The 127,422-nt window shown below is 45.7% G+C and overlaps 4 protein-coding genes and 2 pseudogenes across 6 annotated transcripts; 2 read left to right on the top strand and 4 right to left on the bottom strand.

Moving 5' to 3' along the window:
• The first annotated feature begins 31,240 nt into the window (after positions 1 to 31,240).
• LOC146207738 (iron-sulfur clusters transporter ABCB7, mitochondrial-like) lies at positions 31,241 to 65,147 on the top strand. Of its 2 annotated transcripts, XM_084590154.1 has the most exons (14): positions 31,244 to 31,466; positions 31,765 to 31,818; positions 31,993 to 32,202; positions 34,727 to 34,859; positions 41,993 to 42,179; positions 42,387 to 42,468; positions 44,944 to 45,032; positions 46,558 to 46,645; positions 49,429 to 49,603; positions 51,474 to 51,631; positions 55,499 to 55,662; positions 59,080 to 59,209; positions 60,518 to 60,793; positions 61,934 to 65,147. In XM_084590154.1, exons 1-14 carry the CDS (start codon positions 31,284 to 31,286, stop codon positions 62,153 to 62,155), a joined length of 2,151 nt encoding a protein of 716 aa, XP_084446280.1. In that variant the 5' UTR covers positions 31,244 to 31,283; the 3' UTR covers positions 62,156 to 65,147. The 2 variants fall into 2 exon arrangements, with proteins under 2 accessions (XP_084446271.1, XP_084446280.1); XM_084590145.1 differs by lacking the exon at positions 31,765 to 31,818 and having other exon boundaries at positions 31,241 to 31,466.
• An 11,617-nt stretch (positions 65,148 to 76,764) lies between these two features.
• On the bottom strand, positions 76,765 to 80,417 carry LOC146207737 (NPC intracellular cholesterol transporter 2 pseudogene; annotated as a pseudogene). Its single transcript, XR_014704178.1, has 2 exons — positions 80,256 to 80,417; positions 76,765 to 80,189 (listed from the first exon to the last, which is right to left on the bottom strand). The product of XR_014704178.1 is annotated as an NPC intracellular cholesterol transporter 2 pseudogene (transcript).
• An 11,274-nt stretch (positions 80,418 to 91,691) lies between these two features.
• LOC146207736 (uncharacterized) lies at positions 91,692 to 94,180 on the bottom strand (annotated as a pseudogene).
• A 1,138-nt stretch (positions 94,181 to 95,318) lies between these two features.
• On the bottom strand, positions 95,319 to 97,518 carry LOC146207735 (presenilin-1-like). The gene is made up of 2 exons (XM_084577467.1): positions 97,302 to 97,518; positions 95,319 to 96,659 (listed from the first exon to the last, which is right to left on the bottom strand). Exons 1-2 carry the CDS (start codon positions 97,407 to 97,409, stop codon positions 95,319 to 95,321), a joined length of 1,449 nt encoding a protein of 482 aa, XP_084433593.1. The 5' UTR covers positions 97,410 to 97,518.
• Positions 97,519 to 101,056: 3,538 nt separating this feature from the next.
• Positions 101,057 to 107,706, top strand: LOC146207734 (neprilysin-like). Its single transcript, XM_084577456.1, has 2 exons — positions 101,057 to 101,941; positions 105,649 to 107,706. Exons 1-2 carry the CDS (start codon positions 101,057 to 101,059, stop codon positions 107,704 to 107,706), a joined length of 2,943 nt encoding a protein of 980 aa, XP_084433582.1.
• A 6,863-nt stretch (positions 107,707 to 114,569) lies between these two features.
• Positions 114,570 to 116,561, bottom strand: LOC146207733 (neprilysin-like). Its single transcript, XM_084577444.1, has one exon. The coding sequence runs from the start codon at positions 116,559 to 116,561 to the stop codon at positions 114,570 to 114,572; it is 1,992 nt and encodes a 663-aa protein (XP_084433570.1).
• Positions 116,562 to 127,422: the final 10,861 nt, after the last annotated feature.

Genomic DNA, 127,422 nt, shown 5'->3' with positions numbered 1-127,422 from the left:
AATATATCTAGTGTTCGCTACCGTTGAACAGTTTTTGTATTATTTCGTCATTCATTCGAACCCTCAAAAGTTAAAAGTTGCAGTAAGCAATGTTCAGTTCTAAAATTTTAGGTCGAGGTAGGAGCTGGTTGCATTCAAGATTAGCCTTCCATGTTTGCTTCGCTCTAATGACACACTACTCCCCCCAGAATAGGTCCATGCCGTAAGAGCATCTGCAAATAGAAGTATTTTCTACCTGCCAACGTGACTACTTTTCGCTCAGTTCGGTGTCGCGGAGAAATCGGAGAAGCCGAGGAGCCGCCTCCCTCTCCGATCTCTGGTTCCCTCGCGAGATCTCTTCTACTGAGCCACGTGGCATACCCCTGCGTGTCACCAGATAGAAGAAAGCAAAGGATCACTCGCAGTGTCATCGCTAAGCTGTGCCTACTATACCCGTACCCAGTGTACGTACACATGCTCCCTGACAATGTGTTCCAGTAGGGCACCACACAGTGCAATGGCGAGATCGGTCCACTTCCCTTGTGCCCACTCGAAGGTACACATGGACCCCTTTCTATGTATTCAAGGTTCAGGGGTCAAAGTTACTGCACCTTTTCTTTTCCTTATAACCACTCACAAACTTCATATCAACATGCCGGGCCCTTATACTGTTCTCATCCTACGCCTCACAAGGCAGTACACGGAAAGTTTTGGTTCCACAACTGCAACGCCCCTACCGTTAGACAACCTCTTCCGTGCACCTGCTGCCAAGAGAAAGGAATTAAATGGGAACATGCTTTTATTCAAGCCAGTCAGCTGCTTCATCAGCTGCAAAAGTCCCAAATGTATAGGTTAATCCAAAAAATCTTCGACAGAACAACTTATCCCGTGATTGTTGCCTCGGATGACGAAAGCGCGTCATTTGCAGGTGACACGGTCCGCCTCAACACTGCCGTCACGGCCCGGGGCCCCCGGTTGCGAAAGGATAGCTTTGGCGTGTGGATAAAGGCGTTTCGTTCTCTAATGCCACCAGCCACTAAACTACGAATCGAAATTCGGGCACAACTTGGGGCACTTCTCTGGAAGTCAGCGTGTTGAGCGCCGCTGATGAACGGATATTGAACTGCCGGCGGCATCATGCTATTTTTGTTCATCGAGGTAAAAGTAAACTCAGGAAGGAGCGTCACGGTGAAGCTTTGAAGCTTATCTACAAAACTAAAAGGGAGAAAATTGGCATCAAAGTGACGGGCTTTGGGACATTTTACTGACCAACGCCGAGTGCCGGCAATCGCATGGGGCCGACTTTGGCCTACCAAAAAAAGAAATAGAGCAAATGAATGGCTTCAATAGAGCTTGCATTTCGATGAATGGCAGCATGGTGCAAAGCTCCTTACTGAGCTGTTATTTTCTTTCTTTGATGTGCAGGTGTCCAGCTTCGCAGGTCATGATGATGAAATGTGCACCAATTTGAGTCACAGACAGAGCCTGCAGTTCCGCAATAATATTACGCCCAAGAGGCATTGTTGAGCTCTTTAGCCCAAGATTCCAATAAATACTGCCGCAGGGCATAGAAAGCTCGATTTTGGGCGGAAATTTAAAATCCTCAAGATCACATCCCAGGTTTGCGTAAAACGTGTTTTCCCACTGAATGAGGTTCTCACAACGTTAAACAAAGACGCCGGTCAGGATGTATACCTTATTTCTTTCCCCGCCACAGCCGTGTTTTCAACAGTATTAAACAATTCGCCAGTATGCTACAGACGGCTAAGATTATGCTTTTGCCTCAGACGTAAGCACGATTGTGCGTCGAATTTGGCTGCACAGGCCTTTGTGGTACGTGAGGAGAGGGTTGTGTAGACATCAGATTCATATCAGATTGCTCGCAACTTGATACACAGCGAAATCCAACTTTAGTCCGTTTGAAGCCTCCTTGACGAAGTGAATAAACATACCGCTAGCTTTTAGAAGAGAGCTGGCGCCATGCCTTTTTCTCGTAGTTTAACTGCACCCAGAGTCTGCGTGCGAAGTAATTATTCTAGCAGTAATTAGTCTAGCGTGCGAAGTAATTAGTCTAGCAGACACCACAGACCAGTGTCAGTAACTGCTTTTCCTTTACCTTTGTGCGATGTGCGACCCCCTCCCTCCCCCCCCCCCCCCACACACACACACATTTTCATAATACGCCTGCGTCAAAGTTATAACATCCATGAGTCCCTTTGCTAAGTCCAGCTCGCATTCATCTTCAGAAGTGGTGCAAGCTGAATACATCAAAAAGGCGTTAACCTGCAATCGTTCATCTCTCGGGGTCTCCACCCCTTTCCCATGCTCTCTCTCTCTCTCTCTCTCTCTTTCTACCGAACGTCTGCCCTGGGGACGCACTAACCGGTCCATCAATAAACTCATCCAAGATGTCTTGTGATCAAGTTCTTATGAAAGGCAAGAAGGTTCTTGCCGTTTGAGATAAAATTGTTGCTTGCAGAGTGGACAACGCCCTGTAATCATTTAAAATGCATTTCAGCCGATCGGTGAGAGCATTTTAGCTGGTTAGACCCAACCCGTGTTCGTGACCACAAAGTGCTCAATCAAGGTTAGGGGTTCACAAATGCACCGCGCCACATGGGGCTCCGGTGGAGTGTTTCAGCACCTCTGATCGAGGTCACTGCTAACCGAGGCCGATGGAAACACCATTGCAGCCTCGGGCTGTGCACCCCTCCCCCCCCCCCCCCCCCTCCATTTCCACCTCATCTCGGGACGAAACGCAGGCGCGTTTTGGGCTTTAAACTTTTACTACCCTACGGGGAGAGTCTGGTCGTTAAGCAAAACCAGGCAGTCCCCTGCTCGGCTTACTCGTAGCCTGCGATTTTTCTTGACCGAAGCAGAAAAAAATAACGAAATGACAAGCTTGAGAAACAAACGTATATGGCTGTACACGTTGCAAGCATTTTATTTCTTATAGCTATAGGCTTGTCAAGAACTATCACATTTTTGTTTTGTTTTTACAAAATAGAAAAGCTGCAAAAGCAGGTGCATGCAGTGGTGTCCTGGTTTCCAAGTCACGACAAAAAAAAAAAAAAAAAAGCTGAATTAAGAAACTTCGCTCACATAATTTTGCAAAATCTATCGTCAGCTCTGCCTCACGCCAGTCTCCGTCCGGTATTGATACCAGTAGACTGGATTACATGTCACCAGACATTTGAGGGGACTACGTTGCCAGATAGCGCAAAAATATATATTTTTTTTTTTGTTCTTTCCATTCACACCCCGCAAAATTTAGCTGTTGATAGGGCTGTCTCACCCTGGCGGATCAATGCGGTGGTGTCATCCCAGCGCGCGCTACGTATAAAACGGTGTAAGCGCAATTTTCGCCACCAATGATAAGGCTTTCCACGAAGAATTTCCTGCCGCAAACAGCGTTAACTTGTGCTGGGCCAGTTCGCAAGCAGTCGTCGCCCATGATCATCCTGATACATTACAACACTCGTTCTGACCAGTAACACACTTGAAGAAACAGGTTAGAGTGACCAGAGCCTTGATTGCTTTCTAGTTGGGAGCATATCGATTGCGAGGATAACATACGCATTGGAAACAATTGTGAGCGCGTCTCTGTTTCGCAACAATCAAGCCTTTCTCCGCATTTTTTATCGCACACGCGCTCGTTTAACATACCCCAGTTAATATCTTTTTTGCTCTTCCTGGCGGCGAGCGGTAGTAGGCGAATCTAGTTTAGTCCTCGCGTCAACACACAGCCTGCTTAATCATTTCCTCGTCCCTCATTCGACTCGGTCGACCGAATGGTGGCGCGCGATTCCTAATCTCGACTCGCTTCGGTGCCCTTTTCGCTTCCAACAGCTCTGGTAGGACGAATCGACCGCCAAGCTCGGGCCAATATACGAGCCACGGTTCATTGTCTACGTACTACGCCCCGTTGGGCCATGTATTCAGACACTCGAAGCGAGGCAACCCAGAGGTACTTTCGACCCCCTCGGAGCGCTGTTTGATGCAACGCTATCACTGCGGTAGAGGGTCGGTGCCTGATATATAATGCCACTGAGGAAGCTGGACTCAGGCCTCTCCTGACCAGAGAGGAAATATTATCGTGGTCCTCTGCAATACAATAGTGATGCGGAGGAGGTCGCCCCCTTTGACCTAAATCTACGCTCGCTCCGTACGTGGCGTGTGGCTATAGTATGCGGCGACGGTATCGTCTCTCATCCCTATTATCCGACTTTCGGGATCCGTGTCATTCAGAACAAGAGAGAATGTCTTCTTGAAACCTGAGCTAAAGATATATTTGTCGACGTTGATGAAAGCATAAGAAGGGGGGGGGGGGGGGGCACTTCAGTTCGTCTTAAGGGTGTTACGCCTTATTATCCCACGTTCGGGATCCATGTTATCGAGGATAAGAGAGTATATCGTTTTGAAACTTGAGCTAAATATCTTTTTGTCGACACTGATTAAAGCATAAAGGGGGGAAGGGGGACACGTAAGTTCATTTTAAGGGTGTTATGTGATAGCTTTAGAGAATAATATTAATAACTCACACTAATTAGCACACTAATTACCTACGCGTTTATTAACTTTAATCTGCATACTGTGTTATGCGGTGTGCTCGTACAAGACCTCCGTTTATCCTCACTGAACGCAATTTTCTTGGTGGAGCAAAGGGAGCGTGTATACGGCTCGGGACCCGGGGGTTCTGCCTGTAACTACAATTCCTCTCGATCAAACGCGATTGTACAGTCACGGCGACGCTGGGTATCCCGCCGGCCTCCAACAATATCGCGTTAAAGTAAATATTTCAGGTCCAGGCGTCCCCATGAATGCCCATCAAAACGCTTATCTGCCACTATCCACCATTATCTGCCTTCTATTCCGTCGAAAAAAAAAAAAACACGCAAATCCGTATTCAGACGCATATTCAGTTAAAATCGCAGCAAATAAAATACAGATTTCAATTACGATTGCAAAAAAAAAAAATCAAAAACAAACTATACGTTAAAGCGGAAGCTTATACAAAGCAACCAACGTGAAAAGCTGCTCCGAGCGCCCTTTTCGCTGCACAGTTAACGAACAAAAAAAAAAAAAAAAAAGACTCCGTCGGAACGCAGTGGACAGACTCTGATTTCCAATGGTAGTTAGCCTGTGAACTATGCATTGCGTTTGAATAAACGCAACAATAAATATATAGATGCATGCAGTGCATGGAAAGTTCGAAGGCCACATGTTTAATATTGTATCCTCGTACTATGGCAGTTACTACACTCCTGAAACTCAAACCCTTTTTAGGGGACACCTATTATTCGCACTTCTTGGAACCTTAAGAGCTTCCTGTGAACCTAAAAAGCAACCTCGTGGCTTGAGAAATTTCGCTCCACCCCGTACACTATGATGCAAGTCGGGTGTGACGACAATGTGCGGCGCGTATACTGTGTATAGCGTCAGGAAGGCTGCACGGTTCTAGTCGACACTTCTCTAGCTTCGTCATATAGCGCGCGTCGGGGCGAGCGTTGCCGCGGCATCCGTCTCTCGCCACGTGGCTCGTCCCCCGAGTGCATAATCGTTTCGTAACTGACTCCCTACCGCTCTTCTCCTGTCTGCATGTTTTATGCCCCGCCGTGACAAAGCAGCCGCTATTACACCCTAAGGTAGCCGCAGAGTCGAGCAAAGTTAATGCGCCATATCACGCCGAGCTTTGTAAGCTCACACGCTCACGTTTTTGTACAAGCTGGTGCTTATGTAAGCTTTATGTAACTTCTGTATAAGTATTTTAAATGCGCATCTGTGCTGTAGCGGAGCGAGAGAAGAGCCGCACGTCCTGAAAGAGCAAAGCAGGGAAAATGCGTATCAACCGGCTAGCAGAGAGGCTGCTCGGACACCCGTACTTGTTCACTGAGCTATGTTCACAGCTTCGCGCATTGCCACATCGTCAATTTAGTTAATCCTGCAGAAGGATTGGAGCGTCCTCCCTTCACAAAGCAAAGAAAGATAACATTCATTCCGGTGGGCGCTTTTTTATACCTGTCTGACTCAATCCACCGTGTCTAGACAGCACGAACTAGTTCATTGATAAAAATATGCAATGAAATCGGTTTGGCTGAAGCCCGAATCGACAGGAGTAAAAATTAATGAACACGTTCTCGGAGGAATTTTCGCGTAAAATGTGGCGAGGTAGGATCTGTTGCGTAGGCATGAACAGGCCCAGTCGTCAATGACTTCTTGTTCCGGGGGCATTCTTTCGACAGAAAATTCATTTACAATGTGCAGACAAAAAGAATCTCCGTCTTGCGGACTCTCTCTAGGAAAGTCAGGGTGAAATAAAGTAGCGCAGGGTATGAAAGCTACGAAAGCGAGGTGAAAATTGAACACGCTGGTCGTAACTCCCCATTTTGCGACTCGCGAATCATCACGCTGGGTAACAGGAGAGACTCTAGCGCAACATCATAACACGACTCATCTCCAATTGATGAAGTAGGAGGCTGTACTCACATAAATAAAGAGAGAACAGAAAAGCCGAGTAGATGCGCGTTGTTTTACTTTCTCTTTATGTCGAAACGTGCCGTGGGATAAAGCCTCCATGATGACGCAGCCAGCGAGGCCACATTAAAGCGAGTCGTGCGCCTACCAGGAAAGCCTCTTTCGGATTTTATTCTTACGAGCGACTGCACTTGAGCGGAGTTTTTCCGCCCCTTTGCTCTCGCCCGAGACTATACGAACTTTTGCGACATTGTTTTCAACGAAAAACTTTTCCGTGCAAGAAAGCGCTGCTGTTCCATTTCGGGCGAATTCTCAGGATATTTAGAGTGGAAACTTTCTCCGTAGTTTGCAACAATCGGCGACGATGGGTAGGTTCTTTTGCGTCGCCTTCTTTCTGTGAAGCGTCAAAACGCCGAGTAGAGGACGCACCGGGTCCTAGTGAAAACAAAACATGGCCGTACATTCAAGCTTATTCGTTAACATGTCACAAAACTGCGCCTCAGCTCAGAGGCTAACACAGCACGCCGTGAGTATAAAGTCAATAAACTCAAAATAACGCAGCAATACAACGCACATTTCAGAAATTAAACACGTATCTCTAGATTTTACCTTCAGCTAGATGTCTAAAACAAATTAAAAAGAACATACGCTCCACCGCTTCGAGTGAGTGAAGTATTTGTAGCCATTATTATTTTTATTTCTGCGCAGAGTCCAGCGCAGTGGGCAGCTTATTCCAGATACCCATCGCACGCTTGGCCTCGCGCCTTATGTCTGAATCAGGTGGTCGAAATTACTCCGTAGCCCTCCACTATGGCTTCCATTTCTCTATTTCCACTTTTACTACGCTTGGCCTCGCGCCTTATGTCTGGACATGAATACTGAAAGGCGCCTCAGCGGAACACCAATGAAGCGAATAAACTCAACGTTTACAAAATTATTTAAAGCATGCCTATAGCGCCACTGCCTTGCGGTGAAAACCTTTTCTGACTCCATCGAAGCACGGGACCCCCGGCTGAGTAGTCGAGTGTCCTAACTACTCAGCGAAGTTTTTTTAGGACGTTAAACCCCTTAAACCAAACCAAACAAAACAGTGGGCAGTTGAAAAACGCGGGCGACTAACTAAAACTCTGTTGGGGCAAGTCAATCCTTCAAAAACTTCCCGGTGCTTAAGCTTGCTGGGGTAAGCTCTGCTGCTGTGTTTTGCTGCTGCAGATCCCGTTGGTATGAAACATGAAATGCCTTTAAATATTATCATCGATCAATTAAAGCGAAGATCGTTCTAAACTTACACGAACTTGGAGTCGAACGTGGGGAAAAATCTGAGGGCGTGATGAGGGCGAACTTAATCGATTTATTGTGAAACTTTCCCGATAAATGATACCCAGCAGAAAAAAGAAAATCAGAGCGAGAATTCAACCGGTTCGGCGCTACAAGATTAGCTTCTTTTTCCAATGCCTTGGACCACTCGTACATCGCCGCTGGCTGGCAGACGTGTTCACAAATTTTTTTTTTCTTTAAATATGTTCGTGTTCATTATGTTGACCCGTTTGTTCTGCGCAGGCTGCGAAAGAAATCAGCAGTAGTTAAACGTGGTTAAACCATGTTTGTCGAGCGATAGCTCTGCTTGACCTGGTTTTGCTATGCCATGCGTTCAGCTGAGCTCACCGCGTGCCTATCATCATCATCATCATCAACGACGTTATGGAGGATCACCTTTCACAATAAACGGCCATTAGTCATGATTAAGTGGTCATGCAACAGCAAACCACAGCATAACACACTTGGCGCAATGTCGCTAGACAGGCTAAGTCACAGTTTGACCTTGGCTGAGCTTCAAGGTCACGCGGGAGGAACCAAATGCTTCTCAGGTTTGTACCTAGAGGAGTGGATCTATCGCACTAAAGCTTGTTTTTAGGAAATTAAGCTCGCAAGAGCTGGCTCATTTCTCTGTGGACAGCTCAACTGCACTTTGAGGGAAGAGATAGAGACGGGAGTGAAAAAAGAAATGAAGGAAGTGTCATAAAAAGTTTAGAGCTCAAGAATAATTTCTACAATAAAGGGTTCATAAGCGTCCACTCTACCAGTGTGCACTGAAGGATAACGAAGAGAGTTCTTTTTAATTTGAGGACAACTCAGAGGGCTATGGAACGAAAAATGGTAGGGGTAACATTAAGAGCTAGGAAGCATGCAGAGTGGGTGAGAGTTACTGACATTCTAGTGGAAATCAAGAAGAAGAAATGGGCATGGGCAGGACATGTAGGGCGAAGAGAGGATAACCAATGGTCGCTTAAGGTAACAAACTGGATTGCAAGGGAAGGAAAGCGTAGCAGGGGGCGGCAGAAAGTTAGGTGGACGGTCGAGGTTAAGAAGTTCGCAAGGGTCAAATGGATGCAGCTAGCTCTTGGACCAAGTTAATTGGAAGAATAGGGGAGAGGCCTTCGCCCTGCAGTGGGTATAGTCGGGCTGATGATGATAATGATGAAGTGTCCACTGGCATGGGCAGCACACAAGTGCTTGTGTTTCATCTGCTCCAAGCGACACGCGGCCGCGGCGGCCGGGATCGAATCTCTGAGAATGAAAAGAAAGACACAAGCTCCATAGTGGATGTCTCAGGAGTAATCACCTAATGCGGTAGCTCAGCGGTGAGAGTGCTCGGTAACTGAGTCGGAGTACTCTGAACCCGATCACGGTGACCACATTGCGAGGGAGTTTCATGTGGGAGGCAGTTTCATGTGTTCGATGCCAGTGCCTGTTAAAAGACCTCTGGAGCTCAGAATTATTCCGAAGCCCTTAACTGCACCATACATATTTCTCTACGTCTTCTATCCCCTTCCACTATCCTCCCTTTTCTCACGACATGGTTGAGGTGTCCTCCGGCAAGTGAGGCAGATACTATGCCTTTCAATTTCCTCATAAACAATTTTTATGAGTTATGACAATATTTTACGAGTGAAGCATGAGAGACAATGAATTTTGACTCGAGAAGCACCTGCATGATAATAGCGTCACGTGACTACGCACTCTTGCGATGAAGAAATATTCTCCCGCCAGATGTGATACTACGTGAAGTGCCATGTGGCTGAATCGGATGGTACTCCGCTAGCCCGATGTTACACGCATATCTCGGTGTAGTTTATTGAAGAAGAACGTGCATATGGCTGACAGCCAGAAAACGCGAGAAAAACAAAAAGGATACCTGAGACTGAGCTTAAAACGCGTTAATTTCTTTTAAAAGAAAGGAAAGGCGCAGTAGCTGCCTCGCATCTCAGTAGACGCCTAGACAGCACCGTGAGGAGATGGAGTAAAGAAAGAGAAAAAAGGAAGCCGCAGTGGAGGGTTTCGGAATAATTTCGAGCAGCAGGGGATCTGTAAAGTTCACTGACATAGCAGTGTACACGGGCGCCTGCCATAATTTACGACCTTTCAAAGGGCACCGATAGAAAAAGGGGGGATAAGGGAATGAGCCCTCTGGGTGATGTCGACACCTGCTCTAGCCCGGGTCACCAACCGTGAATCAAGCCGCCGAAATGGACACAATCTACATTACCGACGGCTGCGTATAGTGACAAGAGAGCGTCGCACGTTGTCGCCGATTCAGTATCGATATGGAATTCGACAGGCTCTCAATTTGAACTAGGCGAAAAGCCGGGTCTTGAAACAGCTCCTACCCTGGACAAAAAATAAAAAAATGAAGGAGAGACAAAATGGCCCCTTGCCGAGGGGCTATAGCTACCAAATGGTACTCTACAAAAATCCTAATAGGTTTCTATTGAACGCATGTTGTGTGTCAGTAGATGCACTACTTTTGAGAAGAATGCGTAAATGATAAAAACAAGTAGCGACTGCAGTACCTTTGTCTGACACCTTTTAAAAATAAATATTGAAGCCTATGTAAGGCTCGATAGCACAAAGAAAATATTTCCATGCCTCTCGGGGCCATTTTCCCCGGGTTTGATTCCATTGCGGCTTAGCCGAAGATGGGCACGTCCATTCGATGGCATCGTACAGACTATACACCCAGCGAGTCCGGCCAGTGTCAAGAAGCCTGCAGATTGCGCGTGAAACTCTGACAGACTCTGCATGGCAAAGAAACGCAATTCTTGCAGTTTGCAGCATCAGGACGGGACCCTGAGAGTAGTTATTCACGCTATATAACGTTGACGTCAAGGCACAAAGTGAGCGCAAAACTAAACAGAGATAGGAAGTTTAAAGTAGCCTTACAATCTAAAGATTTGGAGCCCACGCGGAAACGGTATCCGCCTGTCTGTCGTCTCTCTGCCTGTCTTGCTTTCTGCTTCGGGACCCCATCTTTTGGTTCTGTTTTCATATGTCGTTTCAATTTGTCGAGCAAAGAGGATTTTACGTGGGTTGCGACTGGTTGCGACACACTCCCTATACGGATGTTTCCTCTCTGATTTTGTCCGCCTGTGTTACTTTTCGCATGCATCTCAATACGAGGGATTTTTGTATTTGGCTTCCACCGAAATAGAGCTGTTAAACCGAGATGAAACGCATAAACTACCACTGGGTGACTCTTTTTTATAATCTCTGCGGCAGACATGTAGAGACAATGAATGACATTGATTGTGGTGGTGATGATAATGAAGATGATGATGATGATGATAACAATGATGATGATGGTGATGATGACGATGATGACGACGACTTCGATGATGATGGTAGTAGTGGTGGCGGCGATGACAGCATCATATCGTAGTGGCAGCGAATATTACGGAAATTTTCCGCTTCAGATGACTTCTACGTTGGGCAACTATCAAAGGTGTATAGCTAAATAATTTAGCAGCAATGTTTTTCATTTTATCTTAATCTAAATGCAGCTATCGATGCCGGGAGCCCGGTACATGAACAGAGGAACGACTGAAGATGATTACGTAGCTGCTGCCGGAGCAGTTTTCTTCCAAACAAAGCCCACTTAAAAGGCAGAGTTTCAATCCTAGCCTTCCAGCCAAAGAGCCCTCATTGCACGATGCGAACTCTGGCAGCCTGAAAACCCCGCAAAAGCCTTCAACGTAGATTATGCGAGAGCATTTAATATGCTACACATCGCCTGACGTTGCGCAATAACGCAGCATGGCCTGTTTTCCGCGGCGAGGAGCCGCCCATCTCTTGATTGTGTCGGTTCAAAACTGCTTTTCTTTTTCCTTCGTTAAGCACAGCGTACGCCGCGCGCGTGTAATTAGCGCTTGCTTTGTCTGTTTTCGGCAATTAGCCGCCTCGACTTTCGGGCCTTCAGGGAAGTCAGCATTTAAGGGGCAACTTTCTGGCTCGCACGCACTCGGCAGCAGGGCGGCACAAAACGCTGACGGGCTTTTTCGTGACGTTGCGTGCCCACTGACGAAACCGCGACGCGGTTGCGTACGTACAGGCGCGGCAACATCCCCGCAAACTCCTGTCGGCGGCCAATCTTATTAACAGCCGCCGACTCAGTAAATTACTCCGCAGCTAATCGAACCGAAACAAAGGTAAACGTGGCGCGGTACCGAAACGACCGGTGTGAAATGACAGCCGACGGAAGGTAAAGCAAAAAATTGTTTCCCCTCCCGCCACGCGCAGAGTTGGAGCTAACAGACCACGCTGCAGAGCTGGCTAACCTAATCTTGGCTCGTTATCGCCCCTGCCCAGACCACGTCGATGATCCGAAGGAAGCCTCCACTTTCTGGAAGCTTGCTCTTGTCACTTTCTGTGGAAGTTCCGCTTCAGTGCGTGTCTTTACTTCGCATCTCTTGCCTTTTATGCGACAGAATTACCTTTGTTTGCATTCTCACACCATATTAAGCTAATTGATTACCGCAGTGGAAGTTTTACTTCTTTTTTTTATGCTATTTACACACATTGTATTTTTTTTTCTTTTTTGCTGCTACTGCACTTGTGATGCACGCTTCATCAGACCTCTGAAGAGCTGAAGACCGCGAAGCATTTACTTTCCATACCCCCTCCCCCCCCCCCCCCCCCTTAGCTTTTTATTTTATTCAGTAAAAGTTCTGAAGCCCGTGCTGCATTATTATTCCGCCAGTGCAGCAACGTGCAAAGAGTGCGGAAAGAGGTGCTTCTGTAAGGCAGAGATGGGCGGTGCTGCGAAGAGAAAATGTGTATAAAAATAAGGCTGTCCAAACACAAACAAAAAATCTAAAAGTACTGCCAGAGGTAGGCTTCGGCTAGACAAGGTCCTAAAGTGAGCACCCCTCCCTTCCCCCCCCCCCTCCCTTTTTCTTTTTCTTTTAATGGTTAAACAACAAGGAAAAATGAAAAAGTGGAAATTGAAAAAGTTCTGCAGCTTTTCCGTTTGATAATAATCAGTGTTTTGTTTGTTTGTTTGTTTGTTTGTTTGTTTGTTTGTTTGTTTGTTTGTTTGTTTGTTTGTTTTAATATGGCATATGAAGACAAGGTTGCGCCAAGTCTTATTGAAATTCCCTTGAATTACTAGAAATACGCAAATCTTAATCTTACTTCAAACAAGGAACTACTGGAAGCTTGCTAAGATATAATATAGATAATATGCAAGACCTGTGACAATATTGCTAACGGCAAGGTAAACGGAGATTAATTAATGTGAAATAGATATACACATTTGACGCAATAGGCATATGAGCTAAATGTGCAGGCACAGCGGACCCCATTTGGAACGCCATATTCGTTTTCATGATAACGATGATGACCATTTCATTTTATTGACTCAAGAACAGCGACTAAGGTGCTTCATGTGCATGATATGAGATGAGAATACATTTTTTTTAGCATATTACCCCTGTGAATCCAGCACAGAAGACTTTTATACCTCCAAATTTATTTTCAGAATATGCTACGTCTGCAGCAAATGGTTCCACATACGTTGCGGTCATAAGTGGAACTTTTAATAACTGGAACCTATATGTGAAACCAGATTAAGAGTGTAGAGCACTAACTTCCTTGTTCCAGAAGAGAGCGAACATGCTTTTGTTCCAGTGTTAAGGCAGATGCCGGCATCTTCGGCGCGAAACCGATCACACGTGTTTCTGTTCAGAACATTTCGTATCCACTACCGGCAGCCTGCGACTCTCTATTGAGGCTAGCTTATCCGTCGCTTGAGTACCCATGTTGCAACAAGACATGAGCTTGAAATCCACGGACCCTGCACTTAATTCCCCGAGAGAGTTGAGCAGTGCAACTTGAACGCAGATCTCGCGAGATGTGCGCTGAACCGGTTTTCTTCGGTAACCGGGTGAATGCCAGGCGGCACCATACACACACTAAAGCTGCAGTCCGGTCCGCAGAGGGCTTCGTGCCTCGCGCTGATGAGAATACATTTTTTTGAGCATATTACCCCTGTGAATCCAGCACAGAAGACTTTTATACCTCCAAATTTATTTTCAGAATATGCTACGTCTGCAGCAAATGGTTCCACATACGTTGCGGTCATAAGTGGAACTTTTAATAACTGGAACCTATATGTGAAACCAGATTAAGAGTGTAGAGCACTAACTTCCTTGTTCCAGAAGAGAGCGAACATGCTTTTGTTCCAGTGTTAAGGCAGATGCCGGCATCTTCGGCGCGAAACCGATCACACGTGTTTCTGTTCAGAACATTTCGTATCCACTACCGGCAGCCTGCGACTCTCTATTGAGGCTAGCTTATCCGTCGCTTGAGTACCCATGTTGCAACAAGACATGAGCTTGAAATCCACGGACCCTGCACTTAATTCCCCGAGAGAGTTGAGCAGTGCAACTTGAACGCAGATCTCGCGAGATGTGCGCTGAACCGGTTTTCTTCGGTAACCGGGTGAATGCCAGGCGGCACCATACACACACTAAAGCTGCAGTCCGGTCCGCAGAGGGCTTCGTGCCTCGCGCTGTTTGCGACACACAAGATGCGGGCCACTAGTGACGCCCTCCAAGTGCTTCGTACGCCTCTAATCCGAGCGGCGTCGGCCGGCGAAGCCCAACGAGTCGATCGAGACGGCCGACGAGTATAGCTTCAGTGGCTTCTCCTCTAAGCCAGCTGACAGGAGCGCCTTGTATCACCGATAAACCGTGTTCCTAGTACCGGACGTCTACGTCCCAAAGCTTTCTTGAAGAAGAAGAGGTTCTTCGTCGTTGTCCAGTAAATACTTCCCACACAGAAGGATGAGGAGTATCGTGTCAGAGAAGGGTATCCCCGATTGGTCTCGAAGCAATGTCTGGAATCGCAGAGAAACCGTACTGGGAGACTCCGGATAAGTACTGAATTCCCAGTTGTTCTTATTCACTCGCAGAAATACCAGCACATGGATGCGTTTATCGTCAACCTAATTAATTTTACCTCCTGTAGCCAGAACTTCTATCGCGCAGCATAAAAACAAAAAGGCCTGTATGAACCCTGACTACAGCTCTTCAGCAAAAAATGAAAATTTTCAGCATGAAAATTGACACCAGTAAATACTTAGTAACGTCAGTTGCACACAGTACAAGAACAAAGCACAGTAAACACTTAATTGTATACAGATTTCACAACGACATATTCAGCTACTCGTTTTTCCCACAAGCAATCCGTGACTGGAACAGTTTGCCTGGTGACACTGTCAACTGTACATCGCTCGAAAGTTTAATCGCCACTTTGTCAAACAAAGCCATGTAGTGTTCTGTATCATTTTGTTGCAATGATATCCTGAACCATGTCAGATTCACTTATCTGTCTCTTGTTATTTTTTATTCTTTTTTTTATTTTTGTCCCCTCGATTGTTTATTACCCTTGATAGTTGCCAGTGGTTGCCGTCACTGTATATCTTTTCTTTTTTCTTTTTGCTACATGTTCAACCATACTACCCATTCCTCCTTGTTTAGCGCTTGAATAATGGCAACATAGTGCATATGTATCGCTTTGGTTGATTTTGTGTACCTATGTCCGCGCCTATTTGAACTTTGTTTGTTTCAATGTATATTGTGCCCCTTTCCTGCAACGGCCTCAAATACGAGGCTAGCAGTATGTTTAAATAAATAAATAAAATATGGCTGCGCCTCTCTGCCAAACTGACCTCGAGTCTTTCTCTGCTTTTTTTTATCCGAAAAGTGAACTCCTAGTCACAGGTTCACAAAGAGGGCGGACACTTAGGGCAAAAAAGGAAAAAAGTTCCCACAAGCGTAGAAGTCAAGAGAGTGCTTTCAGTTCACCGCTGGCACGCAACCACGCATGCGCACGCAGCCTACGTTTGTGCCATTTGCTTCGTTGCCGTATTCTATTCGTGTAGCTCATACTCAGCATCTTTTCAGTGATCATAGTGTCAATATATGTTTTTGCTGCCGCCTTCCATTACTGCTTGGACGTAGTGTGCGGCGACTGGCTCCAGCTTATACTTGGAAACATTCTCGTCAGATGGCAGTACAAACATTTCAAGCGAAGCATGCGACGCAGTGCCAATGAGCAAATCGCCCCCCCCCCTCCCCCCCTGTTACTAAAAACGCATGTTCTCCTCTGAGACGTCGCGCTGTAGCCGCGTTTACCGTTACATTGCAGTAAACATAAAATAATTTATTTCTTCACTTCAATGAAACGAAGGCCAGCACTCGTTTGACGTCTGATTTAACCCTTTGTCTCGTCTTGGCTCTCATGTTCACAAAGCTATATCACCTCACCGCTGTCTGCTCCCTTTTTTACGCGATTAAAATGCTTCTCTCTTATCTCTCTCTACGCGATAGCTGTGCAGCTAACTCCGCGAACCTTTTCGTGAAGTGTTAATAGCGATCAGTTCACGCAGTGCAGTCTCTTGATGGGATGGACAACTTCGGCGAGTCGTTCTACTTGCGCGTCTCGTTTTCTCGCGGAAGGCTACACGCTATGGGCTTCTACGCTAAACATCGCGCAACTCATCTGCCGCACACGCTGGTCATTCAAAGCGAGGGAACAGGCGACTGAGAAGGTCTCACTGTTGTGTCGCAAGTTGTGATGGCTATGCGAGGTCTTTTTTCCCGGGCACGCGCATATGCTCGCTGTAGCCCTGCGGACCTAGTCGCTCACCTCAGCATAGGCGCGGCCGGGTCTCCTGTAGCGCACAGAGCGCGGTTTGGTTCGACACGTCGAAACGAGTAAGCATCAAATCTTTTCATGTGAGGCATTTTGATTTTGCACCCGTCGCTGTCTCGACACTAATAATAGATATGCGATTCGCACGAAACATTTTTGCTTAGTTTCGTCACGTGGGGGGTGGGGGAAGGGGGGTGTAAATTAAGTGACGAGCACCAACGAAGCTGTAAGGAAACCCGACGTTTCGATATATATACTTCGTTTTCTCGTTGAGGTATGGGTGCAGCGGAGTTGAAGCCTGGCTTTTAAACACGTCTCCGCGCGGTCACTGAATTTATACCGTAGGTGTAGAAGCAGCGAAGGGTTCATTAGGTCCGATGAATATGCAATGACTCAAGCGGCATTCTGCGCAAGTTTTACTTGTTCTCCAGCAGAATTGTTCCGTATATGTGTCGCATATATCGCAGCTCTCGGCCACCGCGCTTCACTCGCTGTTCATTTCTCTCATATCAGCTTTGCGCTGCTTCATTCTTCCATAATATTCTTCGTTTCTCAAACGCATAACGCCGGGCGGTACAGGAACCGTACGATGGTGGTCGCGGCGTGTTAATAGTTCGCCTAGATGGACGCCCATTCACTGAAATTAAGATCCTAGGTCTCTAGCCACGGCAATCGTTTGCGGTGAAGGCCTCCCAGGCACTGCTCCGCTTTATGAAAAGCAGGCCTAATCGAAAAACTATGAGTTTGCTGTTATGTTACGTGATATGACTGCACTAACTTCACCCATCCCTCTCTCACAACTTTTTATCCACTCACCCCTTTCCCCCAGTGCAAGGTAGCAAACTGGTTTCTTTTACAGTTAACCTCCCTGCCTTTCCTCCTACTCTTCCTTCTCAAGAATATGCGTGCAAAGGTTTCCCTAAGAGCCGTCCAATTTCTGCGTATAAACGGTATACACTTCTTTGCAAATTCCTCACTATGTACCAGAGCAAGTTTCCAAGGAGGTATACGTTGAAGGCTGACCTCCACTCTCTGCAACGAAGATTTCCGAGTGGTTTGTGGGCGCATCTGGTACGAATACCAGCGATGAAATCCCCGATGATCACTTGAGTGGAAATAGGTCGCCATAATTGTATTTACAACGCAGCAGAGAGATGCAATCTGCATGCAACGTAGCCCGGAAGCCATATCGATAGCCTCTCCTGTCCTTGCAATTTCGTCACACGAGACCTTCGCAATCACAGGCGGCGGTGAGACGCGCAGTGTATGTCCCGAGGCGTATTTCCGCTCCAAATATTGGCGTATTTTTCTGCCGAATTTAAATTCGGCATTCGAGTTACCAGCATGAAAACGGTACGTTTGCGCCAAAAACCCAATTTAAAAAAAATTCCTTCAGTATTCCTTACAGGTGCTATCGCGTCTACTCTTAGGGTGTTGAAGTTTAAGCGTTCTCTTGATGTTTGGTGATTACTGGTGTCAAGAGCAGGTCAAGGTTACTTACATGCAATAAGGTAAAGCTCCTGCTACAACTTCACGTTTTCTATTTCCTTTTCGCTCTTGGCATGCTATGCGATCCGCCTCTTCGCTACCTCTCCGCTATCCCTGGTTCACACTCGAGCACCCGTGTTACTCACGAGCGCCATTAATTAACGATGAAGGAAGGTATAGAGCTGTCGACACCCACTAGCGTGCACAGGGCCACTCACTGTTGTTTTGTCTCATCCTCACTTTCCCGCCCTTCTAGAAAAGGAAGAGCTCCCGAGGGAGACTATAAGTCCACTAGCTTGCCTCTTCGCAAGAGGGTAGCAGCAAGGAACAATCGAAGTTCATCTCGCATTCCAGACAAGGTCATGTTATGTTGCGCTTGAGAAAAGCCTTCTCTTGCAGAGATCTTAAGTCGAGTCCCTTTTCATTCTTCTTAATTTTCCGTACAGCTCAGCTACACGCACACACTCTAAAGCTTGTGATAAACATTTATTTATAAAAAGATCACCCTTAAGTGATACGCAAACGCATCCTGACCGGCGTTCGCCTAATGTGCGCTACCATTTAGCGAAGAAACAAGGAGAAAAAATGATGGTTTCAGTAGCTAATGGCTGATACAGGTGTGAAAAACAAAGGCACGTCCACAAATAAAAGCAGGCATCTTCAAAAATCTGCCCAGGCTGACGTAAATTCAGGTGCGCGCCCATTCCGTGAAACGTTCAATAAAAGTGGCTCTCGCAAAGCAATTTAGTTTGTTTAAATTCACACTGCACTGCTTGGAATTTAACGGTACACTGTGTAACTTCTAAATTTTTTCTAAGGCAAGTGCGGCGATGACATCATTTTGTTTTGTTTGTTTGTTTTTTGCCATCATTGTGCCCTTTGACCGTGGCGTCTTCAGATTTCAAATCGTGGCTGTATGTAGCAGCGGGCATTGAGTTCTTAAAATGTCCAAATAGCAACTGGCTATGGGTGACATAACGCTGCCTTATAACGCCAAACTTGGCCCGCTGTTCACCGCCGCTCTTGGGGGGTTTCTGTGCACTTTTCTGTTTAAGACACGTTGTCCCGCAAAATTATCATGTATTCCCCCAGGCGTAAATCTCTACTACTCTACTTAAAAAGAAGCGAAGAAAAACGTCGCTTGCATTGAAAACGACGAGGTTAGGTAACCATGGAAGAAAAAATTTATTTTCGTGAACGCAAAAGTGTTTACTTTGCGTTATAGCACGGGTCCTGCTTTTTTCACGAAGAGCTGCCCCCGGGCATCGAAGACGTGACGTTCTTTCATTTCTTTCTTACTCCGATTTCGCAAAGCCTTTCCACTCTCTCAAAAAGGAACAACCTTCAAGAGAAAGAACACGGGGCTGCTGTGTTTGACCGCGCTTAAAACGCAGAATTCGCATTGTTCGCATAAAAAGACTGTGTGCGGTCTCTACGCCGAGGTCAAATTGACAAGTAGTTAGGACTTTTTCCTTTTTTCGATTTTTATCGTTTTTACTCTTTAAAAGTCAACCGACATGTATTGTTTTTAATTCTTTGTAAAAATTGACTTTGTGGCTGTTTGTGTCTATCTTGATATTTATCCGACAGCAAAAGACACACTTAGTGCTCGTAATGCTCGTCATGCCCAGACCAAAAAGAGCTCCGTAATCACCATACGAAATCGAAAGGCGTGTTGCGCAGCCTCTAAGATCAGCGCCATCATTCCTTTATGTCCTGAAGTAATGAACAACGCTATTTAAAAAACTGTCTCGCAGAACACTTTTGTTAAGAAAAAGGCCGGTGGCGGTGACACTTGCATTTATTTTTTTCTTTTTCTCTTCTCTAACTTATAAAAGATTCACGTTTAGTGTAACGTATATGTCATCAGAGCGGGGAAATCCACAGATACCGGCCAACTTCGGTCCTTACATTCATTAAATAATTACTTTTACTTTTTTTTTTTTGCGGGATAATAAAACGGGTCTATTTTTCAGCATCTGTCCAACATTTTCGCTTTTTTTAGTTTTGCTCGACTTCCGGAAATAGCTTGGGTGAACAACGACACTCTTCATCTCTCCGCAGATAATCTCGAAGCACAAATCCGTGAAGATATAAGCGACAGCTGGAGCAAAAAAAAAAATAGAAAATGCCGACACAGTATATCTGTTCTTCATCTGAATGAAGTTTTTCTGTCTTTCTGTATCTGTCCTTCCCATCCAACGCTGGTTGTAATGTTGCCGCGCGCGAAGGAAGACGACGAACTGGTAAACACGCGCAGAGAGGCAGCGACGAACAGATGGGATTGAAGCGCGCACCTGGAGAAAACGCAGCAAAACCGCAAAAGTGAACTCCTGCGCGCTGAGGTATGAAGCGAAACTCAGCGAGTCCCACGCAGCCGGAGGCGTCGGCGGCTGTTACGAGCCCGGCGTAACACTTGCGCCTCGATGGGCTCGCGCAAGAACGGTAGGGCTGTGTGTGTCGGGAGTATTTGAGAAAGGCAGGGAGGGAGGGAGGGCGGGAGGGAGGGAAGGAGGATTTTAGCGGGCGCCGGCTGGTTTTGTGAGGGTCGAGCTCATTCAGCCGGGATGGGTAGCGGGCGCACAAGCGCGTGCCAAACCAATCTACTCCGACCTGGGCCCAGCGGCGGCCGGTTTGTCTGGAGAGGCAGGACGATGGAAGGGGCTCACGCCTTACGCAAACACTCGCGCGCACCTCTGGCAGAGATGGACCCGCAGATTCGTGGGTTGCGGGCGCTTACATTGCTGTCTTTTTATCCTTCGGTGCCTATCTGGGCGTTTCCTCTGTAGCCTATTCCGTCTCTCGGCCTTCTTGCTTCCTTCTTATTTCCGTTTAGACATCTCACTTTTTATCTCACTTTTTGTTTCCTTTCTTGTAGGTTCGCTGTCAGATATATATATATATATATATCATCGACAACAAAGAAATGTGTCTCTAAGAATCTCTTAATATGGAAGCCAACGAAAACTACTACCTACTAACGGGACCACGCCTACAGTACTTATCCGTATTTCCAAATTGACAGGGCTGGAATTGAATAGTATTTAGTTGCGAACTACGGAGTTTGCGCAGTAGAGAGAGCAGGCAGCTGACGCCGCGGCCATGCACTGATCTTGCCGCGGCCGCCGTCCCGTTCCTCCAACGCCACCGGCCGCCGCGCCGGTCATGGCGCCGGTCGTGACGCCATTTAAGTCACTCTTCCATGGTTTTACCTCGTTCCATCTTCTGTACCCGTTTTGGACGTGCGCAGCCTCTAATTATGCCTTCCTATCTTGGAGATGCTTCTTTACCTTTTTTCTTTTTTTTTTTTTTTTTTTCTGCCGCGTGATGTTTGCCAAGCCGCCCAGACGCGGCGTTCGAATTATCAGTAGCGGAACCGACTCGCGTTCGAAATAACGGGCTTTTTTATACACAGGTCTCTATGGAGCTTAGCCGGACCAAGTAGCGTAGTTCGAATTATCACCGGTTCATTTCAATTCGTTTTATGTCTGGCTGAGCTATTACAGAATTCCCCCCCCCCCCCCTTTTTTTTTTTTTCACGGGCATTTTACATAGACGTGAAAAAAATTTGATAAAAAATAACAGCAATTCCTGGGATGGCACGACATTTTTCTTCAGCCACTGACTGTCTGCTTTACCCTTTTCTTGCTTTATTTCTTGAGCTCCATGCACCATTGCTGCCTGCAATTTTGCCTTTACCCCTGTGCGTATCTGTATATTTTATTCCCTCTTCTCACGCATTATTGTCTCATGCCGAAGGAAGCTCCGCAAAACGATATGATCATTACACGCATTGTTCGCAGGCTTCCCCGCAAACCGGAGCTCTGATCGCTGCTGCTAGCTAGCTGCCTATGCTCGCAGGCTTTGGAAATGATGTGGCCATGGGCCATTTTTGGGCCGCTTTCGACACCGCTATCCGCAAGCATGGCTCTTTTACTGCTAGTTTATACGACCGGCGCTCTAACACAATTCTTCCATTATAGTCTGGAGACCGTAATCGGCCACGCTGTAAAGACCTGGATCTAACCTGTTTCACGCACGAACCACGACCACTTTTCTTTTTTTTTTCTTTTTTTTTTGACGTAACCGACTAAAACACGCCGCGACGGCGCCAACGTGTCACGCTGCGACGCTGAGAGAATTTACGCGGACAATGATTCAGTATACCGCAGAGCTCAACTGACCCTGTCTCCCGTGTCCAAAATTCCGTGTTTTTGACCTTTATTCCTTGCTTTGCGTTCCAAATGAGGAAGTAACGACCGTATGGCGTGGCACTTCATGGCTGTAGTAACACTGTCCGCCCTCTTATGAGGCGAGCACGGGCGAATCACATTTTCTGGGCTTGCGAAAGAAAAGCAGCAAATTTGATTAACGGCCACCCTCACCATATCATTTGCGTTTTTTCTTGCTCGCGCTGCTTCTTCAGTATTGTTTTAGAAGACTTAATTGTGATTGGAAAGCACTTCGGTTCCGACACATTTCGTGAGCCCGACCTTAAGGCCGCTTATCGCTAACTGCGATGTTTATATAACTCAGGCTTTGAGCAATAAATTATTAGATGATAATAAAATCAGTAATAATATTCATAATAAAAGAATAAACAATGTTGTTCATCTTTAAGCTCACCGTAATGGTAGACCAGCTCGCTCAGCTAATAACATAGTTGGAAATTGAACTTGCCCGAAATAAAACTGATAAAGTTGGCTGATTTGTTCCGCTCGAAACCCCGCCAGAGTAGTAGTGAGAAATAAAACTAATTAAATTGAAATGTGCGATTAAGTACATGTTATCAGTTTAAGCCTGTTGGAGCCCTTTTGACTCTTTCAGCCTTTTTGCCGACTTTTCTGTCTTGTGTGTCATGTGAACGTCTGCTCTAAATGTATTTGTACATGCGTTTTGTGTAATATACGATGTATCTCCTAGGGGATTTTTTCGTGCTGTTTTACATTTCACCAGTCCATTTGAAACGATTTGAACAGGACTGACATTTTGTCAGGCAACATTGACATTTTGGTCGCTTCCTCGGCAACCAATGCTGCTAAAGTAAACTCCTTGAATCTTTGATAATGCAGCCGTTCGTCCACTGTCACTGACAATAAGGAGTGTATTAGGTATCATTCATTCATTCATTCATTCATTCATTCATTCATTCATTCATTCATTCATTCATTCATTCATTCATTCATTAATTCATTCATTCATTCATTCATTCATTCATTCATTCGTATACCAGGGTGCACAGGGCAAGGAAAAGGGGGTTCTACGGGAGCCCTTAGTCCCAACAATGCAGTGGCAACGGAAAACGCAGACATAGTAAACGAATTACAGTATACTGATACAGCCCTGCTTTTCCCAACAGCGTCGTGTGAATCGGAATTTTGTTTTTGTTTACCTTCCCTATAGACACTGGTCTCCCCAATTCCAAAGCAGTAGTCTTTTTTATTCTTTTTTCTTCTTTACTTTTTTTTTCTACACACTTCTCATTCCGCCTTCCTCGACCTGTATACCTGGTTAAGAAGCTCGACTACTTATTCCAAGGAGGTTGATTCGAAACTCCCGCGGCGGCCGCGTTTCGATGCTGGCACAATCCAAGCCGTCCGTGTACGTCACTGCCCGTTCATTGTCCCCAGTCGTTCGAATCATCCTGGACCTTCCACTACGGCTTCCCTCATAGCCGCTGCCGCTTTTGGACGTTCAGCCCTATAAACTAAATCAGTCCCATCTCCTGCGCTGTGTAGCATGTCGACGGCTTACTCAGTTTAAAATACCTCTTTTTCATGAAGGAGCTCTCTTTCTCCCGAAGTGCAGAACTATTTTTAAAAGGATTTTCTAAAATTTAACGACCATTACATTTCACTAACGATATTTGCATGAAAATGCGTAGACTGTAGATAGGCTCCTACCAACTCGTCCTTTTGTGCTTGCATTCAATTGGCCTTTTCGGCGCACGCATTTCTCTCAATCTACAAGTTAAGCACACGCTCTTTAATGTGGCGACGTATGTACTACCTGTAGTGGACGCCATGAACCGTCTTCAACTAAGACATCTACTATACTCCGCGACTACAAGCTTCTGTGGTGATGGAATTCTTGTCTTGAATGCATAGTCACAGATGAGATATTCATATGGCAGTTACAAAATACAATTCCGTTATAAGCGCTAAGCTTTTCAGCGTAGTTTGCAGTGACATAGTGACATGAGTGACATAGATTCCGTGCTTTACTCCTCCTTTCGAAAGTTCCGGCACTCAAGGGCCCAGCCGAAGCTTATGGCTGTAGTTGGCAGGGGAACACGTGGTTTTGTCCTGCACAAAAGGTCTGAGGTGGCAAAAGTTTTCGAATGTGGTTCATGTGGCCGGAGGGTATTCCACGTGGTCTGAGATAGACCATATCTCTAGAGCACCCCACCCTCCGGAATGGGGTTTCATTGTCACTGACGTTCCACCCGTTACTAGGGTTTCATATCCAACTGGGGTTCTATCTGTGGTTCCACCGTTACCATTTCCCAATGCCCACTCAGCGTGGCCTCTAGAAAAGTCCATTGTACAAATATTGCTGAAGAAAATGGAAAGACGTCGAACTCGCCGCTGACTGACGGTGCTATATACAAGCGTATAGAACCCCACGACAGGGCTCAATAGCAAACCAATATCGACGCTGAATTGAAACGTCGCTTAGCCATTTCGTCTGTCGCAGATCGGATATATGTCATGACTCATAGCGAGACTCCTTCCTTGGGAACCAGACAATCGACGTAGAACCAGCCTTGAGTGCACAACTGAGCGGTCGCGACCGGCAGCTGTCGCTGCTAGCTTCCAAGAAACGCCGGGTGTGCGCTGGCATAGCTGTCAGCGTCGTCAGCGAACGTCGCACATTTGTTGCATAATTGATGCCGGCAGCAGGCCGCGGAGGACTGACAGGGGATTGGTGGCGGGGCGGGGAGCTGGGCGCAGACGTGCGCATGATACTATGGGCGACGCAGACTGTCTCCGCGTGGATCCCCTTCCAAAGAGTGGGCTTCGCAAGCGTGCCACTCAGAGCTGTCAGAACCGTTGTCGCACAACTGCTGCTGCGAGGCTACGTGATCTTCGTCATGGCCAAGAGGAGGCAAAAGAAACGCCCTATTCCGTGCATAATTGAGCGTAACGTGAAGAAAAACTCCGCTTTGAAAAAGCCGCCACACTGTTCTGACGCGGACGCGAGTATCTAAGTATGCAATATTTAGCTTTGTAGATGTAAACAAAATGAGAGAGAGAACATGAGGATGAAATATGGCATTATTTCACTAGTCATACAAAGCAGCCTGTACCACGCCTTGTTAGCGTGAGGGCATGCGTGAATTTCGATAATGAACAGAAGAAAAAAAGATCCCTGCAGAAACTGCATTTGGGAGGACGCGAAAGCATTACCACTGCCGCGAAGATTTTTACTGTACCACCTATCACTAATTATCTATTACTAATTAGGTTATCACTATATATATTCCTTAATTATATTACACCGTTTATTTTATCACTAATTATCTGTGTCATTAATTGTTATTACTAGTAAATATTATATTTTAATATTATATTTTATTATCATTAATCACTACTACCAATGAATCGATATGAAGTCACAAAGTGATGGCGTTGCATCCGGCGACACAATTTGATAGATTTTGCGAGCTTGTTTTGTGGACACAACATAGCCTAACTAAGGCTTTCACGCCACATATATTTATACAACGGTAGAAGAACGCCTTTTCTACGATTGTAGTAGATGTAGTGCTTGCATGGGTGCCAATCTGCTATCAAAATTAGCCTAATCCTTTATTCGAAAGCTGGGCTCTCACAAAGCCCGCGTACTACAGTGTAGAGTGCTAGTTATCTTTCATGACGTATGGAGTCCACACAAGTGCATAATGTAGAGTATTAATTTACAGACGTGCACCTGTGCCCCTAAGTTCCCGGAAGAACGGACCGTCAAAACTGAGTTTACCTTTCGACCAGGAAGTTGAAATGCAACCACTAAGTGAATTTCATTCCTTCAAAGAAACAATGCTAGACTTATGCGTGCCCTCGAGTAGTCACTACTCATTTGCATGGCTGAAATGCAAAGAGCGTGGAAGAGCTGCACCACCTCGCGTTTTTGAAGGCATTGACACCAGCTGTGACTACAAAAAGTGGTCTGGTTAGCATGTCGCCGAGAACAGCAGGAATGAAGACTTCTGAGGTCAAACAGCGAGAAGTCGCTGCTCTGTTTTGTTGATTATCTTTTGACGATAGTTGCGTACTTCACATAGCTGACTGCCATCTAGGAGATTTCTGGGCCTAATAAGGTTGTTCTTACAAGCTTCTAGCCCTTTGATGTTTTATTTGCCTTTTTGTTTTCTGAAAATCATACGAATCGTTTTCTCAAGTCTGAAGTTGCACTATAATGTCCTATTTTGTCGTTACTGAATCATGGGACTTCACTTCTACGCTGTAAATTATTGTTTAAATACTTAAACGCATAATTGAAAATCTGACACTGTTTTATTACATACTGCTGTGCTGCTCAATTGCTTTTTCCAGCCTTTCCAGGCCAACTCCTTATATTACTGCTATATTGCTCAATCGTTTTTCTCGATCAATCTGGGTCAACTCAACTCCCAGCTACTATGTCATCTGTCACAAGACCTGCGCCCAGGCACGCAGCTTTTCCAGGTCATGTTCACGATCCTCCTCCACCCCTTCCTCGCCCCCATTCCACCTGTCGCAGACACCGTTGCAGTGGACGCTGTTCCATTCCACCACCCATCCCACACCTGTTCTTCCTCCCCCTCGCCAGGGCTTCTTCCTCAGAGGGAAAGCACGATTCAAACGCTCACCAATGATGAACGCTATGCCCACACGAAAACAATTGTTCTTGTCGAAAATGTTGGATGGCGCACTGAGGTTCCCTTTCAACTCTTGTTCTTTTTGCATTCTGTTCTTACATATGTAATGTTATTTGACAGCATGCCCAAGCAATCAAGTTATCGTGGGAGCCTTATTAGGAAAGCGCCCCTCGGTGGGGCACGACGCGTAGTATAATATATGAAATGTTCCGTTAACGAGAGCTCGATGAACGCGAATAATACCACTGTACTTTTACGTAAGAATTTCAAAGGAATATTGAGAGAGTTGAATATAAGCAACAATTTGTTATATCCGGGTTAGATATATCTGCAATATTTCGCGCAAATTTTGCGCGCTGAAGTCTACCGGCAACATTCGTTAAATCTTTCTTCACTGCATAGCTTAAAAGCAATAGGAGAAGCAAAACACATGTGGGACGATCACCATTGTTTTTCTTTTTTTTTTTAACTTTTTGTGTGATATAATATAATTGGTTCACTGGAAAGAAAAGGCGCAGTATCTGTCACACTTGTTTCTGTGGACACCTGAACCGCGCCGTAAGGAAAGGGAGGAAGGTGGGAGTGCAAGTGTCTTTACACTTGCACTCCCACCTTCCTCCCTTGAGCCGTAGTGGAGGGCTACTGAGGAATATCGACCCCGTGGGGATCTTTAACATGCGCTGACATCACACAGCACATGGACGCCTCTTCGTTTCGCCTCCATCGAAACGCAGCCGCCGTGGTCGGGATCGAACCCAGGTACTCCGGCACAGTAGTCGGGCGTCTTACCACTGCACCATCGCGGCGGTGCTGTATGATATGCACCGTAATGGGGAAAAAAATGAGAACAGCAAAATGGAAACCAGGACAGGCGCATCAGGTTGATTATTACTAGAAGATCGTCGGGGTGAAATGACGGTGGCGGCAGATGAGAGGGAAGTCCATTGCTAGGATGTGGCTTGCGAGTGGGGCTTCTCAAGGACTGCTGGTTCTCATACTGCGTATTTAAACTAGATTTCGCCGTCACTTTTTTTATTCCACTTGTTTCGTGGGCTTGCAATGTGTGAAGGCTTTGGGGATGGTATACGTATGAAGAGCTGTTGATGGTTCTTGATAGGGTGACTGTATGGTGTGCGACGCATCTAAAGGGTGGGATGAAATAGTGGATCGAGGGCGGCGGTGGGTATTAACTGGTGCAGTATAAAGTGGAGGCTTGTCGCATCATCTAGAACAGTTGCTTCAACAGAAATCAAATTTCGTGGAAGCAGAAAAGGTCAAGTGCACCATTTTCGCAAATAATTATATTTATTTCTCCTCTCTTGTTTGTTCTGCCGCTTGCATTTGTGCCTTAGTGGTAACCTCGCACTAAGAAATGCTGCCCTGTTCACACTTCTTTAGCTTTGTAGGACCAACACTTCATAAACTCTCGCGCACTCTGTGCCCGTTCGAGGCGAATCGAAGAGAAAATGCGTGTGTTCACTGCATGTGCTAATATTTCTTTAGAGCATTCAGCGCTTCCTTCTTATATATGCATAGGATGACTAAACGGACGTCGCCTGCGAGGTTTGTTTCGAAATAACTCACCATTCATAATAGAAAGTAGTTGTTCATTAGCATCCAGCCGCACGGCTGCAAAGAAAAGCTGTACGACTATCACGGGAACTTCATAGACGGAGAAAAATTCGCCCTGTCCATGGTTCGAACCTGGGACCATCGCCTCTCCGCGATAGTCTCTCTATCAACTAAGCTGAGCAAGACGTACATACATCAGAATCGAGTGTAGTGCGAGTTCTTCAGCTCGAACTGGGAACGTTGTTGGCCCGATAGGAATGTCTCAAGGTAGGGTAGGGATGTAATAAGAGTGATTTACCCTAAACATCGGTTGAGGAGGCTGCACTGCTCAACTTCAGTGATGCTGTTGTTGTGGCTGTAGGAAAAAAGAAAAGAAAATGCACGGGCCTGCTACTGGCTCTGTAGCTGAGCCACCTTCGCTTCCTCGTGCGGACAGAAGAGAAAACAGACAAGAAAGGAAAAAGAAGAGGGAGAGAAAGAAGCGCGCCGCAACTAACAGCCGTCGTCCACCCCCACCGAAGCGGTGGCGGGTGCAATGACGGCCTACGACAAAAAAAATTTTGATGGCAGGCTAGCCCCCGCCGCAAGCGGCGGTTACCTACCTGTCCCAGCCACATCAGGGCAAGAATCTTTTTCAGTGATTCTCCCTCCGGCCGTTGCAAACCATAAATGACAGCGTATGCTCCCTCCTGCCGTTCATACGCTGTTATTTCTGGCTTGCATTTGGTTTTATTATGTTTTTATTTTTCACAACGTACGTATAATATTTACGTTATAAGCAAAATTTTTCCGAATGCTATTTAAAAGCCTTCACCCAATGCCACGGCTCTTTCTCTTTATCTAGCTTTCCTTATTTTTTTTTTTCAGCTCTATTATATTTCGCGAGCTTCACTGAAAGACCTTGCAGCTAAATATACGAATTCCTTCCTTCCCTTACGGCGCAGGTCAGGTGTCCACAGAAACAATTGTGACAGATACTGCGCCTTTCCCTTCCTGTTAACCGATTATTATATTTAACATTGGATAAACGGGCCAGTGGGCAAGAAAACCCTGACGACGCACCATTTTTCCTTAATAATCGCCGCTTGAAAGGTCTGACGTCAAACTTTCGTTTGTGTCTCAGACTTCTGAGAACCCAGAGATTAAGCGAGAGAGAGAAAAGGTAAGGAATTATTAGAAAAATATTTTTTTTTTCCGTTTTAGTGATTGAAAAGCTTGCGAACCACGCAAGAAGTGGTTCATGCAAACCTTTCTGTCTTTCTTATTGAATCTATGCCCTTAAAGCCCGCCGGACAAAACAAAAATTAAAAATGACCCATCCACGCCGCACAGTTCTGCGAATCGAGTAGCACACAGCACATACACATGAGCCTGCGATGTAGGGGTGTCATTCCGAACACGTGTAGAAACGACGGACCACGCTGCCGTTCGAGCGAAGTAAATGCGCGCGCGGGGATGCACGCACGTGATGCGCAGCTGTGCCACGCACCCCTCCCCAGACGGGTCGCGGCGCTCACCTCGGAACGGTGACCGCGGAGGTTGTAGTTGGTTCGCTGCGGGTGCTCGGCCGTCTTGCGGCAGTGGCATGTGGTGAAGGTGACGCCTACGATGCCGCGTGCGTTGCCGGACGCCAGCCAGCCGTCCTGGTAGTAGTTGACGCGGTTCAGCCGCCAGCCGTCCTCCTCGGGCAGCTCGTCGGGCACCTTGCCCATCCACGTGAGAGACAGCACCGAGCAGTCGGTGCGCGACGACCAGCTCCGCTCGAAGTGAAGGTGCATGGTCGGCGAGCGTGTACTACCCTTGTCTTCTCCCTCAACAACCGCGGCCGGCCGCCGTCTTTCTTCTGCGAGCCGTATTGATCGCCGCCGCTCGCCGGCTCGCCGGCAACACTACGCTAGCCGCCCGCGACGACGAATGCGGTGAGGCTGGCCCGCGCCGCCACCACCGTCGCCGCCGAGTCGCGAGACACGTCGTTTCCCGAAACATCGGCGCGCCGGCCGACGCGTCACAGACCCGGAAGCGTCACGCACACACGCTGCCCGGCCGACCGATGCACGGAACCACCACCCCACGTCCACTTCGTCAACCACGATCAGCGGTGAAGTCAACTTGGCCTAGAGGCACGGCGACGAGCACGGCGCGCGCGCAGTCGAGGGGAAAGGCTCTGCGTCGGAAGGCGCTGGACGGCGACGGTAGCTTGGCCGAGCGGGCCGGACGTCATGCTGTCGGGGAGCGCAGGGCGGGGCTGGATCGAGACGCAGCGGTCTGCCCGTGGTCGTTGCTGTGGTCATTCAGAGCGTGCGGAGTGCCGCGGCGAGCGATCCGCCACCGAGCTGCGTCTCGAACCACCGCGACATCATCTCGCGACTGGAGAACTGCGCTCTTTACGGATCAGGAGAGGAGTGCAAGCAACGGGGGAGGGTCTTTGCCAGCGCAAGCAGCGCAAGGCGCAAGTGCGCGAGCGCACTTCCGAATCCGAAAATCGAAAGTGCATGGGTGTCGCCCTCCGATGAGCGCGGAAGGAAGCTGCCACCGCGTTCCAGACAAAGTAAAGAAACTACTGCAAAATATAAAAAAGCGACACTGACTGTTATTGGTGTGTCTTAATGCGATAAGCAACAGATAAAAAAATGCTGATGGGCAAGCCTATGCTGAGAACTGCCAACAACAAAAATGTTCCCACAGGCACATCTTAACATTGTAACTTGTAACCTCATTTGAATATAATGCGCACTGTCAGGCTTCATATGACTCACGACCAAGACAACAGTTATATCATAACGGCAAAAAGCATGACATCGCATATTAACGTAACGTTGACAAGCGATCAACTGTGCTAAATCTGAAGACCGAAACCAGACCCAAAGGCGACTTTTCATTCAGCAGGTGGCAGCGCGGTCGACGAGCGGCTGCCAGCATGGCGGCGTATGTCGTTGCTGGTCGATGTAGGTTGTTTGGGTCTTTTGGCAGTTTAAAGATTAATTCGGTTGTAGCTTATAATGGAAATAGTAACTTTAACGTATGGCGTAGGTTCTTTAGTGCTTCATCGAGAAAACTTTCGTATCCGCCCGCGGTTCGGCTAATTTGCCCAAAAAAGCAGGTAAGTATCAGCCGGGTCTTTTTCAATGACTCAAATAGGTCATTCAAAACGTCGCCAAGAGCTGCTTGAATGTTGCAGTTCTTTTATCGTTGTTGTTGTCTCATAATGTGTGTTGATAACCTTTGCTATGTTGTATGTATCTGCGAGCTTCTCGCATTGCGTGTGACTTGTCGGTGTCCTTGTTCTTGATCTAATCTATCGTAAAAATGTGATAGCTTGATCGCTTCTGCTTATCTAACTCCATCTCTCTGTGTGTTCTTTCTCTTTTCCTTCTTTCGTGCACCAATTGTCATGGCAGTTTCTAGGTGGTCATCATGATAACCCTCTGCTGAAACAATTGCCGCACATTAAGGTAAAAAATCCAAGTACGTGTAGTTGAGTTTGCTCTTTCTTTTATCAAGTACGTAGTAGCGTTGCGTTAGTGGCAGCTGTGACAAATTCTTATGGGAACGGAGCATAATACTTGAACCGGCGTTATCATCTGAGCAGCTGAGTTGAGCTGTTTCGTTTACTTTCATGTACCCAGCTTCTCCAAAGGAACGTGCAGCTAGGCAAACCGAGAAAATGCTTCCACCCTGGAGCCTCAACGCTATTGCCTGCTCAGGTCGGCGTCCCTTTAAAATCTGTCAGCAGCTGGTCCATCATCAGACAGATGTTTGTTTACCTCTGGCCCAAGGAAAAACCAGAGATCCGAAAACGAGTGGTCATAGCTCTGGGAATATTGATCCTGGCTAAGGTATGTATCCTGTGTGCTTCCACTTATAAAGAGTAGGTCGTTTGTGTAAGCTAGACAAGCACTAACACGACAGCACTTGAATGCCGACGGTACTGCCTAATCCAACAAATGTTTTGACTGCATATAATTGTCATAAAGGTTGTTTTCACATTAGATGGTAGCTTTGTACACAGTTTGCTTTTTAGTTCCAAGTGCTGATTTAAATTTGAGGCCCGCCTTTTGAAATACCATGTATGTCATGGTATGTCATGGTCTGCTTAGGACAGGTAGTAACCGCAGATCCGGACCATGAAAAGGAAATAACAAGAAGAATAAGATTGGGATGGAGCGCATTTGGCAAGCACTAGCAAATTATGACTAGCAGCTTACCGGTTTGCTCAAGACGAAAGTATACAACAGTTGCATCTTACCTGTACTCACCTATGGGGCTGAGACGTGGAGGCTAACCAAGAGGGTTCTACTTAAGTTGAGGACAACGCAGAGGACTATGGAACGAAAAATGGTAGGGGTAACATTAAGAGATAGGAAGCGTGCAGAGTGGATCAGAAAAATAACTCAAGTTACTGACATTCTAGTGGACATCAAGAAGAAGAAATGGGCATGGGCAGGACATGTAACGCAAAGAAAAGATAACCGATGGTTGCTTAGGGCAACCAACTGGATTCCAAGGGAAGGAAAGCGTAGCAGGGGGCGGCAGAAAGTTAGGTGGGCAGAGGAGGTTAAGAAGTTCTCAGGGTGTCAAGTGGATGCAACTAGCACAGGACCGGATTAATTGGAGAAATTTGGGAGAAGCCTTCGTCCTGCAGTGGGCATAGTCAGGCTGATGATGATGATGATGTATGTCATCAGTACTTGCCGGTGTTTGTGTGGCATAAATAAAAAACTACTACATGTGCAAGCTTGCCCCAGCTTGTCAACAACATTGTCATTTTCTAGGCAAAGAAATGAACCACTGGCCATTGTGCAACTTTGTCATGCCGTTGTGCCCTTTTCAGGTGTCTGTAACACCTTTAGCTTGTATGTGATTTGTATTTCATAAACCAGAAGAGACATTATTAGTATTGTTATTATTATTATTAGATCGCAATATGCTGACTCGCCAAAGTGTTGCAGTGGTTAGGGTGCGCAACTGCTGTGCCCAAGGATGTGGGTCGAATTCTGGCTGCGTCAGCTGCTTTTTGATGAAGGCGAAAAGCAAGCCGCCCGTGTGCTGTGCGATGTCTGTACATGTTAAAGAGAACACCAGGAGGTCGAAATTTCTGGAGCCCTCCACTACGCCGTCTCTCATAGCCTGAGTTGCTGTGGAGTATGAAACCTCATTGACCAAGCCAAACCAGATGGCAATACTAATTTTCCGAGCTGACTGAATTCATTTTCTGTTTCTCATAAAAGTTGCCAAATGAATATCCAAGCTGTGTTACTTTTCAGTGATGAACAGTCCATGCAAAATGTAAGCATGAGCAATCATTAGTAGAATGGAAGGCTGGGAAAATTATTGTTTCTAGAATTTAGTGCAAATAATGAAGACAGCACAGAGGCAATACACAACAGGTATCAGTCTTTGGTTTTACCTTCCTTTCTGCCGTCTTTGTTTTCATTCTGTGTTCTACCATCCCTAGTATAAGCTAATCTCTAGTAGGTATCTAAATAAATTCACAGGTCACTGTATGTACAGTCTTTGTCAAAAGTGTAGAGCCCAGGGGGTCTGCTTCTGAGCCACTTCGTGTGGATTGTAATGCATTTCCATTGTTCCGAATTTCTTGGCTGTAAGATCTTTGGTTTTACCCTCTCCAAAGGGAAGGACCTTTACTAACCCTAAATCAGTGGCACAACACGGCTCGGAAGCTGACTCCATGGGCTCTACACTTTTGACAAAGGCTGTAAATGTGTTTCATTTATGAAGAACTGGTATTATTAGTGTATAATCTGTAGATTTTATTGGTGGTACTACAAACATAATAAAACGGCGTGCAAACTGGGGAATGAACAGATACATGTGACAGTGTCTCTTACCTCTTTGTTGTTATGTTCACTTTGCATGTCATTTCATGCATCTTACAGCCACGAACAAGTTACACCAAGGATGTTATCACGAAAAAAATTACGGGATGGTTAAGAGTTTGCAACACAAAATGCCCAGCATTAGCTAGTTTGTGATCCCAAAGAAATGAAGATGTACTAGACCCGATATATTAAAATGAATGCTCTAATCATTGGTCCTTTGTAGCAGTAGCCTAGTGATTTGTGCACCCGTCTCGTATGCGCAAGCTACTGGACTCGTACATAGGAAAGGCATTTTTACTGGTAGGTGCCAGCCTGCCGCTTGCCGCTTGCCGTAATTTTTTGGGGAACAAGCTAAGAGCTGCCAACTTTGTAAAAAACGAAAAGGGACATGCAAGGTTACGCGTGTGCATTGCAGTTGCCATTGAAAAAATAAATGGAAAAATGGATTAAAGGCAGCAGTGCAAATGTTGTTGGATTTCATTTTGCGTCACTATTGCGCTTTCTATCGTTTTCTATTCAGGTGATCAATATTGAAGTACCATTCATCTTCAAGGCTGCTGTTGATTACCTGAATGAACACACAGGGAGCCACCTATCTCTCGCCGACGCATCGAGCACACTTACTTCGGCTGCATTTGCAATCCTTGTTGGCTGTAAGTTTTATATCATGTTCATATAGCCCTATGTGCTGACCTTCTTGTCTTGTCGGTGTAGCCTAGCTTCTGGTATCCTTGCCAATGATTAGTATTAACACCAGTAATTTACTTTCGAGATCTGCAGGTTATGGTTTATTTATTTATTTATTTAGACATACTGTCAATCCACTGGGGATTTTAACAGGAAGGGCATTTAGTACAAAGCATATCAGGGTGAAAAGGACTACATGGCTAAAAATGTCAGATGCAGAGTGCGTAGTCTTAAAAGGAACTTAAAAGGTGAAACGATGGGAATACAGTGTCACACTTCATTATACAGTTATACAGGGAAGATCAGTTATACAACAAGATCACTAACGCCTGACAAACATGATCACACTAATAGGTTAGGCATGGCCCACATAGCATCACACAGAAACAATATGAACGGAAAATGTTGCACTAAACATGAAGTCAACTATTTAGGATGACATTTGGAATATGTGATAATGACAGGAGGTGATTCTCAACAAGTTTTGCAAAAGTATCTAGTGATGCACTATTAGTGATGTGATGATGGTTATTCCACTCTCTTACTGCAAGGGGAAAAAAGGAATATTTCAGGCAGTTGGTGCTGAAAGAATATTCTTTTAGATTTTGGCTATGTTTATGTCTAGTTGGTCTCGCCTCTGAGGTCGTGATGTACTTTGTTTTATCAAGATTAAGTTGGTTATGTAGCAATTGATAAAGCAGCTTAAGACGTGCAAGTTTGGCTCTATTTTCCAGAGTGAGAATGCCGGCGTCAATTAGTAGTTGAGTCGGTGAGTCAGTATACGTGTACCTGTTAAACACAAACCTAACTGCCTTTCTTTGGATGGATTCTTATTTACTTATGAGACATTTCGTGTGAGGAAACCAAGCGACAGTCGCATATTCCAGAACCGACCGAACAAAAGCGTTATATGCAAGTTGTTTTGTTGAAGGCGGGGCTTGACGGAGGTGTCTTCTGAGAAACAGGAGCCGTTTTAATGCGGCTGTTGTCACATAGTTGACATGAGACTCCCATCTGAGATCATGGGATATTATAACTCCGAGGTATTTATAATTGTTAACTCGCGTCAGGGGGGTATTATTCACCATATAGGAATATGAAGACTGACTTTTTATTCTCGTTATTGTTAGAACAACAGACTTACTAATATTAAGGTTCATTTTCCAGTCAACACACCACTTGGATACGGCTTCTGCAGCGCGGTTTAGGGCAATATGGTCATCGGGAGTATTAATTTCCTGGTAAATTATACAATCATCTGCAAAAAGTTTAATATTGACATTGACATAAGAGGGTAGATCATTAATAAAAATTAGAAATAAAATTGGAGCCAGGACGCTGCCCTGAGGCACTCCTGATGTTACTCGTTCAATTTCAGAGCACTGATTGTTAATCTCAACATATTGTGACCGATCTGTCAAATAGTCTTTAATCCATTTAACAATGTGGCTGCTGCCTAGTGTGCATTCTAATTTATTAATAAGTTTTCTGTGTGAAACGCGGTCAAATGCCTTTGAGAAATCAAAAAAAATCATATCTACTTGTTTCTGATTGTCGATGCTCAATGATAGGTCATGAATTAGTTCCAAGAGCTGAGTAACAGTGGAAAGGCCTTTCCGAAACCCATGCTGAGATGATGTCAGGATGTGCTGTTGTTCGAGAAATGTGGTTATATGCTTGGTCAAGATGTGTTCAAGAAGTTTACATATTGTGCAAGTTAAGGAGATGGGTCTGAAGTTAGAGGGTTCACTCTTGCTTCCACTTTTATGTACAGGAATAATTTTGGAGATTTTCCATTCTTGGGGTAAGGCGCTTGTTGATAAAGATTTATTAAATAGTATGAATAAATATTTGGCGATCCGTTCGGCATATCGTTTGAGAAATATGTTTGGTATGTTGTCCGGGCCAGGAGCTTTTTTTGTGTCTAGTTTAAGTAAAAGATTCAGTATACCTGATTCACTTATATTTAAAGAGGCTAGAGGTAACCTATATAAAGGGGCTATAGGAGCGAGCTCATCATCATCAATTGTAAAAACAGATTTAAAGTACTTATTCATGCTATTAGCACAGTTAAGATCTTGTTCTTGGGAGTTCTGGTTCTTGTTTTGTTTTTTGGGTTTGAGAAAGTTCCAAAATTTTTGGGGGGAGCTTTTGAGAAAATTAGGTAAAGTATTTGTGAAATAGTTGGTTTTAGCTGAGTTTATCTTTGATTTCAAGTCTCTAATGGCTTCAGCGATTTCCGAGTCCAGGTGTGCGTTTCATCTTCGCTGATTTTCTTAGTCGTTTAACTTTGCGTTACGCATGAATCACGTCTCGTGTTATCCAAGGATTGTGTTTTCTGGTTAGTTTTGTTTTCGTCGGTACGTAATTCTGAATACAGAAGAAAACAGTACGTTTGAATCTGCACCATAGGGATTCAATATTTGCCGAAGGCTGATTGGACATTTTTTCAAATGCCGTGAATTCATAAATAAGGTGATCGAGGATATTCGAATCCTTAGCATGACTGTAATCGTGATAGATAATTTTAGACTTAGTGGGAGGCTCTGTGTTATATATAGGAATAGTGCATAGGACTAATTTGTGGTCAGATATGCCATCAATATATTCTAGTTCTGCCTGGTCTGCTGAAAAGTGGCTACTGAAAAATATTAGGTCAAGAATATTGGACGTTCTTCCTTGTACACGTGTAGGCTTATTTACTACCTGACAAAGATTAAATTGAAGCATAGCATCTAGAATTATTTCGGAACTAGGGGAGTGAAACTGCAAGGATTGCCAGTTTATATCTGGCAGATTGAAATCTCCTAATAAGATTAGTCTAGAGCCTAGAACGTGGCGTTGCATGTAATCATACAAGGATGACATTGAGAGATGGCCGGATGAGGGACTACAATAGACACACCCCACTATGATAACGCGAGAGCCTAGTTTCAATTTGCAAAAGATTGCCTCAGCACCCTGAACATCCGGCAGTACAGAGAAGGGTATTTTTTTGTTTATTAGAATAGCTACACCGCCGCCACGTGTAGGCCTATCCTTGCGTATGATTACGTAATCTGGAGGTGTAATCTCGCCATCCAAGATATCGGCTGATAACCAAGTTTCTGTTATTGCCATAAAGTCTGGCTCAATTCCAACAAGCAGTGATTCGATCCAATCTGTTTTGTTCAGAATGCTGCGGACATTAACATTTGCGAAAGTTATATGCGGCGCTGTGGTTTCCGTCTGGGGCGTGGTTTCAGTGCCTCGCCTGGAGGACTTTCTGTGTTTTTTTGGCTGTCTGAAATGCCACGATGAGACACCTCGCCTTCCAAATCATCCGTGCTTTTTTGGTTGTCTAGACTGCTAGGAGCAGTTACAAGGATTTCACAATCATTTGTGTCATCCCAGCGGTATAACTGGCCATTTAGGCGCAGTTTATCATAAACTAGCGACATTTTGTCTCCTTGTTCTTTAATCGATTTTGCCCATTTCCACAACTTTTTTCTTACTTCTCTCACCCGAGCTGAGAAGTCCTCGCCTATTGCGTAATTAGAGCCCTTCAATTTGTGACAGTTTTTTAACACTTTTACTTTGTCTCGGTAGTCTAGCAGTTTAAATATTATGGGCCTAGTTTTATCCGTCGCTGGCCGTCCTAACCTATGAATTCTTTCTATGTTAACAGGTTCGATTTTAAGAATGTCCTTCAAAATTTTTTCATTCATTAGTTCATCAAGGGAAGCGGTATTTTCCTCTGGATCTTCTGGGATACCGTACACTATTAGATTTGATCTTCGAGAACGATTTTCCAAGTCCTCCACTCTAGATTCAAGAGAAGATACAACTCTTTGTAGGTTAGCAACCTCATCCATACAGTTTGATATTTTGCTGTCAAGAATAGCTAGAGTTTCCAACTTCGCATCGATGGATGCTAAGCGTCCATCCTTAATTTCTTTAATATCCTCAGCAATCTTTTGTATTTGGTGCGCGAGTTGGGCGAAGTCGGGTCCCGGGTTGGTTTCAACATCACCGGACAGTAGTAATATATTCATAATGGTACTGGCTAAGTCGCAAGTTAACACACACAGCAGCCCAGGGCACGGCAGCACAACCAAATACGGGTCGCTCGAACGATAGCATTTTCCATAACATTTTCTCACCTGCGTGAAAAAGACGAGGGGGTTAGCGATCCGCATTCTTGTCGCGCCACCGTGCCCATTGGCCCATGGAAGATTCATCTCCGGTTTTATCCTCCGAGTTGGCAGTTCCTCCACCAGGGTAGCACCGTTGACGCCGAGTGAAGCAGAGACGGAGCGGCCTTGTCTGCAGTTCCAACAGTCCGGAATCGGGGGCGTATTCCGCACGTGGAAACTTTGATTGCAGATCAGCCGCCCCGCCCAGGCCTCTGTAGATGGCTGTGGACGGTCATCTCCCGCTGTTGTCGGCAGCAAGATTGCAAAGAACTGCGTGAAAAAGACGAGGGGGTTAGCGATCCGCATTCTGGTCGCGCCACCGTGCCCATTGGCCCATGGAAGATTCATCTCCGGTTTTATCCTCCGAGTTGGCAGTTCCTCCACCAGGGTAGCACCGTTGACGCCGAGTGAAGCAGAGACGGAGCGGCCTTGTCTGCAGTTCCAACAGTCCGGAATCGGGGGCGTATTCCGCACGTGGAAACTTTGATTGCAGATCAGTCGCCCCGCCCAGGCCTCTGTAGATGGCTGTGGACGGTCATCTCCCGCTGTTGTCGGCAGCAAGATTGCAAAGAACTGCGTGAAAAAGACGAGGGGGTTAGCGATCCGCATTCTGGTCGCGCCACCGTGCCCATTTCTTTTCTTTTCTTTTCATTTCATTTCTTTCCAATTTGTTGTAATTTTTTCAAATTTATAAATGCTTCGTTTTTGGTGAGAGTGGTCTCTTTGTCATTATAATTCACTATTCTAGTAATATTGACAAAATGATATAAAGTTTATCAATAGTCTTTACTACCGCTACTATTTGAGCAACCATGATCGTTTCCTGCTTCATACGTAAAAAATAAATCTGGTCCTGTAACTATGAAAAAAAATTTAAAAAAACTCAAAGCACTCACATTGGCTACAAGAGATGCAGATCTAACCCATTTCCAAGCGCATTATATAATCACATAAGACCAAATGTGGCATGCGTAATTCTTAAAGTACATAGAATGCGAGTATTCCGGTTTTGATGCTGTTAGGATAGTTTTTAGAGTCAAAATTATTGCCATGTTTAGGCATCAGTCATTAAACACGCTACACCAGATATAAAGCTTCTCATGATGGTGCATGCTAAAGGAATTACATTAATTTGCTCAGTTATGCATAGCGTAATGTTAGATGCTAAAAAGTACAGCTAAACTAGGCAACAACCTAGGGAAACAATCTGTGACTGGAGGTGACAGCCGCATTTGCGCTGGCACTCTAGACACTCTTGCACAAACTTCATTTACGTTGGTAGCTCTGAAAATTGAAGTTCAGCTCGCAAGGAAACTCTGACTGAGCTCCCTCTTGGTGAGCACTATCGCTCCCGAGCTGAAGCCTTTCACCTATGATATGAAGGGACATAAAGCTAGGAGTGAGGAACAAGCTCAGTAGACACCTGGTCGAATATGCAGCAGTGACACCTGAGAATCCCACAGTGGCATTTGTGAAGGGCTAGGGCAATTGTGAGAAAGCCTCTCCTGCACCTGTTTATTTTTTCTTCTATTATTCTGTCCTTGACAGCATGCTTCTAGTTTCTTCTCCTGCATAATTCCTTTCTTCTCTTATTGCCACCCATCTTCGTTATAAATTATCATTCTTTGGTAGCCAATGATCAGTGGCGTTGGACGGACTTCATCTGCATGGCAGCTCGGGGTGTGCCACTTCTAATAGCTGCTTAAGCATGGACAGTTTTTCATTTATGCATGGCGTTTAGAATATGAAAGCAATAAGCTTTTCTTAGAATGGAAAATACACTCGGAACAAGAAAATCACGTTCCGCTAGTGACTCCATCTTCATTCACCTAGCTATAATTAAACAAAAAAGCAGTTTTTCGGGAGTGTGTTTTCTTAAAATGACACACAGGGCCAGCAGAATTGAGCCCTTGTGCCTATGAAGGTGCGTTCATGAAAAACGAATTTTTTATTGTCTTGGAAGAGGTCAAGGCATTATGAAACCAGTCACACGTTCAAGCTGCTGATTTCGAAGGTGAAAGCCGTGGAGAAATGTGTGAGGGTATGTGCAAGATATGCGAGAAAAAGGATGTGCCTAAATTTTAATGTGTGCAACAATGCATGCCTGTATGCATATACAAACTTATGCACATGCACAAACTTATGTGCAAATTTGCATAGAAATATGCACATGCACATTTTACTTCTTTCTACATTCATATTTTGTATCCTTGTCAGTTCTGAGAGAAAGATGGCAAGAATTGTTTTTCCCAATCTTAATGCACTCTGTGCTTTGCACTGTTATTCTTGCATTGCCGTAAAGAAACGAACACTCTAACTCATAAAATATATGTCTTGTTTTATTATGCCCCGAATCATTTGATTTTGTATAAGTAGTTACAGGGTGGTACCAATCTTTCTACTTATTGCAAAATTGTCATCACTTGTGGCCAGGGTTGATGTATAGCAAGTCTGTGCAGGTCATTTGATGCTTGTACAGTTTTATATGCAGAAATTCTTTGTTTTTTTATTGAAATGGCATAGTTGAATTTCTTAAAAGGTAATTCATCAGTTTAAACCCTCGTAATTAATTGTGTTTCGAGTTTTATTTTTTTCTTTAATGCATGTCTGCTTGAGACTCATATTTTTTTGAGACTGTCCCTCTATACTTCTTGTTTTGTTCATTCCCACCCTGTAACAGCCCGAAAGAACTTACACAATTGTAAATTAAAAAAAAAAGAAAAAATTGGGTGATGTTTTCTACGGTTGTAGAATATAGTTGTTTCACTTGGTGCGTCACGTGAACATCACTGCAGTCCTGGATATGTGGCACAGCTGAGAATGTTTAATGCCCTGTGAAGCACATTTAATTAAATTACTTCTAAAACATTTGGTATTTCCTTGCACTTATTTTCATCTCTGTACGTATACGCCACCTCTTTCAGATGGTCTTGCCAGGGCTGGTGCATCGGGCTTCAATGAGCTCAGGAATGCAGTGTTCGCCAAGGTGGCCCACCACTCCATACGGGAGGTGGCGCGACGACTCTTCCTGCATCTCCATCAGTTGGACCTCAACTTCCACCTGTCACGGCAGACCGGTGCCCTGTCCAAGGCTATTGACCGTGGAACAAGGTATTGTGGAGAGAAGATACCAAAGCTAACAAGCCCACAATACAAAGCCACAACAATACAAACCCACTTTCTGCCACACAAGAAACACATGGCTCTTGTATGGCTGTATCAAACTAGCACTGTGCTGGATAAGTTGAACTTGCTCTTGTCTGCGATAAAAATTGCATCTTTCATGCTAGTTTCTTTTTCTCTTTCTCCTCCTTCCAGGGGCATCAATTTTGTCCTTAGCGCATTGGTTTTCAACATTGTGCCAACCATCTTTGAAGTGGCGCTCGTCAGCTCTGTATTAGTAAGCCATTTTGGTATTTTTTTACTGGTCATCATCATAACCATTTTTTCCTTTTCTGACTTTCATCAACCCTATTTTAAGAAAGAATGATGGTTTACAGCTAGGTTTATTTTATGAGAGCTTTCTTATGTAAGAGTGAATGCTTGGGCATGTTGGTAGCCCATGAAATGGCTTCCATCTGTTGCATTTTCCGTGCTACCCTCTTATGCCATATAAAATAAGAGCTCTGCATACCTCGTGGTAAAGTAATAGTATTTACTCTGCTCCGAGGTTACTGTGCAGTTTTTGCCCGTAAGTGATGACGGCAGCCCCTGTTAAGACTTTGTAGTAGGTGATGCCACTTTCATAGATTAAATGAAAGCGGCAAAACTGTTGTATCGCTGTTCCTGTTGCACAGTGTAATAAGGATGTTTTGTTTTTAAAATGAAACTGTGCTGCTTATTCTTTGCCTCCCGTACATGTACTGTTGAATTTTCTTGCTTAGTATGAAACTGTCACCTAATGGCTTATTTCAGTGCAGTTCATGAAACGTTATATACATATACAGAAGTTAAATTGATTTGATTTTGCTTGACATTGCATATAAAAAAAACAACAAATTTAGCTACTTTGAGAATCCCCTTTCTTTATGCTTATTTTTCTTATATAATTTTCTCAAATGCTCAAATGAACAGCTAAAATGTGAATATTTTACAGATATGAAAGCAGCATTACAAAAATTAGGCTTGCCACATAATGTGTAATGGGAACTTTTTTCCTCAAGTCTCCTTGTTCTGAATGTGGCTTACATTAGGTCCAGAAGCAGAGTATAAATATAGCCTGAACATCTTTATTTTCTGAAGTGAGTATTCTTTTTAGCCTGCAGTTATGGTTGCCCTAAACAGTTTGAGTGAGGTTTACACTTTTACCTATATATTGTAAACGAGTGCAGCATGCAAAACAACAACAGAGGTTTTTTAAATATACACAGCGCAACAAACATAGGACAAGCGAGTAGACAGGAACAGCGCTGTTCCCGTCTACTCGCTTGTCCTATGTTTGTTGCGCTGTGTATTTTTAAAAAATGATGCACCAACTAGCTCAGCTCACAGTTCTTCAACAACAGGGGTGATGGAAAGTAGCGAAGATTTTGAGAATACTACCTTTTAATTAGGTACAAAGGCATCTATTGGCACTTTACTTCATAAAAATCTATTTAGTTCACATTTGCCTAGCCCCTAGTATGGAAGACATTCAGCAACACATGTGGTACTTTGGTGGCAATGGCAAGCTGACATCACATCTTCGGTGTTTTCTGATGCTATGCGGTCTTATGCCAGTACACTGGGAAGGAAATGTCTCCATGGCTGACTATTGTCGCATTGTTGCTCTTCACGCTACCGTATAAACTGTGTATAGGTCGAGCGGGAATATAGTTCAACCCCCTTACCTGTAAGTGAAAAAAGAGAAATAAAACAAGAAAGAAATTTCCGAAGCGCATATATATGTACAATATACTAATATAGGTCGAAAGAAAGAGAACACTCAAAGACAAATACACCAAAAACTGAAAAAAAAAAATGCAAGCAACTGCAGGCTGTTGATATGGCTTTGGCTATTTGTTCACGAGCAGGCACATCATATGTTGCCAGACTGCGCCTCACATTCTGCTAAAGATCGCTATATAGGATGAGGGGCAACTTTAGCTTGCTTGCTTCTTCAAGAAGAAATCTCGACCTATGTACTAGTTTATATGATACCTTCCCCAGATTTGGCCCGCGTGTATGCAAGCTTCTTTGAGTGCTTTGGCCCCTTTCCCCTAAAGCATTAGCAGCAAGTCACTGCATCTCTCCACATTGTCTCCGTGGGAACAGCCTTTAGACGATAGCTTTGCCCCCTTGCACCATTGCGATGTGGAGAAGTCGTCATAGTCTGAGAGCACCGCTGCTCTCTATCTCCTGCCATGCGCTGCCACTCACTCATAGGTTGGAACATGTGGTTGGTCGCTAAATGACCACAATTTGTAGGAATTTGTAACATAACAGCCTGGAAAGCATGTTATCCAGGAGCTTATTAACGGTGAGAAAAACTGTTTAACTGTATGGAAGATATTTGCTGCTCCTGATTTTGAGTGTATGAACTGGGTAATCGTTTTATCCAAGAACACATCAACGATGTTCTACTGTATATGTGTGTGTATGTTGTAAATTTTTTTTTTTTTCAATTTCTTTAAACACTGGCACATTTGCGCAGAGAGAGCGCAGAGCGTTCCAGTAAGAGCTTCTGTCATTGTGTCACAACCAGAAACTTCTGTGTTGACCTCGAGTATAGTCTGCATGAACCAGGAACTTGAATATAGGAAAAATGTGTCACATGTTTTTTTTTTCTATTTCATAGTTTTCTGTTTTCTACTCTGCTGTTTGTTAGGTACATAGTAGATATGCAGCGTGTGTGTAGCTTTGGTGTGCGTTTATCATGTTTGTTTTTGCTTTTCAGTATTACAAATGCGGAGGGAAGTTTGCTGCTGTGACGTTAGGATGCATTGGGACGTACAGTGTCTTCACATTTGCCATCACTCACTGGAGGTAAGCAGGCGTGCCCCCTTGCATCATACTGAGCGCAGCTTATTATGGGATGTGTTCATTTCAGCCAGGTTCTTTGTGTCTCTACTCTTCTACTCTTTGTGCCAGCAAAATATTTCCTTGCTGCTTTATTCTAGTTTAGATAGACCTTTCACGCCTGATTAAGCTATCACATCTCCTTGTTGACATTCACTCTGCCGGTTCCCTAGAATGAAACAGGGTCTTGCAAATAATGTTAATCCCGGTGCCTCACATAACTTCCTGGTGGTTACTACTGCTTTTACTCATTTACGAAGAAAATTCTATCAGTGTTACTTGATCTTGCGTGTGCAATAAGAGGATGCGAAAACAGCGGTGCAGCTACTTACAAGTTTTTTTTATATTTTATTAGTTTTTTGTTACTCTCAAAGATAGAACAGTGAATAGACGAGTAGGTTCAATTCGAAAAGGCAAACATATTCACAGCAAAATAATATATCATATAAAATTACTTTGCAAGTAACAGGTGTGGTCTCATTATATAGATCAGTAGTTTTTACTGCATACGTAGATGTTTAGTGCAAAAATAAATTGAAGCTCGCATATGCAACCAAAGTCGCTAGCACTTTAGAGTACTCAGTGTGGCAAAATGCAATGTTGCTTTATGGGCACAAAAATAAAAAAAAAATGCTGAATATTTTACACAATATTGGGGGATATTTGCATTCTCTACATTGCATATGGCAGACTAAAATAGTAAATATTTATTCATTGTTGCAATATGTCTGTATAAAATGTCTCCACTAACCATACTGTCATGTGCAAAAGGGCAGCAATTGCAGTTTTTTTTATTTGGAAAAAACCGTGTCCGCGAGCACTTCGGGAAATGCATTCCCATGCATATCTTGGCATGCACTTCTCTTTGTGTGGTATCTTCACTTATTTGCTGCTCGCTTTTGTGTGTGTGTGTGTGTGTGTGTGTGTGTGTGTGTGTGTGTGTGTGTGTGTGTGTGTGTGTGTGTGTGTGTGTGTGTGTGTGTGTGTGTGTGTGTGTGTGTGTGCGTGCATGCTTATTGTTTATTTTGGTTAAATAATTATTAAATTATTTCATTTTGGTTGCATTCACTGTAGAGATCACTCGTTTCCTCTTTTGTGCTTTCAATTTGCCCTTTAGCCAAGCTGAAGTGAAGGTTACATACTGGGGCCGTATTTCGATAAGCGATGTTGCATGATTTATAGCCGCACTTGATTGAAACTTGTATCAATGAGTATGAATTGATACTACAGTTTTCATTGCTGTATATGATGTGTGGAGAATGAATGGGGTCTCCTTTCTATTCACCCGCTGTAGCCCCATTATTTTCAGATATAAGCATGAGTTGCTAGACAACAAATGCTTCCTAAATGCATAGCAGTAGTTTTAGTTTCTCAGCAAAATAGTGTGCATTAAAGGAGTTTGAAACTCACTTTTGTCAGCCTACTTTGCAATTTCTCGTGTATGAGCAGGTCATTTATGAAAGTGTCTTTTTTTCACAATTTCTTCCAACAGGACAAAGTTCCGCATACAAATGAACAAAGCAGAAAATGAAGCAGGAGCACAATCGATTGACTCTCTTATAAATTACGAGACAGTGAAGGTGAGTTCAGGTACTGGACGGCATGGATTTTCTTTATGTGCCCATTTATTTTATTGGTCGGTAAGCTAGTTAAAACAATGCGAGAGAGACGTGGAATGGGTCCTGACTGCAGCGAAACACTAGGCACCCGTTTACTGTGCAATGTTATTATCAGTGCACAGTCAAGAACGTCGCTTGTTCAAAATTATCGAGTCCCCACTATGGTATCTTTCATAGCCTTACTCACTTTGGGGCATTAAGCCGCGAAAGCCAAACCAAAGTAATGCCCAACTATTGAAGGGTCCGTGATTTTCTTGTCAGAGTTACAAAATGTGATTCACCTTGTTTCCACTTACCTCGTTCGCAATTCAAACCTTCTCTTTGATTTGAAGAAGTGAAAGCTGTATTACTAGCTCGATTTGTCGGCGGACACCTCAACTGCATGGTGGAGGAAAAAAGAAAATAGGAGTGCTGATTCTCACTGCCAGTTAGGGTTCCCGTTTTCGAGTTGTTTCTGCGCTTCTAAGCCGCAGCGGGGCTGAAATACCAACTAGTGGAGGTTAGCATAGGTTATAGCAAAGTCCTCATTGGAGATATTATTGTTTCTACATGGGCTGGTATGTCCAGGATGCAATTCCAGGCAAAAAAAGACCTTCAAGTGTAGTGCCCTGTTTGCACGGCATTTTACGTAATCTAAAGTATATGGCCCAGCAGCATGGCATATATGACTGTGGTATTCTCTGCACACAGTAAGCCATCCAATCAGTGTTCAAGAACTGGGCAGGGAAGAAAAGAGAGTGAGTTTTCTTGCTGAGCCTTGGTCATTGAATTGGCTACCGAATCTAGACAAAGTTGACTGGAACATATTCTGCATTCTGTCGCTGCAGGTTTTACTGTTGTGCAGTTCAGCCTTGCTGGCGTTAGTCTCACACTTGCAGTTTGGCGGTCTGCGGCACATCGTATAAAAAAGGCAGCATCGTCATTTGGGCTGATATTGACACGGAATTATATTGCGTCAAGCATTGTTGTTGGCTCCCATCTGTGAAATGGGCTGAATGGAGTTATGTTGATTGTTTCTTGATTCGCTGTATTGTACTCCATTGTCACATAAGGTAGGACTTCGATTGTACATTATGTACTTTCCATCCGCTTGCATCAGCAGCTTTGCACCACCGCCGCAGTGATGCAGTGGTTAAGACACTTGACTTCTGTGCCCCCAAGGATGCGGGATCAAAGGAGGTGAAAAGCAAGGCGCCAGTGTGCTGTGCGGGGTCGGTGCACGTTGAAGACTGCAGGTGGTTGAAATTTCTGGAGCCCTTCACTATGGTGCCTCTCATAGCCTGAGTCGCTTTGGGACATTAAACGCCGTAAACCAATAGTAATCTTTCTTTGCATTCAACTTATGAGTTGCAACAACGCAACTCGTAGTGGGGTAGTGGAATGGCCGGGATGGGTGCCAACGTTTTCGGTGCTTCTTACACCTGGCGTATAAAGTGAGAAACTGTAGTGGGTGGTGGCTGTTTTGTATCGGCATGTATTTTAGCTTTCTCTTCCCTCTTAGGGCCTGGATCATCTTGCACTGTGATTCTGCAGAAGTTGCTGTGTTTTCAATCTCATTGGTGGCAATTTTAGACGCATTTATGTGCTCGTACTTGCATATCAGAGGCCTCTTTAATGATGAAAGCAGCTACCTTTATTGGTGTACTTCAAACCACACCGGCAAGTAACAGCCTCCTTAAACCGTTCATGACAAGGTCTACCTTCTCGTTTTTCGACTTAGTTTGTTTGCTCGACGAAGGAGCCACTTCATCTCTTTGACATACACAGTTGCACTTTCATTGGAATGCTGCATTCAGTTTCGTAGAAGTTCTGCTTCTTCTTTGCGAAATGTACTGGTGAAAGTACGCAAGCACTGTGCCTTTAATGTGCCTCACGTTCAGAGGCCGGATTTGCGGTTCTGAAACCATGTCCGTGAAGAATCTCGTAGTGCGAAGTAAACATGGTGCAGCCTAGAGTCAATGTTTCAAGCATTGAAGACTGCCATTTGGTCAAACTTCTGTAGCCAATTCTCTGCATCCTCATGACACAGGCCATGTGCAATTGTGGTGAATCCCATTGATGATGGAGCAGAACTCGCACGTTTAGTGCTTTTGGACTGTGGGCTGGAGCTCCTCTTCTTTGTCGACCTCTCAGTGCCTGTCCTCTTTCTCAGCACTTGTGTCAATACTATATACGCAATATAGCATCAATGCAAGAGAGAAAAAAGGGCTGATAAAGCTTTCATCCTGGAAACAAAATAATCTCATCCTCACTGTTTTCCAAATGTCACATCAGTCCCTAGCCCAGGGATTGGTCGCTAGTAAATGCTGCTCACAGTTTCCGGTTGAATATTGTCACAGCACCACCCATTTTGACAGTATTGAAACAGGCATGGTCTCTGACTTTCTTCCGCTCTTTTCCTGTGTTCTTAAAGTTCACTGTTTTTTATTGTTTCAGTTCATTTGATATTAGAGCTGTGTTTCCAGGCATTTGTATTCTTGTCGGGTTTAAAAGATTACTGTGTGCAGCTTCCAGCCGTCGTAACTGAGTGTAAATTGCAACAGCTTGAATTTAATGGCCTCGTTAAAATGCCTGCCATCCTGCTAGTGTTCCTGTGGCATTCATTCAGTTTCCCTGCATCAAAGTGCCATCAGTTTGGCAATGCAGAAGTATGCAAACTCTAAAGAGTGTCACATGAGTCTTAATGTCTACTGTTTCATTGCAGTGTGCAGTACACCGTTCAGTCTCTCTCTGCTTTTGTGCAGTACTTCAACAATGAGAAATACGAGGTGCAAAACTACGACCGGCTGCTTGCCCAGTACCAGGAGGCATCTCTGAAGACGACCACCAGCTTGGCGGTGCTCAACTTTGGGCAGAACGCCATTTTCAGTGCATCGCTCTCGGCCATCATGCTGTTGGCAAGCCAGAACATCCTGAACGGTAAGTCTTCATTTTATGGTGGCTCTGAAAGGCTGCTGCTCAATGGTTAAGTACAAATTTGCATTTGGGACCTTTGGGATGTCTCTGGGATGTCTCTGAGATTAAGCTTTCGTATGAAAGCAGGAGACCCTTAGTGCTATTATGTAAGCTATTCGCGACCATGGCGTATTTGTTTCACTGAAGGCATCAGGGGTTTACAAAAAGTTTTCGGATGAATTTACCTGCCCTGTGCCACCTTTAGATGTGGTGCGTGGTGTAGTAGAGCCCTGCTATAGTAAACTCTGATGTAGTAAATTGAAACACTGGTCCCAATTTGCTTTCCATAGGTGACTCTGCAATTGTTTTGTTTATAGTCATAAAATCTTTAACAAAAAATGGTTATAGTGAAAGGCAGACAGCTGCAGTGACATTCTTCCTGCGGAATAATGACATCATGGCTCGTGCACGGTGCAGGATGGCAAGGCCAACATTCAGAAGCAAATGGGTACCAAAAAAATAAAGCAACGCTTTGTGAGTTGGCCTAGTCACCAGTCTGTAAAGCTGTGAGAAACCGGCTTTCCGAAAACCTTGGGGCCGTGAGGCAAAGCACGCGGTATGCACGAAAAGGGAAGGTGTTTCAAACTGGCTTTGCCATCATTGCCCTTAGTTTTTGGTTGATCAAGTCGTTTCCTGAAGCACAGCTCGACGTATTTCTAAAACCTAGGCCATTTTCAAATTTTGCATGAAATATTCTGTTTGTGTAATTTTTAGCTGCAATTACAGTGGCACTTGGCAAAATGATTATGTGCATGAGTTGCATTTCATTTTTTTGTTCTGTGTTGAATAATTAAATGTGAGGGTACTAATTCCTTGCTTGCCTCTACTGATGCTTAAATTTTCAGCAGTATTCAACATAGTTCTTAATTTTAACTGTAGGCGTCATCAAAAGCTTCATATAAAGCAGAGCAGCACGTGCCCTGATTTAAACTAATAAACTATTCTCTCTCTTAGGTGGGGTACTTAATTCTGAATTAAGCATTTATTTTGATTTGAAACTTATAGGGTTGGGAAATTAACTGCTGTTTAATGCTGCATAATCGCTCCCTCTCGTGTCAGCGCCCCCCTCCCTTTTTTCAATGGCAGTCCTGAAAACTAAACTTTCTGATCATTTAATTAAATGTAGCAAGAGATCAGTCCCAAGCCTGCGTGGACCAGTTCTTCTCGTCTACTCTGCCCGTTTGCCATTTTATTGCTCGGCAGCATGGAGGATAGTTGGTTTTTATACACTATGCATTCGTACGCCATGCAAAAGATGGTAGAGGCCTTCAAGTGGCACAGACCGCATTATGGGGGCGGAAAGCTGCTTGACTGGCTGTCGAGATTAGCACCCTGGTCCAGCAGGCTGCTATGAACTGATGAACAAGTATGTTGACATCACTTTTTGGCCGGACTTCGGTCAATGCTCTGATATTGGATTAAAACACAAAAATTGCAATGAAACAGTCCTTGGAAATCAGCTTTCCTGAAACAGAGCAGACTGGATTGCATACCTTCAGACTGTGCTGTTTTCTTTAGCTGCCGTCTTGAATGTCGGTGCAGAACCGAGGAGTAGCCCCACTCCCATATTTTGTTTGAATGGTCTCTTGGGTGGAAGGGCACACTTGCTTGGCATTTCACGGCAATGCTGTTCTCTGTGTACTGAGTGACCACAGATGAGTTGACAGACGAGGCTATCTTCGCGGCAGTCACTGGCGTGGAGGACGGTGACAGTAGCAATGACGACGATGAACCGGAACCACATTGTCACTGGCCCTTGTGCGTCTTGTACAAATCTGCTAAGTGGGGTGCGGCTGCATGCGTGAACTCTGTCATCCCCGTGGTCTTGTTGCAGGCACAATGACAGTAGGTGATTTGGTAATGGTGAACGGACTGCTGTTCCAGCTTTCGCTGCCGTTAAACTTCCTCGGCTCCGTGTACCGGGAGGTGAAGCAGTCACTGATCGATATGCAGACCATGTTTATTCTCATGAAGATCAGGACACCCATTGAGGTGAGCAGTCCCTTGGCTGGAAGGCCTTCGGCTTTTTGTTGCTAGAGCTGCTATGCGAAGGGTTCAGTAGCATGGAACGTCATCATTGTTGCCATCAGGAGCGTATACTTACCATGAGACTTGACGACCTCTGTGATAGGCCACATTTCTAAGAAAAGTCTGTAGGTCTTTGGCATAAGAAAAGACTGGCCGTAGTATGGTGATGGCTTTTACTGAGTTCAGTGCTTTATGCAGCAGGCGTAAAAATGCATGATAGTTTTCACTTTAGCAGCCCCAGAATAAGTCTGTAAGCCTTGTACAATGGGGTGCACAAGCATAGCGTATTGGGCTACCACATACTGCATCAGGCTTTCATGTTTCACTTTAAAATTAATCTTATTTCTTTTTCTTGGTAGCTTTGCATGACAGCAGTGTGTATTGCTGTGGTGCAAGAGAATCTGAAAATTTGCGTGTCACTATCTAATACAGTAAAACCCCGGTAATACATAGTTGGCATGAGACGCTGGAAAATTGCACAGTATCCGGTAGTACACCTCAACCGACCAGCACAAATTTGCTATTATTCATACTCTTAAATACAAAAAATTCAGGCACAGTAAATTTTCCACGAATACATGTGCATACGTACAATTTATTGCTGTGCTACCGACCAGAAATCAGTCATTTTAAGTTGCCGCCATGGTAGTCGTGCAGCGACAACAGCAGTCTCAATAACAGCAAGACGGGGGAGGGGGGGGGGGGGGGGGTAAGCTAGTTTCATGCACACACTAGTGCACTCTTCATAGTTCCATTTTCAGTAGAATGAGTAATGATCAACTTTTCCTTATCTGTCAGTGCGCGATACTTCAGTTGAGTAGGCTTCAGCATAGTGCCGACCGTTCGCACACACACTAACGCAACAACTGCTATGTGCTTCGCACAGCACGAGCTCCAAACAAGGTGCCCCCACAAAATGCGTACTACATTGCCCACAACACATCCACACCACAACAGCACCTGCAGGCCCTGAGTGAGTGAGAGGTTGGCACGAGCGAGCAGCACGACCGTGCTCGAGCAGTATGATGGTGATGGTTACTGCGATAGGGCTGGCGACAATCTACTCAGCGATGCATTCACGTCAGCGTAACCGATGCTTTCTGGGCTCTTTATTGACATGGACATCGCTGCATTTGTCGGAACGTGGCCAAAATGGCCGCAATGTCGTATCGCCTGTAGTCCGCACATGATAATGCTTTCCGGAAAGGTAGAAAACGTTTCACGTTGCAGCACGGCCAGGAAAACTGCGACAGCGGGCATGCATTAAGTGGTAGACACTCTGTGAGCCACTACGTCATAAGTGGTCAGCTAATAGATGGGTTTCAATGGTACCTAGGCCGGGGAATTCTCGCAACTATATGTTTTAACCACACTACTTGGTATGTGGGTACGTAGGAGGTTTTACTGTACTTAGCAGAATGGTTCGGTGGGCTGCGGTGCCCAAGTTCACAGTGTTGAATCCTGGCCACCATGGCTGCTTTTCGACAGAGGCAAAGTGAAAGAAATTAATACCCCGGTCAGACGAGCAAGTTTAGTGTCATTCACATCATGTCACATGATGAACTTTAATGACACTCACTGCCAAACACACTCTGCGTGAAGTGAGTTTGGCAAACTCACTACACTTTGTCCGGCAGGCGAGTGTGTAGTCTCCACAACAGGGCACTTCATAATACTCATACATTTTTTTGTGAATTAAAATGTTTTAAAATGTTTATTGTAATTTTATGAGCGTTTCTATTAATAAGCAAGGGATTTAAGCTGTCGCCAACTAAAAACTTTGCGCATGCTTGAATAGCTACCCACGCTCTCAGTGCTTGCGCTAAGGCGAAGGCGTTCGTCTGCTGCTGCACTTCGATGGTATGCGGTATCTCAAGCTGTATCAACAAAGTTGGAGTTATTTGTATCCCAATCTCTAGAAAGTCGTCACTTGACATGGCAGCATTTCGCTCAAGCGCTGGCCGAAGACAGCACCGCTCTTGCTCTCGCAAGCGGCCAGCTCATGTTGTTTCCTTCCTCCATGGGCCAGCTCAAGCCAGCACCTTTAAGGCGCATGGCGCATCCGGCCCCGCTGTCACTGGCGTCAGTAAAGTGTGCGAAAATTTGTTTTTCCCGTAAATAATAAACCCTGGAGTAAAGCAATGTCAGAATTTAATCCTTCTTGGGGATCGCTGACCCGTACCGAGTCGCTAGCAGGAGTAATGTCTGCTCACAACTTCATAGCCATCGGCGCTGGCGGCACGGCGCAGCTCACCCTTGTAGTACACGTAAACGCTAGCTACGCTCCTAAGGTGTCGTCGATTTGAATGGCACATTTCTCTCATTATTCTCATTTCTCTCAAGGCAGTGCCACAAGTGAGCCATATATCCTATTAAGCTGGCCATATGAAAGTGCCGCCCACTGATACTTCGATGCCAAACAAACTATAGGCCTAGCGACGACCACAGAAGAGCGTACGGCCAAGCGCTACTTGCCCCGCGCGCTCTGCCGTTCACGGGCGCTCACAGGCGGCATTACAGCAGAAAGCTAGTAGCATCCGGTGCTGTGAACGCTGCAAACTTCTCGCCTACTTAAGTGATGCTGCAAAAACTGGACATTTTTCGACGCTTTGTACAACTACACGCCAAGCAAACGCTGTGAAGACGTGACGATGCTGCTATGCGTGGTGCTGCGCCGCTGGACATTTTAGGCTGCATAGAAACGCCGTCGGACATGATTTCGTTGGAAGAATGCACGCTGCTCTGAATCATACAACTCGTGCACTTTTCGCGCTCGAACACTGGTGACTCGGTCTCGTACATAGGCGCTACCGTCATTTTCTCGGTTAGCGATGCAAATCAAAGTCGCAAAGCTATTCACGATAACCGCGATTAGTAGCGCAACTATATACCATAAACGAGGTCGGTTTTGCTTGTAAACAGCAGTAACCATGCATGTTAGCGAAAAGCGCGTGCGACATCGCGATGCATTTTTTAGTGAAAACCATGTACTGAAATGCACAAATAAACTGAATATTAGCTTAAGGTAATTGTGCTTGCAATAAAATTAATTTTAAGATATTTTTGTGAAAACTAATTAATTTCCACATAGGGTTGCAGCATCCGCATCAGCACTGCCGTCATTTCAAAATGACACTTGATTATGCCGTGTGACAGCGAGCACCGAAAGTGTCGCTCTTCCTATGTAAGTGCACTTCATGAAAGTGTCACTAAACTTGCCCGTGTGACTGGGGTATAACATGTGCGTTTCTTACATAAATAGTGAAATTGAGTGACGGCTAGTTTTAGCATTGGCAGCTTAAAAGAATCTCTACCTCTTTCAAACTTCCTTAATTTCTTCCTCCAAGGCAAGGTCTAGGCATCCACCTAACAATGATGAAGGTAGTGCAAGGCACATGTGCATGGCCGCGTAGTCCCCTTCCACCATGGCTGCACCCCCCTCCTCTTACGCTTTGCCTTAGCCTATCACCTTCCTTGTTAATCCTAACTGACAACGTTCTGCCCCTCATTAGAAGCATTTGCTATGCTCCACCTCTACCACCTGTTGTAAAAGCCTTTGTAAGGCAGTGTCCCCAAAGAACGCCCATGTGCTGAGCTATGCCGGAAGAACGCCCATGTGCTTACCTGTCCTTAAAGAACACCCCTGTGCTGAGCAGTGTCGGCGCATGTTAAGAGATCCCAGGTGCTTGATTGATCTGGAAGTACTCCATTACAGTGATTCCCTCTCCTTCTCCTTTCAACCCCAATATTACAGGGAAACAGGGCAGACCAGAATGTTGACGTAGCAGCATTGAAGCTTTTCTAACCAGTGTCTGCACCTCTTGCCCGCAGTCTAAGCCTGGAGCTCCACTACTGGTGGTCACCCCCTCCACTGCCACCGTGGACTTTGAAGATGTGTCCTTTGGCTACGTTGAGGGGCAGCCCATCCTGAAAGGACTCAACTTCTCCATCCCTGCTGGCAAGAAGGTGGCCCTGGTTGGCGGCAGCGGCACAGGGTACGTATAAGCATTTGACCAAAGTGTTGAATCCTTTTTCTGGTGCCTGGTTAAAAAATTTTGGAACCCTAGAGGTTTTGTAATATGAGATTTAAAATAAAAATACTCCAATACAACTGCCCATACATCATTTTCTGCCATTCGAACTCTTGAAGCCTGGCTTATGTGTTGTAGTGATATGGCAGTTTTGCTTTTGCGCCTAATGTGACCTAAATGTCTACGACGTGTTGCAGCCATCGCTCGTTTAATGAAACAAACTATATCAAGAAGAAATTATAAATTATGTTAAAGCTGTAGGCAAATACTATAGGGTTATTCACATGTACTACTGTGTCTTAACTCTTTTCTTACTGTGGGCAAAATGGCCGTTTTTTGTAATTTTCAGATTTTTGTTTCTGTAAAAACTATAATGTCTAAACTTTTATGCAACACACGAAAAGAAAGCTAAATAAATTCGCTTTTTTGGCATACAACATTGAATATGAAGTGGGTTGTAACCCACAATATAATTTCCCAAAAACCAGATTTTAAAAAAAAAATTGAACAAAACTTGACGAAATGCCCTTGTAAATGAAACGGCAAAACTTTTAAAAAATTTTTGAGATATTTTTGAGATATACAAAATGCAGAGCATATTATTGGCCACTCCCTGTGTTAAAATAAAAGTTCAGTACTGAATAGTGTTCTTGATGCATAATGAGCAATCAACGAGGGCCGCTGCAGAGCGCCATGCCGAAATGGACGCCCGGTTCCCTTCTTGGGCCGAACACCGCTCCCTTTTTTGCGGGAGGCAAGATATTATGCCCAAATATGTTGACACCCTGGAAATGAGATAAATGACACCAACAACACAAACAAAACATCCAGAGCGGTCCCAGATGCATGCAAAACAGGCCAACAAATTATGGCCGCCGATGTTCCAGACTGGTTTCTACCGTCATCGGAGTCGGAACTGAATGCTGATAATAAGGCAGCATCTTCATAGTCACTGCTGCTTGGGTCATCGATAAAATCGATCCTAGATAGTGAGTAGTCGTAAGATTTGCGACGTTTCAAAATGTGCGTCGTCGACGCAGATGCTGCCATTCTCTCATGCAACTCTGCCGCTGCCGCGTGCTCGGATCGCGTTAAAAATAATCACCTCGCGGAAAAAAATGCAAACAGCAACAAAATTCTAAGCTTCAGTTCCCCGACTACATGCTAGATGGCGTAGTGTGTTCGTAAGCGACTCGGAAAGGTTCAAAATGCGCACGAAGTCATCGTTAGCCGGCCGGAGTACGGCCGCCGGTGTTTTGGGCTGGTTTCCGTTTCCGGCATGGCATGTAAAGCAAAGCATTCAAGATGCAGCTGTGTTGCAGGCTCTGTAGATTGCTTCAAGACTGCTTCATCACTCTAAATGTTTACTGTTAGGAATACAGTTACACCTCGATGTAACGAACTTCATTGTAACGAAATCCTCAGAGTAACAAAGTATTTTGGTTTTCACAACTTCGTGTCCATAGAACACCATGTATATTTAGCCTGAGTGCAACGAAGTAAATTTTACCGCACTTCCAATGTAGCGAAATTTCGTTGCTGCCTCAAAATAAACTAGCCGAAACCAGTGCCGCACGTAAGACAGATGAAAAGTGTGCGGTGGCAGAACACGACGCCTGCTGCGCTATTAGAGACAGTACGGGTGAGTTTCGTGAGCATAGTGTTGGTGGAGATTACTAGGCGGCATAAGCGTCTGCGCAGCGCGCAGCCAGCAAAACCGAGCGGAGCACTGCCAAAATGTCACAGTCGTTCGCAATCCTGCCCAAACTGGGCACCATATGCAGTGCGGCGCTGGTACTCAGAGGGACCTGCACTGCGATTATTGTGTTTACTCGTAAAGCTCGGTGAAAGAACTGTAAGGGCAGGCACATCCATCCACCTGAAAACCTCGCTATTCACTTGGACGCTGTGCGCGCATGTGAACAAAGACGCGCTTGCGGCGCAAAGCAACGATCATCCTGAAATGGGTTTCAGTTCATCAGGTGTGATGGAGGGCACTGTTCTCACTGTCGCCGACTTGGAGAAAGTGAGGCGAAAAAACCGGCATGGCCCGCCGCTGCTGCCGCCCTTCATTTTCCTGACTCCCACTCTACTGCAGTGGCGGAGGCGGCTAAACACGGCGTCGAATTGGTGGTGTGATCAGGAACTCAGTCTGGGGCTGAATTACACTCAAATCACATCACAAACCTGTCACAAACTGATCGGCTAGCCACACTTCTATTGGCCAATTCTGACCGGCAGACCTGTTGACCTATAGGATTGGGAGCTGATTGACAGGTTTGTGGCAGTTTGTTTTTACGTGATTGGAGCGTAATTCGACCCCAAGTGGGCGGTGATGATGGTGAAACCAAAAATATACATCTGCATTGTCCCATCACGCACATGATACCAGTAATAATAATAACGGCCAATTCCACCACAATTCAAGGCCTTCCCTCTGAACTGTCTGTGAAATGTTCTGGAGGGGTTTCTTCGTGCAAAATGACAAATTTCGATGTTGCGAAATTTCAATTCGATGTGAACGGCAGATTTTACAGACTTCATTACATGAAGGTTTCAGCTGTATGTCCAGCTACACCTGTGTGGCTAAGGTGAGAAACTGTGAAAAACAGGCACACACTGTGTGCATCGCCCGGCTTTTTGGTTAATCGAGTGTGTTTTTGCGTTCCCTGCCTCGTGCTGGTCATTTCAGGAGACTTACGCCTACCTTGAGCTATCACCCAGAAGTACAATTACTACTAGTACTTTCAAACACATACCGCGCCTTTTGTGCGTATGCCTGCAATATGTTGTCCTAACTTGCCTTTCATCTTGGTATTATTTCTGACGTGTTTATTTAACGCAGCATTGAAAGTGCCACATTTTACAGACAGCATCATGCTTCAGGGTTATCACCTCCTCTCTCTTTAGTACATCTGGCCATCTACATAACACCGGTTTAAATAGCTGCACGGCAACCTTTAATCCTTCATCATTATGGCTAATTCTTCCTCCCCATTTGATCCTTTACAGTGCAGCAGCTTAAGTCAGCTTTGCATCTTAACACTGAGATAAATTTAGGGCAGTTGTTTTATATTTAGTTCGATTTCTGGCATTGTAGTATAAATTTGTGCTGATGTTCATGCGCATTAGATGAGTTACGCAGTACGCAGCAGCCAAAAGATAAAAGCAAGCATTGCAGATGATTCTTCACTGTTGCCGTCAATTCAATGTGTACTCAAAATTGACAGAAAGGTTTTTGCTGCAGCATTGGACTTTGCTGATAATCTGTTGTGCACGTATGCTGCCTGAAAACTGTGTATAAGTCCTTCACTGGGTAGCATTCCATTCATTGTTGAAGATTTCTAAAGTCTCACTTTTTTTCTGTGTCTGACAATGTAGAAAGTCTACGGTCATTCGGCTGCTGTATCGGTTCTTCGATCCAAGCTCTGGGCGCATCCTGATCAATGGCCAAGATATCAAGACTGTTGACATTGACAGCCTGCGAAAAGCGATTGCAGTCGTTCCCCAGGTGAGACCATTGCTGCCGGTTTTGTTCTGTTTATAATGGTCAGGAAAAGAAAAATGCTGCCCCATGCAGGGGTCGATACGAATGTCAGTTCAGGCGATAACTTTCTTGCATCGCAGCAAATAAAAGCGAGTCATTTGAAGAAGGAACAGCAAAGCTCCTAGAGTCTCGCTTATATCAGAAGAGGAAATACAGACTTATATATACAGTTTAGCCCATTTGTAATGGCCACTATTATAGCAAGCAGTCGCTTGTTATGAACAAGAATTGACCTATTATCAAAATATGTATAGGGCGGTGACTCTGAGGTGCATACAAACAGCTCCGGTTGCACCATTCAGTTGTAGAATATAAAAGGTGGCCATAAACACAACCCCACTGTCAAAAAATGCATATCTTCCGCCAGCACAATCTCGACTACTACGATACCTCCCGAAGAAAGTGTCAACACATCAAAAAAACAACAAAAACAGCAGCATTGACATTAGTACATTTAACCATTGGTTGGAAACGCTCTGACAGGCTATAATTTCACTTAGTGTTTATGCATGCCGGTTAGTCGAAGCGGCTTAACTTGAAGTAGAGGTGTGGCAAGTGCTAGATAGGGCCTGCTTTGAATACTGTGTCTTACAGCTGGTGGTTATCTGTTTACAGCAATTTTAGAAGCTTGAATACGAATCACATAACATGCCTTGCTGGCCGACCCAATCACAAAGCTTGCATCGCCTCCTCTATCGAATCTGGGCTGACACCACATACAGGAAGTGCACATATGATACATGCACAGGGACGGTAAAAAGAAATGCAAACACCGCCATTCATACGTGCTCTGCAGTGCAAATTTATTGTCATCACGCTTTTACCTGACTGGTAATAAAAACACATAAATGTATCCTGTATGGCTCTAGCGAATGAACGTTAAGTGTTAATTTATATTAAAGGTTCCCTTACTATAGACAAGGTATCTATGTGGTCTTCTGTGGATGGCAAAATTGGTCTGCAGTTTATCTTTACTCTGTACCCATGTTTTTACTCTATTCAAATTTACAATATAGCATGTCTCAACTACTCACATGCCTCTACCAGAAGGTTTTTATTTTGAGAAAGATTTTTGGCTAAAGTAGCCATGTGCAAAAAAAAAATATTTCTTGGTTAATATTATTGACTGTGTTACAATACAGTTGTAGTTGTCAATCACGGATGGTTTTTCTTAGCTAGGTACCTGGTACACTCTTTTGTAGATTGAGAGCAGAATGGAGGTAGTACAACTGCCTCGATGTGAACTGTTAGTAATTTTTCTGCCACTTGCAGGATGCAGTGTTGTTCCACAACACCATCGAGCACAACCTCCACTATGGGGACTTCACACGCCCCCTCGAGGACGTGCGGGAGGCGGCCACCATGGCCGAACTGCATGAGTCCATCATGGGCTGGCCCAAGCAGTACGCCACACAGGTTGGGGAGCGTGGCCTCAAGCTCTCGGGCGGTGAGAAGCAGCGCGTAGCCATTGCACGAGCCATCCTCAAGAACAGCCCAATCCTGGTGTTCGATGAGGCCACCTCCTCTCTTGACTCCATCACCGAGCATGTGAGCAGTGCCCGGCACCTATGCTACTGCCTCTGTGCGACTCTCTGTGAGGTTTAGGAATGACGTACTCCTTTCACTAGGAGTGCAGGCTAAGTTCTCATTAGTCAGTTCGAACTGAATGATTGTATTGACAACCCTATGCTACATTTGTACTTTCGGGTGTCTGCACCCACAGACACTCGATGCCTGAGGCAAGATGGTGGTTGGTGCACAGGCAGGCGGTGCATACGGCTGGTGGGTAAAAGCAGCGGCCGCACAATGATGCATTCAAAGTCAATACCAGCAGTTGGAGGTCTTGCAAGTTAGTCCGGCATGTTCTGAAAGAGAAAAGCTCATCACTCATTCATCTGAACTCTGTATCGAATCTCCTGCACAGGAGATGACTGCCCAAATTTCTGATCAGCATTGTCACGAAGAGTGAACGCAGTTTCAGTTAATTGTGACAAAGCTCTAAAATGCATTCGTCCTGTCTCTCGTGTTACGGCCTTCTGTGTTAGAAAAATGAATAATTTTGAGAATGCTCATTGTGCTCTTCAATCATTATTTCTTTCTTTTGCCAGAAATTTTCAAAGTATTTCCTTCAGAAATATCGAAAGAAAATTACTACCTAATTTGCATTGAATTCACTTCGAGCCTGGAAAACGTTTATTCGCACATACCTGCATTAAATGATTCTTGCCACAGCAAAAAAAATGTTGTACTACAACAGGTAGCTTTGTGCACACTGTTCTGTTTCATCTAAGCTTTCATTAAAGAGATTTGATTCTGCAGTAAATCGCTCAATTCACGAGAAGTTGTACACCTGTGAGTTCGCACAAACAATGAAGATGGGAACTTTTGTGTACATTTATTTGACCCCAAAAATGACAGCTTCTGCTCATAGCTTCCTAAGCTGGGAATGACACCATTTAAAATTCCACTATGATTTTTTTGTTTAATACCAGTGCTATTATGGTGCTAAATTCAGTCATCTTCACATAACTAGCATGGCTTGCTACCATCTCACTTTTTCCATCATTTTGAAGTCTCTCTTCCTGGCTCAGTCATGGAAGAACAGTATAATGTTTATTTTTTTTCTCCTTTCCCTCCATCCCCCCCTGCCTCGCCTCCCACTTCCACCTTCAAATCTTTTCGGAACAGAAAATAATGATGGCACTGCAGCGAGCATCAGAGGGCCGCACATCCATTTGCATTGCGCACCGCCTCTCCACCGTGGTGGACGCAGACGAGATCCTGGTGCTCACCGACGGCAGGGTGTGCGAGCGGGGAACCCACCGTAGCCTGCTGTCCAACCCGTCAACTTTCTACGCCATGCTGTGGAACCAGCAGCACCGGCCTCAGCAGCTAGACACCAGTGCCTGATGCCGGTCATCGGATCAGCACCAGGGAGAACAGATGGAAAGACTGTGTGAACAGTGATCACGAGCGTTGAGCTCTCTGAATGTGGTGTGTGTTCCAGAAGAAGAGGGCTTGACATATTGCTAGGCTCTCAGTGGTTACGCTCGACTGCTAGACGTCCAGTGTAGATTGATTACCAACCAAGGAGTGTGAGTTTATGAAAAACTTCTGCTAGCATGTATAGTATGTTGTCTACTATTTGGCCAGAGCATGCTTTGACTTGCTGTCCAAAAGGCAGAAGGCATTGCCTTATTTCCTCTCATTCTTTCTTTCTTTCCTTTTTACCGGAAGGCAACGAAGGCTATTTTTATGAGAAAACAAAGTTCAAAGGTAGTATTTTTATCCATGAGACAAAATGGTGGATGGTCGGGGAATGGAGCACGGGGCATTTAATAGCTCAAGCTTGCCCTTAAAGTAGTGCATTTGTTTAAAGTCGCACTGTTCAGTGTTGTTTACACTGGTAGTAGTAATCGTGATGAATGTTCAGGTCAACTTACCATTCATTAAAGAAGTCTGCTGGGTTCTTATTATCGGGAACTAGCACTACTTTAGCAATGTTCACAACAGCTTTGTTGCTGCTGTTATGCTCTACTTGAACACATGCTGACAAAAGGAGTAAATATATGTTGTAAACATAATGGACTTGATAGAAACGAGAAAGGAAGTTGACAAGCTAGGATCCTCGCAGTGCAAGAAGCCTCATAGTTTTACTTTTATCTGTGCTAACAAATGTGTCTCAGTGTACCCTGGTCTCTTCCTTCCTTTTTCCTTCTGAACACTCGGATAACAGTGATAAGCATCTGAAAAAGTTCAGAATCTTTTGTTTTGCAACCTTAGTTTGCGATGGCTAAATGGCATGAAGAAATGGAATTATGATCTGATACATATTGGTGCCCAGAGAAATGAATGCCAAGCTTTTCTCATTTAGCTGCCTAATTAGCGTATGTAGTATAGTAATATCAGTTTTATTCATACTGTTTGTAATGCCAGTGTTGTGAATTGTTAGCACGAGGAGTTTTTTTTTTTTTTTTTTTTCCTTTTTTTTTTTTTTTTTTTTTTTTTTTGCTTTTTTTGCCTGCACAGTTCAGTTTAATGGTGCATGTTTTCGTACCTAGAGCAAATAGAATGCACACAATGTTAATGAGCTGAAAATTACTTATAAATTGTCTACCCTTGCCTACAGAAGCAGTTTTTATATACTACTGTTATTTGATTACATGGACCCCTCTGTATGGTTCAGTGTGCTAGATCACATCAGTACATATGTCCCGGAAAATATATTCAGATATAATTTTGTATGTCACATACTTAAAGAGTTATTTGAGCTTTTTTTTTTATACACAGAAATGTCTGTTTTTCTCAGGTTGAATTTCTTGAATAACGTGTCTTTCTAGTGGTCACGTTTAGCTTCTTGTAGGTGATAAGCCGCACTTCACTTGTTCTTTTCAACAGCTGAATTGTTATTGCAAGATGTCTGTGCACTTTGTTTGATCTAATATTGTTTCGATAACGGCCTGTTGCATGTTCCTGGATATATGAAAGGTACACCACAGGGCTTTCGATAAACAATGCACACAACAAGATATAATGCAGTGCTTAGTAATTGGCCGTCTGTAAATAGTGCCTTGTGTCATACTGTGGTTGCTTTGAGCAAGCAAATGAGCTACATTTTGAAGTCACTTTGGTCAGCTTTGATACTCATGGCAGATTAACGGGTGTGCTGCTGGAAATATCAGTGGGTCGAAGCAACAGCCACATCGATCTGCAGCTGAGTTTCAGTAAAATAAGGGCTATACACGCACTGTTTTGATAATGACGTGTCATCATATTCTCTACATTAAAACAGCGTCTTTTAGAATATTCTGGCACATATTTGCGGCATGTTCGGCAAAACTTTGTTAGGACTGAGTTAGTATCGCTCGAGCTTCTGCAGCAATTGGCTGTGCATACTGATTTCACTGCGTGTTGAAAGCGTTTTATAAATGTTCATGTTTTAAGCAAAAAGCCAACCTTTGATGTTTCTGAACCGTAACCTCAACATCGATGAGCAAGGATTTTATACCATTTTTGTGAACCGTGTGAACAATTGAACTTGGAAGCCTTTTTTGAAGCTGATTGGTAGGTAAGGATATAGGGCAAATTTCTTGCGTAATGAAATGTAATGGTTAGTACTGTTTGCTGAGAGCATGTATGTTCATTTTTGTTTGGTTTTTATGTGTGTGTGTATGACAACTGCCTTTTTTTTTATTGACTTAAATTTCAGTCGATGTCCTGGCAACAGTAACGTTTTCTTTTCACTGCAACAAGGATTGAAGGCTGTGAATTTGTCCCATGACATGTAAATTCTGTTACCCTGGCACATATCTGCCAAAGATAACTCAGAAATGCCTCTTCTCCTTTGTTTTTTAATTAAAGGCCTGTATTCCTTCATGTAAGGACTTTTTAAATTGTTACAGGCAAATATGATTTGTATACCTTTTGTTAGTTGTCAGTGCAGGTTCATATGTTACAAAGAGGTATGGAATGGGGAAATAGCACTATGGTAACAGTAAGGTGCATTGTTTGGTGAATGTGCCATACTGAGAAGGATTGTTTTTAAATAGCTTTTGATGTTGTTTACACCAATATCTGAATGAATACATGAAAACAAAGAGAAACAAACCTGTGTAAAAATGTAAAAATATGTGTATATATATGTGCCAATCCTTTTTTGGACAAACATGATGAGAGCGTGGCTGCAGTGCAGCCATGAGAACGTGGGACTTTTTTGGTCTTGTTATTTTTTAAGCGCTACCTGATTTATGTAGAGGAAAAAAAAATGGATCGTTGGCATTGCTAACTAGTAAAATGGTAGCTACTATTCTGATCGGTTCTGTTCTCCTGTTTTGTAGCCATACAGATGTGAATTTGTTCGTAGATGAATATTTATGTCAAATAAAATGTGGTTGCCATTCAATATCGCTTTCCTCATGAAGTATTCTAGCTTTCAATGATCATAAAACTGCTGTGCATGGTAGGGATTATTATGTGAACTAAAGAAAATTTTCATTCGCCTAGTGTTTTGTTGCAAAAGTTGCAGCCAGTTGTATTTACTGTGTTCATGCTTTGTGTGAGGGAGAACTAGTTGGCAGGAATTGATCTGTTCGCATTCTCACAGCTCCATAAGCTGGACTCTTTGCAGGCTTGTAGGATGCATCTCGTTGGACTTTTGATGTCATTCTAAAAGATGCTTAATTTGCAATTGAAAGTAAGTTCATTAGCAAAGAGATGAAGACAAGTTGTCACACATAACACTCATTGTTGCATGACTTAGCAACTCTAAACAGCCACCTCCCAAAACCACTACACATGAAAATGTATAGTGGTTAAATACTAGAACATTAAGGCCTGCCAATTTTGGTTGATGATTTTAATGTGTCACTTGAAGATTAGTTATGCCATCAGAGTTAGTTTAGTTAGGGAGGCTGGTGCCATTCTCACATGCAGTCAGCCTTGGTGCTGGGCTGGAATGCATAGAGTGGCAGCTTATGTGTTCCACACATGCTTGAAATGGTTGAAAGAGAGCGTGCTCATTCTTCGGTGTAGGCAGTGAAGAGACACACAGATGTCCTACATCCTTAACAAAACTGAGAAATATGGCAGTGTTGGCATTGGTATACTAAAGCATGCACATGATGCGATGTAAAGAATTGAAGCTCTTTAAATGCCCCTACTGAGCTGAGGGAGCAGTTGGTGCAGCTGAAGTAGAAAAATTGAATTCTAAATTTATTATTCTGAGGTTTAACATCATAAAGGCGATTCATATGGGCTATCAGGAATGCCATAGAACAGTATTCTTGATCAATTTGGACTACCTGAGGTTCTTTAACATGTGCAGACACTACACAACGCAGGGGTGACTTTCTGCTGCGCCATTCTAGTGATGAAAAGCGAGAAAAATTGGACAACATTGTTTAAAACTCGTTGCTTTCTAAGTGGCCGGCGCCATTTGCCGGCTCTCTAGGCGAACGCAACCTTAGTTGATGCCGTTTCAAAATGTTATAAGGTCTGGTGGCTGTTACTTGCCATTTGTAAATGAACTCCTAGAACCGGACGTCGCATTCGCGGACTTCGATTGTACTCATGCCATGTGCGCGAGCCGCCTTACAATCAGCTGAAGTTTTTGAACACATTTTTGAGCCTCCCTCACTCACAAAATTCACTAGCTGCACATTTTCAGGCTTGCACTTTATCAGAATCGACTTTTTATAGGCCTGGTTATGACTGCATGGCCAGCAGTTAAGGTATGTGAGCCAAATGATTTAAGGTTGCGTTTGATCATGACGCAAATATATTGCGTGGTATAATTTGGCCACATATATACGGCGAATTCCATGTACGCTGCACATTGCATCTGTAAAGAAAATTCGCAGTGGCTTAGCTCAGCTATCGAGAGGTATGTTTCCCTGGCTGAGTGTTGTGGTCACGTATGTTTAGCCACAGTCTCGCACACACTACACATCTGTCCAAGCGGATTCTTCACAAATGCCAGGAACTTGATTGATCAATGGGTATTGTATGACTTTGCATGATGTCAGATGGCATGGTGAAGTTGGAACGAGCTGGCAGTTGTTTACGTATGGAAGGATGAGATTAGCATCACATTCGAACATCTTATGCCGTCGCTCTGATTGGCTAAGCTGTTTCGTGTATAGTTGCAACCACATTGCCTGGCGCAGGTAATTCAAACTGAGGCCGATATAGCCTACAACTGGCCATGACCTGACTTTGACTTGACCTTTGTTTTAACCTTGACCTAAACCACAAGCCATCACATTACTTTTAAGCACCCTGTCATTGGCTCTACAAGGCTAAGCCTGCCCTGTTTTGGGGCGTGTAAAAAGCAGTTACTCTCGTAAAGCCTGTGGAAACCTCAAGGGTGGCGCGGCTGGTGGGGAAAATAAATGCTAAGCGGGATCCTCGCGTCCACTTTAGGCTAAAAACCATACAGTCGCGCTGTTTTAGCAGCACACTATTTCAGCTTCATTAGAGATATGCGCGATGGCTGCGTTCAACTCGGACGATATTTAGTGGTACTGACGATCGTGCTCAAACCCAGGCCAGGATCATATGGCGGCACTTTCCGCGGCCCAGTTGAGGCACGGAAAGCTGGAGAGAAGAAGCATGGGGGATGAGAAATAATGTTCACAAAGCAGTACTGTCGATTTAGCTCGCAAAATGAACTCGGGTAACGTACGTGGCAGTGAGCTTGAATTAAGCACGTGCAAGACAAGGTAATGCTGAGCCGCACATGGATTCTTTTTTGGGGTCTCTCACATACGTGTACAGCCCATCATTTTCATGTTGTGCGTGGAAATGTTTTGATGCTCCTGTAGGTTCGCGATGGAACTCGCTGCCTACGCATTCCTGCACGATGGTGCGTTGCAACTAATGTGCCGGGTACGTTGTGTCTATGAAGCTGAGCATCGTAGCCGTGATACATTGCAACTGCCACATCGAGCTCATTCGTGGTAGTTCAGTGTTTGCTGTGAAACAACTTTTTTATGCGAAGCATATTGCTAGAGGTAAACCACAGCCCTTTGTGACGGTTACACGCCGTGCAAAGAATGTGGAATGCTACGTCACACCACGTGATACGCTGACGTCACGACAGAGGAGAGATGGGGGACCGGCTCGCACCGTCGGCTGCGGTTGCATGCCGTGCACGTCGGTGTTCTAAGAGCTTTTGCTTTGCGCACATATTCGCGTAGTGGAAATCGAGTATCGTTGGCCTGGGGGACGACATGTTCGTTGTGCGTGTCGGTAACACAGTTAGATTACAGATGAACGAGTCATGCATTGTGCATTCCAAGTTTAAACCGTGTAAAAGCACATGTAACCAAGGAAAGAAAAGTTTAGCCAAGTGTAACCATGGAAAGCCGAGTTTAGCAATCAATATGCTTCGCATCTGACCAGGCTTAACCAAGCTAAGCCTCAGCCATTTTTGTTCTCGAGTTCATGAAACAAGTCGGAGGTATCAAATTTTTTAACGCTTTAATTTTGCCTTCTTAAGTTGTGAGTAGCAAAAAAAAAGCTGTAGCGAGGAGTTATTTTTTTTGTCACGGAGTAATTCAGTGTACAGCTAGGCTACTACAGACTTAAATCCTGATATAGTTCCAGTGGTTTCAATTGTGCAACGTAGTCAACCCAGCGCTCCGCCATTTACTAAAAAAAAATGAAGCGCAAGTTACAGCCTTTGCGCAGCACTAGGACGATGCTTGAGCAAGCAGAGGCAATTATCAAGACTGGTCTGGCTCACGAGGACATGAGGGGAAATGAGTGATTAATTGCCTCAAAGGTTTGATTTAGTTTATGGAGTACGGGAAATATGAACGATGAGGGAACCTGTAGCGGCTGCAGGGATAAGAGTGACTACCGGGGAATCGTTTGCGTACACTGAAATCGCACAGTATACACGGGCATCTTGCATATCGCCTCCCTCGAAACGTGGCCACCGCAACCTGGTTAAGCTTCCACGAGCAAGAGTGCTAGAAATCGTGACAGAACTGGCTGACGTTTGCATACGGCTGGGAAGGTTTTATAAGTATAGGAGATTTGACTCAAAAGTTTTTTTTTTCTTTTTACTTTGTAAAGAAATAGCGCAGTGCTATTTATAAGCGCATTCGAGCTACTGTACTATGAGCAGATTGAAAAGTATGTGCTAACATTCATGGCATTTTGCAACAGTACCTCGTTTTCAATTGAGCAGAGTAAAATCTAATATTAACTTTGCATCATATTAAATGCTCTTGAGCATAGTTTGCCAACCTAAGAGATCGAAAATCTAAAAGGTAAATGCTCCAGAGTGCTTTTAAATAAATAGGGGAAGATCAACTAAGTAACATAAAAATGAGCAGCAAGGGAACTATGCAAGGATCGGTTCTCTCTCCTTTATTATTTAATATTGTAATGATTGAACTGCCAAAGAAACTCAACGAAATCGAGGGCCTAAGTCACAGTCTCTATGCGGATGATATCACCCTGTGGGCGGTAAGTGACAGTCATATAGAAGGTATCCTCCAAGAGGTAGTGGAGCTGGTGGAGGAGTATATCACCCCAAGAGGACTTACATGCTCACCAGAGAAGTCAGAACTCTACCAGCCACCGAGGAGCAGAATAGGAAAAGATAAACTCCAAATAGAATGGCGCCCTTATACCGAGAGTAGAAAAAAATAAGAATATTAGGCACGTGGCTCCCAAGCAATGGACGCCACAGTGAAGCCATCAACAGACTCGAAAGCAGCACACAGCAATCGCATCGCCAACCAGAAAGCAGGAATGAAAGAGGTGAACTTATTAAGGCTGGTGCAGGCTTTCGCGATAAGCAAAATATCATACGCAACCTCATATCTGGATCTCACATAAATGCGAAAAATTGAGGGTCTTTCAGGAAGATTGGCGAAAGCCTACCCTTTCTCTCCTATCATTTGCTTCTCATTTTTTGCCTCTCGTTCGTTGCAGTGCTACATATAATTATACTATTTTACAGGAAAGAAGCAAGGCGCCCGTGTGCTGTGCGATGTCAGTGCACGTTAAAGAACCCCAGGTGGTCGAAATTTCCGGAGTCCTCCACTACGGCGTCTCTCATAGCCTGAGTCGCTTCGGGACGTTAAGCCCAACAAAACAAATTTACAGGAAAGGAAAGGCGCAGTACATGTCACACTACGGCAAGTGTGAGTTCGGACGGTACACCATCGCTCTTGTCGCGTGGCGTTCATTTGCGCGCGTTGAAGTGTGGGATTGCAGATGACGGGAACGCTACACAAGAACACATCTCTCGAAATATGACAGATCTCGCGAGCAACTCGCGCACGGGATTTCATTCCATGAGCCTAGAAAGGCTTTGCCTTAATATTTCATTGGTTTAGTGTTCCAGAATGAAAATTCTATAGGCGTCCAGACTACTCCAAAATATTCGCTAATCTTTTGTCTCGGCCCCGCCGGGGTGGTGCAGTGGTAAGACGCCCGACTACTGTCCGGAGTGCCCGGGTTCCAACCCGACCTCGGCGGCTGCGTTTCGATGGAGGCGAAACGAAGAGGCGTCCGTGCGCTGTGCGATGTCTGTTGTTGTTGCGACTGTAGGAAGAAGGAAAAGAAGATGCACGGGTATAGTGAACTAGAATTCTAGTTCACTATATGCACGGGTCTGCTACTGGCTCTGTAGTTCAGCCACCTCCGCTGCCTCGTGCGGATAGAAGAGGAAATAGAAAAGGAAGTGCGTTGCAATAGCCGTCGTCCACCACCGAAGCGGTGGCGCGTGCAACGACGGCCTACAACAGACAAAACATTGGTGGCAGGCTAGCCCCCGCCTCAAGTGGCTTGGACCTACTAGTATCAGGGCCCCACCCCACGTGACCGTGAAAGATCCCCAGGTGGTCAAAATTTCTCCGGGCCCTTCACTACGGCACTCCTGTCTCTCCGAGTGATCCTCCCTTCACTTACGGTGCGGTTCAGGTGTCCACAGAACAAGTGTGACAGATATATTGCTCTTTTCCTTTCCTGTGAACCAAATTATCTTTTTTTTTTTTTTCAAAGTGCTCAAACTAGAAATTTCAGTGTTGCAAAACTTGCTCCAAATTCAATTTTAGCTGTACAGACACCACTGTGACGGTATAATATATCGCCGCAGCAAAGGGGCGCTGAACGAACGGCCAACGCGATGCTGAAAGACAAGCTCGGCGGTTTCTATCTGCGTAGCCAAGTGCTGCAGTGACCTCGCAAAGCCGCGCTTACAAACACGGAGAAGGACTCCCTATCTTGAACTTGTGTGGGTATTCGTCCACGGCCACAAAGGTACACTCTAACAAGGGCGCACGTGCAACACCACCTAGACTACTACAAGGCCTGTGCAAGCTTATGTGACGTCATCGTAGTGAGATCATACTGAAAGTCGGCTTCACCCTACGCCGTTGTGTTTTTCTTTTTTTATTTATTTAACGCTGCTCTTGGAGCTAACTCTTGAAATTTTTTGTGCTAGCGATGCAGTGGGTTATACTTGGGTTACCTGCGTTATCTAATATTGCCAGTCCTTTGATATGAGAAATTTGATACAATCCACCTGGCATTTATTTCAATGCCAGAAATGAAGTTGCGAGGAAATTTTCACCTTCTTTCGGAGTTACTTTAATAAACGTTAAGACAGGTACAAAATTCATCTGAGAGCACATTTATTGTTAGATGGATAGATAAAGCTAAGAATGGTAGGCAGAGATATTACTCAGAACGGTGACCTTGACGACACTCGGTGTAGCTTGTCGTGAATGCGAGGTCGCTTTCACGCAAGTGCTGGTCACAAAGCTGTAACGTAAATATAAAATAAGCGGCTTAAGCTGGGAGCAGTGATTACCATGAATATATTAACGCAGCGAGCAGCTGACTCGGCTTTAAACCACTCATTTACCACGGCAACTACATACAGTCGCATGGCCACTATCAAAGTAAAAGTGTTTCCATAAGAAAATAATTTAGGTTGCAAAACAATTTTGTTCCGCACTCAAAACAAGGCGAATGCTACTTTATTATTAGTAGCTGTGCTGTCTAAAATGTGTACTCCATATGGGCACGCCCACGCATTAATATACTCTGCTAAATCAAATAGTGGTGAATAGCAACACGAGTATTAGGAAGCAAACAAGAATGCTTTCCTACCACAGTGCACTTCATCGGTATGAAGTGTTTGCGCGGCACAGCCTTTCCCACGTTGCATTTTGAGCCGAGTCCGACGAAAACTTGTACACTTGCCCCGCCGGGGCGGTGCAGTGGTAAGACGCCCGACTACTGTGCTGGAGTACCCGAGTTCGAACCCGACCTCGGCGGCTGCGTTTCGATGGAGGCGAAACGAAGAGGCGTCCGTGTGCTGTGCGATGTCAGCGCATGTTAAAGATCCCCAGGTGGTCGAAATTACTCCGTAGCCCTCCACTACGGCTCCTCTTTCTCTCTATACACTTTCACTCCTACCTTCCTCCCTTCCCTTACGGCGCGGTTCAGGTGTCCACAGAAACAAGTGTGACAGATACTGTGCCTTTCCCTCCAAACACATTCGTTTCCATCGCCTGAATTTGCCCACATATTTCACCCCACGGACTTCCCACCGTACTGCACCACATGCAACGCCACCCCACCCACCCTCTACCATTACTTATGGGAATGCCCACATCCAATCCGCGTTCCTCCCGTCAAACACCCCACCCCCTCCTCCTGGGAGGCTGCCCTTCTAGCCACGCAACCTGCAGATCAGTTACGGCTGGTCGAGCGGGCTAAGCTAGAAGGAACAGCCAGAGGGCTCCTGGACTAAGAGGTCCTCCTGGGAGTGTTTATATATATTTTTTTTAATAAAGTTTTTTCCTCCTCCTCCTTCCCTTCCTGTGAACCACTCAATCAATCAATTGCGCTTTGGATTCATTGGCATAGTTAGAGCGACAGTTTGGCGCACAACACCCAGACATTGTAGATATCTTGCTCGCAAGCGCCTATGCTGCACACAGCAAACACAGGCTGAAAACACGCACACTCAGGACGAGTCATTCCAGTTCGATGTGCTTGCGTACGCTTGCGTTCGGCGCTGCTGATCTATCCCCAGATTGATTGATTGATTGGCTGATTGATTGATTGATTGATTGATTGATTGATTGATTGATTGATTGATTGATTGATTGATTGATTGATTAAAACTTTAATTTCCATCGATTTAGGAGGCCCCCTACTCCCCGCTCCTGGCACGCAGGCCTGAGGAACGGGGGCTAGAATCTCCGCGACTACGGACTGGCGAATATACATTGGTTATTCGCGGACTCCCAACTTGCGCTGGCCTACTCGCACGTGTCGCCAGTTGCTGACTGAGTCAACACCGACTAGGTGGCGTTGTCTGAGTTTACTTTATTGTATGCGGACTGTTGCGGACGCGCATGGAAGTGGCAAATCAGTCTAATGGCCGCGTATTGTGCTACGCGATAGCATTCTGCCGAAAAGCCGTTGCCGCGTACCTCATAATTGAGAATAAACGTGTCGGAAGAAATGCGCGCGTGATTTCGTATCAACATGGTGACGCAACGATTTATTGTGCAGCGTTTCGCTTCCCATCTAGCATAAGACAAGTCGAAGGCTAGTTCAATGCAATAACGATTCGAGCCGGCGCATTCCTCCCCCCCCCCCCCCCCCCGACCGAACCAACTAACAACACCTTTAACACCTTGCCTAACTCTGTCAATACCAACATATCACGGAATGAGAAGGCAGCGTTAAAGGCGCTGATTAAGCTTCCTCCTATTTTTTTATTTGGCCCAAGAAAAGTCGCAGCATGTCTCGAGTACTTTGACGAGGCGTGCAAGCAAATGTGTTTTAACAGCTGGCGGTTTAGTTTGCTTCGTTCTTTTATGTTGCTGTTCTTTTCGCCGCGTTTCGTGTTTTCGTTTTTTTCGCAAGTAGTAGTAGTAGAAGACTTTATTGAAGCGCAACACTTGGGCGCAACAACAGCGCCTGCTGGACGAGCAGGCGCTGTTCTTCCTCACTTTCAGTAGGACCAGGAGCAGCCACCTCTCCGATCAACCTGCTCTCTTCCTCACCTTCAGCAGGGAGTAGGTTGGTCGGACAGGTGGCTGCTCCTGGTCCTACGGGGCTGGGACTGGCAGGTCACTGCCGCTTGCGGCGGGGGCTAGCCTGCCACCATATTTTTATCTGTTGTAGGCCGTCATTGCACCCGCTACCGTTTCTGTGGTATATACGACGGTTTTTGCGACGCGCTTCTGTCTCTCCCTCTTTCTTTTTCTTTCTTCTCTATTTTCTCGTCTGTCCGCACGAGGCAGCGCAGGTGGCGAAACGAAGAGGTGTCCGTGTGCTGTGCGATGTCAGCGCACGTTAAAGATCCCCAGGTGGTCGAAATTACTCCGTAGCCCTCCACTACGGCTCCTCTTTCCACTTTCACTGCCCCCTTCCTCCCTTCCCTTACGGCGTGGTTGCTGTGTCCACAGAAAACAAGTGAGACAGTTACCGCGCCTTTCCCTTCCTATAAATAAATCAGGCAGCGCAGGTGGCTCAGCTACAGATCCAGTAGCAGGCCCGCGCATTTTCTTTTCCTTCTTCTTTCAGTCGCAACAACAAAACACCTTCAGCACCAAGCCAGTCCACCCGAGTCCAGATATTATGGAAGAGAGTGGGAGAGAAACCCGATTGCACTGCAACCGGGCAGGAAAATAGACAATGAGAAAGGTTGGCATAATGGGAAGGGCAGTTGAAGCATGAAGGATCGCGGCGGAATTTGTACAGATATAGCCGCACAAGGGCTATGAGCGTATCTGCCGAAGGACGTGAGTCTCTCGTACGGAGAGATTAGGATCAGGGTCGGGGTAGAGCTTGCGGTCTAAGCGAGCGGCAATCCCTCGGTTACAGCTCGTCCGGTGTCACTGCACCCATGCGTCGTTTCTTCCTCTCTACGTGGCAGACACCACTACGACGGGCGCTGTTCATAATTTCGCAACATCCCCGCCGCGGTGGTGCAATGATTAAGATGTCCGACTACTGTGCCGGAGTCCCCGGGTTCGATCCCGACCGCCGGTGGCTGCGTTTCGATGGAGGTGAAACAAAGAGGCGTCCGTGGGCTGTGCAATATGTCAGTGGACGTTAGACATCCCCAAGTGGTATAAATTACTCCGTAGCTCCCCACTACGGCTCCTTTCTCTCTCCGCTTTCACTCATTTCTCCCTTCCCTTACGGCGCGGTTCAGGTGACCACAGAACAAGTGTAGCAGATACTACGCCTTCCCATTCCTGTGAAGCAATTATTATTCGCGTATAAATGAGAACTCTTGGAATGGAGGTTGAGACGCACTTTTAAACGTGTAGATGGACGGATGCTCGGGCTGCAGCTTGAACCTAGCTCTCAGCCCATAATCCCCTTTCTCCCTCCTTCCCTGAGAATGTCTAACCTGCCGGTCGTTTTCGTAATCTCAACTCTCCCTTGCCTTACTCCACCAGTATCCCAACATCCGCTTTGTTGTACTAAAGCATTTATCATCTATTTGTCCATCTTCCCCATCAAATCCTATACGCCTGTCGCTTCCGGCTGGCTGGAATTTCGGGCACCTCAACATGCGTTTGTGGTCTCTATTTCAACTCGCACTGAGGGAGAATGTAATATGTCTACGTCTTCAAATTTTGCCCTGCATGTTTTCGCTCGCAGCACGTTAGTCTTATAGCTACCTGCCCCGTGAATTATCAAATAAATGTTTCCTCCTTATGACTTCTTTTCGCGCTCTATATACACCTAGCGCTGAATTTTCTGTCATTCTTTTCTCCAACGTGTCTCTTTCAACTCCTTTGTCACATGCTATAGTATTTTGCCAAATCCCATCCGTCGTCTGTATGTGCTCAGTCTGTATGTGCTTAAACCTCAGATTCCCTGCACACTTCACCAACCCAACTTGTCTCTTCCGTTCCGGACAGTTTCTGATCATATCTGAGTTTGCTATACCCTGTCTGTACTCAAGGCAGCTGGCTGATGGTCGTCTTCAAGCTCTAAGAGAATTTCCCCCACTTTTTGCGAGTGTACAAAATATATGTGAATGACAGTGGCATATCCAAAGCTATAAGTTTTAAGCTCGAAAGATAAAAGTACTTCCGCACTAAATTAAACCTATTAGTCTCGGCTAAGCCTAATTAAGCTTATTGAGCTTACAGTTACGGGCAGTACGTGTTCAGACAGCAACATACTACGTATATGTGACCTATACAGACCTTTATTTTTGGCTAGGTCTATTAGGCTTAAGAGTAACATGCTTATAGGCTATAACTTGCGCTTCGTACAGGTTTAATCTGTGTTAACATAGGCCTAACTAGCCTTGACCTTGGTCCTGACAGAGGTAGTCGTGATCACTCATAGCAACTCACAGTAAATAGGTTTGGCTGCTGCCGTCGCGTAGCACTCGGTTAGGCGCACGGGAACCGGAAATCGGCGAAATTCCTTGTGCTAAGCTGCTCTCGCATCAAAAATGACTCCCGATCTACTTGGATAAGCTAAATGCGACTTCGGTGCGCTTGCACGTTTCGCCATTGTTCAGCCTTATATTTGGCTTTTACAACACTTGCTGGGCAGCCTTCAGGATATATCGATCGGCATTGAAGAGAGCCAGTCAAAGCGCGTCTAAATATATACCAGCCGCAAGTTCCTACGGCACACACTCTCTCAATCAACCGGCTGTCCGCCTGATCAGAGCACCTGTGAACTCTGCCGTCAGGTGGTGAATTTTCCTTGCTCCGCTTTGTCACTTTCCAACCTTGGCAGGTAATACCGGTTTATATCTAATTCAATCACAATTCACTTCAATTAATTCATTCTAATAATAAATAAATAAAATAAATAATAAATAATAAAAATAATAATAATAAATTAATAAACAATAATAATAAAAAGATACTGCTTCATGGGTGTGACAACGCTGACACTAAGAACGAAACATAAGCTTCGCGACGATACCTAGGGGCATATCGCCAAATAAGCATATGTTAAAAAGAAAAACGCACAGGTAGCAGAGAAGAGGGTAATATGTAGTTTTAATGCGACGTCGCTAGTGCCTCTGTGTCGAAAAAAAAAGTTCGTTGGAGTCGACGTTGGCAGCCGCTGAAGTACAGGACTAGGGACCCCACACACAAAGACCACTTATCGCCCGCTAAAGTTTTTTTCTGTCAGCCCCATCAGGAAGCTCATTTCATATGCAGGGTGATGTGGAAATCGAACACATGGGGCTCTTACCTCCTCCTTTGGAAGCCTTACAGCCTCGGAAAATCACGGGCTTAAACCTCTGGAAGGTGGCGTGGGAGTGCCGATTTTCTGGACGCAAGGCTATAATTCCGTTACGCTCTAAAGCATCAACTGAAAGAAATTTCGACGGCTACAGCCATGTATTGATCGAATATTTAGGGGAATTCCCAAAGGATTCCCCTAAAAAGTCACCTAAAGTCACCTAAAAATAAAGTGCCACCACACAGTAAACCATTCAGAAAAGAGCATTAATATGTCATTACTTTGAGTAGGCCATAACACAATCATGTAGCATGCTGCAGAAGAGTAACGCTCTCTCGTATGCTGCTTGGATCATCTGTGTATTTTCTTTCGAACATGCGCTGCACAAACACGATAGTGGAGGAGATCACGTCCCTACAGATCTGCAGGTGCAGTTGGCTACTATCGCTTGCGAATGATGGTACAGCTACAGTCGTACAACTATTCCACTCAGACTCAATTAAGCGCCTTTTTGTGCACTGGAGCACGGCTGCTCACTGTAGTGCGCTTCCATTGAGCGCCCGCGAACGAACCTGCAGTGCAGTTTCATCGAAGCTGTCGTATAGCCACACATATGTGGCGCTATGCTCAATCCTTCAAACTGAATACACATCTCAGTACTTTCCCTTCTGGTGCAGCCGTATTGAATCTGGGCTGGCGGAGCACCGTTATGATTGGTCGATTTCGCAGAGAACTCGCAGCGCATGCGCGCCACAGGTCAGAATGCACTTGAGCTCCACCAAGATGAGGGCAATGAAATATGCAACCGAGACTGGCTAGAGGTGTGGAAAAAGCTGAAGCGTCGATGCTGATGCGTCGTTGTGCATAAAGCACAACGCGTAACTGCTTTTATACAACAATTTATGAAGCGAGAAAGAAATTTTACGCTGGCGCTTCACATAGAGGTTACAAATACAAAAAAAAAAAAAAAGAGACACAATCATCTGGTCCAGAGATCTCAAACCCGACATTAGCTATCCCCCGGAGGAATTTCACTTGTTCATCACATGATTAAGGCCCGATTAGGAGGGTGTTTTGCTAATAGTGTCAGACATGCTTGATGGATTAGTGCACTGGTAACCTTCCTGCTCGAATTTTGCCCATAATCACCTTTGCTGAACACCTGCAGGCCTACAGACAGGCCAGACAGACATACTCCACTCCTCACAAAACTCTAGACAAGGCGGAAGAACACACCCTCCGCCGGCTACAAACATACACTCTCGTTACACCATTAAAACTCCACCATTGGTACCCCTCACTTTACACACCAGAGTGCCCACACTGTGGAGAAATAGCTACGGCTTTTCACATGGTGTTGGCATGCCAATTAAATCCATTTATCGATAAACTTCCTAATCCCAATTTGGAGCAGTGAGAGGCCATTCTGCAAAGCGAGAACCCTGACCAACAACCAGGACTGGTTCGCAGGGCCCAATGCTGCGGCGCAGGCCATTGGGCTGCCGGAATAGGCAGACCACCCACAACTCCGAGAATTCCCAGAACTCAATAAAATTTTAAATCAATCAATCAATCAATCAATCAATCAATCAATCAATCAATCAATCAATCACTTGTTCATCACCTTTTTCATTGCCCTCTGATAATCTACAACCGCAAATAATTACATGACGTCCGGACAATCTTGTCTCACTAGTTAGGTTTTCTTGGTATATGAAGCTTTGGGTAAAACTAAAAATGATTTTGCTTCACAAGCGGTTCCTTTCGCCATAACTTCCGGCGTATTGCATGGGTTGTATCGGGCTTGAATACATTTTATTCTACTTCTGCATATTTGTGTTGTTCAATAAACTTTTTCCATCTCTGTCTAGTAATTGGTTCGTAAAAGGCAAGAACCTATCATTGCGGCTTGCATGGTGAGATGAGCTTGATACTGATGATCTAATCGAACTCATCGCACTGAATATAAATAAGTAAAATATTCCGCATCGTACTAGAATAGCCGGGAACTCCCGCAAAATAGATATCAAATGCACAACGGGGACGACTTGAGTGGCAGCAGCAAATCGTGACTTGTGGATGCAGAGCACCTGATCTGCCTGTTTAATAAATGTGGGGGCTATTACATAAAAACATTTTAGAGTTCGCTCGAAAGCGAGTTGCTCGTGCACTGACGTACGCATATCCAGTGTCTGCGGCGCGCTTCACCGCATTAATTCCGGCTGCTCAGTCGACGATATCCACGGGAAGAACCGCACAGGCCATGGTGCCTCCGCTTTCGTCACCTAGTGACCACCTGATTGTGGCGCTCATCTTGGGGTAAGAAGGCTTCACCTCGATCTCCTGCACATACATGTACTTCTCGCCGCTCTTGACGGGACACTCGATGCCGCTGTTCTTGCAACCGTCATCATTGGGCATCTTGAGCGGGATGGGCACCCCCATGACCAGGCCGTAAGCCTGGGCCTTGACACAGCCGCTATCCACGGTCGGCCAGAACTCCACGTTGAATGTCACGTTGGTGCCCTTCTGCAAGATGTAGCGCTCCTTGTTGCAAGGCGTGTTCACCGTCAGGTCTAGCACGTGGCCGTTGTCCGCTGTGCAGGGCTTCCAGAAGGCCATGCACTGTCCTGCCGTCGAAGCTACGACGAGCAAGACGAGTGCCACGCCGAATGGTGGTTGTGCACGCCTTTCCATGATGAGCGATGGACTTGCGGCTGTGAACAGTGTACGAAGATGACTCTCACAAAGCGTGGTCTTTAGCTGCCTGTTAGGCTTCTTCGATAGTCGACTGGGACGCCGTATATGACCGCTCCCACAAAGTGAGCTGTACCAACTGTTGGGACTGTGATAACGTGCAGTCTGTCGAACGACCGTGTGGTTCGATGACCACCGTGCTGTTTTCTGTCGTAACTGCCAGCCGTCAGCACGCGTAGACAGGTGTCTTTTCCGCTGGCGACGCGCTTCTTTGCGAGGCGAACTGACAGTCAGGCCGCCGCTGGCGTCGGCCTTGTTTTGTACGCGTTTTGCCTCGCGGCGAGAGATAAGGAGATCTGCGCGGGTTTGGAGTTTCGGGTCACTGAGCGGTACTCCTCGGGAGACGACGGCAGCTCCTCGCAAGCGATATGATTGCTGGCATCACTGCAAACACTCAACGGCTTACAACGTTGCTTGTTGTCTTCCAGTTGGCTCACACAGACGGAGACACTTTCTCTTCGTATTGACCCTGTAACACAGATTGTCAATCCTATAGCATCAGGGAAGTTGGATTCGTACGACGAGATCGACTTACCCGGCGCACTCACTGACTTGCAAGTTGCAGCGAAGGGTTGATGTACGGGATCAAATTATTATATCGGAAGCTACCACCGCCTTCGATTGTTTTTTTATTGAGCTACGTCCGAGTGTATAAAGAGTTCTCGCCGAGGCGCCCGTAAACGACCTCTACGAGGTGTCTGTGTTGAGGCTGCTGAGGAAGGAAAGGGTGCCTTCGAGCCGATAACCCGTGCATCCGCCGTCCGGCGGAAGAGGGTCATTATAACTCTGCCTTCTCAAGGCACAGCCGCTGTCGTAGTGGAGTTACCGCTCTCCGAGAAGAGACATTTCATTTTTCATTTTGCTGAAATATAATCTGGACACTGTTTTAATTTGCGGCATAGATTGCGGTATATGTTGCAGACGCTGTCGTAATTAATATTTCCCGCCCCTGCACTGTACGAAAACAGCGGTTTCACTAGTATCAGCACGAAAGCAAACTCTACGGTAAATAAATGTGTTTTAACTGGTTGTGCAGTGTCCAACAATTCGTGATATAGAAAGACTGATAAATCGCACAAAGCTATAACTGGAAGCAACGGCTTTCGTACATATGCTCTATCACCAGGTAAGGCAAAATGTTACGTATCACACGCCCTTCTTAGCACAGTGCTGTATAACTCCGCGAAAGTCGGCATAGGAATAGCAGCCTTGTGATCCACTTGTGATCCACCACTGCGCACAAGGATGCGGGATCGAATCCTGACACGGCTGTCGCTTTTCGATGGAAGCGGAAAGCAAAGCGCCCGTGTGCTGTGCGATGTCAATGCACGCTAAAGAACTGTAAATGATCGAAATTTTCGGTGCTTTCCTCTACGGCGTCTATTATACACTCTAAAAACGGTCTTCAGGCTGCGAATAATTAAGACGTATTTAACGGGTCGGGTGGGAAGTGGTTCACAAACAAAATGAAAACGGGGAAAGCTGGAATACGGGCAGAGGGCATAGCAATGAGAATTAATGTTTAACCGCTTTTGTAATATTTACTTGACCGGGTGTGCTATACCGCAGTTACGTCTTATATAACACTGACCAAAATAAGGTGCATACACAGAGGAGACCTCATTTTGGCTTTCCTTCGGCTGAACTTGTTTTCACGGCAACGGTATTGTTCCATTACACCATGCTGATACACTGCAACTTTTTTCTTTATCATTCTGATAGCCAGACCAACGCACGTCGAAAATGTGCAGCCACGACCTTCCAGACGCAGTGTGTGAAATTGTGGACATGTGTTGGTGAAGTTAGATTTGGGCCAGGGGATAACACTCCGCGGTGACGTCTGGAACGATTTTTACTTTATCCTGGTTACAACCACAGCTGTGTTCAGTCATGTACCTTTCCACATGTACCTGTCTGCCTTCTTCTGAAATAAATCAGCTGCGTCTCCAACTTTCCTCTCTCTGTTAGCGTGCTGTGTACCTGCAGTATCGCGTTCATTCCGTTTAGGAAACGCTGATTGTAGATATGCTTCATACTACAGTATTATAAAGTACTTGAGAGAAGGAACGATCGCGAAGAAAGATGCTGCCGAACGAAGTTCAGGATATGAGGAAGAGGGGTCTTGTATATCCGTAAGGGGGTGGAACCTAAGGGGGTGGAACCCTGCTCGCAGTTTCTACTAACCTAACATCGTTCAGAATTAATGTTTCATGCAACATAGAATCTGTCTGGTGCGGCGTCATTTTAAACAACAGAGTGCACATCATTGGCGTCTGTTATCGTCCACCTAATGCAGACATCACATTCGTGAATGAATTGCATGACGCGGTTAACACCGTCGTCCTTCGTTATCCAGCATCCCCGGTATTTCTTCTAGGCGATTTCAATTATCCATCAATAAACTGGACATCGACACCGCCTACCTGCACACCATATTCTTCGAATTGTCAAGCTTTTCTCGATATGTGCTCCCTTTTCAATTTTGATCAGGTTGTTGATGGCCCAACGCGTGTTATCGGCAGTTCTGCTAACATTCTTGACCTGATCCTCACCACTAACCTTGATATGATAGGCCCAATAATTTTCATGCCGGGACTCAGTGATCATTCTTTACTTCATTTCGACCTAAACTTTACCGCGTCTTCAGCTACGAAAAAACGCAAGATTATATTTGATTACAAAAAGGCAAACTTTGAAGAGATAAATAGAGAACTTTCGCTCTTCCTTGACAACTATCTTAGTGGTTTTGAACATCGTTCTGTCCAAGAGAACTGGGACCTGTTCGTCAATAAAATTTCATATCTAACTGAGGCTTACATTCCCAAGAAAATACTAACAGTACATAGACATTCGCCATGGTATAATCCGTACTTAAATCGACTTTCGAACAGAAAAAAAACGCTTATTTCGGGCAGCAAAACTGCAGCAGACTGCGTCACGCTGGCAAGCATACACTAATGCATCTCACACCTACTCTCAAGCTGTCGCTTCTGCAAAATCTACTTTTTTGAAATACACTCTACCATCCTTGCTCACTAATAACCCTAGCAAATTTTGGAACATCGTAACTAACTCCCAGAGCAACTCAGAGATTTCTTTACTTGACCAGAACGACTTACCTGTGCCTAGCAAGGAGTGCGCATCTATTTTAAACAATATGTTCACACTGAACTTTTCATCTGCAACTAATCTTCAATTGCCTACACATTCGTTTTCGGGCTATACGATTATGCATCCAATATCAATAGATGCCGACGGGATTGCAAAGCTAATTGAAACACTAAAACCTTCATGTTCCTCTGGTGTTGACAATATAAATGCAAGATTCCTTAAAGAAACAAACATGTACTCCTCTGTCCTTTTGGCAAAAATATTTCAACAATCTTTAGATACTGGCGCTATTCCTGTACATTGGAAGCAGGCGAAGGTGATTCCACTTCATAAATCCGGTAACAAGCAATCTCCCCTTAATTATCGCCCCATATCTTTTACTAGCATACCATGTAAAATTTTTGAACATGTCATTTGCTCACACCTAGCTAGTTTTCTTGACTCGAACCTTTTTTTCAATCCAGCGCAACATGGCTTCAGGAAATCATACTCATGCGAGACACAGCTACTTTGTTTCACAAACTCCATGCTAACCCTTATTGACAACCGTTCCTTGGCTGATTGTATCTTCTTGGATTTTTCTAAGGCCTTTGACAAAATCAACCATCATCTTTTACTACTTAAACTCAAGTGTCTTAATATTGACAGACATCTTCTTACCTGGGTCGAAGTTTTCCTCATCGGTCGATCACAGCATGTCTTTGCTAACAACAATAATTCACCGTCAACACCTGTTACGTCAGGTGTACCACAAGGGTCCGTTTTGGGCCCTCTTCTTTTTTTAGTTTATATTAATGACCTTCCTAACTGTGTGACTTCCCCTATTCACTTATTTGCCGATGACTGTGTTATTTATCGCGAGATTGCTGAACCCGCCGATGTTTCTGCTTTACAATCTGACCTCAATAACTAAATGGTGCAGCACATGGTGTATGGACCTAAATGTTAAAAAATGTAAAGCTATGCGAGTGTCGCGCAGTAATTTCCCCCCTGCTTGCTATGCATTGAATAACGCTCCTTTAGATACTGTAACTTCGTACAAATATTTGGGTGTGCATATTACTAATGACCTCAGCTGGAAGCAACATATTGATTACATTATTAACAACAGTAACCGCATGCTTGGGTATTTGCGCCGTAACTTTTCGAAGGCACCTGTTTCGACTAAAATGACTATGTACAAAGCATTGGTACGTTCAAAGATTGAATATGCTTCTGCAATCTGGGATCCCGGTTTCACGAACTTGAAATCCTCACTTGAGATGGTTCAAAATAATTCAGCGCGTTTCATTCTTTCCAATTACAGTCGCACTAGCAGCATAACTTCAATGAAACTAACGTTATCTTTGCCATCTCTCGAGCTTAGAAGGAAAATTTCACGTCTTAGCCTTTTTCACAAAATTTATCATCATAACGAATTGAGGCATACTTTCATTTCGCAGCCATCGTATCGCTCCTCCCGCGTTGATCATGCTTACAAAGTAAATGTCATAACTTGCAATACTAATGCCCTTTTTCATTCCTTTCTACCTCGTACGTCAGTAGAGTGGAATCGCCTTCCGCCCGATATCGCATTAATCCAAGATCACGATTCATTTCACTCATCACTGATGCAATATCTTGAAGCTGATCCGTGACACTTTTTCCCCCCTGACTATTATCTTATTTCCGTTTTTGGTTTTTCATGCTTGTTTGCTCCCAGTGCTGTTGTTATTTTCGCTGTATAATGCTGTTCTCTCACCGCTTATGATTGTTTTCAATTTATTCCGCTTGTATAACTTTCTTTATTGTAAGATTGTTTTCGTTGTTCTGTCCCTTGTTCGTTTAGCCTTTGTTATGTTTTGTTCATTTAGTGTTCTATGCTTTCTATCATATATGATGTACCACTCCCCTCTGTAATGCGTATGCGCTTGAGGGTAATAAAATGAAATGAAATGAAATGAAAGGGATGTTTAGAAACGTAATTCGGTGGTTTGTCAATTTCTTCTGTGACGATGTATCTTCGCTGCTGCATTTCGTGATAGTAATCCCGCAACGAAGTCTGCAGTAATCTAGCCGGGACAATTACTGCAATTGGGAAAACATTCGAAAAGCGTGAAGATCTGCTAATCGGCTCGTGAGTCACGACTAATGAAAGATAACGTCCGGTCATTCAGACCGACGTTTTCGATGGAGGTGGAAAGGAAAGCACCCGAATGCTGTGGGATATTAGCGCCCGGTAACACCTCCTGTGGTCTAAAGTCCCAGAGCTCTCCACTACGGCGTCTATCATAGCCTGATTCGCTCTGGGGCGTTTAACACCAAAACAAACCCAACCTGCAAGGAACTCTCGCAGGTGGTATTCTTACGACCTGTCCCTAACTACATGACTGTAGGTTTACATAATCAGACAAATGTTATAATACTCGCTAGAGCGTTAGTTACTAATGTGTGAACCAACCTCAGGCTTTTTGTTCCCGTTTATCACAAAACTGCTCTCTGCCTGCAATGAGCCGAACTTCTCCGAAGCCGCTCTCGAGCTGTAGCCGATAGCGAAAATGCTCGGTGACACTACTCCCCTCGAAGTGAGAGAGCTAAAACATTGCTGCAATAAAACATGGTGCTGGGCTAGTTAGTTGATCACATTAAGTAAGAAGACAACGAAGAAAACAACCACAGACAAATTAAAATCGGCTGATAGCAGCGTCTTTTTGTGTCGCGTGCTCATGTATGGTTGACTTTTTTCGCTGTCTTCGTACCGAATATAAAACAGGGCGTAGAAGCAGTGCCGAGCGCGAAACAACATGCTTAAACAAGTTCACATGTAAGAGCGCATAAAGTCGACGACGGCGCAAAACTAAAGTGCTCAGGCCCTTTCGTTTTACCCTGCGCTCGTTAAGCACTAATCTTTATAAACTAATCTAGCTTATCACGTTAAAACACACTGCAAGTTAATAGTTAATAGAGGAGCTGTATTACACCGGCGGAGGAGTACAATTACATATACCCGCGTTTCGATTCAGGCAACAGTACGCCTCTCCGACATAGGAACTAAACTCCCTCCCTTTAATGCGCTGCGTCTCGAACACTCGCCCTTCGCAATGGCAAAAAAATTCTGGCCAAATCGGCACCTCAGCTACTAAACAGAAGTCGAAGGAGGGGGAGTGGGTTCTTTATTAAACAAAGCTACGGCGGGCGCACCCCCTACGCTTTTCGCGTATATGCGCGCTTAGCGCGTGGAGGTCCCGGAGCGACGGCGGTGAGCTTCGCTGCCAGGTGCCTCTTCTGCAGCTGCGACTCTGCATGGGTGATTCTGGTCATCGTATGCCCGGTTCGACTAGAGCGCTTGCCTGAGGTACGGGTTTTGAGAGATTGTCTTTACCGCATGAAGGAGAGGGCCATGTTTCTTAAGCGCAAACCGATACTATCGTATGAAATTCAGCCCTCTCGGTGTCTTTGATGCCAGTCATAAAATAACGTCACTAGTTTTCTTATCACACCATAAAATGCAAGTCAGCGTCGAATATACCATTTTCGTGATATTATAGAATTTGGTTTAAAAGTTGATCACAATCACTGGAAAGGGTAGTCAGTATTGAGCGCTAAGTATGTCACTGAAAGCGCGAAGCTTTGACGATAAGGGGAACACTGACGCTCCGCCTCAAAGATATCACGCGATAGCAGCCTGTGTGGCCCAGTGGGGTGCTTCCGCATTGAGAAAATTCGACGCAGACGCACATTTCGCATTGCGAAAGCCGTTTTGAGACCTGGTAGGGTGCCTCAGACTTCGAACACGGAGGCGCCATCTGTCTCCGCAACGACGTAGAAGGTCTCGATTAGTTCCGGTGGCTGCCACATGCCGGCGCCTATTTTTCTGACACGTTTTTCGGAATTAGGGGGTAGTGAATAGTAGTGATGCCTTTTTGACTGAACGAGCTGCGTACGAGTACAAAAGTCATGGAATAAAGGCGAACTTCGCATGATTCGGGGCAAATTCCTTTGTTTTAAGTGTAGCTCACTGCGTGTCCACTTTGAGACATACCAGTTACACAAAAGTTTGTATTACGGACAACAACAGCATTGCGAAGGCCACACGGCATCATAAATATATTGTTTTATTTAAAAAGTGGCAAAGTTTTAACGTATGCGAATCGATGGCACAAGGTACACGAATCTCACACAATGATTGGCGTAAAGCCGCGAAATGACACCGCACGTGGCGAGCTAAGCACACGCGCATTAAAAAATTATCATTCTAATGTGTTCCTATCCTGTAACACAATGCATGGTGCTAAAATCAACACGTGCATCGCAGAGACATACGAGCTCATCATTCCGAGGAATTATCGCCAGTGCCAAGAAATATCTGAGGTTAATGGAGCTACACAGCATTATGCCGGAATGGATAGTAGCGAGGAGCTAGATGTAGTAACGAAATACGTCTACTTACGACGGATTGTGGCTACAGATTCAGGTCACGAAACGTACGTAAATAACTAGAATTAGAATTGAACGAGTACTTTCGGAAAGTACCATGGATCATGAATGACAGATCACCAGTAGTGGCGTAAATGCGTGAACATTTCAGATGGTACTCGTAGGTTACTATGGCATCATTTTGATTATGAAAATTTATTTCGTCGCGTTTTTTTTAAGCAAATCAGATGGAATAAGTTAAAGAGAAAGTCGCTAACTTTTATTGTAAGGACGAGTAGCTAAAACTTATATGTGCACTATAATAACTGCAGGTACACGCTAATGCTCCACAAACACATTGTGGCTTTATTTTCTTTTTATTTCTTTTTTTTTTGTTGTTGCTAATTCTAGCCCTATACATACGAAGATCGGTGCTGCAAATATTTCAGAATGAAAACACCTCGTTAAAGGGGTGTTCAAAACCGCGTCGAATGCGTTCCAGATTTTGATGATATTAAACCAAGCGGGGCACAACACTGCCATGACACAAGGGACATTAACTGACAGTCGCACTTACCATTTAGGCGCCTGAGGGTGAAGAACTTTCATCTCGCACGCAGAGCTGAAGCTGGCTGACACACGGTGAGGCGCCGATGAGATCCCACCGCGGAGATTGGCAGAAAGTGCAGCTGATGCAGTTTAGAATGCCATGAAAACAGTAACCAGCAGTGGTTGGCAACGTTCGGATGAGCTTCTTGCACAGACACAACACGGTCGATTGCCGATTGCAGTGGACAGGCGAGCCTGCAGCATGGCATAGATTCCGAGGCCTTGGCATTTGCAGGGTTTGAACACACGTCACAGTTCGCAACTGCAGGGACTGTGAAGAGAGGCGAGGAATGTTCTGTTAGTCTGGTTAGTCCTGGGCGGAGTTGAAATTTTCGGAATCAATTAGCGTAACCTGGGCAGGGTCGGGAATGCAAAGCTGTGCTTCGGCTGCTCCGTTGCATTCTGCTGGGGATAGGCCTAGTCTCGGCAAATCTCACCTATCCCAGACGAAACACGTGCCGCTATCTCGTATCTTGATCGGCAAACGCCTCTGCTGAAGCATATGGTATCTTTGGAAGCCAATCTCTGGTTCCTGACTGTTTCATGCTGGCGTCCTATGAATTATAGCTAGACTGCTAGGTTTCCTATTCCTGGGCTTGCCCTGCCATGTACAAGTACTACGTAACGTGTTGGTTTTCACGGGACGAGACCTTTTTGAACACTTCATTGTTAACAGAAGAGCACCATGAGTGAAAGAAAGAATGGTGTAGACGCTCAAATCGAGCGATGAATTAAGCATACCAATTTTCAATGTGAACCGTAGCTAGCACGAACATGCTCTGCTGATATATACAGGTGCTTAATGTTGTTTTTGATGGCGCATGTAGAGGCGCACATAGCCAGAGAAACTGCGGGTGAGAACGAAGGAATGGTGGTGGGATGTGTACCTCGGGCTCCCCTTAATGTTCGGTTTAATCTCGTTTTGTACCGGAGTCCGACACAAAACTGTATGTACTACATAAGAGTTGGGGGAAGGGGGTGCAGAAATAGAGGTCATAGCAATCCTTCCTAATACTCTAAACAAACTTACATCAGTAGGTCAATAGATCAGATCAGATCAGTAGACGATTGGCAGCAATGTAACTTGAGAAATTACCAGTTTGATCATTGTGGAATGGCGCTGATGACGCTACAGCAGGTCAGGAAGGAAATCAAAGCTGCTGGCTATCAACGTGCAGCGCATTTTTTCAGGGTCCTACTTCGGCGACGATGATAATGATGATGCACCTTTTATTTCTAAATTGAAGTTGAGTGGGAGGATTGTAGAGCAGATCACGTTGGAATGCTGGCAGAGGTGGACTCGCGTACTAGCCGGACTCGCTTGTACTTTGTGCTAGGCTTTTCACCTGTCAGGGCCGCCACCCACACGTAGTATGGATGGCGGTCCTTACAAGACTGCAAGCTTGTTCGCATAGCCCCATGATATACGGAAAAGCGTGGGACAAGCGCCACAACAGGAGGAGCCGGGTGAATTCGGTAAGTTTTGAAATTTACAAGGAGCCTGCTTCTTCGTGGAAGTTTTCAGAGGCTCAAATATAAGAAGTCAAGCGGCGTGAACATGAAAAGGCAGTACAACATCATGCTTGAAAATCTGCACGGTGCCCTGTGGTCGGCTGTACCTTGTGTTCTCTCATTACATTTACAGACTACGCCATGACACTCTCGGGTATCTTCAGTGCATCTGCGACCAGGCATTAATCAAGTGCGGATTAAAAGTTATGTCTTTACGTGCCTGTAGGCAGCAGAAGCAGAGGCCGCTGTCGCAACAAATTGGCCGGAAGAGCCGCATCACTTCGACGCTGCGATAGTAGTCGAGCAGCGCCATCTCGAAGGGCGGGTTGTTGCCGCAGTAGCATCAGCTTGCGAAGTCACTCTCCTCCAGCGCCATAAATACGAATTTACCCCTGGTGTTCTTCACCACGTACTTGTTCTGTTGCTCGTATGGCACGTACACTGCATGCGCGGCCCCGTAACATCAGGGAATTTAGCGAAGCCGTTCTTGCGCTCTCGTACCTTTATGCTTTCAATAGGTTCACATTGCTTTCACATTAGATCGTTCTCTCACCTTTAGCGTACTCTTCTACGCTTTCAATGCTATCTCATGTTGGTTCTAGGAGTGCAGAAGGTAATAAATATGCATCTCCGGAACGCAATCGTATGGCTAGTTATCAAAGTTACATCTTTCTTCGCAGGCGATGGACATGTCAACCGAGACGACTCTCTACCCCGCGACGGCCATCATACTATACCACATAGCTCTGTTGAATGTAGATGCCTAATTTTAGTGATTGCATGAGTAGGAATTTCAATTAGGTTCGAACGTTTTCTATAGGTGCATGTCGTGTGTGTTCTCGGAATCAATGCCAGTTTTTTCTTAAAGCCAATTCTTTCAGGTTCCGCTCGTCGTTTCGATTCTAAACGAAGGTACAAAGGGAAAGCCTTACTAGCCATATTCGATAAAATTTCCTCAGCGATCGCTGTCGCTTAGGCTGAGATATTATCTAAAAAAATAGCGTTACACCAACCGTCGTTTAGCTAAGCTATAGAAGCGGCGACTTCGAGGATGAAATGCACTGCGCACACCTCTGTGGAATGGAGCCATTCCAGCCCACACATTCGAAGAAAAGAAACGAAGAACACTTACCACTGTAGGTTGAACATCTGCATGAAAAAAAAAATGGCGAAGAGCGTGCAACATAGACATGGATGCAAACACACCACCATCGTCATTTGCCTGCCGAAGCTTCATTCGGTATACATGCTGTTCCAACTTGGACGATATGCCGACGCATTAACAACTTTTAATTTACAGTGTTTATTGTTTACTTCCTCTTACACTCATTTCTTCCTGTGCGTACGGGGATATCCAGAGGTCCTACAAACCTGATCTCACTACACGCATGCACAAATCCAGCTACGCCCTCTGCATTTCAGTGTTCAGCCAAAATTGGAAGCTGCGGATTAACGACCATCATCGATACATGCTTAGTAATCGTTCAAAGTTATCAAAATTTATCTTTCTAGTGCTTGTGCTTCAAAGAGAATTCTCTTCCTAGTCTGCTGTACATTTCATCATCCGCATAGAATCGGGCCAATTTGCTGCAACCAGCACACAGGTCAGACAGAAACGAATCAGCGCAGCTGCTTTTGTTCTGGTATTATGTAAGATAAACGTCATTCAGAACGGTTTCAGGATTTTAGTTGTGCTCAGCTGAATCTACATGCTTGAACACTGCAGCATAAGTCAATGCGTGATGCATAATAAAATTTGTACATTTAGTGCGGCAATTAATCTTTATTCGCTTGTTAAATAAAGCGGCTAGTCGTCCGCCTGATCGCTGAGCTGTCGACACAGCGGTTAACCGAGATGCATAACCCCAGGAAAAGCCTAAGAATCAGTTCAGAAACAGTCGTGCCCTTTAAAAAAAATCTCTATGCGCTCAAAGCGACACCTGGTTTGAAACGTGTGTCTGAAATTTGGCATAGCGTGCAGTAAGGAATATCTCTAAACATTTATGAAGGTAGTGCACATTTTATTTAGTTTGCACTGTGCCTGCGAGGACAGCCTGAATTATGCCTACGGCTTGGCAAAGCGACAGGGCCTTTCTCCCATCGAAGCCATTCCGCAACCTCCTCATCAGGGCATTGGGCGCGGTACGAGCCAGCTGTTCCCATCGGGTGTGAAAATGATTAGCTTTCCGCACGGCACTTTTTCCTGCTTCACAGCAGTCACGAGAAGGTGCCAGCTCCGTCGCACAGCCTCGTTCCTGGACTACGAGCACAAAGAGTAAAGAGCAAAGACAGCGGCAGAGTCGCTTTTTTAAAACCAGCAGGGCGGCCGAGTGTGCTTCGCCCACTAGCCGATGTCGTCGGTCGAGCGCAGGCTGAGTCTAGACGGCCTCCGGTAAGCCTGGTTCTTCTTGTACTCCTGGCAGGGCTGCTGTCCCGAGGCTAACGACTGGCTGCCGGGCTGTCCCACGCCACTGCTGCCGTGGATCACGGTAATGGGTACGACCCTCTCGTTCTCGATCAGTGGCGGGTCCTTCATGGGCACGTCCACAGTGAGGAAGCCGTCTTCGGTGAGGGAGCATGACACGCGATCGGAGTCCGCTCCATCTGGGAGCAGGTAGCGGCGTGTGAACTCCTTGACGACGATGCCCTTGCGGCCGCGGTCCTCTGTGCGTACCGCCTGGATGACGGCATGCTTGCCGCACGTCTTCACCGTCAAGTCTTCGGGGTTGAACTGCCGCACGTCCAGCACCACTTTGAACTGCAGTGGAAGTGAGACATATCGAGCTGGTGTTGAGCTCAGAAGAACCTCAAAGGGCAAGTCAAATATATAGATTATTTTAGAGTGCCGTATAGGATATGCTAATGTCTAGGGTTTGGATGCAGCAAGCAGTATGCGGATGCCTTTATTTTACTTTATAATAGTTATATTTATTATTTTAGAGTGCCGTACGGGATATGCTAATGTCTAGGGTTTTGATACAGCCAGCAGTATGTGGATGCCTTTATTTTACTTTATAATAATTATATTTCACGAAAATTAGTGCACAGCTAGTTTCCGATTGCTTAATGCACCAAATAAACAAAAAACTGCTCTCATATGCATTCCACGAAAGTCCTATGCTCTGTGCATCGCCTTAAGAGCCGAATGCTCTGGCGCGGAGTGCCCCCCCCCCCCCCCCCCTCATTCTTCTCCTCTATGACTGGCTCTTTTGTGAAGGCAATTGAAGCAAATTCTTTAGAAACCTCAGTTTAGTTCAGTTCAGTCGTTCAGTTGTGTCGACTCTATCACGCCACGCTTTCCGGTCTCTCACTATCTTCTTAACATCACATAACTTCATCTGCAGCGCCTCGAGGATGCCATCTAACCATCGCGTTCGCTGCCTACCCCTTCTCCGGTGACCCTCAACCTTTCCCAACTTCAAATCTTTCTCCAGCGATTCCTCTCTTCTCATCAGATGACCAAAGTAGCTGAGCTTTAACTTTAGAATTTGACCCTCCAGTGAGCAGTCAGGGTTTATGATCGACAATATCGACTGATTTGATCTTCTGGCCGTCCAAGGAACTCTCAAGATTCTCCGCCAGCACCACAATTCAAACGCGTCTATTCTTCGGCGGTCAGCCTTCTTCACAGTCCAACTTAGAAACCTCACCCTTCCTCTTTGTTCTGGGGCATTACATGCCGCATATAAGGCGGCGTAACTTGGCGGAAATTCTACGGCTGTGCAGCCTTCTCTTTCAGTTCGATTAATCGCCACTCTTCAATATGCAGTGAAACCGAATTTTTGCGGTGGTCTTCTCGTAACTGCAATTTTCGGCAGCAAGATCAGTGAGGAGCCTGTCAATGCGCTCACCTGTGTCGAAGATGGGTGCGACTGGCACAGCTTGTCACCCGCTGACGAGGGTGGCGGAGAGACCGAGCCGCAGCGGTAGTCGTCTCTCTCGTACCTATGGCCACTGACATGGCGTCCGCGACCGTCGCTCTTGTGCCGGCGTCGGCTGGCGTTGCGGCAACGGTGCTGCTTCTGCTGGTGCGGCTCCAGGTCGTCGAAGCTCCGCGCCGAGCTCGCCAGCCGTTTGTGGTTCTCCCGCGAGCCATCGCGGCAGCAATCGCGGCATCGGCATCGGTGCCGCTGCAATGTGGCCGTCAATGAAAATGTGGTTGCAGTGCATGGTTTGTGAGATCTGTTTACGATTAATTTTTGAGAAGGAGCAAATAAGTTAAGAAATACGTATGCCCCTAACTTTTCCCTTCGTCAGCCCTGCACCTTTCGAGCAAATTAGACGCCACCTCGCAGGTGGGCACTAGAGTAATTAGATTCTCTGGGATAATACAGCACGCACATACGCGTGAGATACGTAATTCCAACGCCTCAGGTCTTTGCCACAAGGGTGCACCTACGGCGCATGCGGGAGCTACAGATGTGCACTGACACAAGCATGCAAGTGCATTATTTACCTGCGAGGAGCGGCGACCGAGCGGGACGGGTCCCCCTACGTCCTGCCGCGAGCAGCTGGAGCCGCTCGCGGCCCCCTTGCGCCACAGGGTCGCCAGCTCGTCGGTGGGACTGCCGCGGCGACGCTGGGCGAAGGGTCGGGGTCCGCTGCCGCGGGCAGGCAGGGTGGCGGCAGGGGCTGCGGTGCTGGGGCGTTGGCCTCCGCGCTCTAGATACGGCCTGGCGTGGCTTGCCGCCGCTGCAGGACTGGCCTCCTCTTCCTCCTGTCGCGCGAGCCCACCGTGCCGTGCCGCCTGAACTTCGTTGTCGTCCTCTCATCTTCCTCGGTGCATCTATGCAGTGGTGCAGGCGTGAGTGCATTGTATGGGCTCCATGCCATGCCTCTCTGCCTCCAACAAGCGCACACACTTTGCTACCGGGTACCAACAGAGTAAGAAGATAGGAAATAGGCCTAGGACTGATTGCAGGCAAAGAAAATGAGGCCAAAGAGGCTGTAGGACTTATACAATTTATTTTTAACTCTCGCTCTCGAAACACGGACACATTTGCTAACGACAGTATGAGGCATTACAGGCTTTCGCCTTAACAAGGAGAGGCGTCCGTGTGCTGTGCGATGTTGTTGTTGTAGCTGTAGGAAAAAGAAAAAGAAAATGCACGGGCCTGGTACTGGCTCTGTAGCTGAGCCACATCCGCTGCCTCGTGCGGACAGAAGAGAGAAAGTAGAAAAGAAAGAAAAAGAAGAGGGAGAGAAAGATGCGCGCCGCAACAGCCGTCGTCCACCACCTAAGCGGTGGCGGGTGCAATGACGGCCCACAACAGATAAAATATTTGGTGGCTGGCTAGCCCCCACCGCAAGCGGCGTTGACGTACCGTCCGAGCCTCGTAGGGCCAGGAACTGCCACCCTTCACTGGAGCGATACTGTGCGATGTCAGTGCACAGTAAAGATCCCCAGGTGGTCGAAATTACTCCCCAGCCCTCAACTACGGCTCCTTTTTTCTCTTTCACCTTCCTCCCTTACATTACAGCGCGGGTCAGGTGCGACAGATACTGCACCTTTCATTTCCTGTGAACCAGTTTTTTATTGACGCGCTCTCTGTTGGGGCGCCGCACGCCAGTCGCGATGCAGAACAGTGTTTCGATTTTACCTCTTGACCAACAAATTTTTCTTTTCAGCGAAAGTATTTGTTTTTGGCGTCACGTTCTCTCTCAAAAATTCCAGATTTCTCTCGGCACGGGTTGACACCTGAATTTCCGCCAAATGAGAGCTTTAAACCTACAAAGGTTTTTCGGAGCAAGTCTTTAAGCTGATTAGCAAGAAATTGTGAATTATGAACTTGAGACAGCATCAAAAACCGTGACGTGAAAGTTATCATACTTTTTTTTTTTTTTAGGGCGAGCATCTCTGATCATTACTCGCTGATATGGAGCAATACATTCTAGGCAAAGCTTCACACGGCACGCGAAGCACGTTGCTCAGTGCGTAAGCGTATTGTCCAGTTTGCGCGCACTCTACGTTCTAGAATGTCATCGAGTCCATTGCCTCGACAAACGGTTCGGTGAGCGAGACACTGGAGAAATAGGCAAGCATGCCCATGCTGATCGACAGGGGCAGCGCCGGCAGGGGCTTTTGCAGCAACACCAGCAAAGTGAGCGTGAGGAAGATGCCCACTATTATGGACACGTAACAGGCGACCACAGTGGCCGCGCTACCGTGTCGCGAGGCTTTGCCGACGAGAACGCTGTAGAAGATGAAGTCCCCCAGGCCCATTTTCATGCCCCGGTCACGAGACACGTCGTTAGTTGGTGGCTCGGCCGTGTACCATTTGGCACCGTTAGCAGCCCGGTTTTGAACGTTGTGATGACGGCAGCTCCCGCAAAAAAGGTTGTTGCCGATCGGAACGAAAGAAGCGGGCCCTTGATGTCGCTGGGCATCGGGAACATTACCGTCGAATATTCCGTGCGAGTCCAGTGACCGCATCCCACGAAACTCTCTTGGATTCTGTCCACCCGGAGCCTGCTGTTTCGAGGAGCCTCCAGTGATTTTGTCTGGTGCGAAGCTAGTGCCTCCAGAGCCCGTTTTGGCACTTGATGCGCCGTTAACTACTGGAGGCAACCGCACGCTGTTGAATCCTTCAACTGGAAGCACCACTAGCGTTGCTTTTTTACGGGTAGAGGTGAAGAGTTTGCCGTTTGTCAACTGAACTAGCGAGAACAAAGTCGCTTGCTTAGCAGGCCGGTTCGCATGTTCGTCATTGGGTAGGCGGCAAGAGGGTGTCTTTGAAGTGGTAGTATGTCCGTCATGGTCTTTCGTGACAACCAGTTTTTTTACATCAGCCGGCATGATAGAAGACAAAGGGAAACTCGATTTCTCGACTGCATGCAGGCAGAGATCCGTGCTGACAGCCGCCGCCGAACAAGAGGCATGGACGTGCGTCAGGCTGGCGGTGCGTTCGCCAAGGTCGTAGCACCAGGCAGAAGTTGAGAAGATGAGAGCCGGAAAAAGAGGCTCATTGCGTTCGCTGGCTGTCTCGAGAAGCATCCGAAGAGGTCCCACAACGCAGAGCACAGCGAACACGTCCCAGATAGAGATGAGGACCAGAAGGATCCAGGAGGTCCACTCGGGGAGCGACTCCTCTATGACGATGGCCATGAGCACGGATGTGTATATGAGGTATCCCTGCTGCATCAGGAATGGTCCCTTGAAGTAAAGCGCAGCGATACCGGTCATGCCCACGTTCCAGGTGATGAGCGAGCAAGTCACGTGGTCCACCGCCACGTTGAAATAAAATAATAGCCGCCCGCCGTAGTAGTATCCCGTGGCGAACAGCAGAACGGCCGAACCAGTCATCAGCCACGCCTGCAAGAGCACGAGTGTTTACAGAGATGGACCAAGAATACATCTGAGTTTAAAAATTACGCATTTCTAAATCAAGCAATAAGGTTCTTTGTTTCTTGATGAAAACCCCCGCAACTTGCATCATGTGTCATAAAAAACAAACATGCAATTTCGTGAAGATATGGCTGCAGACGCGTTCAGATGGAGGAGGAGAGCATATAACACCAGTCTACTTTCGATGTCACCGCATGTTAAAGAATCTCCGGAGGTTTCAATCAATAAAGAAACTACGGCGTCCTTCATAAACCATGCATGTGTCGCTTAGTTATTGACATTAAATCACGTAATTTAAAGTTCAATATGCATGAATTATATGAAATTAACATTTTTAGGTTTCCCAAACGAATAACCGGGCTATTGCTCTTAAATTACTTTTCATTGTCCACATTTGAGCATTTCAGATCAGAATTCATTTCTCAGATTAGCTCAGATTGGCTTCTCGTTACTAGACTAATGTAATAAACGTCCTTACATGCATGCTTGAGCGACTCGAGGGCCCCAACTCGCGGACATGACCGGCTGCTCAGTGGTGTGCGTAATTAGAGGCAGCCCGCTGAAATTTCGCGCAACATTAAGAGGAACAAAGTTCTCTACGTTGTTCACCTGTATGATTCGGTAGTGACCACCCTTGTACAGCAGCACCAGGGTGCAGTTGACAATCATGATGACCGCGAGGAAGCTGAAGGCGTTCGCGAACGAACCCATCATCATGACGGGTTCCGCAGCATCGCCTTCATCATCCCGGTCCTGGTAGCGCACATAGGCGAGTCGCAGGTTATCGTTGCGGCTGCTCTCGAGTGCCCGAATGAGCACGCTCACCGTGAGCATGCAGATGGAGACGGCCGTGACGAGTGTGATGACCTGCCGCAAGATCTCCTCGTAGAGCCGCCCAAAAAAACTGAGAGCATGTCGAGCATCCATTTCGGATTCGTTGAGCGGACTGATCGCACGCGCAGTTTGCCGAAATTAAGAACTCGTTTTCTTTTTCGACTCTCCTCAAGACGAATGGGTAGCTGACTAAAAAAGAATGGGCAAAATGACGTTCTTACGGTTCATTCCCCAAAGCAGTGCTTTTATATTTCGTAAACATACTTCGACGTGTCGTACGCATTTCAAGCCTATACTTGACGGACACTGCGGGCAAGTTGGAGCAAGGTTACAGTGATTGATTATCGCCTTCCAGTATCAAAAAGGCAACCTCCATTGAAAACGAAGGTTTTTTAAGTTAGACAAGGCCGGATGACAGTACATTTATCACCGCCATTGGTCGTTTTGGTATGCCCATTGTGATTAGGACAGTGGTTTTAATGAGATAGCAATACTACGCCAGGTTTCGGCCGATCGCGTGGTCCCCGGAATGGCCATGTTTGACCTTGAACAGCCGCGAAGAAGGCGAAAGAGAAGACTAAAAAGACGAAGAAGAAGAAGAACGCTCGGTCACCCGTAGCTAATGCTTTCGCTCCACATTCGGTTCAGCAGCATTGAACCCTTCTCATTTATATGTGGGCTGGTATACTTACGCTCTCGCGTCACACTCTAAAAGAATGAGCTTAAGTGCCCCCAATAATGTAGCACCTTACACTGATAGGGCGTGATAGGGGAATAATGTAGCAGGCAAAAGAAAAAGCTTCCGCCGTTGCTATCGCAATTCAACTAGGGTTAACCAGAGTTGAATCACAACTAAATTTGTTTACGACGACCGCTGCAGCTGAACCACATCGCCGTCACTTTCACTATAAATCACAGTGCCCATAGCAGTATCAACCACCGTACGTAGCGTATTGCCGTTCCCCGACAACTAAATTAACGGAAGTGCCGGGTACGTCACTAAAAAAATAAACACAACCGTACGCTTTGTCCGAGCATACAGCGCAGTACGCAAACTGAAATGCGCTATTAATAAAAATAGTTTTCTTGATTAAAATTATTTACAGTAGAGAGCTTAATACATCGGATGGGCAAATGGGGTCGTACTGATGGAAAATCGTAGTTCCACACTGATAGCGCTTCCTCTCCATCAAGCGGAGATCATAGATGCTGCATCAGGGGACATGCGCTACGAAACGATGAGATGTGGGCCTGTGTCTCCGGTAATCTTCATGGAATGGCTGACCGCCTTTCATAGCCCCCCTGTTTCTTCCAACAAGAGACTGTACTTCATTTGGCAACGTCGCGGCGTACCAACTTCAGGATCGAAAGCCGCCTCGTTTTCATGCTTATAGAAGCCGAATTCGGCTCCAAAAGCATTTCAAAATGCAGCCTGAAAAGTAACACCCATTATCATAGCAAAATTGTTTGCGTGCAGGTAACTGTCGCTCGAGAGAGAAAAAAATAACAATTTAACAAGTGGCGCTTGAACTTCTCATGGCCATCTTTAAATTCAGCCTAAAAAGCAACTCACCACAAGGGTAAGTGAAAAATATGTTTTGTTTTCTTTAATGGTTCATTGAAAAGAAATGTGATAGAAAGTGCCAGTAAAAAGCCAGATTCGAACTGCAATCTTAAGCGTTCGAAAACACATAACCAATCCAACGAACAAGCCGAGGGAAGTACATGCGGCTTGTGTTAGTGCGTTCACCAGTTCCTGTAAACATCTTCATTTTTAACGTATGTGCGAAAACAGATGCTTCCATTCAATTTATTAGCATTCATGATGAAAATGTTGCCGGGCGCATTAAGCAAAAACTGCCGTTTGAGGCTCGATGCGTTCCGGCGAATGTCTGATCAAGTATCTCTTCAGGAAATTCTATGAAATTACGCTCCTCGCTAGAATATTTCAAAACATTCCATGTCATTGCAATGATTTTTTTGTTCTTTCCCGAGAGATAACCAAGCTCCGAAAGGTGTGCGAGCAAATCATCCGTATGATATCTCCGGTCACAAAAAGAAGAATGGTATGCAAGAAGAGGATACCCTTAGACTAATACAGGCCTTATCATCTGCAAGATAGTGTACGTGGCCCCGTATCTTCGCTTGAGGAACAAAGAGTTAAAACCACCTGGACGTCACCCTTCGAACGGCTTTCAAAAGGAAATCGGGCTATTCATGAAGGTGTCTACAGAGCGTTTGATAAAACTGGGCGGTTACAGTACGACTGATGAACTGATAGCACCAATCATACAAGCCAGGCAGTGTGACTGGCCACAAGCAAGATGGGCCGCGAGGCCTTGTAAGATTTAACGATTTCCTTCCCGCGACAAGTAACTGGGAGACAAGATATGCCCAAAGAGTGGAAAAACAATTTCCTTACGCTTCCGCTTCCCAAAAACGTGCAACCGGAGTATCATCATGCTAGACGAGCGGCGAGGAGCAAAAAGATGAAGATAGTGCGATTCATAAAAATGAGCCTTTTTCGTGGATGTTGCGGGTTCTGTAGAGGGAATATCAGCAATCTCAGTGGCGCACCGAATGCAGGTCATGGACAGGCTACCAGTTCGTAATAGGGAAACACTGGCTACGGAAGAAGTAGCGATGGCCCTAGCCGCGACGCACTCCGCATCGAAATACATTGTAAGATTCCCAGGCGGCTAATAGAACATATATGCGAGGCAGAATCACGGTGATAGCCTCAACGATACTAAATCATGGTAGGACCCCTGTTGCACGAAAGGAGCTGGCATGGGTGTCACGTGACCAGGGAGTTGAAGGAAACAAGCCCGCACATGCTTCGGCCAGCACAGCTTTGCTTCCTCGGGGTCCTTCTATGTCCTCCCTTACTGATTTTGGCTTCCCCTCTCCATTCACAACTTCTTTCGAGATATTACTGCATTTGCGTCTTGATAGGCAGACAACCCGCGTCCTTTTAAGGGCCTAATAAAAAAAATCACATTCGAAAATTACAAATTGCCTTTTATTGATCCATCTATTCTTCACACTACGGAGCTGGATTCCTTTTCGCCGCAGTGGAAATTTTGCGGCGATAAGGCAAACCTATACCTCATGCTCCGTGTTTGACCGAAAAATAGCAGTATTGATGAAATAAATCAGACAACGTGGGAGGGCAGGGAGGCGGTCCTGTCTAGCTCGGACCTCGAGGAACAAGGCCTCGTCGAAAGAGCACGGACAGCGGCTTTCACCAAAGGTGTCCCGGACTAGGGACCCGATCAACCTTCCCCTTGTTTAAATTTTTGTGGCTCTAAATAAACGTTTTCATTATCATCACTCCCAAAAGGCACAATCGGCATTGTCACTTGCCGCACCGTCGCGTGTTGGCACAGAAGAAGAAGACTTGCACGAGCTGCACGTACGTTCTGCAGATTCTGGCTGTTGGCAGAAAGACTGTTCGCAAGCTCTGAGCGAACTCCAACTAACTCTTCCTATCTGGCCCTACCTCTCTCTGCTCCTGCAGTGCAGTGGTCATGCCAAAAAGCCCGAAAGCAGAGAGACCAGCCACCGGAGGGAAGCAACGGAGTCGTCACCAGAACCGCTCGTCCAAGGCAGGTTCGTCCGCCGTGAGCCCTGACCGTATCATCGCGTCGAGCGGTCTCCCCAGTCCCCAGCTGACTACTGGCAGTCTTGCACATCACGGTAAGGACGCCCACGAGCATCTCGATGCTCCGTCGGGGCAGACGCTCAAGGCGAAGACCGATGACCAGTGTTCGCGAGGCGCAACCACTGCCGTCACCGAGTCTGGCCTCTGCTCGCCGGACGAGCCATCGGCAATCGCGAACCGTCCTAACGACCCTGAGCCGGAAGTATCAGCACCTGAAAAGGCAAAAGGCGGTGACAACCTGGCATTACCCGCACCGAGAACAGAAGCGCAAAAGGCACCGGCACCAGTCCAGGGCAGCCAGTGTCTTTCTTCAACGGCAGAGCAACACAAACGAAGTACTCCCGACACCGTGACCACAGTACTTCCACAGGGCCGTTCCGTAGAAGAAGCTGCAGGCTCTTCAGCCAAACCTCAAATAAGAGCGCAAGGTCCCGGTACTTACACGACGTCGCCTTCGCTCATCACACCGGGCAGTTCATCCGCTACATCACCTGGCTCCCGGAATGAAGACATCCCTTCGCAGGGGGTCAAAGTGGAGCGGCCGCAGCAGCCAATAGCCCACAGCAACGCTGCGCAAGTCGGCGCAGTGCGGGCCAGGTCAGGTACCATGTCAGGCACCATGGCCAGTGCGACGTCCGGTGACGCGTTCGCTCTCGAATCTGTGGCGGCAGACGGAAAAGCCAAGGAACAACGTGCCCGTCGGAACACCTTGCCTCCTGCCACCAATGCGACAAGAGAGGGTGCCATAATGGTAATTGACTCGAATCTCAGTTATTCCGTAGCCAGCCTTTAATGTACCAGTGAATCAAGAAAGCAGTAAAAGCGGTAAATTAAGTGAAATACCGAATAAATATTGTGCACAAAAGAAAAACACACCGCTGCCTGAAATATCGGAGGATTCTCCAACAGCACTAGACTCTTCGCCTCGTTTGGTTCGATACTGCGAAGTCATCTAGATTTGAATGCGCTACACACAATATATATAGGCGGTCAATTCCGTCTCTTAAAATAACCAGTTGTATCGACTTACTAGGGATTGAGACGCGATAAAGATGCATTTCTTGTAATATGGGTCCCTCGAAAATTGACTGAACACTTAGCTGAGAAACCGCTTACAAGGTCTAGTACATCTGACGTCCAACCTTATGCTGAGACGTGCCTCATGAAAATTCACTTCATCTTAGCTGGACATTGTTACCGCGTTATGCGCACAACCAAAAAACCTGATTTCGAAGCTAATTGTAACCAAGCTTTTGAAAGCAAAGTGCCCTAAGAATGCGAACAAAGGGAGAACTGTTGAGAGCCGTATGCCTAGTCTGTATATTTTAAGGCAAAAGTCTTTAATAGATCATACTCGCGGCCATAACCCTGTCCGTTCGACCACGAGAAGTGTCACACTTCGCATGGTCGAACGGACAGGATCATAAATGTCACACTTCGCAAGATTCCGTGGGATAAGCGAGACTGTTGCGTCATCACCCGGTGACGTGATAACATGATTCCTGTCTGTACTGGGAATCTAACCTCCATCCCTTGGATCCAGTCGAGCCCTTTAACCAACTGCACCAAGCCTGGGATCGTTTATCACAATTCTCCTTGTTTACCTTGAGAAAGTAGCAGCTATGACAATGACGCTGCAATTAGCTATAATGACAATGATGCCACTAACAATAATAATAACGGTGCATTTGGTTGATAGAGCAAACGTGATGCGCCGTGTGCACCAATAACGCTTAGCCTTCCGCATTTCTGTAATGTAGATTCCACAGTGTTCCCAGAATTTCCTTTTGTCTGGACAAGTTATTAGTTTCCATTAATAGCTAACATAAGTGGTGCCACAGTATCATGGGGAAGAAGATGGCGCATATCTACAGGTGACACAGAGAATACAGTCGTTCCACGTTATTACGACCGCCGTTGTATGCAGAGACTTTGTACAGCGGAGAGCCTTTCTAGGGACCAAACGTTTTAAATGTATTTATGTCTCGTTATTAGAAAAAATTCCATGTCCGGACGGTGGGCAATAAGAGAAAGCACCGAACCCATTCCGGCGCATGCTTTCTGCCGCCTTAGTGAGGACAGTGATTAGGCCAATATCTCAATCAGATGCTCCATACCCTGCATTTTGAGTATTGGTCATCAGATAAATGCTGCAAAAAATACTAAGGAATACTGAAATTTGGCGTAAAAGTATGCTGCGTTCACAAAACGAATTCTTTAGCGAGGACTGCATTGCCGCCTTTGTATGTGTTCCTCTCGACACTGTGGCATAATACTGCGACTGCTGTGACATTAATAGCAAGAAATTGACGATAATAGTATCCGGCTTGTTGGTATTTGTTCTCACACAGTACAAAAAACGACATATTTTGTGTGCATTAAATAACCAGATACGTTCGACTGTAGGATATCACAACAATAGTGCAGTGTGTAAAAGCGTCTGATGAGCTGATAGAACTTATTTATAATCTGTCTCCTTAATGAAGAACAAAAGTGCTTCCTAACGTTTTTTTTTTTTTTTTTTTTTAATATACAAAGAAGACGCATCGCCGCGGCATCGCTGTCGCCACCGCTGGTCTCCGGCGTCCATCTCTCGCGTTGCAGTTGTGCCCCGCAGCTGGTAATTCTCTCCTGCTGTGTCACAAGTACTGGCAGCATTAGCCGGCATACCAAGCCAATAAATCTACTTTTCACTTGAGAGACGCGAGTCAGCAGAGAGCGCGATGAACCGTAACTACCTCGAAGGAGTGACCGTATAAGTAAGGGCGGAGCTTCGTGACAGCCTCATTCCTTTTCGGTAACGGAGTAATTGGATTCTGATTTGTTCAGAGCATGGCTTGTGTAGACGACAACGTATTCGGAGTAGCCAGACATGCGCTGAGCGAGGGCGGCACCGAGGCCGACACCAGTGGCATCGGTGTGAAGTTCTGTAGGGGCAGTAGGGTCTTAATAACGAATGATGGGCTGCGACGTCAAAACATATGGCACAGCGTTGCGAATGCATCGTCGCAGGCTGGCGTTTAACAGGAGAGATTAGAGGTGCCTTTCAGGAGCTGTGTAAGGGGGCTTATGATGGATGCGAAATTCTGGTCGAAACGACGGTATTACGAGCAAAGGCCCACCACAAAGCTTCGCAGTTGTTTCAGGGTGGTCGGTTTCGGGAAGTCAGCAATGGCGCGCAGTTTGTCAGGATCAGGTAGAACTCCATCTCTGCACACGGTGTTTCCGAGTATTGTGCGCTGCCGGGCACCGAAGCGGCACTTTTTGAGGTTCAATTGATGGCCGGCGCATGTGAGGCAAGTGAAGACCTGGCGAAATCGAGTCAGTTGGGTGGAAATGTTGGTTGAAAAGACGACGATATCATCCAGATAGCACAAACAGATGTTCCATTTCAGGCCTCGCAATATGGTGTCCATAATTCTTTCGATTGTGGCTGGGGCGTTACGGAGTCCGAATGGCATAACGCTAAATTCGCATGGTCCGTCTGGGGTAATAAAGGTGGTCTTCGCACGATCTGCCGCTGCCATGGGCACCCGCCAATACCCGGAGCGCAAATCCAGGGAGGAAAAGAATTCTCCTCCTTGCAAGCAGTCGAGGGCATAGCCGATTCGTGGGAGGGGGTAGACATCTCGAGGTGTAATTTTATTGTGGTGGCGAATCAAGCACGCTTCTTGCGCTGCTCGTCATAGCTTTGGCAGAGGTCGTAGGCTTCCTTGATTGTAGTGGGACCCTTGGCGATGAGCATGTTGAATGCCCCGTCATCGATTCCCGTAGGAACATGGCGTATTTTATCGGCTTCGATCATGGTCAGGTTAGCGCGGCGACACAAATCAACAATGTCTTCAATATAACTCGTGAATGTCTCATCAGCAAGCTGCGCTTAGGACTGGAGACACTGTTGCGAACGGCGGGGCGGTCGAAGACCTCTAAAAATTTGGTCTTGAAAGTAAGCCAGGTGGTAATGTCCGACTCCTGGTTTCTAAACAAAAGATTGGCTACATCGCTCAAATTGAGCTTGAGATAATCATCCCAGTGGGTGTGACGGCTCACCCATTCGTAGGCGGAGAGCCAATCGCAACGTCGTCATCTCTGCTACTACTGACGGTAGCAAAGTCCCGTTGACGTTGGGTACCAGTGCAGGTTACGGACGGAGCTGGGTGCAGTGAGGTCGGCTCCGTCATTGGGGTGGTCAGCGTTCGGCTGCGAAGCTCCAGGGCGAGAAGAGACTGAGAACCTCGGATTCACCTCCACCAAGTGAAAAGAGGATTTATTGGCTTGGTCTGACGGCTACCGCTGCCAGTACATCTGACAGAGCAGGGGAGAAATACCAGCCGCGGTGCACAGATGCAGCACGAGAGATGGACGCCAGAGACCTGCGAGTGCGATCGCAGTGCCGCAGTGCTGTGTCTTCTTTGTCTTCCTTACAATATAATTGTCTCACAATTTTCCCATCTGCAGCCCAAGGCGGTGCCTGTGAAGCTATGCGAAATAAGAAAAGACAAGACATACAAAAAGACGGTTGCTATGGTCGTCGCGGTTGCTGTGGCCGCCGCTGGGATAATCGCTCTTGCGCTCTTCGCGTCGCCTCATCGGCATCTTTTGGACAAGGGTTACTGTACCTTGGAAGAGTGCGCATTTCACGCGTCTATGCTCACTGCAAGACTGGACAAGAGCATCGACCCTTGCGAAGATTTCTCAGCGTACGTTTGTTCTTCCTGGTTGCGGTCGGGTGACTACAGTGAGTTTGTCAAGACTCCCGTAGACGGCATGCTCTTCTCCCGGTTCGCCAGTTTCAGGAAGATGCTATACGAAGGAACGAAGAAGATTCCGGCGGGAGAGCGAGCGCGCGCCATGTACGATGTCTGCATGAGCACCGGCGTCAAGAACAAGGGGAACATTCAGAGCTTTCTACGTCTTATGGAGGCGGTTGGTCTCAGCTGGCCCGAGCAACCTGCAGGCAATGAAAGCGCCCTGGGCGTGTCACTTTCTTTGGCGTATAAGTGGCAGCTGCCACTTTGGGTGTCGCTTGAAGTTCCGATCTGGAGGAAGAGTGCGAAATGGCGCCTGTTGATAAAACCAGGAGACCACGTACCCCTACTCTGGAATCAGTACCACAGCGTGAGGAGTGGTGGAGCCTACTTGGAGTACTGGCACGGATTCTATACTGTGTTTCGCACTAATTTAACTAGCCCTCTGAACAAAACCTCGATTGAAAAGATTGCTGACACTGAGGGTGACATCTTACGACGCCTTCAGAAATCGTACGCCTCTCGAATGAAAAATCCTGCCGTGGTTCCTCTCGCCAGCATCGGCAACTTCAGCGCCCCGCTTACCACTTCTGCTTGGTTGGAGCAGCTGAATATGAAGCTGGAATTAAGACCGCCTATGCTTGCTGACCACGAAGTCATCACGAGCGATACCGGCTTTCTTGGAACATTTGGAGCTCTTTTCTCGAGCTACACCAACGAGCAGCTCCTCCGTCAACTGTCCTGGACTTTCATCCAATTCTGCGCGCCGGCCATCGATCGAGAGCTCCACCCTGTGCGATTCGGTGATACTTGGAAAGCGAGTGTTTACAAGCCCATATTCTGCGCCTTCCGTGTTGAGTGGATATTCAAAATGCTCGTCTTTGCATTAGACTACGTCTCCCGCCTGACTGAGGAGGACCAGCTGATTGTAGACGACGGCTACAGCAGCTTGATTTCGGCCTTGGCAGCGATGCTGTATAGCTCTACCTGGCTGGATGAAAAAAGTAAAGAGGTCGCCGCCGACAAAGTGGCATCTATACAGGCCCTACTCTGGCCTTCACCACAATGGCTTAACAATGAAATACTGGATGTGTTCTACAGCGAGTACCCAACTAAAGAGGAAACGTTCGACGACTTTTGGATCAACACCCGCTTTATTATGTCGCGACGTAACAGAACAGATGACTTTGAGCTCGCGCGTGGCTTGCCAAAGAACGTTCCACCGGCCAACTTCAAATATGACTATGTTCGTAACAATGTAGAGATACCAATTGGCATAGTCAACAGGCCTCTGTACTACAGACGTGGAACAAAGGCAATGTTTTACGGCGGGCTTGGATTCCAGATGGCTTTGGAAATTGTTTCCGCGCTGGACTCTATAGGAATCCATTGGACCAAGGATGGGCAGAAGGTCACCAGCATACTCTCGCCAGCCTCAATGAAAATTTTTGATACCAAGGACAGCTGCCTGAAAGAGGAAGGCATAGAGACTATATTTCCCGAAATACCGGCACTGGAGATTGCCTACTCTGCAATGAAACATGCTATCGAGAGCGACAAAGATTCCCAGCAAGTAAAAGATTTACCGGAAGAAAAAGTGTTCTTCATGACCATATGCTATATGAGTTGCACGTCTTCGACAGCGCACAGTGTTCTCGGTGCTGACTGCAATAAGATTGCCCGTAACTCGCCAGTGTTCCATAAGGCCTTCAATTGTCCAAGTGATTCAAAAATGAACCCAACGAAAAAATGCCATTTTCTTGACTGATGCCAACTGTTGCAGGAGCACTTTTCTTGCGGTGCAGCGTGCCGCTTATGCCTTAGTCATATGACAGTGAAGTTAGGAGGAATGTGGTATATATGTTTGCAGCATATTGCACGTGTGCTTCATTTTGGTCACATTTGCTCAATACACTGTAAATGTCTTATCTTGGTTGACGATCATTATTTTGTTTGCTGCAGCTAGGGGCCTTAGTTTTCATAATATTTCATCAAGAGCCCGTCCAAAAAACACAAAAAATGCGAGTGTGTTCAATGGTATTATTATACGCACATTAATAATTTTCTTGCTCTTCAAGTTACATATATCAATGGTGCACACATAAGCAGGGTGTGCTAGAAATTTGCACCGATCGTTTCATTGCAAGAATTCTTCCAAATGGAAAATCTTTATCACCCTTTATTTCACTTATGTTGTATGCCCCATGTGTTTACATGCAGGAACCATTTCACAATGATGGTTATGTTTAAATTAGTTAGGACTGTCGGACTTAAGCTTTGTGAAGCGGCACCTCCGATTTGACTGGTCGAAATTCCGCCGCGGATTGGTTACATGTGTCTTTAAAACAATCTCACAGTGATGGCTATGTTTAGTTGATCAGTTCAGATCACTGTATGGTGATTACAGTGTTTTATGTATAACGCTTTTTCTCGCGTAAACTAAGAATATATTTTATGTTCACTCACTGTGCAGAATGTGCACTTCCTCCTGTAAAAGGAAAATAATTGAGTGTAGGCCACTTACCATTTTCTGCGGATGTATGATAGCCTCAAGTTTTTATGTTTATATTGTTTTGTAATGCATGTAGCGAGAGAATCAAGGGTCAATGTCTGCACCTAACGCATTTATGTGTGATTTTAGTAACACGTTCTGTAAAACGGGCTGCACCTATCATCGCGCCAGTTATCAAGGTTTTGATAGAGCCGATTAAAAACATTTTACTACCTGCCTCCTGTTTGCTCTCTGAACTATACTTCATATGGTACAGCTGAATGGTTTGTGTAACGTCTAGTGCTATTACAGAGCGTATTATAGCTTAGCATAACATATGGTATAGTATAGTATAGTATAGTATAGTATAGTATAGTATAGTATAGTATAGTATAGTATAGTATAGTATAGTATAGTATAGTATAGTATAGTATAGTATAGTATAGTATAGTATAGTATAGTATAGTATAGTATAGTATATACTCATGCTGTAGTATAAGTGGCGCAGCTGAATAGTCTGTGAAACGTCTGTTGCCCGGCTCCAGCTGCTCCTTTGTTGAGACTGCTATCGTGGCTGAAGCGTTGCCGCCAATGTGTTCTACTATTGGCAACTCCAGATCGTTTCTCGCCACTTAGCGGCCTCCGCTAGAAGCATCCGGAACAGAGTTCGCGCAGTGAAGCGCGATAAGAACTTGAGCTTTGTGAAACGGCACCTCCGATTTGACTCGTAGAAATTCCGCCGCGGAAAGGTAAGAAAACGAAAAAGAAGTCGAAACATTTGTGCCGTGTTTGATTTTGTGCGCCTTCTGGCTGGAAATTTCGCACGGCGTGTTTTAAGGCGAAATCCTTCAATGCCCCATCGTTGTCGACAGACGGTTGTCAGCAGAGGTGTCACGCTTTCGAGAGCGAGAGTTGAATGAATAATGAATGAAGCCTTTATTTGAATGAAGGGAGGGCCTCGGCCGCTGTTTGGGTAAATAGGGAGTTAGGAGGGATGGGAGTGTAGCTGCGTCTTCACGGTTCTTCAAGCTGTTGCTCGTTGCTTGCCATGCTGCCGATCTACGCGCTGTAACTCGACCTCGCTCACACTATACTCAGAGTAGTCCGCTCTCACTGCAGTATGTAGCAGTATCTATTGCCCCTACAGAACTTCACACCGATGCCACTGGTGTTGGCTTCGGTGCCGTCCTCGCCCAGCGCATGTCTGGCTACTCTGAATACGTTGTCGCCTACGCAAGTGTACAAACGACATTTCCTACATTCCGTGGGTGTGTACCGTTTATGGTGCACCCCACAAATGCAGATCATTTAGGACGCCTTTATAGAATGTTTTTCAGCGCTTGATAGTTCCCTGCCTATATGGGTAATGTCTTTGTTCTGCTATCTGGTCATGACGATGAGGCAGCCGAAGCGAGAGGACTCAGAAATTTGAGACCGCATCAGTGAAAGTTTCAGGTCCAAAATAAACTACGTTTGAGAGACATTCAAATTTCCTGTGGGAGATTTTCGTGCTGCAAGGCCTAAATTCTCAGTTCGCAACTACAGAAAAAAAACGAAAACACTAGGTATCTAGCAAAACTGCGCAGCATAAAAAAAGTTAGTAGTCCGATGCAGCATCGCGGCGGCATTTCCACTTGGTGCGGTGCTTCAATTTGTAGGGTGTGGCGGAAATTCTAGTTGTTTTGTCCAAAGCGAGCTGATTATAGCGACTAGCCTGATCGAACTGTTAACTACAATTCTGAAACCGTCGTCATGTGTGGCTTTTTGCGTCTAAATCTCATCATGAACGGCACCAAACTGATTTAAATAAACTATGCTTCTTCGGACTCATATGCACAGTGCATATGCATTCCCGGCTTTTCTGAAAGGAGCGAAACTTTGTTTGCAGTATTTATTCAATGCTACAGGCAAGCCACTCCGATGTTTGCGCCGAACTGACTCAGCGTGTCGAATTCCGTCTTTTCTCAACCGCTTGAGCGATGAAACTGCGGTACTCTATAGCCGGCTAAAGCTGATTCAAGTGAGCAGTTTAAAATGACAGCATAAGAAACGAAGAACTGACTGATCTTGATGCAAATAAACATCTCCGTTAACACATCAACTTGAATGCCCAAAATTCGGAGACCATGTTTTGTCGCTTACTCGAGGGAGGGGGGGGGGGGGGGTGTCAAGCTTTACCATCATTGAAACACATGGCAATTTGCGCTGCAAGAAATTTTCAAAGTTTTCTTTTCTTTTTATGAACGCTCCCAGAACTAGGGTTCGATCCCGCACCGGAACGAACAGATCAATTTCCCTGGCTCATGCAGTTCTTTGGCGCCGGTTCCTGCATTTCGTGTCGTCTTCGCCGTCGTCCCTCGTAACCAGTTCCGCAGCCGGGGCCGCGCTATAAAGCCCCTCAATAAACTTTTATTGAAGGGCTTTAGGCAGCGCGCGCTACTGGCGCCACCCTTCACTTCATGTTAACGGGTGTGATGTATAGGCGCAGTAAGTTTTACAGAATGTGTTACTGAATATCACACATCAATGCATGGGGTGCCGACGTTAACCTTTGATTCTCTCGCAACATGCTTTACGAAACGTTATAAACATCCTAATGCGTGGCGGCGACGGTGTTCTCCGGTTGTGAACGGCTCTGCATCAGCGCTGCGTGCATCCCAAGCCGAAACGCAGAACCACGGTGATTTAACTCGCTAGCGGCGTCAACGGCATCAGTCAGTCGCTGCTATCTATTTATCGCACAACATTCCTATGATCCCCAGCGCTGCCTCCCGCGACCTCCCGATAACTTTACTCTCTTCGCTCCTCCTCCAATGCCACCCCTGTGCGGCGGTAATCAGAGCGCCGGATCGGTGGCTTTGGGGGATCTCAATATATGCACCGCCCGAGCCGCAACGCATAGCCGCCGCCGTTCACCACTGCGAAGCGCTTGCCTAAAAGTTGTCCTTATCAAAAACCCTTATCAAAAGTTTACAGCCCAGGGGGTCTACTACTGAGCGATACTATGTGGCTCGTAATGCATTCCCAGGTTTCCATATTTGCTGAAGGCAAGAAGATTTTTCGTCCTACCCTCTCCAATAGCTAAGACTTCCACAATTATTACAGAAGTCATATTATATAGCTTTAAAGCAAACCCTCTGGGCAGTAAACTTTTGATAAAGGCTATACATGTCTTGCTCGAATGCTTTGTCTCAATCTATCCAAAAGCTGAAACACCTGATGAGCTGCACTAAACTTTCGTATTAGGAAGCAACGTAATCGGCGGCAATTATTTTGTTTCTTTATTGCATGCAAAAACTCCAAAAAGGAGAACACGAACAGCTCCGGTCTCAAATCACCGGATTGCATTATGAGAGCGCGCCACATCTTGTGGAGAGGCTATACAGGTAATCCAATGAAAAGAGAGCATGCGGCAATCGAAGGTGTGTGCAGCTTCTTTAAGGAATCCCCATGGAGTCCCATCACGAGCATCTCCAGTCGGAGCGAATAGACAAGGTTAAATTAGCACTGAGACAACGACAGCTACTAAAAAAGGGGTAATTTCGCAACCTTAAAAAGAAAAAAAAAAACAGGATACAAGTTTATATACGATCAAGTGAACAAGTTTACGACACATGGGCTCCCATTGCACCACAAAAAGGTTTAGAATATTCTGTGTATTGCCTGCACCTGTTTTCCCGCACAGTGCAGAACCTGCAGGATGTAGACAAGCTTTGCAAGCTTCAAACAAGCGAGTTGAGGGAAGTAATCGGGTGAGTGAGATGGAGGGGTGGTGTTGCGCGCACCTCCGCTTTGACATATGGCCATGGTGAGGTAGGACTGTCAGCCGCTAGAGGGAATTGAAAGCTTAGCCGCATGGCTTAGTTGCCGAGGGAAAAAAAAAAAAAAAAACACAACGAAAAGGCAGTAGGAGGTATGCTACCGTAAGCTCTAGGACACACTCTGTCAGTGACAACGCACCTTCAAAACAAAACAAGTGATAATAACACGAACATATTACTAAGAATTATTGATAGCAGCCAATCACCAATTACATTTAATTGACTGCATTAATGTTAAACCGGGGAGTAAAGAAAACATTAATTGGCGATTGCCGAAAAGGAAGAAGTCGCCCCAAGTGAAATTCTTCGAACCAATGACAGTGATCCCAGTCACTTTTTTTTTTCGAGTGCTGTTTTTAATACTCATAATGCTCTCCGGGGCGCATCGTCATGCTTACCTTGTGAGACAAAACACACTTTGTGAACTTTCCAGGCAGAAGGCAAACAAAATCAAGCACGGTACAGCTCTTTCGACATCTTTTCCGTCTTGTTACTTTTCCGCGGCGGCATTTTGCCGAGTCAAATAAGAGGCGTCGTTTCACGAAGCACAATTGCCTATCGCGCATTAATGCGCGGAGGCTTCTAGCGGAGGCCACTAGGTGGCGGGAAGCGATCTGGAGTTGCGAATTGTCGAATAAATCGCTTCACAGTCACGACAGAAGTCAACAAAGGAGAAGCGGGAGCTCGGAAATATACGTTTCACAGACTACTCAGCTGCTCCATTTCTATACAGCATACTATACTATACTATACTATACTATACTATACTATACTATACTATACTATACTATACTATACTATACTATACTATACTATACTATACTATACTATACTATACTATACTATACTATACTATACTATACTACACTACACACTACACTATACTATACTATACTATACTATACTATACTATACTATACTATACTATACTATACTATACTATACTATACTATACTATACTATACTACACTATACTATACTATACTATACTATACTATACTATACTATACTATACTATACTATACTATACTATACTGTACTATGCTATAATATACTATACTGTACTATACTGTACTGTACTGTACGTTACTGTGTACTGTACGTTAACCTAGTACTATGCTGTACTATGCTATGCTATGCTATACTATACTATACTATACTATACTATACTATACTATACTATACTATACTATACTATACTATACTATACTATACTATACTATACTATACTATACTATACTATACTATACCATGCCATGCTATGCTGTGGTAGTACCAGACTCAGCTGTATCATATTGAGTGAGTATAGACAGCTAGTAGAAAGAAGTGTTTTCAATCGGCTCTGTCAAACTTCATGTTAACGGGTGTGATGTATAGGCGCATTCAGTTTTAATGAATGTGTTACTGAATATCACACATCAATGCATGGGGTGCCGACGATAACCTTTGATTCTCTCGCAACATGCGTTACAAAACGTTATAAACATATATAGAAACTTTAGGCTATCATACAGCCGTAGAAAATGCTAAGTGCAATTTGGCGGGCTAGTTGGTTCTGCATTGTGAAGGAACAGCGCAATTGACGGGACACAAGAAAACGAGGAAATACACACATAGGCTCTGTCCTACACTCGACTAATTTCCTTTTACAGGAGATGCGCATTCTGACCAATGAAACAACATAAAATCTATTCCCAGTTTATGCGAGAAAAAAAAAACGTTATACATAAAACACTGTAATCACCATACACTGACCTGAACTAATCGACTAAACATAACCATCACTGTGTGATGGTTCCAAAGACAAATGTGACGAATACACACACATCCGAACTAATTAACACATAATCATCATTGCGAGACAGTTCCTGCATGTAAACGCGTGAGACATACATCATATGTACAATAAAGGGCGCTGAAGGTTTTTCAGTTGCAAGTATTCTTGTTATAGAAAGATCGGTGTTGATGTCTATTACACCATGCTTACGTGTCCACCATTGATGCATATAACTCCAAGAGCAAGGAAATATATATGTGCCGATAAAAATCTCAATGAATACATTCATGTTTTTTATATTCTTTGGACGGGCTCTTGATGACATATAATGAAACCTAAGGTCATTACCTGCACCAAAATAAAATAACTTTGCGAAACCAAGATAAGTCATTTACAGTGTCTTGAGCGAAATGCGACCAATGAAGGAAACGTACAACATGCTGCAAAACTAAACATCATATCCCACCTAACTTCACTGCCATATCACGGAGGCATAAACGGCACGCTGCACCGTAAGACTTGTGTTCCCGCAACAGTTAGCATCAGGCAAGAAAATGGCATTTTTTCGGTGGGTTCATTTTTGAACCATTTGGGCAATTGAAGACCTTATGGAACACTGGCGAGTTACGGGCAATTTTGTTGCAGTTAGCACCGACTACACTGTGCGCTCTCGAAGACGTGCAACCCATGTAGCATATGGTCATGAAGAACACTTTTTCTTCCGGCAAATCTCTTACTTGCTGGGAACCTTTGTCGCTCTCAATAGCATGCACCATAGCAGAGTAGGCAATCTCCAGTGCCGGTATTTCGGGAAATATAGTCTCTATGCCTTCGTCTACCAGGCAGCTGTCAATGATATCGAAAATTTCCGTTGAGGCTGGCGAAAGTATGCTGGTGACCTTCTGCCCGTCCCTGGTCCAGTGGATTCCCATGGAGTCCAGCGCGGCGACAATTTCCAAAGCCATCTGGAATCCAAGCCCACCGTAAAACATCGCCTTTGTTCCATGTCTGTAGTACAGAGGGCTGTTGACTATTCCAATTGGTATCTCTACAATGTTGCGAACATAGTCATATCCGAAGTTGGCCGGCGGATTGTTCCTTGGTAAGCCACGCGCGGCCTCAAAGTCGTCTGTTCTGTTATGACGCGACATCATAAAGCGGGTGCTGATCCAAAAGTCGTCGAACGTTTCCTCTTTACTTGGGTACTCGCGATACAGCGCATCCATTGTTTCATTGTTAAGCCAGTGTGGTGAAGGCCAAAGTAAGGCTTGAATAGATGCGACTTTGTCGGCGGCGAGCTCTTTACTTGTTTCATCCATCCAGGCAGTCCTATTCAGCATCGCTATCATGGTCGAAATCAAGCTGCTGTAGCCTTTATTTACATTTAGCTGGTCTTCCTCATTCAGGCGAGAGACGTAGTCTAATGCAAAGACGAGCATTTTGAATACCCACTCAACACGGAAGGCGCAAAATATGGGCTTGTAAACACTCACTTTCCAAGTATTACCGAATCGCACAAGGTGGAGCTCTCGATCGATGGCCGGCGCGCAGAACTGAATGAAAGTCCAAGACAGTTGATGGAGGAGCTGCTCATTGGTGTAGCTCATGAAAAGAGATCCCAATGTTCCAAGAAAGCCAGTGTCACTCGTGATGACTTCGTGGTCTGCAAGCATAGGCGGTCTCATTTCTAGCTTCACATTCAGCTGCTCCAACCAAGCAGAAGTAGTAAGCGGGGTGCTGAAGCTACCGATGCTGGCTAGAGGAACCACGGCAGGAGTTTTTATCCGGGAGGCGTACGACTTCTGAAGGCGTTGTAAGATGTCACCCTCAGTGTCAGCAATCTTTTCAATTGAGGTTTTGTCCAGAGGGTGAGTTAAATTGGTGCGAAACACAGAGTAGAATCCGTGCCAGTACTTCAAGTAGGCTCCATCACTCCTCACGCTGTGGTACTGGTTCCAGAGTAGGGGTACGTGGTCGCCTGGCTTTATCAACAGACGCCATTTCGAACTCTTCCTCCAGACCGGAACTTCAAGCGACACCCAAAGCGGCAGTTGCCACTTATACGCCAGCGAAAGTGACACGCCCAGGGCGCTTTCATTGCCGGCAGGTTGCTCAGGCCAGCTGAGACCGACTGCTTTCATAAGACGTAGAAAGCTCTGGATGTTCCCTTTGTCCTTGACGTCGGTGTTCATGCAGACATCGTACATGGCGCGCGCTCGCTCTCCCGCCGGAATCTTCTTCGTTCCTTCGTATAGCATTTCCCTGAAGCTGGCGAACCGGGATAAAAGCATGCCGTCTACGGCCGTCTTTACGAACTCGCTGTAGTCACCGGACCACGACCAGGAAGAGCAAATGTACGCTGAGAAATCTTCGCAAGGGTCGATGCTCTTGTTTAGTCTTGCAGTGAGCATAGACGCATGAAATGCGCACTCCTTCAAGGTGCAGTAACCCTTGTCCACAAGATGCTGATGAGGTGACGCGAGAAGCGCAAGAGCAACTATCACAGCGACGGCCACAGCAACAGCGACGACCATAGCAATCTCCTTTTTGTATATCTTGTCTTTTCTTGTTCCGCATTGCATCACAGGCGCCCTGGGCTGGAAATGAGAATATTGTAAGACAATTATATTTTTAAGAACCGGTAGGAAAGTACTTTCGCTCTTCATTACAGGATAGATTATTGAGTTTTTTAAGCTCATGAGACTCTTTATAGTGCGCTTTTACACAACGCACTACTTTTTGTGATATCCTGCAGTCGAATGTATTCTGGTTGCTTAAAGCACGCGAAATATGTCCTTCCTTTTAGGTGTGTGATATCACCATTCACCTTACTTGAAAGGCATGAGAGAAATACCAACAATGTAGGCACTGTTTCGTCACTTTCCTGCTAATAATGGGACAGCAGTCGCATTACTATACAGCAGTGTCAAGAGGAACGCACACAAAGGCGGCAATGCAGTCCTCGTTAACGTATTCGTTTTGCGAACGCAGTATAAACTCATTGAAGTATTCTTTAGTAATTTTTCGCCGGATTCATCTGATGCCCTGCACTCAAAATGCAGTGTTTGAAACATCTGATTGAGATTTTGTGCTAATCACTGTCCTTACTAACGCGGCAAAATAGCATTGGGCGGAATGGGTTTTGTGCTCTCTCTCATTGCCCGCTGTCCAGACAGAGAGTTTCTATAATAACGAGACGTAAATACATTTAAACGTTCGGTCCCTAGAAAAGCTGTTCATTATACAAAATGTCAATATATAACGGCGGCCGTAATATCGGCCAGGGAACGACTGTATTCTGTGTCGCCTGTGGGTGCGTCATCTTGTTTCCCAAGATACTGTGCCAGCAATTACTATGTTTACTATTATTCTAAACTAATAACTGTTCAAGACAATGAAATTCCGAGAGCACTGTGGAATCTACAGTGCAGAAAGGTGGAAGCCTAAGCATTGCTAGTGCACATGGTACATCACGTTTGGTCTCAATTTTATTAGCAAATAAATGCACCGTCATTAGCATTGCTAATATCATCATTGTCATCATGACTAATTGCAGCGTCATAGTCATTGCTGCTTTCATCCTCGTGATAGACAGAAATATGCTGAGCGTTTCACGATCCCAGTCAAAAAGTTAAAAAAAAAAATATCAAACAAACCGGAAAACCTCGACGAGGCCAAATACAGAGGTGAAATAATTCGAGCACATGGAGAGAGGCTGCTGGCCGGTGAGGAGCCTAATAAGTGCGCCTTATCGGACGAGAATACTTACGCAAAAGGAAAAGAGATCTTGAAAGTAGAATATAAAGTGATGTCATCGCACGAGCATTCAGCAGCTTAACACTTTTTTGAAAATCACTATGCGCAACTGTTTGGGCACCGACTACCGGGGAAACCCGGAATTTGGGGAGATTTTTGGTCGGTCACGACAAAGCTGGACCTCGAGGTTACGATAGCTCTTGAAAGAGTTACCACAGTCGATGAGGTTGAAAAAAACATTGACAAACTGAACCCCGGAAAATTGCAGGGTCCTGACGGACTGAGTAGTGCGTTTTGTAAGGAGTTTAAATGTAACATACTGTCTTTCATGGGGTCTTCATGGAATCTTTTGAGCGCGGATCATTACCACCTTTTTTCACGCGCACTCACACGGTTTTGATTCCTAAAAGCAACGAGGAAGTTAAACTCCGCTCTGTAATGGATACAGGACAATAACACTAACAAACGTCGACTACAGGGTCCTTATGAAAGTTTTGGATAGGGGGCTTCAGTCTGCTAATTGGTCTCCGCCAGACGTATGGCATTAGGAACAGGACGATCTACTCAAACATCCATTTTGCATTGAGCACACGAGAGCTCTGTGACCGCGAAGGACTCTAAGTAGCCATGCTGCAGATTGATCTCGCTAGGCCCTTCGACTGGCTACTAGACGACATCGTCTTTCTCTTTCTGGATCATGTTGGTGTCGACTCAGTCATTAGTGATGGGGTCAGAATGGCGTACTGAAACTGTACCACCTCCCTGCTTATAAACGGCGAGCCATCGCGGTGCATAGATGTAAAGTCGTGGGCAAAAATGGTATACAACTCTCAGCCGGTGGCGGAGATCGAGAAAACTGCATGTGAACTTCATCTAACAACAGCTATTTAAGATCGAGACAATAGTGGCAGTGCCCCATTTTATCCACATGCATGTGTCACTGTCGCTGTTTTCGTTATATGGTATTTCGATGTAATTTTCTCGAGCTCTGTCACTGGCTGAGTGTTGTGTACCACTTTTGCACACGACTGTACATCTACTTTCTGCTGTCAAAGCTGCCCTTTTTCGCCATTGCTGTTCGCGCTATTTCTTGAACCCCTCGTCGGAAAATTCTGCACAGCGATGCAATACGGGGTTTTAAGTCGAGGTCGATGTGCCTGCCTACGCAGACGATGTTGCCTTTTTTGTATCTGATAGCGAAGGTGTGAACGCTCACCTGAAAATAACCCAGCGAGCAATGTTCTGCTCAAAGTGGAAGTTTATTAAATTTGGACAAAAGTCTTGGCTTGTGGAACACCAGACCAGCTGTTTCGGAGAATGTGCACTAGTCCACAACGCCGAACACGCACCTTAGTGTGCCACTCGCAGCTATCGCGAAAGCGGGTCAGTTTGGGACAGCAAAGCGGATGAAATGAGTGAGCTAACCACCCGATGGGTTGTACGCGGTCTGTCTATATTTGCACGTGCTACAACCTGCAATGTGTTTCTGGCTGCCAAAGTGATGTATATCTTGCAGGCCCTGTACTATACACCAACAACATTCATATGGGGCTCAAGTTGGGAGAGGACCTCAAAGACGAATCTCTTTCGACGAATCAGGGAAGAGGGCCTCGCCCTGTCTCCTTGTTTCTGCGTCAGGTGGCTAAGGTTAATGTTTCTCTGCGACCAAAGGCACCCTTTCCTTTAGTTTTGTGTCCAGTTTATGTTGTGCAATGCACTCCCGAACTTTGTTGTGTGATCTGTCGAAGGTGGACGCTACGGAACGTCGCGTTACCTCCACGAGGTGGTTGCGTCTTATAGTTGCCTTGCCAGGCGTTTCTCGAGATAGTATCTGTCATCATTAAAGAAGAAAGGCCTGATAAAGGCTTCAGGTAATATAGTTTTCCCCGTCCTCTTGTATCGCTCAGCTTTCACGGCCGCATCCGGGAGAGATGTTTTAAAGTGAGCGAAAAGGATGTGGGTCACGCCTGCAAAGAAAACTTTTTCTTTCACCTCCACACAGGTACCAAGTCAGCAAAAAATCTAGCTGAGCAAAAAGGGCATTTATATACACCTTGGGGCACGCAGTGTTTCTTTTCCAAAAAAGAGGTGAACTTAGAACACGTCTTTATTCACTGCGAAAATGCCGTGTTCTTCTGAGATGTGCTGCAACGCACAATGAAGACAGATCTCCCGGTCACGCAACACGAGATTAGGTATTTACCTGCGACGCACGCAGAAATACCATACGACGCAATATACCTGCTAAGTTTGCTCGCAATGTGGCGCAGTGTAACGACTTTCCGACACTGCGACCCTAGGACCCGATCTGTATATGAACATTTTGCGGAGAGCGTTAAGAATATCTATAAAATCCTGATCGCAGAACACTGCAGTGAAGAAACTGCGGTCCTGTTTCAAAACCCTAGGAAATAAAAAAGTTTGTTTACACACTGCCAGTTAGGAGTGCTATATATGTGTAAAAACATGACATGTATTTATTGCAATGTATTATACATGTATTGTATTACATTGAATTGCAATTTATAGTGTTATAGAGTATTGTATATTGCAGTGTATACTACTGTATTCTAGCGTTTTGTTATATTTTACCCTACAGCTTTAAAGGAAATGAAGATTTAAAAAATCCCAAGCTTGGCGCAGTTGGTTAAAGCGCTCTGCTGGAGATCCAAGGGATGAAGGTTCGACTCGAAGACAGGATTCATTTGTCTTCATCTTCCTCACGGTGGACTGGCCAACGACGTCACCAGGTGATGACGTCAAAATCTCGCGAAGTGTGACACTCATCGTGGTCTGACGGACAAGGTCATGACCGCAAGTATGAGCCATTAAAGGCTTTCGCCTTATAATATACAGACTAGGTACACGGCTCTAAACAGCCCTCAGTTGGTTTGCATTCTTTGGGTACTTTGCTTTTAAAAGCTTGGTTACAATTATTAGGCACCTGTTAAGTTGGTTGTACGCATAACGCGGTAACAATATGCAGCTAAGCAGTTAAACTTCTGTGAAAAGAAGCCTGCAAAGTTATTTTCCGTGTGGAATGTCTTAGTATAAGGTTGGACGTCAGATGTACTACATCTTGCAAGCGATTTTTCAGCTAGTGTCCAGTTACTTTTCGAACGACCCATGATACAATAACTCCATTTTTATCACCTCTCAATCCTTAGTATGTTGATACAGCTGGTTATTTTAAGAGACGGGAATGACTGCCTTGCGTATATTTTTGGTAGCGCATTCAAATGTAAATTAATGAATTTTTAATATCGAACGAAACGAGACGAAGAGGCTAGTGCTTTTGGAGAATCCTCAGATATTCCAGGCAGCGATTTTTCTTTGCGCACATTTAATTGGCGTTTCTTTTAATTTGGCTTTTTTACTGCTTTCTTAATTACCTGGAACATAAAAGGACGGCTACGGAATAACTGATATCCGAGGCAGAATTACCATTATGGCACGCTCTCCCCTCGTCTTGGTGGCAGGAGGCCAGGTGTACCGAGGGGCACGTTGGTCCTTGCCTTTTCCGTCTGCCGCCATAGATTCGAGAGCGGGCGCGTCACCGGACGTTGAACTGGCCGTGGCCGGACAACATGGTGCCTGACCTCGCAGGCGCAACGACGATTTGCGCAGCGTTGTCATGAGCCAATGACTGCTGCGGCCGCTCCACTTTGCCCCCCTGCGAAGGGATGTCTTCATTCAGGGTGCCAAGTGGTTTAACGGATGAGCTTCCCGGTGTGAATAGCGGAGTCGACGCCACGTAAGTACCGGGGCCTAGCACTGGTGCCGGTGCCCTTTGCACTTCTGTTCCCGGTGCGTCTAATGCCAGATTTTCATTGTCTTTTGTCTTTTCAGGTGCCGACACGTCCGGCTCAGGGTCATTAGGAAGGTTCGCAATTGCCGATGGCTCGCCCGGCGAGCAGAGACCAACCTCGGTGACGGCTGTGGTCGCGTATCGCGGGCGCTGGTCATCGGTCTTCGCCTCGAGTGTCTGCCCCGGCGGAGCGTCAGGGTGCTCTTAGGCGTCCGTACCGTGATGTGCAAGATTGCCAGTGGACAGATGGGGACGGGAAAGACCGCTCTTTGAGATGGTAGTGTTAGGGGTCAACGCGGACGAACTTGCCTTGGACGAGTGGTTCCGGCGACGACTCCGTTTCTTGCCTCCGGTGGCTGGTCTTTCTTTTTTCTCGCTACTAGACATGCCCACTGCACTGCAGGAGTAGAGCGAGGTAGGGCCAGATAGGAAGAGTCAGTTGGAGACCGCTTTAAGCTTGCGAACTGTCTTTCTGGGAACAGCCAGAATCTACAGAACGTGCAGCTCGTGCAAGTCTTCTTCTTCTGTGCCAACACGTGACGGTGCGGCAAGTGACAATGCGGATGGCGAATTTTGGGAATGGTGAAAATGAAAACGTAAGATGATTTTAGTTTCGATGCCTGGGCGCAGCCATCTTAGTTTGATGGTGGCGCCCCATATGAGCCAAAGTAGGAAAGTCCACTACGGCTCCTCTTGACGCCATCTTAGGCTGTGCTGTGCGTGTTGATGCTGCGATGCGGCAATGTAAAGTGCTGGTTCGCGGTGGTCGTGAAGGCTATCCGACACCTTGATGCTATTTTGTGTTTTGTCTGAGTACGCCAGCAAACCGTATACCATCCGTTTGGCACGGCGGCAGCTGCTGGAAACAACAGTAGCGGCCGGGGTGACTGCGAAAGACTGCGGTCCGCTTCCGCAGGCCGAACTCGTCAGAGTTAACTGTGCGGATGTATCTGTAGTATCTTTCACGATACATGCATTTTCAATTATATTTTATAATCGCAATAGTAACTGTACACACAAACACACAGTGAATGAACCATACGGGCAGCTACCGAGCGCGGAATATGTACGGATACTACGAAAAATGCTTTCCAGTAATTGCTGGATTGATTTAAAGTGAAGTGCGACCCATTTCATGTCGTGCATTTCCTCTCGACCGTGCATATTTATATTCGATGTTGCGCTACTTTCATCTCGCATTAAAGGCACGGGCCGCGCTCACCGCGGCTACGCCGCTAACCGCTGCTGTCGCGCGCCGAGCTTGGCGATATCATGAGTGTCATTTGGTGCGCCGGCGACCGAGTGCGAAAACCATACGATCAAGCTGTCCTGCTTCAACAATGTATACTTTCAAGTTAAATCACGGTTCAGGAACAGCACATAGAAGTAGTAGTCCCTAAAGTACCATCCGTCGACATTTATATGCAGCCTTATAGTGTGCGCTCGGCGCGCAGCAACATCGTATCCCCGTCCCGTCGTAGCAGCATCGTTTGCACGACGTATTGCTGAGAAAACGTCGAAAAACGTGCGCTCTCAGCTTCACCGTGAACGAAGACGACAAATTCGCAGCACGTACAGCAGCACTTACAAAAGCGGTGCCGCACGTTGACGCGGCGGACGACGGCACTCTACCCGAGCGCTGCTCCCCAGTCGTAGCTAGGCCTATTTGTTTCGTATCGAAGGCGCTTTGTAATTCCTCAGGGCTAGAGTAAATGGTCTCTCGTAGAACTGCCTTACTGCTGATCCCATTGTATCAATAAAAGAAAGATGTAAATTACGGTGGCGCCTTAGCAGCGGAGCCCGCGTGCAGACAATGAGCCGCGCTCCGTACCAGCGGCAGCTGGCTGTGTTGAGAAACTTGTTTGTATTGCAATTATCAACACGCTATGAGTCAGAGATCCGCAAGAAAGATATCCTTTTTTTTTTTTTCTTGCTGTCGGCTTATTGTTTAAGTGAAGAAGAGATTTTAGCACGCTCTTCTGGCGCTGGCGGAAGAGATTTACTATGTTGTTGGCGCGGAGGGCTTGCGGGAGGCACGGCCTGCCCGGCGTGCTTGTTTACTACAGCGGAGGAAGTAAAATGGGCATCATATTCGTGAGTTCGTCATTGGTACTAAGTCTGTCTGACTTACACAAAATGTTCATACGCGAATTAAATCAGGATGGACTGGAAAGCGGGAAAGCAGAAACATATCACAGCCGCACTCCGACTGTCTTTGCATGCTTCCCGCATACGCTCTCGGCAATCATCTTGCAATTTCTTTGGCAGTCTGTGCAGTCCACGAATGCGCATTGCTGTCCTGATGACATTACCACTAAAAGGGGTGCTACTAAAGGTACTTAAGTCTCGCAGATGGCAATATACTCAGGTGCAAAGGCCGCTCTGCTATGCATGAAGCGTCCGAATGCACAGCTCACTCGGAGGCTGGCAACAATGGGACGGCGCAATGAATGTGGATAGAGAGTATTTTCCTCCTCTCCTGCGTGCTCTCGCTAAAACGGTCTATAGTTTTGCCTTCTCGCCTCAAAATTTGCACTGCGGCGAAAAGGAATCCAGGACCGCAGCGTGAAGAATAGCTGGATCATTAAAAGCAGTTTTTAGTCATCGAATGTGACTCTTCATATTTACTAGGCCCTTAAAAAGCCTTGGGTATGTCTGCCTATTAAGACGCAAATGCTGTAATATCTCGAAACATGTCAATGGAGAGAGGGAGCCAAAATCAGTAAGGGAGGCCATAGAGGGACTCCGAGGAAGCAAAGCTCTGGCCGAAGCATGTGCGGGCTTGTTTCCTTCAACTCCCTAGTGACGTGACACCTATGCCAGCTCCTTTCGTGTAGCAGGAGCCCTACACTGATTCAATATCTTTGAGGCTATCAGCGTAATTCTGCCACGTATATATTTTCTATAAGCCTCCCGGGAATCTTACAATGTATTTCGATGCGGAGTGCGTCACGGCTAGGGCCATAGCCATTTCTTCCGCAGCCAGTGTTTCCCCCTTACGAACTGGAAGCCTGTCCGTGACCTGCATTTGGTGCACTGCTGAGCTGATATTCCCTCTACAGAACCCGCAGCATCCACGAAGAAGCTCCTTCTTCTCATGAATAGCACACCTTCGTCTTTTTGCTCCACGCCACTCGTCTAGCATGATGATACTCCGGGTGCACGTCGTTTGGGAAGCGGAAGCGTAGAAAATTTGTTTTTACACTCTTGGACATATTTTGTCTCCAAGCCACTTGTTGCGGAGAGCAAATCTAAGTCTTTTAAGACCCTGCTGCCCATCCACATTGCCTGGCTTGTAGGATGGGCGCTATCAGTTCAATGGCCGTATTGTGCACACTTAGTTTTAGGAAACGCTCCGTAGATACGTTCATGGATAGCCCGAGTACCTTCTTACAAGCAGTTCGAATGATGATCTCCAGATGGTTTTAACTCTGTGTTCCTCATACGAAGGTATGTCTACGTACAGTATCCTGTAGTTGATAAAGGAATGTATTAGTCTAAGGTTACCCTCTTCTTGCATACCATTATGTATGCTTGTGATCCGAGACATCCTACGGATGATTTGCTCGAACACGTTTCGGGGCTTGGTGATCGCTTGAGAAAGAAAAAGTTACCGCGATAACACGGAATGTGTTTCGAAATGTGCTACTCAGGGGTATAACTTTATAGAATTTCCTGGAGAGGTACTTGATAAGACATTTCCCGGCACGCGATCGTATCGAGCCTCAAACGGGTTCTTTTGCTTCCTGCACCCACGAATATCAGTATCACGATGACAAATAATTTGCTATGGGTGAAGTGGCGACAGCCCATGCCGCGACGCACTCCGCATCGAAATAGATTGTAAAGAATTCCCAGGCGGCTTATAGAAACTATATGCGTGGCAGAATCCCGCTGATAGCCTGAAAGATATTGAATCATTGTAGGAAATCAGCTGCGCGAAAGAAGCTGGCATGGGTTCCAGGTCACCAGAAATTTGAAGGAAACAAGCGCGCACATGCTTCAACCAGAGCTTTTCCTTCTTGCAATCACTCCATGTCCTCCCTTAGAGATTTGGGCTACCCCTTTCCATTTACAACATGTTGCGAGATATTACAACACTTGCGTCTTCAAAAGCAGACAAACCCGAGGTCTGCTAAGGCTCTAATAAATCAGAAGAGTCTCATTCGAAGGCTATAAACTGCATTTTAATGATCCAGCCAGGCTTCACGCCATATAGTGCCGGATTCTTTTTCGCCGTTGTGCAAATTTTATGTCGAGAAGGCAACCTTATATCACATGGTTGGGCTCGACAGAAAATATCACTATTGACGCAATAAATCAGCCAACGTTGGGGGGCTGGTAGGCGGCCCTGTCTAACTCGGACCTCGAGGAACAACAAGGCCTCATCGAAAGAGCACGGGAAACGGCTTTCACCAATGGTGCCCTGGACTAGGGACCTGATCAGCTTTCCCCTTTTCTAAACTGTTATGGCTCTAAAACGTTTTCATTATCATCACTCCCAAAAGGCACCATCGGCATTGTCACTTAGCGCAACGTCACGTGTTGACATAAAAGAAGAAGACTCGCACGAGCTGCACGTTCTGTAGATTCTGTTCACAGAAAGACAGTTCGCAAGCTTTGAACGAGCTTCAACTGGCTCTTCCTATCTGGCCCTGCCTCTCTCTACTCCTGCAGTGCAGTGGGCATGCCTAAAAGCCAGGACATAGGACATTGGGGCCAAATTTAGTGCAAATTACAGCGTACCACCTGGCAACCTTGGCGAAAAGGGGAAAATGATGGCCGCTTGCTTCCCTGATCACAGTACGTGCAGTGCGGTTAAAGTGAGCTATGCGTTGCGTGGAACGGTGCTGCGGCACAATTCAATATTCGTATTTGAATAGTTGAATAGTTGAATAGAAATAGTGCGTTTGAAAAGTTTGGGTTATTATGTGAGTTAAAAGGTGGTTCAAGGTGGTGAGCTCTGTCGCCCGAGACGCGGAAATCTTTGTAGAATACAGCCGTGATTCGTGAAAGAAGCCTAGGCGGGGAAACTTGCCCATTTTAAATAAAAAAAAAAAACGTACCCTCACATGAAACGAAATTCCTAAACTCTTTCGGCATCTCGACCTTGTTATGCACACAATGGTGGCATATTATGCTAAAAAAATCGGTGCATGTGACAGTGGTAAATTGCGTGGTGCAGAGTTGCCGCGTGAAAATAACTGACCGGAAGCCATGTGAAAGGGCACGGTTGTGTTCATTGTGTTCTTTAAATTTCGAGCGGAGTTACGGAAGCTCTCGCCCGGCACACTGACTCTAGCACGAGCGTTGGATTCTCTAGCTGTTTGCGGAGTCCGCTCTCACGCGCGATCGACCGATACGAGCACAAGGAATACTATCAACCAATGTGCGCACTCGGAAGCATGCCGCGAGCACGCTGTCCCCCTTGGCTGCGAGCATTAAAACACAGTAATGCACAGCAGACAAAACTATACGAAACTATCGCAAGACACCTGTGTCAACCTTCATATCACTCGTATTTTGCAATTGCTAAATAAAAAAAAATGCAATAAGATGCCTTTTTCTGATCTTTAATGTTGCATGTATGTTTCCATATTAGCGTCTTTTGTGCGAGTAAAGTGAAAATAACCAGCTAATTTTATTAGCAAGAACCCATAAATGAGTACAGGCAACCATGGGAGTACCATGATGGTGCTGCACGACTGTAGCCCAACCATATTTTTTTATTTCGCTAGCCTGCCATAAGGCATACTATAGAAAATCTAAAGTGTAGCACAACCTCTTCGCCGCGCTTTACCCCTACTAAAAACCACCTACACAAGCCGCAC

Source organism: Amblyomma maculatum, chromosome 1 (assembly GCF_055883805.1).
Source record: "Amblyomma maculatum isolate TAMU_Amacu chromosome 1, ASM5588380v1, whole genome shotgun sequence".
Classification (NCBI taxonomy): Eukaryota; Metazoa; Arthropoda; class Arachnida; order Ixodida; family Ixodidae; genus Amblyomma; species Amblyomma maculatum.
The sequence above is the reverse complement of the archived record's forward strand: the minus strand, read 5'-3'. Positions and strand labels throughout refer to the sequence as shown.

Bases quoted from the DNA above. Each gene is read 5' to 3' on its own strand.
- LOC146207738 (XM_084590154.1), top strand. From the start codon at position 31,284: ATGGCGGCGTATGTCGTTGCTGGTCGATGTAGGTTGTTTGGGTCTTTT. The intron at 42,469-44,943 runs GTAAGCCATTTT...TTTGCTTTTCAG, and splicing joins CGCTCGTCAGCTCTGTATTA to TATTACAAATGCGGAGGGAA. The intron at 51,632-55,498 runs GTGAGCAGTCCC...TCTTGCCCGCAG, and splicing joins AGATCAGGACACCCATTGAG to TCTAAGCCTGGAGCTCCACT.
- LOC146207735 (XM_084577467.1), bottom strand. From the start codon at position 97,409: ATGATGATGGGTTCGTTCGCGAACGCCTTCAGCTTCCTCGCGGTCATC. The intron at 96,660-97,301 runs GTGAACAACGTA...GTGCTCTTGCAG, and splicing joins GTCACTACCGAATCATACAG to GCGTGGCTGATGACTGGTTC.
- LOC146207734 (XM_084577456.1), top strand. From the start codon at position 101,057: ATGCCAAAAAGCCCGAAAGCAGAGAGACCAGCCACCGGAGGGAAGCAA. The intron at 101,942-105,648 runs GTAATTGACTCG...TCCCATCTGCAG, and splicing joins CAAGAGAGGGTGCCATAATG to CCCAAGGCGGTGCCTGTGAA.
- LOC146207733 (XM_084577444.1), bottom strand. From the start codon at position 116,561: ATGGTCGTCGCTGTTGCTGTGGCCGTCGCTGTGATAGTTGCTCTTGCG.